Here is a 133076-nt window from a genome sequence, read left to right on the forward strand (position 1 = left end):
GTTCCTCTGACATTAGCCTGGGTCCTCTTCCCTCCTCACCTGTCTCGGGGAGAGTCGATCTGTAGGAAACAGAAATCACCCCTGCAATTTTAAGCAGAAGGGAGATTAAAGCGGGGAGACACGAAGCCCCGCGAGTGGGGGACCGAGGGAGCTGAAGCGTCCCAGCCCCGTCCCACTCCGGTTCCCAGCCCGTGGGAAGGGGGCGCACGCTGGGAGCCAGCGGAGCTCCGCCCTACCACCTTTCCTACTTGGAGCGTGCGCGCCTGGAGACACGTACAGCCAATCCGTGAAAAGGAGCGGCCGTGAGTGGCGTGAGCTTTGCCCAATCATCTGCTGATCTGGCGAGCAGGCCTGCGCTCGAGCCAATGGTGGCGCGGGGCGGGGCTCGGGCGGGGGCGACTGTCACCTGATCTGCGGCGGCAGCGGCGGCCGAGGCGGTGGAGGCCGAGGCTGTGATGGCGGCGACGGCAGCGGTTCGGGCGCAGGCGGGGACACGGCAGGCCCCAGCGCTCTGGCAGATGCGGTGGCTGCCACTGTTGCTGATGGCGGTGGCGGCGGCGGAGCAGCAGGTGCCGCTGGTGCTGTGGTCGAGTGACCGGTGAGCGTGGCGGGCCGGGCCGGGCCGGGGCAGGCTGCGCTGCGCGCCGCGGCGGCTGAGGTGCCCTCTCCCGGCTCCAGGGCTGTCCTCAACGAGCGGCGGCCGAGGGGGGCAGAGGGGAACTGTCCCTTCCTCGGCGGCCCGTAGTGAGCCAGCGGGGTCAGGACTCGGGGCCCCACGCAACACGATGGGAGCCCATGAGCTTCAGATCCCAAGCCATGTGCCCCCACTTGACAGCACCTCTTCTGTCCCCTGCCAGGGATTTGTGGGGTCCTGCGGCCAACACCCACGAGGGCCACATCACCAGCGACTTGCAGCTCTCTACCTACTTAGACCCCGCCCTGGAGCTGGGCCCTCGGAATGTGCTGCTGTTCCTGCAGGACAAGGTGCGACCGCCGCAACCCTCTTTCCCTCAGTCACCGGGAAGAAGTCAGGCCCCTCCTCCCAGGACACTGAGGCCCATTCCCCAAGGGAAGCTTCAGTGACCTTGTCCCAACTGTAGGGGGACGTGTGACTCCTCTCTTGGGAAGGACTGCAGGAGATGGTTCAGTGGGAACCCCGCGGCCCTTGAAATGGCACTGACTTGATTGGGTGGTAGCTGTGGGGTCAGAGGCGAGATGCCTACTGAGTACCGAGCACTTACCTGAGCTCCCCTCTGTGGTGGGTATTATCAACCCTCTTTATAGATGGGAAGACTTATGTCCAAGGATGGTAAATGACTTGCTTAGGGTCACACAGCTGATGGGTGACAGAGGTGTGATTCTAACTTTAATGAACATAATAGAGATAATCGAAAAATGATCATTTATTGCGTGTTTCATAGGCACTGTGCTAAGCTGATGTCATTATCTTGGTTTTACTGCCAAGGAAACCAGGGCTGGTAGAGCTGCGACCATTGGCTGCAGTTCTGTGGTTTATGGACACCACAGTTGGTTCCAGCCTGAGTCTGTGTCACACACACACACACATCCCACTTGTGCTCCGGGTCACAGTTTCCCTGCCGTGCTCATCTCTGCCTCCAGAGCAGGCATATGGGCCACGAGGAGATTCTAGGGCACTCGGGAGGTTATCGAGCCTCTGCTTATTCCTTCCTTGGTGGTGGCCTTTGTGGCTCGTTCCCCTTGTGGTCTTGCTCTGTTGCTCTGTGGGCAGATAGTGATGGTTATGCTGGCTTGTAGTCCTTCCAAAAGGTGGGAAATCATGTCGTTAGACTGGAACTCAGTTTTCATCCTACTCCTTCCCAGCCTTTGGACATGTGAGATAATTTGTGAATGCAGGTTCCTCATCTATAAAACGAAGATACCAGAGACTGGAGCAGTTCTTATAATCCTTGTAAAACATCTATCCGGGGTTTCCTTGTGGCATCCATCCATTCATTCATTTGCCAGATACGCACTGCCCACTGTGTACTAGGTGTCAAGTGTTGGGGACATAGCAGTGAGCAGAATAATCCAGGTCCCTGCCCGGAGGAAGCTGACATTCTTGTGAGGGCAGCAGGTAAATGCTAAGTCAGTGTATGATACAATGTCAGTGCTACAGTTCTCAGAGGAGAAGGAAGCAGGCCAAGGGAACAGAATGATTGGCGATGCTGTTTAAGATATGGTGATCAGGAGCGCATGGGTGGCTCAGTGGGTTAAGCCTCTGCCTTCGGCTCGGGTCGTAGTCCCAGGGTCCTGGGATCGAGCCCCGCATCGGGCTCTCTGCTCAGCGATCAGCCTGCTTCCCCCCCCCCCTCTCTGCCTGCCTCTCTGCCTACTTGTGATCTCTGTCTGTCAAATAAATAAATAAAATCTTAAGAAATAGATAGGGTGATCAGTCAAAGGCTCACCGGGGAGGGATATCTGAGCAGATGCCCAAATGGACAGAGGGACAGAGCCATGTGGGTATGAGTAGAGGAGGGTTCCTGGCAGAGGGAATAGTAGGTGCAAAGGACCCGGACAGGGAGTGCTCTTGGGGAGCCCGCGCAGGAGCTGCCGTGGCTGGAGGGTGGTAAGGGAGAGAAAGGGGTGGGAGGTGGTTAGCCGGGTAGCCAGGGGGTGAGGTGGGGGAAGGGTGCTTGCAGTCCAAATGTGGCAGGAAGCTTTGGGCAGTTTCGAGCAAGGAGTACGGAGAGGACACGGTGGTGATTTGTGGGCTTTCAGAATGAGGGCTCAGGCAGCCACATAGGGTTAGGATTCCTGCCTAGAAGGGAGAGGAGGCTGGGCGAGTGTGTATACTAAACACAAGGAGAGCCGAGAGCCGAGGGAGACTGATTAAGATTGCCTCTGGGCCTAACTGGGACAAGCCGGAGGAGTCAGGGAGTTGGGGTGGGGGCTGGAGCTGGAGGACAGCTCTAGGTTGCGGAGGGAAAGGGATGCAGGCAGCTGCTGTGCTCCCGAGCGCCGACTTCAGTGGCTTCTCCCGCATATCCAACACCTTCGCCTTTCTCCCCTCTTCTACCAAACCCAGCCGAGGAAGGAACCTCTTGCCCTCTTCTAAAAAGGGTCCTGTCCAGCCCGGATGTGGGCGGTGCTAGCCCTTGCAACCGGCTCGCAGGTTCCCCTTCTCTCTGACTGCTGCCCAGGGCATGGGGCGTGGGGGGTGCAGTGAATGTTCCCCACTGCCCCCAGCCCCTCCCCCAGCTTCCCTGTTCCCTGCCCAGTTCCTCATCTGCAGGCAGGTGGCTGACTCTTAATCCTGACGGTACCACAAGTCAGCTGCCCGAGGACTTCCTCCCAGCCCCGTGACCACCGGCCATGTTTTCTCACCCTACCAGGAGGGTGCCGGAAGGAAAAAAGAGAACCTTCCGTTCCTCCACTCCCTCCCCCCAAACATGCCTTTGTTCATTCTTTTAACTTGACCCTTTGTGACTGTAAATGAGATTTTGCTGTCCCCGCGAAAGCGCAGGGAAGGTGTCTGCCCTGCCTGGGCCGCGGCCCCGCCTTCTGAGGCGTCTTCTCTGCTTCCCACTAGCTGAGCATTGAGGACTTCACAGCCTATGGTGGCGTGTTTGGAAACAAGCAGGACAGCGCCTTTTCTAACCTGGAGGTGAGAGTCCTTTCACAGCCAAGGGCCACGGGGGCGGCCTGCACTCCCTCCCCCAACACAGTGAATACTGTCCCCTCAGGAACCGGAGGTGCTGGCTTTGGAGGCAGAAAGGCCTGAGGTGTCCCGGGCCAGGAATGTGGGGTGTTTTCTTTCTGACCTCGAATAAGACCCCGGCGTGTGGGTGTGGGTGTGCCTTGCCAGAGGGGGCCGCCAGAGAGGTTTGGGGGCCGGCCCAGGCCCACTAGTCCCTGGCTAACTCATCCTTCGGCCTCTCCCCGGCCCCCAGAATGCCCTGGACCTGGCCCCTTCCTCTCTGGTGCTCCCTGCTGTCGACTGGTACGCGGCCAGCACGCTGAGCACGTACCTGCAGGAGAAGCTAGGGGCCAGCCCGCTGCACGTGGACCTGGCCACCCTGCGGGAGCTGAAGCTCAACGCCAGCCTCCCGGCCTTGCTGCTGATCCGCCTGCCCTACACGTCCAGGTACGTCCGGGCCTCGGAGCCGGGAGTGTGGCGAGGTGCCGGGCCGTGGTGGCACAGCCCAGCTGGAGGCGGCCGCGCTCCTGTTCAGTACCTTGAAGCGGCAGCAGAAGGTGCTTCGTGTGTCTGGAGGAGGCCGGAAGGGCCTCCGGTCAGCGGTGACTCAGGACTTAGTGCCTGGCCCTCGGTGAGGCCTGTTGGGCTCCAGAGATGAGATGGGCGTGGGCCCCGCTGGTGGGGGCCTCACTCCCCGAGCCGGGACACGCTCACAGAGCAGCTGGCAGGGCCCTGAGTGCGACTGTGAAGCTGGGGCAGAAGGGGCCAGGGCAGGCAGGGCAGTGGGGTCGGCAGAGGTGCAGAGGGAGGAGTGAGCGTGGCTTCCAGAGCCCCCGGCCCGAGCGTGCCGTCCGATGGGGCTGGTGGGGAAGGACGGAGGCCGGGAGCGGAGGGGAGGCGTCCCCGGGTGGCGGGGCTCTAACGCTCTGCCTCTCTCCCGTAGCTCAGGTCTGATGGCGCCGAGGGAAGTTCTCACGGGCAATGGTGAGTGCGGCCGGGGAGGGAACATATTTTCCAACCTCGTTCAGCCCTTGGCCGCAGAGAGCTGCCTCAGAGCTCCTGAGTCACTCTGCGTTTCCGGGGTGGCCCTCCGGCCTCTCAGAACAACTGGCAGCTCGGCAGAAAGATGCAGACCCCCAGGCCTCAGCCCTCTTCAGCTGGGCCGGGTGTTGGCACACCTGGGGGCCTTCCGTGGCAGAGCCCACGGAGTCAGTCTCCACGCTGGCAGCGCAAAGCTTAGCGTTTGGGGTTTAATAGACCAGCCCCGTTTCAAAATCAGAGCTGAGGACTTCTTTTTCTGCTATAAAGGACAGCTTTTCCCCGTGGAAGGGTTATTGAAAACCTATAAGTGAAATTGGAGTTTTCCAGATCTCTGTGTCTTTTCTCATTTAGTGTAGTTAGGGCTTGGCATTAGGGAGCCAACTCCTGAGGCCGCAGGTGTCCCCGGGGAGGCGGGGGGGTGGCTGGGGTAAGAAGTACCTGCCGTTAGGGACCCTTGATGGAAATGAAGACACCGGTGAGGGTTGATGGAGCCAGCGGTGAAGGGCTCAGTGGCCCACCGCAGGGGACACGCAAGTGCCGGGGGCGGGAGACTTCACGCCGCAGACATCCGGTGGTCCCTGTCTCAGCGAGGTGGTCCCGCTGAACACCATCAAGAGAGGCCACTGATGGGGCACATGGCACGGCCCAGCCTCAGGGCTGCTGTCTTCTGCTGGCTGGCGTCGGGGTGTTAATGTGAGGAGCTGCGTGTGACCTGGGTCTCGGCTCTCCCCGTTGCTCCTCAGATGAGGTCATCGGACAGGTGTTGAGCACGCTCAAGTCTGAAGACGTCCCGTACACAGCAGCCCTCACGGCGGTGCGCCCTTCCAGGGTATGTTGTGGCCCCTTCGGCAAGGCCCTGGAGGGAGTGTGGCTCGGAGCGGAGTGCCTTAGGGGGCCGCTTTGTTCCCTGGGCCTGTGTAGGGGGACGAGGATGAACCAGAAAGTCCCGTTTCCTACTTCCAGGCTGCAGCTTTCCATCTGGCCTAGTGGGCCTTACGGGCTGCCGTGTTTGGACACTGTATCCAAGGGTTCTAATTTGGAGACACTAGGAAGAGCTCAGGGGCGTTGGGGTCGGCCAGGAAGAGCTTCCTGGCCGAAGGGCCTCTGAGTTGAGCAGTAGGCCTGCAGGTGCTGGAGAGGGTGCTCAGCGGGGACAGGGAGGGCAGGTCACTCGCTTCTGGGCCATGCCCTCACGGCCACTGAGAGAGGGCTTGTGGGTTGTCTGTGCAGGTGGCCCGTGATGTCGCCATGGTGGCCGGGGGACTAGGTCGCCAGCTGCTACAAAAGCAGTCGGCGGCAGCTGCCATCCATCCTCCTGTGAGTTACAATGACACTGCGCCTCGGATCCTGTTCTGGGCCCAGAACTTCTCGGTGGCATACAAGGACCACTGGGAGGACCTGACGTCCCTCACCTTTGGGGTCCAGGAGCTCAACCTGACTGGCTCCTTCTGGAATGACTCCTATGCCAGGTAAGGCAAGTGCCTGTCACTGCAGGTGTTGGGGGGTCGTTGCTGTGGGAAGCAGGTGGAATCGTGGGGTGGGGCTGGTGGAGGGCTCTGGGGATGGGGCCTGCTCAGATCTCTGCCTCTCCATGCCTTCTAGTCCTTGCCTGGACCTTTGGTTGTTAACACTGCCCAGTCACTGGGGAACCTGACACTCCTCCCCCCCACCCCACCCCTGAACAGCCTCAGGGTGACAGCCAAGGGTGTCTGCCAGGCCTGAGTTAGTTCAAGGGCTTCTGTAGCCTCCCTTTGTGGTGAGAGAGACCACCTTTATCCCCAAAGTCCAATCTGCGCATCTCAGCAACCTCAAGGCGGGGAGCTGAAAGGAGGGGGAGTGGGGTGGGCTCAGGGCAACCAGAGGAAGGTGCTCTTAGCTCAGGGGGGAACCTGGGTGCTGGTTTCCGACCTAGATGGGATAGGGCCTCAGTTTTCCCATTTGTCGGGTGGGGACACTGCCTCTTCAGGTGGCTGTGAGGTCCTGGGGCAGCTTAGGTAGCGTAGACCTGAGGAACTTGCTCTGCTGCTAGATGCTAGGGGCCCTCCCAGAGCCCAACAGCTCACCTCTTACTCTGGTCCTGCAGGCTCTCGCTGACCTACGAACAACTCTTTGGTACCACAGTGACATTCAGGTGAGTCCGAGGGTCGGTTGACACGTGGGCGGGCTGGCACGGCTCCGGCCTTCCCAGCTGCCTGACCCCCCCGATGGCCTCCCTCAGGTTCATTCTGGCCAACCGCTTCTACCCGGTGTCTGCCCGGCACTGGTTTACCATGGAGCGCCTGGAAATCCACAGCAACGGCTCTGTGGCCTACTTCAATGCCTCCCGGGTCACGGGGCCCAGCATCTACTCCTTTCACTGCGAGTATGTCAGCAGCCTCAGCAGGAACGGTGACCTCCTCGTGGCTGGCTTGCAGCCCTCGCCCTGGCAGCTGACTCTTCAGGACTTCCAGGTGGGATGCGGAGGGGGTGGGGGGGGGTGCAGACGGGAGACGACGGCAGGAGGGAGGGAGCAGAGAACCGAGGAGTGTCAGCGTCTCTGGGGCCGGGCCTGGGCTTGGGAATGGGGAATGGGAATGTCGTTGAGAGTCCTGTCCCCACAGCGCCCCTCCCATGTGGGCTGCCTGCCACCCCGGGAACTCACTGGGTCTCCCTGTGCGCGGGCCACGTGCCCCTTTGTGTCCCTCCCAGATCCAAGCGTTCAACGTGACGGGCGAGCAGTTCTCCTACGCCAGCGACTGCGCGGGCTTCTTCTCCCCGGGCATCTGGATGGGGCTGCTCACCTCCCTGTTCATGCTCTTCATCTTCACCTACGGCTTGCATATGATCCTCAGTCTCAAGACCATGGACCGCTTCGATGACCACAAGGGTCCCACCATCTCTTTGACCCAGATTGTGTGATCCTGTTCCTGCGGGGGGTTGCGGGCGTGATGGCGTCCAGGTGGTTGCTTTCCCACCTCGAGGCACACTGGACGGAAGGGCTTCCCCTCCTCCTACCATAGCATGAACCCCCACTTCCCCTCAGCCTCTCTTGTTCCCTATTCAACCCACTGAGGGGCTTCCCACCCCCCATCTCTACCAACAAGGTGTACATATTCTTCGTAGATAGTAGACAGATCCTCCAGGCCCAGTCGTTGTAGGGGGAAGAGGACATGCGTTCTGGGCCCCCCTCCTGCCCCTTCTGTATTCTCATCTCTGTGTCTTCTCTCCTTGTTGTTTATAGTGCTTTTGTGTAGCAAACGCCCCCTCCCCAGGCTTTATGGGGCTCCGTGCAGCGGGTAGAAGCTGGACGTCCCCTGCGTTTGGGGGTTGTGGAAGTACTGTTTAAGTGTCCCGCTTGGCTGGTGTCATTGTCTTTTGGTGATGTTGTGCTAATAATAAGCAGTACACTGGGGTTTATCTCTGTGGCGTGAGAAGGAAGGGACCTGCACAGCAACTGGCCTGGGTGTGATCATTGGTTTTCTGGCCTATTCCGGCCAGGTGCCTGGCAGGAGGCTGGGTTTCTCGGTGGTTTCCTTCCTAATAAAATAAAGACAGGTTGCCATGCTCATAGGACTCTTGTCGCTCATTTTGCACCGGCGCGAGGGGAGGCGCTGGGCTCAGGGCTGCGGGCACAGGCACCCGGATGTAGCTGTAACGCAGCCGGGCCAAAGGGAAGGCCGGAGGGTCTTCAGCAAGACGGGCCCCTAACTGGCGAGGGTACGGAGGGGCTGCGGCGCGCGGGGTGGGGGAAAGAGCGGGGCGCCCAGTGCCCGGGGGCGGGGGTGAGACCGTCGTGACAATAGCCGGCTTCCCACCCCGAGGGGAACGCCCCCGGCTGCCGCAGCGGCGCGCGCCCGCCGCGCCCAGCCTCCTGGGGGGCGGGGCGGGCGGGGCGCGCGCGGCTCCCGCGCACGGATCCCTCGCGGGCCGCAGCACCGGCCGCCGGCCGCCCCGCCCGCCCCGCCCCTCTCCAGTCCACTCAGGGCCCTCGGCGAGCGACGCCGCCCGCGGAACCGCGCTGGTGCTGGGACCCGGGCCCGGGCCGCTCCTCCTGGGAGGCGAGTCGGGGAGGCGGTGGCCCCCGCTAGTGCGGCGAGACGCAGGGAGGGGCCGGGACTCTTTGACGCGGCGGAGGGGTCAAGCGGCGTCGGCCGCCGCCATCTTTGGTCCAGTGCGGCGGCAGCGGCGGCGGCTGCTGCTGTGGTGAAGGAGGAGGAGGAGGAGCGACGCGCGCTGGCAGCTAGGCCTGACCATGGACGAGGAATACGATGTGATCGTGCTGGGGACCGGCCTCACCGTAAGTGCGGCCTCGTTGGCCCGGGACCCCGCATCGCCCCCTCCTCCCTGCGGCGCTGCCGCCCCCGGCCGCCGACCGCATCCTCCCGTCACTGCAGTCCTCGGTGCTGCCTCCCCGGCGCTCGAGTCCCCCCAAAAGACAGCCCCGTGCCCGACGCCGCCCCCACCTACCCCGCCCGCGACATGGTTTTTTTTTCACCGTCGTGGCCCCGTCTCCGAGAAGCGGTCATCTACCTAGCCGCCCCCTCGACTCTCTGGGCCCGACCCTCCCCACTTCCCTCCCCGCCCCCCCCCCCGCCTCTTGGGTCCGAAGACGCACCCCAAGGCGACCCCGAGGTCCCCCCCTCCGCGCCCCTGACCCCGCCCACCCGGCCCCCACCCATCACTCGCACGCAGCATCCTCCCCATCCTGCATCCCCCGCATCCCGCGCTAATTCTGGTGGGGATGAAGTACAAGGACCCTGGGTAAGGGGGTCTTGCCCAGTTGGGCCCTCATCCTGCGTTCCTGGCTTTTTATGGGGCCCGGGGACCCAGGGAATGTTCCAGAAGGAGCAGCAGTGGGGCCAGTGAGCACATTCCCGCTACCCCACCAGGGTTTCCCATGGAGATTACAGGCTGGGTAGTATTTGCAGCCTTTGTCCTTGGCCTGCTGACAGTAACTGGTGAGGGTGTTTATCTTCCTCTTCTCCAGAGCCTGTCGGACCACTCCCCGGGAGAGACTCCTCTTCCTCAGTCGGGATGCAGAAGGCCCTCCCGTGGCTGCACAGGCGCAGGGTCAGAGGCTCCTGTCCTTTGAGGAAAGAGGAGCCCAGGGTGGGGCCTGAGATCGCAGGCCGAGCTCAGCCTTTCTTCACTTCCCGTTCTGGTGCCCTTCACTGTCAGTGGGATCTCCTCTACGGCGCATTGTGTCTTTCCTGCCTTTTAGCGAGGCCCTGTGTAGGTACAGGACTGTCTTGGCATGGTGGTTGCCCGACGACCATTCCTGTGTCTAGCAGACACTCTCTTTTTCTCAGCGCCTTCATTATTTCTCTTCTGTTCTTCAGTCCTTTGCCCAGCAAAGTTATAAAAGACACTGGTCAGACGAAGCTGTCATCCCTGATTTTAAGCGAGGCGGCCGCCAGGCGTGGAAGGAGCTTTCTTTGGAGCAGAGGCTCCAGCTTTGCTCTCTTCTCAAGTTTACAGTGGGAAACAGATCAGGGCCGCTGGTGGGGAGGTGGGCAGGTGGGAGTGCAGCGAATGTTGCCGTCTTCCCCAGGAATGTATCCTGTCGGGCATCATGTCTGTGAACGGCAAGAAAGTGCTGCATATGGACCGGAACCCCTACTATGGGGGTGAGAGCTCCTCCATCACACCGCTGGAGGAGGTGAGGCTGCCGGGCCCGGGCCCATCCCCCGTTAACCTCACCCACGGGGGCCAGAGTGGCTCCCCAGGTTTGCTGGGAAGGGGGAATGGGGGGAATGGGGGCAGGGGCGGCAGGGGGTGGTCCTTGAGGGCTCTCTCTGTTTCTCCTGCTTGCAGCTGTATAAGCGTTTTCAGTTGCTGGAGGGGCCCCCTGAGGCGATGGGCAGGGGCCGAGACTGGAACGTTGACCTGATCCCCAAATTCCTCATGGCCAATGGTGAGAGAGATGAAAGAGGGGTTGTGGGGGGTGATTAGGACGACCAGACGAGGGTCAGGCTCCAGAAAAGAGGCAGCCGTACCAGCTGGGGAGCTTCTAGGGGGGAGCTGTGCTGATGTTTTCCCCCACCGCCCCCCCACAGGGCAGCTGGTGAAGATGCTGCTGTATACAGAGGTGACGCGCTACCTGGACTTCAAGGTGGTGGAGGGCAGCTTTGTCTACAAGGGGGGAAAGATCTATAAAGTGCCATCCACTGAGACCGAAGCCTTGGCTTCCAGTGAGTACATGTTCCCGGAGCCAGAGAACCATGGCGAGGGGCAGAGCAGGGTGCCCCTTGCCCAGGGTCATGTTCCCCGTGCGGTACCCCCAGGCCCCCTTGCTCTGTCCTCCCTCAGTTGCCCTGAGCCTCACAGTGGGTGCCCAGAGGGAAGTCCGCGCGCCGAGGGGGCGCATGGGTGCTTGCTCTTTCTGAAGGGACTTCGGCCTCTGACAGGGGCCGCACTTGACCCGTGTGAAACAGCCCCAAGTGTTGGAGCTGGGAGAGTGCTCCAGGCTTGTCGAGTCCAATCCCCTCTTTGTATAGGTGGGAAACAGGCCGTGAGGAGCAGAATGGTTAATTCAAGTTTACACGGTGCTCGGCGACACACAGCAACAAAACTCAGCTGAGAGTTGGGGCGTCTGTTTTCTGGGTCGGCCTGGTGGGAAGGAGAGGTTCGCGTTCTGTGCTGTGAAGGTTCTTCTCACATCCTCCACAGATCTGATGGGCATGTTTGAGAAGCGGCGCTTCCGCAAGTTCCTGGTGTTTGTGGCAAACTTTGATGAAAATGACCCTAAGACCTTCGAGGGTGTCGACCCGCAGAGCACCAGCATGCGTGACGTCTACCGGAAGTTTGACTTGGGCCAGGATGTCATTGACTTCACTGGCCATGCCTTGGCCCTCTACCGCACTGATGAGTGAGAGGAAGCTGGCATGGCAGACTGCCCCTCGTCTGGCCTGTGCCCTGCCCTCCCCATTCCTGCGTGCCTCCCCCTTGACCCACTCTGCGTATTTCTTATACTCAGCCACGTGCCCATCCTTGGCCTTTTTTGTTTCTTCTGTGCATTTATTTGACCGGTAGTCTTCCCCAGGCCATACAGGGTGGTGGGAAGGCTGGCCTGGTGCTTGGGTGGGGGTGAGCTGGGAGTGCTGCTGCTGGAGCCGCTTCTCTTGACACCGTCCCCCCAGCTACCTGGACCAGCCCTGTCTCGAGACCATCAACCGCATCAAGTTGTACAGTGAGTCTCTGGCTCGATACGGAAAGAGTCCGTATTTATACCCACTCTACGGCCTTGGTGAGCTGCCCCAGGGCTTTGCAAGGTGAGGGCGTGGTTCTTTTCTGTTGACAGTACTAAGTAGGACCAAAGCCAAGAATGGAAATGGCACCCTTGAGCATTTCTGTAGCAAGTAGCAATCGTCCTTTCCCTTCGTGGTCTGATTTCCTTCATACTGCGCCTCGGCGACAGGGCGGGGGGCGCGGTGTGCTGCAGCGGGGGCTGGAAGTGCGGGGCGGAAGGACCAGGCCCGCAGCAGGCTTGGCTTGGCTCCCAGCCCGAGTCAGGCGGCTCCAGGGCTGGGCCTGGGGCCTTTGAACCTCGAGTCAGAGGGCTTCTCCAGAGACCTTTGTTCTGTGCCCGGACCATTCCCGTGAGGAGCTAGCTGTGCCTTCGTGCCACCTGCATAGTAGCCCTTTGCAGAATGTTCTAGGTGGAAGCTCCAGAGAGGAAGGGGCACTCCAGATTCAGTGCCGGGTCTGTGGCAGTATCAGAGTGGGAAAGAACCACCAGTCTCCTGAGCTCTGCCTGCCCAGGGCAGCCTTCTCTGTACCCAAGTGCCGGTGGGGGGAGGGCACAGTGGCACCAGGCCGTGCTTCCCCCGGGGACGGGGAGTACACCATCGTTCTCCACACTGCAGATTGAGTGCCATCTATGGAGGGACATACATGCTGAACAAACCAGTGGATGACATCATCATGGAGAATGGCAAGGTGGTGGGTGTGAAGTCGGAGGGAGAGGTAAGCCTTCCGCACAGTGCAAGCGTGATGGCCTGGGTGGGGCTTGGCCTTCTTAGAGGCCCTCTTCCCAGTGACTGTGGCTCTGCTGTGACTGCTGCTAATCAGGTCTGAGAGCCTTGGGCTGGGGGTCAGAGCTGCAGAAGAAATCCACATAGCCATTTCTGTTGGTGAGAGGCATCTCCAGCTCACTTGTGTCAGGGGCTCGGGGAGCGTTCTCGGGCATGGTGTCTCAGCAGAAGGGTTTTCCCAGCCCTGCGTACGGGGGCCCACCTCCCCGAGGTACACGAGCGAAGCTGTGTGTTACAGGAGGGGCACTGGTGACTGCTCAGAGGAGTGCGGTGCCAGCCCTCAGCGTGGACTCAGCCCCAGGACCACCTAGGGGGGTGTTCGGATAGGCCTGCTGCTGTTCTCACAGGTGGCCCGCTGCAAGCAGCTGATCTGTGACCCCAGCTACATTCCGGACCGGGTGCGGAAGGCCGGCCAGGTTGTCCGCATCATCTGCATCCTCAGCCACCCCATCAAGAACACCAATGACGCCAACTCCTGCCAAATCATCATCCCCCAGAACCAAGTTAACAGGAAGTCAGGTAGGTCGAGTCCCACGTGACTTCTTCCGGTGTGTTCTCTGTGGGGCGGCTCTGCGTCCCCCCATCATTCTGGGGGCTGTCTGCCTGATTCCTGTAAGGAAGAGCAGGGAGCCGCGTAGCCGTCCCCAGGCTTGGCGCCCTAGCGACTGGCTAGCTTGGACTCCGCTCTGCGAGGGTGGGTTTGGGTGCTGCCTGCCCTGCGCGGCTGGGGAGGGCTGGGCAGGGGTGCCCGAATTAAGCTGAGCTTCCAGGAACCCTCTGTGCCCGTGTTAACGGAGCGCCTTCTCGTGGGCAGACATCTACGTGTGCATGATCTCGTATGCACACAACGTGGCCGCGCAGGGCAAGTACGTCGCCATCGCCAGCACCACGGTGGAGACTGCAGAGCCGGAAAAGGAGGTTGAGCCCGCCCTGGAGCTGCTGGAGCCCATTGACCAGAAGTGAGGGGCTGAAGGGCTGGGGCTGAGGCTGGGGGGTGGGGAGCGAGCCAGGGAGCTGCGGGGGGAGCGCAGGGAGAGTGAGGCTTGTTGTGAGGTCTTCCCCTCCGCTTGTCTGCCCCTCAGGTTTGTGGCCATCAGTGACTTGTATGAGCCCATCGACGATGGCTCCGAGAGCCAGGTAAGCGGGCGGTCTTGGCCCCGGCTCCTGGCTGCCCACCCAGGGCCCCTGCCCGACTCACCCTGGCCCGGGGCTCTGGATGTTTCCAGGTGTTCTGTTCCTGCTCCTATGATGCCACCACACACTTTGAGACGACCTGCAATGACATCAAAGACATCTACAAGCGCATGGCAGGCTCTGCTTTTGACTTTGAGAACATGAAGCGCAAACAGAATGACGTCTTTGGAGAAGCTGACCAGTGATTGACGACCCCCCCCACACCCCAGCCCTTGGTACCCTCTCCCCTGACCTAAGTCTGTTCTCCTCGAGGGCTGGGGAGATGGGTGTGGCTGGGCACCCCGGCTTCCAACGTTCTCTGCTTCCCCCACCACATTCTACATTCCTGTCACCCACCTCATTGATTCACTGACCAAATCCTTAACCTTAGCGACCGTTCGGGAGGCGGGGGGTTGGATAGCGTCCTCTTTCTTGGCCCTCCCTTATTCTGGGAAAAGAGGGTTCTTTTCCTTGTGTGTGTTTCTTCCCCCTCCACTCCTAATTCTTCTGCTCTGTTTGGGAAGAACGTGGAGGAAAAGCTTACTTCTGCCCCCACTGCTCTTACCCCTACTGTAGTGGCCTTTGGAGATGCCCCCTGCCTCCCCCCACCAACTCTCTTGTGTGTTGGAGAGAAGGGGCCCTCCCAGCACAAAGTTGCATTCCCCCCCCCCCCCCCCGCCCTTGTTAATTTATTCTAATTTATTAACTTTGGCCCACCCGATCTGAGAAGGGAGCACTGTGCCTCTCGCCTGTGGCCTTCTGGTGCGGCCTGGGAGGGGAGAGGGCTTGGGTGTGGCCCGGTTGGAGGTTGATCTCACTGTTTTTGTTTCTTGTTTTTGTGTTTGTGTTCTCTGGCATTTGCTGAGAAAAAAAAAATGTGAGCAAAGCAGAAGGAGGTGGGAAAATGGATCCAAACCCCAGTATGCCCTGCCCCACCCCACAACCTTTCCCTTAGTGGTGGGAAACCCTTACCTTGCAAAGTGAATGTGTCCCCTTCCCCAATCTCTAGTGTATTTCACAGAAAACCTCCCAATAAAACTGTGTTGAAACCTGGGCCCAGATCTTCAGTTTTATTTCCCCCGAAACTGGGCAGTGGGTGGGGCCTCGGCTCCTTGGGCTCTTCCGTTCTATCAGTTTCAGACTTTGGCTTAGCTCTACTCGGGATGGGTGTGAAAGGTGACTCCCTTCATCAGGGAATTAGCTCCTGAACCAAAAGAGCCACATGCAGGCAAATTAGCGCTGACCTGTAACCCCTTGGGGTCAGTGTGGGAAATAGGGAGAAGGGGGTGTGGCCTAGGGTGGGGGTGGAAGTGGAGGGGCCAGGGTCCTTGTCTCTAAGTCAAGGAGGAGGCAGAGGGCACCTTGGCCCAGGTTCATGGCCTGGGGAAACAGGAGACTGGGGCCCAGTCTTGGGTGGGGGAGTCAAAGGAAGGAGCGGGAACCCGCGTGGCAGCAAGGGCGCTGGAGTGGGGTGTGGATCTGGCCTCGGGCTGGGCTCAGCATGAAGGAAGTGGAGGGTCTCGGTGGCCCCGGCGTGGGGTCAGCAGGATGAAGGCGCACTGGGGAGCCAGTCTCGGGCCAGGGGTTAACGTCGAGGAATTGATGGGGGAGCCGAGGAAGCCAGGGACCCAACCCGCCTCCGGAGCCGGCGGGGCGGGGCGGGGCAGGCGGGAGGGCCCGGGCGGGGCGGAGCGGGGCGGGGGCGGGGAGGCCGGAGGGGGCGGGGCGGGGCGATCACGCGTCCCCGGGTGCCCGACGTCACCGCGCGGGCGTCAGCTGACTGCTCGGCTGCTGCCCTCCGCAGCCGTTGAGCTTCCACCGGGCCGCTGTCGCCGTTGCCGCCGTTGCCGCCGCCGCCGCCGCCGCCATGGCTCAATACAAGGGCGCCGCGAGCGAAGCGGGCCGCGCCATGCACCTGATGAAGAAGAGGGAGAAGCAGCGCGAGCAGATGGAGCAGATGAAGCAGCGGATCGCGGAGGTGCGGGCCAGGGCGACTCGGAGCACGCGCGCCACCCGCCGCCCCGGCCGCCCCGCGAAAGCTGCGGCGCGGGACGGAGAGCCCTGGTGGCGAGCCAGGGCGGGACCCTTGCTCGCCCTCCTCCGGCGACGGGCACAAGCGGTCCGGTGACAGTGTGCTCATCTGTAAAATGTGCCCAGGAGGCTGAACCGAGCTAAGCCTGTGACAAGCCTCCGGGAGGGCGAAGCCATAGTCAGTGGTCGTATTGGTGGAATTTGGGCTCCCCTCCTGTACACAGCATCCTCGCCCTGGCTCCCCGGCCCTGGGAACGAGGCCTGCGCCCTGATCCAGTGGATGCCAGGGAGGTCAGGCCCCATGGGCCCTGGCCAATCCACTGGCCACTGAGCCTCATAACAGAGCCCTTTGCCCCGGGACCAAGGCAGGGTTCACCGTCTGGGCTTTAGTGGGTGGCCGGTGGCGGCGGGCTCTCAGGAGGAAAGGGTTCCTCTGCTTGGGCCTTTTGGGGAGACTCGTCCGAAGAGCAGGCTGCCTTCCTTCCGTTCTGGGGCAAGCCGGCTCACGGAAGCAGCAGCGCGCCAAGGCCTGGCTCGACCTTACTTCCCCCTGGTGGCCCGGCCCTGCTGTCGCAGTGTGGGCTTGCATTCTTTCGCTGGCCCCCTCCTTTGGAGGCCACCAGCCAGAGAGGGACCTGTGTGGTACCAAGTGGGGCGGGGCTGGGCTGCAGTGAGGTCTCATGGGGAACTCTTGGCAACATCTAGGGTCAAGAGGGAGCAACATTGCTCAGCGGGGGACTAGGCCCCTTGGCCACTCTTCACTCGCTCCTGTCACCCCTGGCTTGGGTCTCCACCCTCAGCTTCAAGGCTGGGTAGGAAAAACACCAAAGAGAGGTGGAGCCTGTGACCCCAGGCCACTGAGGGAGCTCTAGTCCCCAGCAGGAGACACGGAGGGGCCGCGACATCACACCCCACTTAGCATCCTCAGTACTGGAAGTGCCCCCTAGAGCCCTGGGTACCCTTCCAGTAACCAAGAAAAGAGGACATGTTTTCCCCAAGGTCGCATCACCGTGAGTCCGGAGGCAGACCTGGGGCGAGAACCCAGGCCCCCGCTTCCCTCACCGCTCCCCTCCCACCCCAACAGGAGAACATCATGAAATCGAACATCGACAAGAAGTTCTCCGCGCACTACGACGCCGTGGAGGCGGAGCTCAAGTCCAGCACCGTTGGTGAGTGACCCTCGTGCGCGCCACCCTCTCCCGGCCCCAGACGCCTGCTGCTGCGCTGACTGGTGACCGACCCTTGCTCATCTCGCCGCCGCTCCCAGGTCTCGTGACCCTGAATGACATGAAGGCCAAGCAGGAGGCCCTGGTGAAGGAGAGGGAGAAGCAGCTGGCGAAGAAAGAGCAGTCGAAGGAGCTGCAGCTGTGGGTTCCGGCCCCGCCGGCCTCGGGCCTCCCCTCCCGGCACAGCTCGCACTCCGGGCAGGCCGGGCCCTTCGCCCCTCGACGGGGTGGGGGGGGGGGTGCTGCCCAGGAGCGGGAGGCGCCCCGGGCTGGTAGGACCGCCCCGGCCGGTGCCACGGAGGCCCCACCCCGAGCGCAGGCCGGCGGCGCTGGGGCAGGGAGGGAGCCCCGGGGTGGGGCCGTGCGGCCTGACGGTGCCTGTGCCCGGGCAGGAAGCTGGAGAAGCTGCGAGAGAAGGAGCGCAAGAAGGAGGCCAAGCGCAAGATCTCCAGCCTGTCCTTCACCCTGGAGGAAGAGGAGGAGGCAGGTGATGAGGAGGAGGAGGTGGCCGCGTACGACGAGGAGCTGGAGAGGGAAGGTAACGGCCGCTTTCAGGGGCTGGGCTGTGGCATGGAGAAGCGCGCCCGCCACCGGCCTCGACGGCCGCTCGGCTTGTGGTCCTGCAGCTCCCGCGTCGAGCCGGCTCCGAGGGCCGAGTCCGCAGGGCTGCGCTGGGGAGGGCCAGAGGCGCGCGCGCGGCTCCGAGCAGGGGCCTGGGGTCCTCAGTGTAAGAGGCCGCGGGGTCGGGGGGAGGCCGCCGCCCGTCCAGGAGCCCTCGGGAGCTGCCCTTCCTAAGCGCTGTGAAGAGTGGACTCGGGGTGGTCGTGAGCCCGCTCGTGCCTGTGCTGCTCGGTGGCCGGCGAGCACGCAGCTCGTGTGAGCGGGACACCGAATTGTCGATGCTGTTCGATCGATTTCAGGGTAAACTGACGCAGCCACGGACATTCGAGGGCTACTGATTGGACGGTAGAGGTCTCCGCCAAGGGACAGAGGGGTGTCGGGCCATTCGGGAAGGCTGGGTAGCAAGGAGGAAACCAGTGTGGGGCCCCCGTGTGCCTCCAGCGAGGCAGACAGCTAGGGGCAGGGCCTTGGAGTCCCATAGGTCCGGAGGCGCCCTGCTGAAGGGCCTGGGGCCACCTCGGGACCGGGGTAAGCCCCCTGTGGTGTGGACGGTTGAGATGGGCCTAGGATGCGGAGAATTTCATGAGCAACCCGAGGGACCGGGGGCGTTGTGGAGAGATGGATAGAGTCAAGCGCTGAGTGTGCCCGGAAGCCGAGCTGGCAGGAGGGGAACACGTGAAGGCCTAGGAGGCTGTGACGGTGGGGCCCGGGCTGCTTCGGAAAGTGTGGAGGCGGGGAGCTGAGGCAGGGCACGGTGGGGTGCGGTGCGGCCGCAGGCCCAGTCTCCTGGCCTGGACGGGAGTGGCTGGCACGGTCAGGAGGAAAAGCCTGCGCCCCCTGGGGTCTCTGTGCTCCCTGTGCGGCCCGGCGGTGAGACAGGCGGAGAGGACCTCAGTGGGACTTAGCAGTAGTAAGTGTGGAGGGACACGCGGTAGCATCACGAGCTGTTTGGGACAGCAGGGACCTGGGGGAAGGCTGTTAACATCCCTGTGGGTTGCGAGGGCTTCCTCCATCCCCCCAGCCCCGTGGTTCGGTTTTGTGGGCCCTGCGATGGGGCACTAGTGTGGGATTTTTCTCTGGGTGATTGTAACGGGCAGGCAGGCTGGAGTGGCAGGCTGGAGTGTATGCTTGTCCCCCAGGGCCCCAGTTTTCCAAAAGGGCTCTCAGGGGTCTGTGAGACCCTTCTAGGGGGTCTGCAAGCTCAGAAACACTTTCCTGGTCGCATTAAAGCATTCTGGGCCTCTCGAGCCTGCGGCGTGATGATGTCATCACCGCAAGGGCTCACAGCGCGGCCTTCGAGCCTTCGGTGTCGCTCAGGCTTTGTCTCAAGTTCGGTGACTGTCGGTGGTTACCGCCCCACAGACTCGAGCTCTCCGGGGTCCTCCGTGACTGGTGACAGTGCTCACGGGCGCCGCACACCCACCGTGCTCGTTCGTTCACATCCTCGCTGCGGAGACCAAGTCAAGTCCCAGCTGCGGGCGACGGCGGGCCTTTCCTTCTCCCCCCTCCCTTGCGGCTCCCGTGTGGGCCCTGTGGGACCCGGGGCTCCGGTTCGCTCGCTTCTTTCGGCGTCGCACAGGCTGGCCCTGATGCCTTAAGTCCCCCGGGGCACTTCAGGCCGCAGCTGACGGGGCAGGCCCCCGGTCCCCGACCTCCTGTCCAGCGGCTGGCGGTGGAGACCGACGGCAGGGCCCGTGGGCAAGGCTCGGGCTCCCTAGTGTTGTCAGGTGGTGCCAGATGTTCCGGGAAGCCGGGGACGCCGCGGACACCCATGTTTCCTTCTGCTGCAGAGGTCACCACAAAGAAGAGGAAACTGGGGAAGAACCCCGATGTGGACACCAGCTTCCTGCCGGACCGAGACCGCGAGGTAAAAGCCGCCTGCCCCTCGCCTCGGCCCCCTGAGCGGCCCGTGTCCTCCCTCCTGCACCTGTGTCCTCCCCAGGAAGAGGAGAACCGGCTCCGGGAAGAGCTGCGGCAGGAGTGGGAGGCCAAGCAGGAGAAGATCAAGAGTGAGGCCCGCCGCGCGGGATGGCGAGGGGGAGCCGGCCCTGCCGCCGCCGCGGGGCTTCGGGGCAGCGCCCCGAGCTCCCGGGAGCTGGCAGAGGCCAAGGGCCAATTCTGCTTCCCAGGTGAGGAGATCGAAATCACCTTCAGTTACTGGGACGGCTCCGGGCACCGGCGGACGGTGAAGGTAGGCAGCGCGGGCCGTGCGGCCTGTTCCCCGGGCCCCTGCGGCCCGGCCTCCCTCGGAGCTCCCCGGGAAGGCGCGTTCAAGCCTGGCCCCAGAATTTCACAGGTCCTTTTCCTGTGAGTGGTCCCCGGGGACCCTGAGGGGGGGCAGGCCAGCGGGCCTGGACCCTCGTCGGGGGGAGCCAGGGCCTCCAGGGTCCCTGGCCGGGGCTTCCAGGCCACTGCCTTCTCGAGGGCCCCTGCCCAGGCTGCCGCGTTCTGTCCCCTGCCGCTTGCTCTCCTGGATGGTGGCGTTCGGGCCGCTCCTGCAGATGAAAAAGGGCAACACGATGCAGCAGTTCCTGCAGAAGGCACTGGAGATCCTGCGCAAAGACTTCAGCGAGCTCAGGTGCGGGCATGCGGGGCTGTGGCCTCCCGGCCCCGGTTCCGGAGACCTAAGGGGTGGCCGGGTCCCCGGGCGGGAGGGCGGCCTGCTGGGCACGGGGCTCCTGAGAGGGTGGGGCCGAGGCGGGGGCGGAGGACGGCGGGCGCCGGTCCCCGGCTCGCCGCCCGGCCCCGACTCCGGCTCCGTGGCCCTCCTCGGGTGGCCGCGGCCGCCGGTCCACAGCCCCTGCTTGCGTCCGTCAGGTCAGCGGGGGTGGAGCAGCTCATGTACATCAAGGAGGACTTGATCATACCCCACGTGAGGCTCTTCTCTTCCTCGGAGCCCCCGGGTGGGGGCGGGCAGCGTGGGGTCGGGGGGATTTGGGGTGTCTGGGGGCTTCTGGAGAGGGGCCCCCGTTCCAGCCCGGGTCATTGGCTCAGGCCAGTAGGGCCTGCGGGTGGGTGGTCGGGAGCCACTGAGATGGGTCACCGGCCATCGCTTTCCCGCCCTCTGCTCCTAGCACCACAGCTTCTACGACTTCATTGTCACCAAGGCACGAGGGAAGAGCGGTAAGTGTGCCGGCGGGAGCCCCCTCCCTTCCGCGTGGGATCCCCGGCCCTCCCAGCCCCCCCATAGCCCCGGGGCAGCCGCAGGACGGCCTTGGACGGCTGCGTTCTCGGCGCAGGGCCGCTCTTTAACTTTGACGTTCACGATGACGTGCGGCTGCTCAGTGACGCCACCGTGGAGAAGGATGAGGTGCGGGGCTGCAGAGGCGCGGGGCAGGGGAGGAAGAGTGGAGGGAAGGAGAGCTCGGGGTGGGGAGTCCCCCCCTCTCCCCCCGGCGGCCCAGAGCCACAGGGCCCTGTCCGTGCGCCCCCCTCAGTCCCACGCAGGCAAGGTGGTGCTGCGGAGCTGGTACGAGAAGAACAAGCACATTTTTCCCGCCAGTCGCTGGGAGCCCTACGACCCCGAGAAGAAGTGGGACAAGTACACGGTGAGCAGCCCCCTCCCCCCAGGGGGCCTTGAGCTGGGGGAGGGGAGCCAGCTGGCCCTCAGCCCGCTCAGCCCCCTTTTCTGTCCTCTTGTTCTCGCCCCAGATCCGGTGAACGTGGCGGTCAACGTGGCGGGTCCTCCAGCTCCAGCTGTCCTCTGCCCCCTCCCGGGGTCTCCAGGACTCCAGGCGCCCCCCCCCCCACTCCCCACTTCCCTCAGCCCTGACCTGACTGACGGAGGGAAGGGAGGAGGGAGCTGGCCATCCCCTGCCCCTGGTAGTGTCACTTCTATGAGAAATAAATGCTCACGGCAGAGTTGTTTCAAACATTGAGATAAAATTAACCATTTTGATCATTTGAAAGTGTACAATTGGGGGATACTTAGTTCACTCACAGTGGCGTGCTACCATCATCTCTGTCTACATCCAGATCATTTCTGTCACACCCCCGCCCAGGAGACCCCGTGCCCATTCACAGTCTCTCCCCCAGCCCCTGGTAACCCCTTGTCTGCTTTCTGTCTGTATGGATTTGCCTACTCTGGAAGTTCCACATAAATGAAATCATGCAATGTTTCTGGTCTTTGTATCTGGCGAGAAAGCACGTGTTTGTCTGCTGGGGGCGGGAGCGTGGAAGAGCCGCGTGAGTCTGCGGAAGGAGGGCGTTTGCAACCCGCCGGGGCCCGGGCAGGCGCTGCCCTTGGAGCCAACCTGCTCTCTCCGGGGCACCTACGTGGCATCGTGGTTGTCTGTGGTGAGTGGGAGGGGTCCTGCCTCCCCCCAGGCCTTTGGGCTCCTCACGTCTCCTTCCTGCCCATTCCATAGGGGACGCGGCTGTCCTGTGGCCCGCGGCCCCCCTATACCCCTACCACAGCCCACCTTTGCCCTCCTGGAGCTGCGCCCTTCCCAGCCTGTCTGCCCGGTGCCTGCGTGGGAAGGCTGCTGGGCTGCCCCGTGCTGTCATGGCTCCGAGGGGGGAGGTCTAGCTTGGGGCTGGCGCTCCTGCTCCCCACCCTTGCTTCAGCAGCCAGATCCCCCAGTTCCCTTCGGGTAAGCTGAGGCAGGCAGGTCCCGTTCTAGAAGACCGAGGAAGACAACCCGATCGCTCCCTGCTTCCGTTCTTCCTCTCGCCTAAACCGGAGCAGAGGGAACGGGCAGCCCCTGGCTGACAGCATCCCAGGTCTGGGTCTGGTCCCCTCTCTTTGGCAAACACACAGATGGGACAGTGGGGGACCCCACAAGGGACGGAAGCTCCTGTGCCCTCCTCCCCCCATGGGCAGAGCCCTGTGTCCCCTTCAGATGCAGCGTGGGGGATCCTGGCCGGCAACCAGGAGCTCTCACTCAGCCTTCCCGGCCCTGTGTCTGGGGCAGAGCCATCTGGGGTCAGTTGGAGGAGGGACCCAGAGAGCCTGGGCGGGAGCACCTCGGGGGCACAGCAGGGAGTGAGTGGCCAAGCCTGACCCCCGGTCCTGGTTGTGGGGGACAAGTCTGAGGACCTCAATGGGGCCTTTTGTTTGGCACTGGGAACCCTGGAGAGGGGATCATCTGGCCTTCTGCGCCAGAAGAGTACGCTTCTCAAGGAAGGGGAGCCCCTCTCAGCCGGCTTGCCCAACTGAGGCGGTTGCCAGGGGAACTGCCTTCGACCCCGTAGCTTCTGGAAAACAAGCTCCTTAAGGCCGGGTCTTGGGTCCTGGCAGGGAAGGACCTGGCTCAGAAGCGCCTTAAATCTACGGGGGTTGGGTCAGGATCCAGGGGCGGGGCTGGGGGCACCGTAAGGGGAGGAGACCCACTTCCTTTGAGCCAGGCCAGTGAAGGGACATAGCCTTGGTGGGCGGAGGGGCTGAGAGAGGCGCCCCCTCGCCTAGGTAGGGGTGGCGGGTGTCTGGCCTCACGTGTGGTGGGCACAGGCCGGAGTTCCTGTGGGGACGGGCCGGGCTAGCGCCCGGAGCCCTCTTCTCGGGACTTTGGCCCCATACGAATGCGGAGCTCAGAGAGCGCGGGCTGCAGACGGAAGCCGGGAAGCCGTTGGACTCGGGGACCCCGTGACGTCACGGAACTTGGCGAACGGCCGCCAACACTTCCGGGGAGCAGCGGGGCCGGCGCTGCGCCAGGCCTCATTCCTGGGCTGTGGGGGTGCAGCGGGGGCCGAGCGAGCACGCGGGTGGGTGTGAACAGCAAACGGAGACGACACACGAACAAGCAAGATGCACAGGCCTCTCTCAGGCCCCGGCGCGGTGGCCAACAAGGGTGACAACCCCAACGGAGGACAGAGCGCTCCAGAGGGTCAGCGAGGGTGAAGACACTGCAGGCAGGTCGGAGGCGAAGGGGCTGAGGGCGGGAGGGAGGGCAGGGCCGAGAGGAAGGGCCAGGGCTGTGAGCTGGAGGCGTGGACGCTGATCTTTTCTCGTTTACCTTGACCGGTTCTGCAGAGGCCGGGATTCCGCCTGGTTCACGCGGCGGCAGCCCCGGTGGTGGCAGCCCCCGGGGCGGTGGAGACGCCCTGTCCCTGGCGGCCCTCCCTGCCCAGTTCCCGCAGCGCCCCCGGCAGAGAAGCGTCTCCCCGTATCTGTGCGGGCAGGGCCTCCTTATTCTTTCCTTTTAAAGCAACAGAATTAATTTTCCAGACATTTTGCGACCCCACCCCCCACCAAGCAGAGGAGAGGGTTCTTAGCACAGGATACCGTCACTCGCCACCAGGACACATGCAACCCGAGAGAGAACATGTGTTCTCCCAATGTAGGGTTTTGCTTTATTTTTAAAGACTTATTTTTTTAAAAGATTTTATTTATTTATTTGACAGAGATCACAAGTAGGCGGAGAGGCAGGCAGAGAGAGAGAGGAGGAAGCAGGCTCCCCGCTGAGCAGAGAACCCCATGCGGGGCTCGATCCCAGGACCCTGGGATCATGACCTGAGCCGAAGGCAGAGGCTTTAACCCACTGAGCCACCCAGGCGCCCCTAAAGACTTATTTTTTATTCTAGAGAGAGAGTGAGCAAAAGGTGGGAAAGGGAAGAGGGAGAGGAGAGCGAGAATCCTCAAGCAGACTCAGGCCTCTGAGATCACGACCGGAGCTGAAATCAAAAGTCAGATCCTTACCCGACGGGGCTACCCAGGCGCTCCTTACTGAATTTTCAAAAAGTTTTTTCAACTGAGGGCAAATTCACATAACAAAAATAACCACTAACCGTTTAAAAAACGTACATTTCAAAGTGGCATTTACTATGTTCACAATGTTGTGCAACTGTCACCCCTATCTGGTTCCAGAACCTTCCCATCACCTCAAAGTGAGACCCCGTGCCCACTCAAAGGTCTGTCTTCAATCCCTCCCCCCAGCTCCTGACAACCACTCATCTAGTTTTCGGTCACGTGCACTTGCCTCTTCTGGGAATTCCACATAAACGGAATTGTACAACTGAAGAGCTATGTAGACAGACTGACCTTTCGTGCTCACGGACTGGCGGGCTCAGTAGAATCGGGGCGTGGGTATTGGGTCTCTGCTGCCGTGTGACGTCAGTGAGGAGGGGGCCGTGCAGGTCTATGTGCCAGGATGTGGGGAGCTTGGGGCACATTAGAATCAAGCACCATGAGGACTCCTTTCCCCAGTCATCTAGAACTCAGTGCAATCCCTGTCCAAAACCCCAGCCTACTTTTTTGTGTAAAAAATGGCCAGCTCACCCTCAAAGTGTGTAGACATGCAAAGGACCTAGAAATCCAAAAACAAGTTTCGAAGAAGAAGAGCAAAGTTGGACGGCTCATGCCACCTGATTTCCAAACTTACTATGAAGCCACAGTAATCCACGCTGCGTGGTATGAGCACGAGGACAGGTGCATAGGGGCTGGCGCAGAATCGGGGTCCGGGAAGAAACGTTTGCATTCGCGGTTAAGAGACAACGCTGGAGCAGTCGGTTAAGTGTACTTAACCCTGCTGTCAGGGATTGACTTGTGTCCCCAGAAAGAAATGTCACGGTGCTCCCTCAGGACCCTCAAATGTGACCTGGTTTGGAGACGGGGTTTTTACAGACGGAATCAAGATGAGTCATGCTGGAGGAGAATGGCCCCTAATCCGAGACGACTGGGGTCCTTGTAAGATGCAGCGGTGGCCCGTGCGGAGGGAGAAGGCGGCGGCGGCAGGAGGAGTGGCGCCCACCTGCCAGGGCTGGCCAAGGACAGCGGCGACCGACCGGCGACCGCATGCAAGGAAGGATCAGCCCCCAGAGCCTTCGGGAGGGGGAGGACCGCCCTGCCCACACCTGGATTCCTGCCTTCTGGCCCGGGAGTGGGGAGGGGAGTAAATGTCTCTTGTTTTAAATCCCTCCGTGTGTGGTATTTCTTTGGGCATCCCCAGGACACTCACCTTGTTTCGACCATACAGAGAAATGAACTTGACGGCTTACAGACCGAAAAGTAAAAGCCCAAATTGAGAAAACAAAAAACATCTATTAAAACACAGGAGAAAATCTTTGTGACCTTGCACGAAGCAAAGTTTGGGCAGGATACAAAAAACATTAATCATAAAAAGAAAAAATTAATAAATTGGACTTCATAAAAATGTAAGCTTTTGCTCTTGGAGAGATGCTACTATGAAAATAAAAAGACAAGCCACTGGCTTGGAGACAAAAACAGAAATACCTTATGACAAAGGGCTTGTCTCCGGAATATGGAGAGCGTATATACACTCCTACAAGTCAAGAAACATGAGAAAGACATCCTCCCTTTTCCAAAATGGGCACAAAATTTGAATAGACATATCACACAAGATGATATAAGAATGGCAAAGGGGGGGCGCCTGGGTGGTTCAGTCAGTTGAGCATCTGCCTCGGCTCAGGTCATGATCTGGGATCGAGCCCCGCATCGGGCTCTCTGCTTGGGGGGAGCCTGCTTCCCGCGCCCCCCCCCCCCCGCTCTCTGCCTGCCTGTGATCTCTCTCTGTCAAATAAATAAATAAAATCTTAAAAAAAGAGAAAAGAATGGTAAAAGCAGGGCACCTGGGTGGTTCAGTCGGTGAACCCTCTGCCTCCAGCTCGGGTCATGATCTCGGGATGTCCCGGGATGGAGCCCCACGGTTGCGGCCGGCGGGCTCCCTGCTCAGCCGGGGAGCCTGCTTCTCCCTCTGCGCTTCCCCTTGCTCAGGCTTGCTCTTTCCCTCTTTCTCTCAAATAAATACTTAAAAAAAAAAGAATGACAAAAGCATATGAGATGTTCGCCATCATCATGGGGACAGAGACCATGACGCTAGCCACGCAGGAATGGGGGGCAGCCCCTGGCTGTAGAGGGAACTTGGAGCGGCCTCTGGGCTGATGGGAAGGGTCTATATCTTGACCCAAGGGTGGTTACACAGAGGTATATATTTGTTAAAACTCATTGAACTGTACAGTTAAAATGCAGATCGTACCCCAGTAAAGCTCATTTTAAAGGGAAAGAAGGAAACTGATGGCACTGGTTACCTACAGGGGGGGGAGGGAAGGAGCCAGGTGGTTGGGGTGCGGGAGCGAGGGACAATCCCCGGGTGTATCTTCTTCCTTTTTTTTTTTTTTAAAGATTGTATTTATTTATTTATTTGACAGAGAGACAGAGAGAGAGGGAACACAAGCAAAGAGAGTGGCAGAGGGAGAAACAGGCTTCCCGCTGAGCAGGAAGCCTGATGCAGGGCTCGATCCCAGGACCCTGGGATCATGGTCTGAGGCAAAGGCAGACGCTTAACGACTGAATCACCCAGGCACCCCTGCCCTGGATGTTTCTTCTTGTGTAGTTTTGACTTCTGGACACATGTTGCTACTTTCTACCCTCAAAGAATAAAAAGAGAGTGGAGGGAAAAGCTAAAATTAAATGCAAAGAGAAATGATCCCAAGAGTATTCCAAATGAATAACATGACCATATTAAAGGGGAATGTACAATTTACATACGGCATTGTACATTACACCCTCAGTCTTAAGCCGGAAGACAGCAGACAGCAGGATCCTGCAAGTGAATCCTGGACTCCACTTAGTAGGTTTTTCCTGGGGCTGTGGCGCAGCTATTGGGAAAGTGATGTCTGTGGAGGATCCAGCAAACGATGATGCCGGGAGCGGGTCTCTCCCACTAATGGAGAAGGGAGACCCCAATATAGACCAGGGAAAGGCCAAGAACTTGTACTGTGGAATTGGAATGAGAAGTATCAGTATGTCCTCCGGATTTACATGCATGTATATATTTGTGTGTATGTGCATCATCATGTATGTATATAAACATAAGTATAATTAGAAATATAGACATACATACAGAGAGAGGGAGACAGAGAGACCTCCTCGCTCTGCCTGCTGAAAATGCCCCAGTGGCCATGAGCACACTTCACCCCCATATCTTGGGTTCTAAATGTTACTCTCCTTAAAGGAACCAGGGCTCCTTGGAAGGATGGCTGATTCCAGGATTAAGGGGAGGAAAGGACAAGAAGCCAAAAGTCCTAAGCTACTTAAAGAATGATGGGGCCGTGTCGGGAGGGCACAGAAGCCAGCCTCAAGAAGGCACCAAAGTGGACACAAAATGGACTGACGATAACACACTATGATCCATTGAGTAAAATCAAGATCCGCCAGTCCGCACTGCTGGTGAATTCACAGAGAAACGGAGGAGCTCTTCTGGAGCGCAGAACGCCGACAGGTAAACGGAGGAGGGATCGTGGAGGAGGAAAATCCCTCTTGCAGGCATCAGAGTAACCAGTGACGCAGGCAAGAATTACCAATGATTGGTGACATGTTGATGAGGAACAGAATATTCACCTAGTTTCAAAAGACCTTCCTACAAATGACTTCTTTTTTTTCTTTTTAAGATATTTTATTTATGGGGGCGCCTGGGTGGCTCAGTGGGTAAAGCTGCTGCCTTCGGCTCAGGTCATGATCCCAGGGTCGCGGGATTGAGCCCCACGTCAGGCTCCTTTCTCAGAGGGGAGCTTGCTACTCCCTCCACTCCTCCACCCTGCTCATGCTTTCTCTCACTCTTTCTCTCTCTCTCTCACACATGAATAAGTAAAACCTTTAAAATTTTTTATTTATTTATTTGACAGAGAGAGATCAGAAGGAGGCAGAGACGCAGGCAGAGAGAGAGGGACAAGCAGACTACCTGTTCGGCAGGGAGCCCAATGCGGGGCTCGATCCCAGGACCCTGAGATCATGACCTGAGCCGAAGTCAGAAGCTTAACCCACTGAGCCACCCAGGTGCCCCTACAAATGACTTCTTTTTTCTAAGTCAGCTGTACACCGACGTGGGGCTTGAACTCATAACTCCAAGACCAAGAGTTGCGCACTCTACCAACTGAGCCGGCCAGTCAGTAACCCCCTCCCCTACAAACGTCTTTATGACAGAGGGAAAAATAGTTAACTGTCCACTTGAGAGACTGGCAGTCCCCCACCTTATCCAAGCGCTCCAAGCGAACGTTACAGGGAAGGGACAAGGCAGAGAGGCCTGGAGAGGGCCCAGCCCCATGGGAGAGAGAGAGTGGTTCTCCTCGCAACAGCACACAGCCTGGATCTCATCATGAGAAAACACCAGACAAACCCAGACTGAAGGACATTCTAGCAAATGCCTGGCCTGCCCTCCTCAACAATGTCCAGGAAAAGCAGAGGAATGTTCCAGATTAAAGGGGAATAAAGAGAAGTGATGACTAAATGCAACGTGGGAACCTAGATGGGGTCCTGGATCAAAGGAAACACTGATGTTTCTGCTGCTTCAGTGTAAGAAGTTACGCGAGTTACATTGTAATTTTACTGTGGCAAAACACAGAATGAAATATCCCGGGGTAAAGGGGAGAGCTGTATGCAACTTACTTTGCTGTAGTTCAGAAACATATTATTTTTTTATATAAAATAAGTGTTGCATACAGTATATACACACGTAGGAGAGAGGTGGAGGAGGGCGGGAGTGAATGAGCGAGAAAAGCAAATGGGGCAAAATATGAACTCTGGGCAAATTTGGGTCAAGGGCACATGACAGCTCTTCAAACTGTTCTTACAACTTTTCTGTAAGTCTGAAATAATTCCAGATTATAAAATGAAAAGGAAAGTCACCGCTCCCAGCGAACATTTGACTGAAGGGTCTAGCCGTGACGATTAGGCAACAAAAGAAAATAAAAGGCATCTAGATTGGAAAGGAAGAAGTAAAACTGTATTTTCAGACGACATCGTCCTGTGCCTGCAAAATCCCAGACATCCCCTAAGAACCCGTGAGCGGTAACAAACGAGTTCAGCAAAGTTGCAGGACAAAAGAGCGTGACAAAAATCAAGTGTATTTCTATAACCTAGCAATAAATAATCCATACTGAAATTAAGAAAATAATTCCATTTACGAATAGCATCAGGAAGAAAACACTTAGGAATAAATTTGACAAAAGAAGTGCAAGGCTGGTACACGGAAAACTACAAAATGTGATTGAAAGAAATTAAAGAAGATCCAAAGACACAGGAAAACATCTGTTTAGTCAGGATTCTTCAGAGAAACATAGCAGGACACACACACAGAGGATCTATTTTGAGGAATTAGCTCATGCAGTTGCGGCTGGAGACTCGGGCAGGATTTCTCTGTTACAATCCTGAGGCAGAATTTCTACTTCTCTAAGAAACCTTGATTTTTGCTTTTAAGGCCGCCCAGTGAGTGAACAAGACCCGCACCAACTCTGGAGGGCGGTCTTTACTTAAGGGCACTCAGCTGCCGATGTTGAGCGCGTGTACGTGACGCCTTCACGACACCTAGACAATTGTCTGATCCCATCACCGGAGACCACAGCCTAGCCAAGCTGAAATCAATAAACATCTAAAATTAATCAACATCCCATGTCCATGGATGGAAACACTTAATCTTATTAAGATGCCAACACTCCCCAAATTGATCTGCAGATTCAATTTTATCCCTATTGAACTCCCCCTGGATTTCTTTTTCTTTTTTCAGAAACTGATAAGCATATCCTTAAATTCTTATGGAAGTGTAAGGGACGCTGAGTAGCCGAAACACTCTTGGAAAAGTACAAATTAAGAGGATTCATGGTTCCCAGTTCCAAAACTTAGTACAGAACTATAGTGATCAAGACAGTGTGATATCAGCATAAAGACAGACATATAGATTAACAGAACAGAATCGAAAGAATCCAGAAATAAGCCCATATATCTATCATCAATTAATTTTTGATGAGGGAGCCACGACCATCCAGTGGGGAAAGAATAGCCTCGTCAAGCAGGGGGAGCCGCAGAGGGAGAAGCAGGCTCCCCGCTGAGCAGGGAGCCCCATGTGGACTCGATCCCAGGACCCTGGGACCCCGGCACCTGAGCTGAAGGCAGACGCTTCACTGACTGAGCCACTCAGGCGCTCCCAGAGACCTGAATTTAAGAGTGAAAACTGTAAAACTCTTAGAACAAAGCATAGGAATAAATCTTTGTGACCTTGGATTAAACAATTTAGATATGACAACAAAACAAAAGCAACAAATGAAGGATAAATTAGATGTCATCAAGTTTTAAAACTTTTGGGCATTTAAGGACACTATCAAGAAAGTGAAGAGAGATGGGGTGCCTGGGTGGCTCAGCCTTTAAGCAGCTGCCTGTGGCTTGGGTCATGATCCCAGGACCCTGGGATCGAGCCCTGCATCAGTCTCCCTGCTCGGTGGGAAGCCTGCTTCTCCCTCTCCCACTCCCCCTGCTTGTGTTCCCTCTCTCGCTGTGTTGCTCTCAGTCAAATAAATAAAATCTTAAAAAAAAAAAAGTGAAGAGAGAACCCAGAGAATGAGAGAAAATATTTGCAGATCATAAGGGATTAATATCCAGAATATATAAGGAACTCCTACAACTTAACAACAACACAACAAAAACCCAACTGAAAAATGGGCAAAGAACAGAATAGACATATCTGATTGCTTTGTATGTCACAGAAGATCTACAAATGGCCAACAAACTCATGAAAAGATGCTCAACATCATTAGTCATCAGGGAAATGCGAATCAAAATGAGATATCATTTCACATCCGCTAGGATGGCTAGAAAGAAAAGACCAGATCAGGGTTGGCCAGGGGGCATCTGGGTGTCTCAGTGGGTTAAAGCCTCTGCCTTCGGCTCAGGTCACGATCCCAGGGTCCTGGGATGGAGCCCCGCATTGGGCTCTCTGCTTAGTGGGGAGCCTGCTTCCCCTCTCTCTCTGCCTGCCTCTCTGCCTCCTTGTGGTCTCTGTCAAATAAATAAATAAATAAATAAATAAATAAAATCTTTTTTTTTAAAAAAAAGGGTTGGCCAGAATGTGGAGAAATTGGAACCCTCATACACTGCTGATGGGAATTTAAAAATGGTGCAGCTACTTTGGAAAGCTCTTTGGCCCTTTTTCTCAAAATGTTAAAAATAGAGTTACCATGTGACCTAGAAATCCCACTCCCATGTGGAAGGGAAATGAAAATGTGTTGCCATAAACACCTGTACACAAATATTCCCGACAGCGTTATTCACAATTGCCAAAAGATGGAAACAACCTAGATGCCCACCAACTGATAAATAAAATGTGATATATCCATGCAATGGAATATTATTTGGCCCTAAAAAGAAAGGAAGTCCTGATCCATGCTGCATCATGGATGAACCTGGAAAACATTACGGTAAAGTTAAAGAACCCAGACCCAAAAGACACACGCATATTGTATGAGTCCTTTCACATGAGGTGTCCCTATTCAGAAAGTAGATTAGTGGTTGCCAGGGGCTGGGGGGGGGGGCCGGAAATGACGCTTTAGGGGTATGGGGGTTTCCTTTGGGGGGTGGCGAAATGTCCTGGAATTTGATAGTGCAGATCGTCGCACGATTTTGTGAATATAGTACAAGTCACTGAGTGCTACACTTTAAATGAGTGACTTATGTGATAGGTGCCTTCTATCTCAATAAAGCTGTCTAAAAAGAAAAAGGAAACAGAAAGCAGGGGAATGGAGCCCCCAGATTCAGGGCCGCGGGGGTCGGCTGGGTGAGGGGCCAGGTGTAAAGGGCTGACAGCCTCCAGTCCTGGCGCTGGCCACTTGCCTGGTATTAGCCGCGCCCTCCGGGGTATGGCCCTCGGGGGCGACGGTGTCCGGAGCAAGGACCGCGCCGTCCTCCGCCGGTGCGCTCCTGACAGGTGGACACGGGGGCGGCCGCGCACCTGCAGCAGGTGGCCCGGGACGCGCCTCGGGACGCCCGGGCGGGGCGGGGTCTGTGCGCGGCGGCGGTGCGCGGGGCCCGAGGGGGTGTGGCGCGGGCGCGCACGGGTCCCAGGGTTGCCGGAGGCGGCGGGCGGGGAGGAGGGGGAGAGGCGCGTCCCGCGGACGCGGCCATTGTGCGGGGCGAGGGGGGTCCGCTCGCTGTGCGGGGACCCCGGCGGTTCCTGGGGTGCCGGGTGGCGCGCAGGGCTCCCCGCGGCCCCGGGGGCAGGAGCGGCGCCCGCCCGCGCGCCCGGCCGCCCGGCTTTCCCTGGGCGCCCCCGGCCGGCGCGGTGGTACGGTCCGGGTTTAAAAGGCCCCGGCGGCCGCGGGCCTGCCCAGTGTGTGGGCGCGGCGGGGGCGCGCACGGGGCGCGGCGGCGGGGGCGCGCGAGTGGGGCCGGTGTGGGGCTCGGGGGGCGCGTCCACGTGGCTGGCAGGCGGCCACCCGGAGCCAGCGGCGGCGGAGGGACAGGTAGGTAGGTGGCCTCCATTCCCCGCCGCCCGCGTGGAGCCTAGCGGCTGAGCGGCCCGGGGCTCGGCCGGCTGGGTGTTGAAGGGGTCGGGCCCTGCCTCTGTCTCGCATCTCGGGCGCCGGCCTGACTGGTCCTTCGGGCCCAGCGCCAGCAAGGACCGCCCGTCTGAGCCCAGCTCCCCTGCCCTATGGGGACCCTTTGTGGCTGAGGAGCGACCCCTCCAAGGACTGCTGCGGCGCCTCCATCCACTAGGTACTAGTGGGTCGGCCGAGGGGTGCCCGTGGTGGGAGCAGGGCGAGCCAGGCCAGCAGCACGGGGAGGGGCATCTCTGGGAGCGGCTGTCCCTTTGCAGAGCCGCTGGGTGTGCCTGTGATGCTTGAGGCTCCCGCTTACAGGTGGAGGTTGGGATGGGGGCTTGGGTTGCACATCCTGCCTTTCCGGGTCTCCATTCCTAGGCCTGTATTCCTGCGGGGTGTGGAGAAGGTTAGGGTGGGATGTGCCCCCCCTTCTCTCCCGCCTCCCTTTCTTCTCTGGCTGTTGCATTAGGGGTCCAGGATGCAGACCTGACAAAAGAGCCCCAGAGAGATGATCAGTCTGAGCTGAAAGCCGGCAGTTTCAGGCAGGGCCTGTTCCTTGTTCTAGCAGATGCATTTTTTTTCTTTTTCTCTCTTATATGCTCTCTTACTTTGGTTCCCTGCACCCCCCAACCTGGGTACCTTGTGTCCCACTTCAGGCTTGGGCGCAGGGAGCGCTGAGCCCTGCCCCGTTGGCTGCCACGACACTGCTCTGCTGGCTCTGCTGCCTGGAGGGGGCAGAGAAGCTGGGTGTGGCCTGGGGTGAGGACCTGGCCAAGCTGGGCACTGTCCCTATGGCCCCCACCCTATCTCCCCAAGGCCTCGCTGTATTGGGGGACATCGTTTCCTTTCCATAGGGCTCCTTCTGCCCCCCCTACACCTCCCCTTCCCCAGCTAACTTCTGGATCTGGAGGGAGAGCTGCACAGGGCTGCCTGGGCCATCTGTCTGGCTGTGCCTGAGCAGAGCCTGACTTATGTCTGTCTGGGCGCATGGCCGTGGGGGCAGGCACAACTCGGCTTTGTGTTGCTGTGGGTAGCCAGACAGCAGGCTCCTGGACAGTCCGCTGAGGGAGGCCCTCGGGGCGAGGAGGCAGTTGGGGCCCAGACCGGGGATGTGATGGCGCTGGGTCCATTCTCAGACCTTGATGCCTCAGACATCTGACCTGGGCCTCCTGGTGGCAATGGCACTCTGGGGAGGTGTCCCCCCCACCCACCTCAACACACACACTTGTGATTGTTCACTCTCTGCCTTTCCCCTCCCCCCAAATTGGGCGTGGGGTGTCTCCGTGGCCTGGGGCCTGCCTACGGAGGCTCTTTGTGGCCGGCTCGGGGATCTGGTGTTTGGCGCCTCATTCTGGGAGGGCCTTCCGCCTTGCCTCTCCCAGCATCTGGCTCTGCTGCCCCCTTGGGTGTGGCCCGGTTGAGGGGAGGCCTCCTGGCTCCTTTCCAGCGGGGGCTGGGGGGGGTGACTGATGGCCGTCAAGCCCGCCTGTGCTCGCTGCTCACTCATGCGCCCTGGTGGAGGCCCTTCGCACCCGGCCACGGTCACCATCTGGGACTCCGGTCTGCGGGTGGATGAGCGCCCTGGGCCAGGTGGGGGCGGGTGGAAGGCCTCTGATTTGCCCTTGCTTTCCCCCCCCCAGGCCTGTCCCCGGGTGCAGCTGCCGGCCATGCCCGCTGTTGGCCTCCTCCTGCTGGTCCTGCCTGCCGTGGCGGGGGCCGTGGGTGGCAGCAGGCCCTTCCCTGTCTTCTTGGTGACGGACACTACGCTCACCCACCTGGCCGTGCACCGGGTGACTGGGGAGGTGTTCGTGGGTGCGGTGAACCGCGTCTTCAAGCTGGCCCCGAACCTGACCGAGCTGCGCGCCCACGTCACGGGGCCCGTGGAGGACAACGCCCGCTGTTACCCGCCCCCCAGCATGCGCGCGTGTGCGCACCGCCTGGCGCCCGCGGACAACGTGAACAAGCTGCTGCTCGTGGACTACGCGGCCCGCCGCCTGGTGGCCTGCGGCAGTGTGTGGCAGGGCGTGTGCCAGTTCCTGCGCCTGGACGACCTCTTCAAGCTGGGCGAGCCGCACCACCGCAAGGAGCACTACCTGTCGGGGGCTCAGGAGCCGGACTCCATGGCCGGCGTCATCGTGGAGCAGGGCCAGGGGCCCAGCAAGCTGTTCGTGGGCACCGCGGTGGATGGCAAGTCCGAGTACTTCCCCACCCTCAGCTCCCGCAAGCTCATCAGCGACGAGGAGAGCGGCGACATGTTCAGTCTGGTGGGTGAGCCCCTCGCCCGCGCCCTCTCAGGCCCGTGCCAGGCGCTCACGGCCCGGTGTCCCTGCTCGGCCCTCCCGAGAGCGGGCTCCCGCTGCCCTCCTCGCCTTCCCCCTGGCCTGCCCCGGGAGGAGACGAGCGGCTGGTGGGGACAGGAGGACAGGCGAGGGCCCAGGATGCGGGCCGTCCCCGCCCTCCGTGGCCTTTGCGGCCTGGGCTCCCAGGACCACAGGGGCTGGGGGGGGGCCCTGGTCCCACGCCGCCCCCTCCACCTGCTCCCCAGGTGTACCAGGACGAGTTCGTGTCCTCGCAGATCAAGATCCCCTCAGACACGCTGTCCTCGTACCCCGCCTTCGACATCTACTACATCTACGGCTTCGTGAGCGCCTCCTTCGTGTACTTCCTGACGCTGCAGCTGGACACGCAGCAGACGCTGCTGGACGCGGCGGGCGAGAAGTTCTTCACGTCCAAGATCGTGCGCATGTGCGCCGGGGACTCGGAGTTCTACTCGTATGTGGAGTTCCCCATCGGCTGCTCCTGGCGAGGCGTGGAGTACCGCCTGGTGCAGAGCGCCCACCTGGCCAAGCCCGGCCCGCTGCTGGCCCAGGCCCTGGGCGTGCCGCCTGACGAGGACGTGCTCTTCACCGTCTTCTCCCAGGGCCAGAAGAACCGGGCCAGCCCGCCGCGGCAGACCGTGCTCTGCCTCTTCACCCTCAGCACCATCAATGCCCACATCCGGCGCCGCATCCAGTCCTGCTACCGCGGGGAGGGCACGCTGGCCCTGCCCTGGCTGCTCAACAAGGAGCTGCCCTGCATCAACACGGTGAGCGCCCCCCCCCGCAGCCCCCTCCCCTCCCGCCGCTGCCGCCCCCTCTAGCTGCCTCGGACTTCCCGCGGGGTCCCAGGGCCCGCAGTTGGTCTCGGCTGGCGGGGAGCCAATTCCAGAATATGGGTTCCCGTGGCCTCCGTCCAGCCGCTGTCCCCCAGCTCTGACTCTCACTGCACCCCTCCTGTTTCACCAGCCCATGCAGATAAATGGAAACTTCTGCGGGCTGGTGCTGAACCAGCCCCTGGGGGGCCTGCACGTGATCGAGGGGCTGCCTCTGCTGGCCGACAGCAGCGACGGCATGGCCAGCGTGGCTGCCTACACCTACCGCCAGCACTCCGTGGTCTTCATCGGCACGCGCACCGGCAGTTTGAAGAAGGTAGGCTGGGGGCCGGGGCCGGAACACGTGCCGTGAGGCCCCGGACAGGGCAGGGCCCAGGGAGGGGAGGCGGACTGCCCAGACCGGGCCCCAGGAACCCAGTCACACTCTACCCTCACCAATGCTAGTGCCTGCCACGGCCTAAAGGGCTGGCTCGTGTAACACAGCCCAGGCCCGTCTTGGGCCTCCTTGTTAGCTCTCATTGCTGAGTCCTCTGCTGAATGAATGAGGAGGAAATGTGGCTGTGACACCACCCCGCCCCGCCAAGCCTGTGCCCTCTTGTCCCCTCATGGGCCCTGGGGCTGCTTCCATTCTGGGACAGGGGGTCGTGGGAAAGGGGGAGGTGGACTCTGGGAGCTCCACTGTGCTCTGAAGGGACAGGAGTCAGGACGGCTGTCCCTGTGCTGCCCCCAGGAGGGCCGGGAACGTGGGGCAGGGTGGGGGAGATTCGTAAAGAGAGCCCGGTCTGTCCCCCTCCTGGGCCCTCATGTGCATCTGAAACCACGCTGGGGAGGCATCATTCCCAAATCACACCCTGCTCCCTGTCTAAGGTGTGCCCCTCAGTAAGTCCCCAGAACAGTGCTCAGTACAAGCATTGTCACTCTCTTGTTCCAGGATGGGTCACCCCGCAAAACGCCCTCCCCCACCCCGAGCTCTTCCCCCCTCTTCCCCAGGCCTAGGCACCATGAATCTCTCCGTCTCTAGTTCTTGGAGGCCTTTTTGACTGGCTGGGACACCCCCAGTGGCCTCCAGGGATGGCCTTTGAGCCCTCCTTCCCCTGCCCATGGGGGCCAGGGGCGGGGGGTGGGGGGCAGGCTGAGTGCTGAGCCCCTCCGGGCCCTGGGTGCAGCTTGATAAGAGGACGCCTTGGGTGCGTGTGGCACAGCTGTGACATCCGGCTGGCTTGTCTTGTGGCCCAGGTCCGGGTGGATGGCTCCCAGTACGCCCACCTCTACGAGACAGTGCCCGTGGTGGGTGGCAGCCCCATACTCCGGGACCTGCTCTTCAGTCCTGATCACCGGCACATCTACCTCCTGAGTGAGAAGCAGGTGGGCCCGTGGCGGGCGGCGGTGGGCGGCAGGGCGGGGGCTGGGCAGGTACTGACGCGGCTGTCCCCAGGTGAGCCAGCTCCCAGTGGAGACCTGCGAGCAGTACGGGAGCTGTGCAGCCTGCCTTGGCTCAGGGGACCCCCACTGTGGCTGGTGTGTGCTGCAGCACAGGTGAGGGTGGCCACAGGGGGCCGGTGGGGAGCGCGGCTTTGGGGAGGCCCCGCTCCAGGGAGGAGTCAGCTAGACCCCCTGTGGGCTGCCCACGTGCCCGTCTTTCCCAGTCATGCCCTTGTGGCCTCATCCTCCTTCCCCTTCTATTTCATCCAACTAACGAGCAGAACCTCCATCCTTCGGGACACTCCTCGGACCCCAGGGGACGAGGCCAGAGCACACTGTTGCCTGGCACTGTGGGCTGGGCCGGCTGGCCCCTCTTCCCTCCAGACCTCCACGACTCCCCTGGCCAGGGCCCTCCAGGGCGGCTGCATCACAGGCTCTGGCCTGATCCCACGCAGATGCTGCCGCGAAGGGGCTTGTCCGGGTGCCTCAGCCCCACACGGCTTTGCTGAGGAGCTGAGCAGGTGCGTCCAGGTGCGGGTCCGGCCCAACAACGTTTCGGTGACCTCGCCTGGGGTGCAGGTGAGTGGCCTGGCGGACGCGCGTGGGGCGAGGCGGTGGGGGGGGGCATGCCGCACTCTGACTCCTCTGCCTCCCCCAGTTGACTGTGGCCATGCGCAACGTGCCAGACCTCAGCGCGGGCGTGAGCTGTGCCTTTGAGGAGGTGACAGAGAGCGAGGCTGTCCTGCTGCCCTCCGGGGAGCTGCAGTGCCCCTCGCCCTCCCTCCAGGAGCTCCGGGCTCTCACCCGGGGGCATGGTCAGTGGGCTGGGGCTCTCCGGGCTGGGGACACTCTGCGTCCCGGGCTTGCTCACGGCCACCCCTGGGCTCGCTGCAGGGGCCACCCGCACCGTGCGGCTGCAGCTGCTCTCCAGGGAGACAGGGGTCAAGTTCGCCGGGGTCGACTTTGTCTTCTACAACTGCAGCGCACTCCAGTCGTGAGTCCTGGCCTTTCTGACCTCTGTCCCCCACATCTCTTCGTCCCCTGCTGGGTTGTGTGGGCCTCAGGTGGGCCCTCGTGCCCTCTTCCCTGTTTCCCCGCCGGGCCTGAGGGAGAGTGGTAGGAGGGCAGGCCTGGTCCTCTGACTTCCCAAGCCTCTCCCCCACCAGGTGTGTGTCCTGCGTGGGCAGCCCCTACCCCTGCCACTGGTGTAAGTACCGCCACGTGTGTACCAGCCACCCCCACCAGTGCTCCTTCCAAGAGGGCAGGGTCCACAGCCCTGAGGTGAGGCGGGGGCGGGGGGGGGGGTGGGGGGGTGGGGGGGAGGTGTTGCGCGCCAGGGGGCTGGGCTCCCTGTAGGCTGGCCTCTGACCTTTCTGCCTTTGATCTCCCGGGTTTCTCGGAGCCTCCCCTGGGGGCCTCCCCCTGGGGCCCCATGTGTGTGTGTGTGTGTGTGGCTGACGGGTGTTCTCCCCTCAGGGCTGCCCTGAGATCCTGCCCAGCGGGGACCTCTTGATCCCAGTGGGCGTCATGCAGCCTCTTACCCTGCGGGCCAAGAACCTGCCACAGCCACAGTCGGGCCAGAAGAACTACGAGTGCGTGGTGCGGGTGCAGGGGCGCCAGCAGCGGGTGCCGGCCGTGCGCTTCAACAGCAGCAGCGTGCAGTGCCAGAATGCCTCGGTGCGGGCGGGGCCGGGCGGAGTGCGGGGGCGGGGCCGGGCGTGTGGGCGGGGCGTGTGGGCGGGGCTAAGGCCAGCAGCCGCCCCCCCCCCCCCCCCCCCCCGGGCTCATGCGGCTTCCTCTCTCTCAGTACTCCTATGAAGGTGACGAGTACGGTGACACGGAGCTGGACTTCTCTGTGGTCTGGGATGGAGATTTTCCTATCGACAAGCCTGCCACCTTCCGAGGTGAGGGGTGGGGTGGGGCTGGTGAGCTCGCTCGCTGGGGCCCGGTTGCTATGAGCTGGGGGCGCATATGGTGTGTGTGTGGGGGGGACCCTTCATCGGGGTTCTCCGAGCCCCCGGCCCCCTGCACAGCTGCCCCCCAGCAGTGCCCTCTGCCCGCAGCTCTCCTGTATAAGTGCTGGGCGCAGCGGCCCAGCTGCGGCCTCTGCCTCAAGGCTGACCCTCGCTTCAACTGTGGCTGGTGCATCTCGGAGCACAGGTGCCAGCTGCGGGCCCACTGCCCCGCCCCCAAGACCAACTGGATGCACCCGAGCCAGAAGGGCACCCGCTGCAGCCACCCCCGCATTGCCCAGGTCAGTTCCCCTGACCTCTTCTGTCGGCTGGGCACCTGCGAATCTGGGCTCACCCTGTCCCCGCTCCTCCTGTTCTGCAGATCCACCCACTCATGGGGCCCAAGGAGGGAGGCACCCGGGTCACCATCGTGGGCGAGAACCTGGGCCTCAGCTACCGAGAGGTGGGCCTGCGGGTCGCGGGTGTGCGCTGCAACTCCATCCCCTCGGAGTACATCAGCGCTGAGAGGTGAGTGCGGCTGCGTGCGTGCCGGGGCCCTGAGCCTGTGGCCCTCCGCGGCCGGCCCTGACCTTCTCGGACCTCCAGGATCGTGTGTGAGATGGAGGAGTCGCTGGTGCCCAGCCCGCCGCCTGGGCCCGCTGAGCTCTGCGTGGGCGACTGCTCGGCTGACTTCCGCACGCAGTCTGAGCAGCTCTACAGTTTCGTGGTGCGTGAGCTGCCTGTCCCGCACCCTCCACCCCTCCTGAGCGCCCCCCCCCAGCTGCCCCTCAAGGGTGCTTCTCCCACAGACGCCAGCGTTTGACCGCGTGAGTCCCAGTCGGGGTCCCGCTTCCGGGGGCACGCGGCTCACCATCTCCGGGAGCTCTCTGGATGCCGGCAGCAGGGTCACTGTGACTGTGAGAGATGGCGAGTGCCAGTTTGTGAGGTGGGCAGGGCCCTGTCAGCTTCAGCCTGGGCATTTCGTAGGGGACACAAGGCAGGGTGGGTCCTGGCCCTGAGCTGCCTGCTCTAAGCGCCCTGCTTGCCAATGTAGGAGGGATGCCGAGGCAATTGTGTGTATCTCCCCCGTGTCCACTCTGGGCCCCAGCCAGGCCCCCATCACCCTGGCCATCGACCGTGCTAACATCTCCAGCCCTGGAGTCCTCTACACCTACACCCAGGACCCCACTGTCACTCGCCTTGAGCCCACCTGGAGCATAATCAAGTAAGACCCTAGGAAAAATGGGGAGCCTGGCCAGCATTGATGGCAGTCAGGGATTGTGTCCCTGAGCTGTTCTGGGGCCTTGCCTGGTGGCTGGAGTCTCGGGCATCAGGTTACACCTCCTGGGAGCCCGAGCCCTCATCAGCAGAGGGGGCCCGGTCCTTCCGCTGACACGGCCCGTGGCATCCACCTAGCGCCCTGGGTAGAGGAGGCCCTGGGCTCCCCCACAGCCTTGGTAGCTGTCCTGGGCCAGGCTGGGGGCAGTGGGGGGAGGGAGGACCCTAACCCTAACCCTGAGGCCCCTCCCCCCCCACCGCTCCCAGTGGAAGCACTGCCATCACTGTGAGTGGGACCCACCTACTGACAGTCCAGGAGCCCCGGGTCCGGGCTAAGTACCGAGGCATCGAGACCACCAACGTGAGTGCCGGCCGCTGAGGCCCCGCCCCACCCCCACCCCGCCCGCCCCTGCCCCCTGTGGCGTCAGCCACTGGGCTGCCCTCCCTTGTCCCCACAGACTTGCCAGGTGATCAACGACACTGCCATGCTGTGTAAGGCCCCCGGCATCTTCTTGGGACGGCCACAACCCCAGGCCCAGGGAGAACACCCCGATGAGTTTGGCTTCCTGCTGGATCACGTGCAGACGGCCCGCTCCCTCAATCGGTCCTCCTTCACCTACTACCCGGACCCCAGCTTTGAGCCACTCGGGCCCTCTGGCGTCCTGGATGTCAAACCCGGCTCCCACGTAGTGCTGAAGGTATGAGTGGGGCACAGGAGCGAGGAGAGGCGGGGCGGTGGGGAACCACGGCCGCGACCCTGTCGTGTCACCCCCCTACGCCGACAGGGCAAGAATCTGATCCCCGCGGCAGCCGGCACCTCCCGCCTCAACTACACGGTGCTGATCGGGGGCCAGCCATGCGCGCTCACCGTCTCCGACACGCAGCTCCTATGTGACTCGCCGCGCCAGACCGGCCGGCAGCCTGTCATGGTGGGTGGGGACGGGGGAGGCCGCCAGGGGCGCGTGGGGTGGGCATGGGGGCGCGCTCACGGCGCGCTGGTCCCCGCAGGTTCTGGTGGGCGGCCTGGAGTTCTGGCTGGGTACCCTGCACATCACGGCCGAGCGGGCGCTCACCCTGCCGGCCATGGTGGGCCTGGCGGCGGGCGGCGGCCTCTTGCTGCTGGCCATCACCGCCGTGCTGGTGGCCTACAAGCGCAAGACCCAGGATGCGGACCGCACGCTCAAGCGGCTTCAGCTGCAGATGGACAACCTGGAGTCCCGCGTGGCTCTGGAGTGCAAGGAAGGTGCCTGGGCGGGGGGGGCGCGGCGCGGGGCCCTGGGAGGGGTGCGGGGAGGAGGGGGGCCTCGCCCCTGCTTTGCTCACTCCGCTTCCCTGCCCTTCCCAGCCTTCGCGGAGCTGCAGACGGATATCAACGAGCTGACCAGCCACATGGATGGCGTGCAGATCCCGTTCCTGGACTACCGGACATACGCCGTGCGCGTGCTCTTCCCGGGCATCGAGGCCCATCCGGTGCTCAAGGAGCTGGACGTGAGTCCCCGCCCTGCCTGCCCACTCCTTGTCCCCCCGGTGGACCCCCCACGCTCTCTGAGACTCGCCGTCCCTCCCAGACACCCCCGCACGTCGAGAAGGCCCTGCGCCTCTTCGGGCAGCTGCTGCACAGCCGCGCCTTCGTGCTCACCTTCATCCACACGCTGGAGGCCCAGAGTAGCTTCTCCATGCGCGACCGCGGCACCGTGGCCTCGCTCACCATGGTGGTCCTGCAGAGCCGTCTGGACTATGCCACGGGGCTGCTCAAGCAGCTGCTGGCCGACCTCATCGAGAAGAACCTGGAGAGCAGGAACCACCCGAAGCTGCTGCTGCGCAGGTACTGGGAGGGGAGGCGGCCCCGCCCCCGGCCCGCCCCCCACCCCTGCTAGAGCAGGCCCCGTCCGGGCTGCCCTCTGCCCGCTGGCCCAGCGCCCCTTATGCCCTAGGACCGAGTCGGTGGCCGAGAAGATGCTTACCAACTGGTTCACGTTCCTGCTGCACAAGTTTCTGAAGGTGCACTGGTGGGGATGGGGCCGCGGGCGGGCACAGGCGACGGGGCGCAGGGACGGGGGAGGCGGCTAGCTGGCAGGCAGGGGGCGACCCGGGTGCCCGACCCTGGCTGCAGGAGTGTGCCGGGGAGCCGCTTTTCCTGCTCTACTGCGCCATCAAGCAGCAGATGGAGAAGGGCCCCATCGACGCCATCACGGGCGAGGCCCGCTACTCCCTGAGCGAGGACAAGCTCATCCGGCAGCAGATCGACTACAAGACGCTGGTGAGCTGGGGGCCGGGTGGGCTGGGCTCCAGGCACAGGGGCAGGAGCCTCACCCAGGACCCACCCTGTGGTGCCCCCCACTCTCAGACCCTTCATTGCGTGTTCCCGGAGAGCGAGGGCAGCACTCAGGTCCCGGTGAAGGTTCTCAACTGTGACAGCATCACCCAAGCCAAAGATAAGCTGCTAGATGCCGTGTACAAGGGCGCCCCGTACTCCCAGCGCCCCAGGGCTGAGGACATGGACCTAGGTGCGCGGCCCCTGCCTTTCCTCCCGGCCCCCACCCCGTGGCCACGCCACACTGGCTGGCATCCGCACCCCCGTTTGGGCTCTGTCTGTGGAGGGGAGCGGGTCCAGGGACGGGGGGGCCCCGGGCAGGACCTCAAGGGCTGTCTGTGACCTGCAGAATGGCGTCAGGGCCGCATGGCCCGCATCATCCTCCAGGACGAAGACGTCACCACCAAGATCGAGTGTGACTGGAAGAGGGTCAACTCGTTGGCTCACTACCAGGTGAGGGGCAGGGGGCCTGCTCATCCGCGGGGCCACCTGGGAGCCGTGGCCCCGTCCTGATGACACCGGAGCTAAGGCACCGGCTCCTCCCTTCTCCTGCCCCTGTGGTCACGGTCCCTGCTCAGGGAGGCTCGGGTGCCTCTGCCCGTGCTCCCTGCGGGGTCAGGGTGGGTGCTGGGCCCTTGGCCCCTCAGCCTCCTGCAACACCGGCCTCTGTCTCCGGGCTTTCCAGGTGACAGACGGTTCCTTGGTGGCACTGGTGCCCAAACAAGTATCTGCCTACAACATGGCCAACTCCTTCACCTTTACTCGCTCCCTCAGCCGCTACGGTAGGTGCCTTCTGCGCGGCGGTCTTTGCTGGCTCTGTGCCCTTCGAGGCTGTGTCAGTCATCATGGGGGGCCCCCTCGTTGCATGGCCGGCTTGCTTCTGGTGGCCTCCCCAGGCCTTGCCCTTGGGAGGCCTTGAGTTTCGTGGAGCCTAGAGGTGGGGCTGGGCCAGTGAGAGCGGGCAGGCCGCCCCTTCACTTGCTGGGTGTCCGGGACAGAGTGGGGCAGGAACCGTGTTGGGGGCCGGCCTGGCCCCGCTGGCCTAAGCGGCATGCCCGTCCTCGGCCCCAGAGAGCTTGCTGCGCACGGCCAGCAGCCCCGACAGCCTCCGTTCTCGGGCACCCATGATCACGCCCGACCAGGAGACTGGCACCAAGCTGTGGCACCTGGTGAAGAACCATGACCACGCCGACCACCGGGAGGGGGACCGTGGCAGCAAGATGGTCTCGGAGATCTACCTGACGCGACTACTGGCCACCAAGGTGCGGGCCTGCTGGGAGCCACTGTGGCCTGAGCCCAGACAACCTGTAGCCTGGCCTGCCCTGGGGCGGGGTGGGGGGAGGCCACGGGATCGGTCGCATCCGGCGGGCTTTTCTCAAGGCTTTTGCTTCAGGAGCTCCCAGCCGGCGGTTGAGGCTGGGCCCGTCTTGGGCGAGGCCCCGTCCCCCGCGCCGGTTCTGCTGCAGGGCTGTCCCGGCCTGGCCCCGAGACGGCCCGTGCTCTTGCCGAGCCCCTGCAGGGCACGCTGCAGAAGTTCGTGGACGACCTCTTTGAGACGGTGTTCAGCACGGCCCACCGGGGATCGGCCCTGCCCCTGGCCATCAAGTACATGTTCGACTTCCTGGACGAGCAGGCCGACCGGCGCCAGATCAGCGACCCCGACGTGCGCCATACCTGGAAGAGCAACTGGTACCGCCGGATGGGGGGCCGGATGGGGGGCCACGCGCAGAGGTGCCGGACGGGGGGCCGCAGGATGGGGTCCGAGCGGGGAGGACACCGGATGGGGCCGCAGGACGAGGGTCCGAGCAGGGAGGGCGCCAGATGGGGGGCTGCCAGACGGGGTTCCGCATGGGGAGGGCGCCAGACAGGGCGCCAGACAGGGGGGCCGCCGGACGGGAGGCCGCAGGACAGGGGGCAGTGCGGGGAGGACACCGGACGGGGGGGCGCAGGATTGGGGGGCAGCGTGGGGAGGGCGCTGGATGGGGGGCCGTAGGACAGGGGACCGCCGCTGGATGGGGCACCGCACAGGGAGGGCGTTATAGGACGGGGGGTGGCAAGACGGGGTGCTACAGGATGGGGGGGCCACAGTGCCGCCAGCGAGCAGCAGGGGGGGCGGGGATGCTGGCCATGGGTTAGGACGGAAGGCCGTGGACTCGTGTTTCTCTCTGCAAGAAGGCTGGCGGGGAGTTAAGGGACGGCTAACCTCACTGTGTCACCGTGGCCATGCCCAGGCTGGCCGGGGAGCATTGGCACGAGGGGGCCTCAGGCGCTCACTCCTCTCCCCAGCCTGCCCCTGCGCTTCTGGGTGAACGTGATCAAGAACCCCCAGTTTGTGTTCGACATTCACAAGAGCAGCATCACGGACGCCTGCCTGTCCGTGGTGGCCCAGACCTTCATGGACTCGTGCTCCACGTCCGAGCACCGGCTGGGCAAGGACTCCCCCTCCAACAAGCTGCTCTACGCCAAGGACATCCCCAACTACAAAAGCTGGGTGGAGAGGTGGGCCCGGCGGCCCCCTGCTGGGTGGGCCCGTGGGGGGGGTGGGGGGATGGAGGGCGTGCTGTGGGGGAGGGGAGCTTGGCTGGGCAGCCCAGAGAGCCTGCTTGCCACCCCGCCCTCTCCCCAGCCCTGTCCGCTTTAGGAAGAAGGCTCGGAGAATGGCCTGAGAGCCAGGTCAGGGGTTTTGGCGGCACCTGCCTCTGTGACCTACTCAGGCTTCCGACAGGTACTACCGGGACATCGCGAAGATGGCGTCCATTAGCGACCAGGACATGGACGCCTACTTGGTGGAGCAGTCGCGTCTCCATGCCAGTGACTTCAACATCTTGAGCGCACTCAGCGAGCTCTACTTCTACGTCACCAAGTACCGCCAGGAGGTGCGTGCCGGTTCCACAGGCCCCCAGTTGTTAGGCCCCGACCATGCACCTGGTGGCAAAGGTGGGGGGCTCAGTAAGGGTAAGGGAGCTCCAGGGCGCGGGAGGGGACCGAGAGGGCCTGGAGGCCATCTCTGAGATTGTTCCCGATGTCCCGCCTCGCCAGCCCCCAGGCCGGCACATGGGATGCTTTCTGCAGATGCTAGGGTTGGAGGGACCTAGGAGAGAAGCCACGGGCCAGAGGGTACAGTTCTAGTTGGGCAAAAGTAAAGGTCCAGGGAAGGGATGGGTGGATGCGGGGGTGCCCAGAGGGGTGAGGCCAGAAGGTGAGCAGGGCTAGCGCCTTATAGGGCCCATGGCTTTCGTGACTGCGGCCTCAGGAGGGTTAGGATGTATTATTACTGGAAATGAGAACCTGCCAGCCAGGACCCGGCCCTGAAAGCCCGGAGCCTGCACGAGCTCACCGGGGGCGGCCCAGAGCCCGGGCAGAGGGAGAAGCGGCCCGCGCAGCGAGCCCTGGGGCCCCGGGACGCTCGGAGGTGGCGGAGGCGGCCACGGAGACTGAGGCGGGGCGGCCAGAGGGCTGGGAGGGACCCCGAGAGGGCAGGTGCCGGGTCACCTCCCGGTTCGGTTCGGCAAGGGCCGCGCACACGCGCGCACCGGGGCGGGGGGGTGGTCGGGGAGGAGGAGCGAGGGGCTCCGCGGGGGCTGCTGCCGGTCAAGGGACGGGACGCCTTCTGGAGACCCGCCCGAGGGAGGTTCGGGCGGGCGTGGGAGCTGCGTGTGCCGAGGGGCCGGGGAACTCGGGGTCAGCCGTCCGGGCCGCTCTCGGGAGGGGCTGCCCTCTGGCCTCCGAGAGCAGGGAGCCCGGTTCTGCAGCGGGAGGGGCTCTGGGGCGCAGGAGAAGCTGCCCCCCGAGTTGCCGGGGGAGGGATTGCGCCTCCTGCCCCGTGCCCGGGGCCCCCAGAGAGGACGGGGTGCGCGGAGGCGCCGGGCAGGGGAGAGCTCGAGCTGGGCGGGAGGGCTTTGGCCGGAGGGCACCGGCCCCTCCTCGCCAGCCCCGCTCCCCGGGGGACACCCTCCTCCCCCAGGTTCTCACCGCTCTGGACCGAGATGCCTCTTGTCGGAAGCATAAGCTGCGACAAAAGCTGGAACAGATCATCAGCCTCGTGTCCAGCAACAGCTAAGGGTGGTGGAACCGGTTGGGGGGGGGGCGCGACTCGGTCCTGAGCTGTCCTCCGGGCTGAGCCCTGGATCCGGGGGGCGCGGGGGCGGGGCTGGGGGTTTCCTGGGCCAGTATGCCCCCGGCACACCTGGGTGCCCCCTTCATTAGTGCCTTCCTCTGGGCCCTGTGTGGGGGCAGGGGTGACAGGACCAAGCCCCTGACCCCGGCAGCAGCAATACCCCTGCCCCCTGCCCCCCTGCCCTCCTGTCCCCCTGCTCTCTCCAGCCTTCCTGCCCCCCTTCCCCCTGCCCCTCCCAGCCCTCCTGCCCCTGTGCTGTGGCAGCCCCTGCCCTCCTCTCTATTTATACCCCCAACAGCCTATTTATTTAATTTATCTGCCTCTCGCCACCCCCATCTGTAACCGTGTGTTCCTTCTCCGGGATGCTGTCGCCCACACGCACCTTCTGTCCTTGAGTTGTCCTGGCTCCTCTGTGACAGTAGCAGCCCTGGCCTGTCCTCGGGCACCTTCCCCCCTGCATCGTGGCCAGCCCCGCCCATTCCGAGCAGGGGGGGATCTCGGCACCAGCAGCACTTGGCGGCCGGGCGGGGGATGGAGGGAGGGGACGGCCCCCCCAATGCCGCCCATGGACGGTGACGGGGCCCAGGTTTCTCCTCGCAGCTGAGCCACAGATCCACCTCCCACGCAGCTCCAGAGTCAGATGGGACCTTCTCCTGGCCCCGCTGGCAGCGCCAGGACAACTAGAAGCGGGCCTGGGCCTGGGCCGGAGGCGGGCCTGGGGACTCGGGAACTCCCCTTCTCCCGGCCCTACTGCCACACGTCCTCCGTGCTGTCCGCACTTGCCCCAGACCCGCTGCCCTCAGCCGCCCTGTCCTGCGCCTGCCCGGCGTGGCCTGGTCACGGCGGCCGTGCCTTACTCCTTGGTTCTTCTTCTTTCTCTGAGGGCTCTGGCCCCGTCTCCTGGGCCCCCACACCCACTTCTCTCCTCTTTGGGCATGAGCTTTCTGTCGTCGTTGTTCATGGAATTCTTTTCCTAATTAAGTGTTGGGAAAATAGAGTCTCGTGTGGCTTTGTCCTGGGGGCAAGTGGGTGGTCGGTGCGCAAAGAAGAAGGTGGGGAGGCTGTCGGCCTGTGGATGGGTGGGAGGACGGCCAACTCTCGCCGGGGTCCCGAGGCTCTGAGGAGGGCTGGGGCTGTGTCCGTCTTCAGCCGGCCCTGGTGGCTCTCCCTTCAAGATCCAGTCCGAATCTGTTCCCTTCTCCCCACCTCCACGCCCCCAGCCAGGTCCCAGCTACCCCGGGCTCCTGCCTGGATGCCCAGGCTCTCCGCTTCTGTCCCACCTGCCCTGCGAACCCGAGAAGCCAGCAGGTGGATCCTGTCCCCCTCTGTGCAGAGCTCCCCAGTGTCATTGGTAGCACCCAGACTCCTCCGTATTGGCCAGTGCTTTACTGCCCCAGCCGCCTCCAGCCTGAAGCACCTGCCTACTTCTTCTCCGCCCACCCCCCCACCTGTTAAAGTCACGCAGGAGGGGAGGAAGTGGGATGCAATTCCAAATAGACTGGCCAGGAATGAGATTTGAGCGAGCCAGCCGGAACACCGGGGGAAGAGATTTCCAGACCTGAAAGAGCCCATGCAAGGGCCCTGAGGCAGGGGTGGGCCTGGCCTGTTTGAGAGAGGAGAGGAGGCTGATGTGGCTGGACCAGAGGGAGCAAGGTGGAGAGCAGAGGGGAGGAGGCCAGAGAAGATGGGGGGGGGGGCTGGGTCCCATTCCCCTCTGTCGGCCACTGTAAAGGGCTCTTTGTCTCTGAGTCCGAGGGGAGCCCAGGGAGGGTTGGCGACAGAGTTGTGTGATCTGCCTTGGATGTCAGCGCCACCCAGCAGCTTCAGCAGTCCGTCTGTGGGGCCAAGGCGGTGGACTGTGGTGGTTACAAAACTATGCATTTGTTAAAACTCCTAGACCTGTACGCCTGAAAAGGAGGAGGTTACAGGATGCAAATTAGACCTCACTAAACCTGACTTCAAACACAGTAAACAAAAAGGGGAGGTAAAGGGTAAAGGGAAAGCTGCTTGATCTAGGATAAGGCTTCAAGCCCAGACGAAGGGAAGTGCTGGGACGTCTGCTGGGCAGGCAGGTGGAAGGGAGAGGCCAAGGAAGATGGTTTTCGAACATCACCGCTGTGAGGTTACAGGAACTAAGCCAATGAAAGACTAAACGCGTCAATTTTTAACCTTGTGGGAAAGAAACCGCGAGTGACTAGAATAGAACCATTCTGGGAGAATGAATAGGGGAAGCAAAGTGGATAGTGGTGTAAGAGCGAATTTCTCATGTATTAATCAAGAAAGTCTTAAAACTGATTTTGAAGGGGCGCCTGGGTGGCTCAGTCTGGGGAGCGTCTGACGCTTGGTTTCGGCTCAGGTTGTGATCTCAGGGTCCCGAGATGAAACCCCACGTCAGGCTCTGCGCTCAGTGCTGAGTCTGCTTGAGACTCTGCCTCTGTACCCTCCACCCTGCTTGTGTGCACATTCCCTTTCTCTAAAATAAACGTAATCTTTTTTTAAAGATATTTATTTGTCAGAGAGAGAGAGCACACAAGCAGGCAGAGCGGCAGGCAGAGGCGGAGAGAGAAGCAGGCTTCCTGCCGAGCAAGGAGCCCGATGCAGGACTTGATCCCAGGACCCTGGGATCATGACCTGAGCCAAAGGCAGCAGCCCAACTGACTGAGCCTCCCAGGCATCCCATAAATATAATCTTTTTAAAAATGATTTTTAAAAAGAAGACAGAGACAGACCCCTGCTGTCGCCTGCTGTCAGGTGAGTCTTCGTTGTCATCATCACAACTGCAGTGTCCCCCCCCACCCCCCGCAGCATCGCTCTTTCCCCCGGCGCACAGCACAGGCCGTCTCCATGTGCCACAATGGCAGATTTTCTGTTCTTGCATCCGGCCTAATGGAGCACGGAGTTACAACCCACTTTGGGGGGCTTCAATTGAAGGAGCCCCACAAACCAGACAGACTAGATGAAACACACACCGTCAAGAACGCAGGTATGGCGCAGGAAGGACAGCGGCCTCTGGGCGGGGAGAAATCAGAGATGCGCCCTGCGATTGTCTGCAGAGGAAGTTTCCTGGTGAAGCCCAATGGACACTCCTAGTTTAGGAGGCGGGACCGAAAGCCCGGGGACCCCAAGGTGGCAGGGCCGAGGGCGTGGGGCGCGGGGGAGGGAGGGAGGCCTGCACATCCCCAGAGGGTCCCGCTGGAGTAAGCCGCAGAGCACTGACCGGCGCCAGTGCGTGAGGGACCTGCCCGAGGCTGGGGCAAGGACCATCTGACGAGCGGAAGGTAGTTTGTCTGGCGCTCGAGCACGACAGGACCTAGCAGCTGTCCCCACCGGCCAGGAGGGCAAACCTCACAATTCAGGAGGCGTCAGACCGGCCACCCAGAAGGGTCTTGCCTCAGTAGTGTTGGGGGGAAATGACCGCTACATTGAGCTATTCTGGTGCATGGAACAAATCTTCAAAGTAAGCTGAAAAGGGTCAAACTGTTCCTGGTCACCTAACAGCATCTCAGACTAAAGCTCACAGATCTGTCCAGGAATACAAAGATGTACAGCACCCAAGGAAGATCATGTCTGGCATCCAGTCTAAAATTACCAGGCATGCAGAGAAGCAGGGAAAGTCCAACCTACAACCAGGAGAGAAATTCTTCACAAAAAGGTACCCAGATTGGAAAGGAAGAAGTAAAACTACCTTTATCCTGAGGAAACCTGATCGCCTGTGGAGAAAGTCCCACGACAACCACCAAAGGAACCCCTGGGCTGGGCAAGTGTGCAGGACGCGGTATTTTCTAGGAAGCGTACTCCTTCCGTCGAAAAGCTCAACTGTCGGGGCGCCTGGGTGGCTCAGTGGGTTAAAGCCTCTGCCTTCGGCCCAGGTCATGGTCCCAGGGTCCTGGGATCGAGCCCCGTATCAGGCTCTCTGCTCAGCGGGGGGCCTGCTTCCTCCTCTCTCTCTGCCTGCCTCTCTGCCTACTTGTGCTCTCTGTCAAATAAATAAAATCTTTAAAAAAAAAAAAAAAAAGAAAAGCTCAATTGTCACTGAGCTAAGTCCCGTCAGCCACAAAGCTCTGATTTTCATGTTTCTGGGTTCCTTGCTCTTCTCATGCAAACTATTTTTTTCTTACAAATTTTATTTATTTGAGAAAGAGTGTGAGAGAGAGCATGAGCAGGGGTTAGGGTGGAGGGGCAGAGGCAAAGGGAGAAGGAGACTCCCGCTGAGCAGGAAGCCCGATGCAGGACTCGATCCCACAACCCCAGGATCATGACCTGAGCGGAAGGCAGATGCTTAACCGACTGAGCCCCCCAGGCATCCCCAGAGTAATTTTTTAAAAACTTGGCCAGAGAGCCAGCGGTGATAAGGTGCAAAATCAGTATTCTGGCAGGAGGGTGCATTTTCTGGAGAGTAATTTTACACTTTTTTTAAAAAAAGATTTCATTTATTTGTCAGAGAGTGTGCACAAACCAGAGGGAGCAGTGGGCAGAGGGAGAGGCAGGCTCCCCGCTGAGCAGGGAGCCTTATGCGCGGCTCGATCCCAGGACTTGGGGATCATGACTTGAGCCAAACGCAGATACTCAACCAACTGAGCCACCCAGGCACCCCTATTTTGGCCTCCTGAGTCAGAGTTTTTTTTTTTTAAAAGATATTTTCTATTTATTTGACAGAGAGAGAGAGAGAGGTCACAAGTAGGCAGAGAGGCAAGTAGAGAGGAAGGGAAGCAGACTCCCTGCTGAGCAGAGAGCCCGATGCAGGGCTCGATCCCAGGACCCCGGGATCACGACCCGAGCCCAAGGCAGAGGCTTTAACCCACTGAGCCACCCAGGTGCCCCTTGAGTCAGAGTTTTAAAAGAATAGCAGGACGCCTGAGTGGCTCGGTCAGGTGAGCGTCTGACTCTTGCTTCTGGCTCAGGTCACAGTCTCAAGGTTGTGGGGCTGAGCCCCGCATTTGGGCTCCACACTCAGCAGTGAGTCTGCTTGAGATGCTGTCTCTCTCTCTCCTCCTCCAACCCCTCTCTCTCGCTAATACAAATAGTAATTTTTTTTCTATTTTAATTTAAAAAAATAATCTTCAGAAAAATAGTAATATTTGGGCACTTTCCCTCTCCCCTGGTCTGTCTCCCTCACTTGTACTCTGAAATATATAAAATCTTAAAACAGTAAACAGGCATGCCTGGGTGGCTCAGTTGGTTAAGCATCTGCCTTCTGCTCAGGTTATGATCCCAGGATTCTGGGCTGGAGCCCCGCATTGGGCTTCCTTGCTCAGCGGGAAGCCTGCTTCTCCCTCTGCTTGTGCTCTCTGACAAATGAATAAAACCTTAAAAAACATAGAAAAGAATAATAAACATTTAACCAAGTAATTCTGCCTCTATTAACGTACCTTAAGGAAGCATCATTCATACAAAGATTTTACGCCAGAGTTCCACTGACTCACCATCTCTCATCGGCAAAGCTGAAGAGAATTTAAAAGTTCAGTAATTACATTAGAACGTATCTTTCATGCATCCATTCGAGAATGTATTCAGAGTTTTTACAGAGGAAAAGTTCACATTCGATGGGGAAAACATCAGGAGACATGTGAAACGCGCAAAATATTACCCCTTCTTCATTATTCTCCGTTTAGCATATAAACACAAGGAAAACACTAAGGACACATTCCACCGAGCGGAGACAGCCGCTGACAGCGAAGGACAGTGAAGGACAGAGAAGGACAGAAGCCGTGTTCTCCCATTTCCTCCACCGTCTTCAGTCAGCTCTTGGGCCTCCCTATCTACATCCCAGAACCTCCCCTCCGCTTCCCGCTTCCCGCTTCCCCGAGGACAAAGGGTAGAGCCTCTGGAGGCGGTGCCCCCGTGGAAAAGAAACCCAGACCGGGAATCGCACAGCTCCGTTTAATAGTCTGCAGTGACCAACACTCAAGCGGCAGCAAAACAAACGGGCCCTGAGTGCCCTGGGGCCGGTAGCGGCAGAGGATTAGGCCCTCCTAACAGGGTGGCAGCTGGTACGACGGGAGTCACTGTCCCGGGAAGGACGCAGTCCCCGGGGAGGGACACGTTAGACTTCAGCCCCTCTCCCCAGCCCAGGCTTAGCGGGAAACGGGGGGCCCAAAGCGCCGCATGGTCCGCATCGCCAGGGAAAGGTGGTCCAGGAAGTTGAGGACGGAAATTCGCAGGAGGCGAGGATCCTCAGCTCTCCAGCGGCTGAAAGGGAGCAGAAAAGACAACCGAGTTGGAGGCCGAAGCTTCTCCCCTTCCTTGCTCTGCCGCCCCCCGCCCCAAATCCAGCCCGCCAACCCCGACATCCCCGTGAAGGCACCTCCCTGTACCCCAGGGCAGGCTGCAGGGGCAGGCCGAGACAGCCTCCCCCACCCCTGTCCCTGGAAGTAACCGTTCATGGAGGGTCTCTGTGTGTCCAGCTGAGCGCCCCTTCCGTGGAGACCGGGCCTGCTACCTGCTGCCGCTCCCACCGGGCCCCCTTCCAGAACTTACACGGCCAGGACGCTGCCGCTCACTGTGAGCTGCTTCTCGACAGCCTTTCTGTGGGGCTCGGCATCTGGGGCCAGGGACCCACAGGCGATCTCCGCCTCCAAGCGGGATGGAAAAGGCACGCAGAGGGCACTGGAGGAGACCGGCTTAAGGTACCATCCAAACCATTTTGCGCCCGCTCCCCGCCCTTCTCAGGCCGCCCTGACGAGCCCGGTCCCCTTCAAGACAGCTCCCACCCCCTTCCCGGACCTAATCACGCCCAGCCACCCCGGCCCCAGACGCCAAGCCGGGCCCATAGCCCCCCACCCCCGCCCCTGGCAACCGGGTCATCCCCCTGCTTTCCCTCCTTCCTCCCCCGACCCATCCCTCTGAAGCCAGGCCATCGGCACCCTGCTGGCATCTCTCTGCCGCCCCCCACTCCCCCAGCACCCCTGCCTCCACTCTGTACCCCTCCAATCCAGCCGCGGGCCAGACCCCCCAGCTTCCCCCACCCCCTTGGTGACCACTGCCCCACCAACCCCGGGCTGGACCCCTCCGGCCTCCCCAACAACCCCTGTGACCACTGTCCCCCCAGCCCCGGGCCGGACCCCCCAGCCGCTCCCCCCAGTGACCACTGCCCCACCAGCCCCGGGCGGGACCCCCCAGCCTGCCCCCGCGGCCACTGTCCCACCAGCCCCGGGCCGGTCCCCTGCAGCCGCTCCCCTGGTGACCACCGCCCCACCAGCCCCGGGCCAGAACCCCCAGCCGTTCCCCCGCTGACCACTGCCCCATCAGCCCCGGGCTGGACCCCCCCAGCCACTCCCCGGTGACCACTGTCCCACCAGCCCTGGGCCGCCCCCCCCCCAGCCGGTCCCCAGGAGACTACTGTGCCACCAGCCCCGGGGGGGACCCCCCAGCCTGCCCCCGTGGCCACTGTCCCACCAGCCCTGGGCCGGTCCCCCACAGCCACTCCCCTGGTGACCACCACCCCACCAGCCCCGGGCCAGGACCCCCAGCCACCCCTCCACTGACTACTGTCCCATCAGCCCCAGGCTGGAACCCCCAGCCTCCCCCAGTGACTACTGTCCCACCAGCCCTGGGCCGGTCCCCTGCAGCCGCGCCCCCTGGTGACCACCGTCCCACCAGCAATCGGGCTGGACCCCCACAGCCTCCCCACCGCCTGTGACGACTGTCCCACCAGTCCCGGGCCAGACCCCCCATCCGCTCCCCCGGTGACCACTGTCCCACCAGCCGCGGGCTGGACCCCCACAGCCTCCCCATGCCCCCGTGACCACTGTCCCACCAACCCTGGCCGGACCGCCCTAGCCGTCCCCAGCCCCCGGCCCAGACCACGCCATCCGCTCGGGCAGGATACAATACGTGTCTTCGGGTCTCCCGCCTTCCAGTCGTGGCAGCGGCGTCCCCGCCCGGCTCCGGGACGTGCCGTGCGCGCGGGACGGGCCGAGCCCTGCCGGCGGCGGCAGCAGCTGCCTCGCCCGCGCCGCCGGGAAAGCCGGGGCCGCCGGGGCCACCGCGGCCACCGCGACCACCGCGACGGTCCTGGCCGTCCAGGCCGTCTTGGCCGTCGTCCGCAGCGCCCGCAGCGCCCGCCCCGCCGCCCGCGCCTGCGTCTGCGCCTGCCGCCTGCATGGCCGCCGCGCCCCGCCTCCGACCCCGCCCTCCGGGCGCCGCTCCCGCCGCCCCGCCCCTCCGAGAGGCCGCTGAGGAACTACGCCTTCTTCCCAAAGCTCCGCCTCTCGCGCGGACCCCGCCCCCACGCCGCGCACGCGCAAACTGGCTCAGGGAGGGGCGGGGCGGTGTGGGGAAAAGGGTGCCGGGCGCGTGGCCGCTTCCCGCCAAACCGGCCGGCGGGGGCCCGCCAGGAAAGCCCGACTCTCTCCACGAGCCCTGCGTCTCAGAGCCCGACGCGTCCCCAGGGCGCCTGCGCCAACGGGCTCCTAGGGAGGCCGCCGGGCCTGTGGCCGCTGCCCGCCCACTGGGCCCTTGCACCCTTAGGCCCTGGGAGGCCCCATGGCTGCCGAGCCAGTGAGCGCTTCCTCACAAAGCTCAGCGCCTTTGTACGCGACCCGACTCGGGCTGCCCGGAGCGCCTGCGCCAACAGCCCCCATCGCCCCCCACCCCCACCCCACCGACCCGACCCGCACCCCCCCGCACCCCCCCGACCCGCCCCGCCCCGGCCCCGCGAGCCTGCTGGGCCCTTGACTGACTGGCCCCCCACAGCCCCTGTCAGGGGCCCCGTGAGCTCCCGGAGACCCCGCCCCACGGCTGCCTCGCCAATGAGCGCTCTCTCGTGAAGCCCCGCCCCTCAGGGCTCCGTGGGATCCCGGCGCGCCTGCGCATACACGACCCTTCCCGCGGGCGGCCGCCGGCGGCGTGCTGGGTTCCCGCCAAGTCGACCCCGCGGCCCGCGGCTTCCGGGACCGCCTTCCCCGCTGCGTGGCCCCCGAGCACTCCCTCACGAAACGCTGCCCCTAGGGTGACACGTGACCCCGTCGCACCTCCGCAGTCCCGTCGTGCCTCAGCTCGACCCCCACCGCACCCCCCACCCCTGCCGAGACCTCGTGTGAAGCCACCGGACTCGTGGCCTGTTGCCCGCCCTGCCTCTTCCCGGGGTTCGGGGTCCCGCCCCGCCTCTTCCTGGGGCTCGGGTCCCCGGGACGTGGGGCTCGACGTCCTTGCAGCCATTCGCGGAAGGGAGGTGGGGCAGAGCCCACGACGGATCCTGGGCCGCCCCCCGCCCCCATCGCCGGTACAGGTGGACAACCCAAAGTGGCCTTCGAGGGGGCGGCCCCTGGGATGAGCGCATCAGATGCGATTTTCAGAAAGACGGCCCGGTGGCCCCCGTGCGAGGGCAAGCCTGCCCGCGGGACGAGGAGCGATGGGGTGGCCCTTGGAACTCAAGCAGTGGCCGCGGAAAACCGGGCTCGTGTCCTAGATGAACCACCAGAAGGCAGAACGGCAATCACGAAAGTCCCCACCCCGTACGGCCCTGTCTAGACGCTAGAAAGCCTGCGCAACACCCCCAAGCGTAGACACCCATGATCTCTGGGTGGTGGCTTTGGGGGGGCTGGCTTCCTTGGGGGGGCTTCTTCCCGCAAAAGGCCCACGGGGACCTTACGTCACGTTTCTTTCATTTTTTTCTTGTAAGTCGTCTCTACACCCAACCTGGGGCAAAAACTCACGTGCCCCAGACCAAGAGTCGCATGCTGTACCCACCGAACCAGCCTGCGGGCACCCCCATTATCAAAAAGCAGTTTTTTTATTCAGACAAGAGATATCCACCCTGGAATGTTGTATTAGTTTTCTGTGTCCCTCCTTGGTAATCATAAGGAAGGACATAAAACTGAACTAGAGCATCAAATCCTGCTGGGTCTCCCCTCAAAACAGACCCTACATCAGACCACTTCACTCCCTCTGCATTGCTAATGCCAAGTGGGAACCACCATCCATCCAATTCCTTCAACAGGTTCCTGACTGGTTTGCTACTATATTTGTGTCTTTACAGCCTGTTCATGCAACAGAATCACCTCTTAATTCTTAATGTAAGTTACATCACGTCGCAGCCCTGTTTAGAATCATAAAATGATTTTCCATTGCCCTTGGACTTATATCTAAACTCCTTGATGTAGCTTATAAAAGCTCCTACGTGTGGGGCGCCTGGGGGGCTCAGTCGGTTGAGCAGCCATCTCTTGGTTTCAGCTCAGGTCATGATCTCAGGGTTGTGAGATCCAGCCCAGTGCTGGGCTCCACGATCCGCAAGAAGTTTGCTTGAGATTCTCTGATTCTCTCCCTCTCCCCCTCCCTCCTCTCAAAAATGAATAAATAAATCTTCAAAAATACCCCAACTCTGTCTGACCTGAGATCCCAGCTCGTCCCTCTGTGCCCTCATCTGTCTGCTCCTGCATTCTCTGCAGCCTGGGGCCTTCTCTTTGCTCCTGACCAAGGGTGGCCTGCCCCTAGCCCTTTGCATGTATTCTTCTGTTTGGAAGACCCTGTACAAATCTTCCCATGGTTGGCTGCTCCTTATCATGAGGATCTTGGTTCCCATGTCGCCTTGTAAAGGCCTTTTGTGTCACCAAACTAACATACTGCCCCCAGGCAACATTCTTCACAGATGCCCATTTCAGTCAATTGCATTGCATCGATCATAATCTGAAATGATAATCTTGTTTTCTTTACTTTTATATCATTCATATAGCTCTCTGGTAACTTTTTGTTGTTGTTGTTCTGTGCAGTTTCTTTTTAAAGATTTATTTATTTATTTTAGAGAGAACACGAGCAGCGGGAGGCGCAGAGGGAGAGAGAGAGAAGCAGACTCCCTGCTGAATCTAATGAGGAAGCAATTGGGAAAATCTAGACTCTGGAACGTTCTACAAGGCAAGCGCTCTGGATTCTTTCAAAAATACTGTTGCTTGGGACGCCTGGGTGGCTCAGTGGGTTAAGCCTCTGCCTTCGGCTCAGGTCATGATCCCAGGGTCCTGGGATCTAGCCCCGCATCGGGCTCCTTGCTCGGCAGGGAGCCTGCTTCTCTGCCTGCTGCTCCCCCTGCTTGTGCTTCCTCTCTCTCTCTCTCTCTGACAAGTAACTAAATTAAAATATATATTGTTGGCTGATTGCCTATGGAGAAGGGGAAGTATTTATTTATTTATTTATTTATTTATCTGACAGATAAAGAGACACGCAAGAGGTAACACAAGCAGGGGGAGTGGGAGAGGGAGAAGCAGGCTTCCCGCTGAGCAGGGAGCCCGATGCGGGGCTGGATCCCAGGACTCTGGGATCATGACCTGAGCCCAAGGCAGAGGCTTAACAACTGAGCCACCCAGGCGCTCCACAAAGGGAGCGTTTTGAGACACAGGTGGCCTCCTGCTTCCCGTTGTTAACAGTGCGGCTGTGGAGAAACGTGCTGGCTCAGGGGCCGATGTAAATGCCACGAGGGAGCCGGCTGTGTCTTTCGGTGCCAGCGTTGCCAGCCTTTGGGACATGGCGGGCACTTTGGGAGCGTGTCTGGAAGGAACGAGGGCCGGGAGCTGTCCCAGTCACTCTAGAGGTGTGGCCTGGAGCTCAGGAAAGAGGGCCAAGAGGGAAGCACAGAGACGGGAATGAAGGTGGACAGGCTCCCTTGGGAAGTGATGGTGGGGAGTGGGGTCTGGGGACAGGGCCCTGGAGCCCCTCACATTAAGAGGTAAGGTGTGTGTGGGGGGAAGAACCAGCAATGGAGCGAGAGAAGGAGTGAACACCCCGAGGGGCATGCAGACACGGTGGTTCCCCAGGAGCCCTGGAGGTGGGCAAGGGTGGCTGTCTCTCCTTCGGGCTTTCCTGGGCCCCAAGGTCTGGGGCCGCCTACAGCTGTCGTGTCTACTCCCGGAAGCACCAGGCCCAGCTCAGCTGCACCCCTGCTGAACCCATCAGAGCTGGCAGGGCCCAGTTTCAGCCAGGCCTGTGCAGGAGGCCTGCCCGTGCCAGCAAACTGTGGGGGCAGCCTAGCTGCTTGTGTACCTCCAGTCGGTGAGTTCCATCGCGAAGAAAATGCCGCTCTCCCGAGTCTGCCCCTTCCTGCTCGGTGCCTTTGGGAAATGGCACCACAAGCACAGCACGCCAGGTGCCAGACCCCTTCCATCTGTGAGGCCCCAACTCGTCCTGTCTCCCAGTAGCATCGTAACAAACAGCGGGGCCCACCAGGTGCATCATGTCCCTGGGGGCAGGGACTGTCCCGAGGACCCTCCCCAAGGGGCAGGCAGTGGGGCTCGGGGATCCACAGTGGCCAGGGCCCAAAGGGCAGCAGGGGGGTCAGTACCCACGTCCTTGGTGGGCACTTGGCTCAGAGGGGTACAGAGCCTGCCTTAAACATCGTGACCGCTGTTGAAGAACCACAGCGTTCAGAGCCCGCGGGCATACCCGGGGCCACCCCCAGACTCGAGGGGCAGAGGGAGCGCGCAGCCCTATGGCCGCTCCACGTTCACTTGGAGTCCCTGGTCTCCTCTCCCGACAGCACAGGCCCCTTCCCCCTGTGCCTCCCACTCCCAGCCCTGCAGCATCCTTTCTCCTCCTGTCTTCCCTCCTTTGCCTGCCCATCCCTGCCCAGCCACAGCTACACACTTCTGCACAGAGAAGCTTCCAGAATGTGCCCCCCCCCCCGCCGTCACCGTCCCCACCATCTCCTCTCCCCACCTTGCAGCCACTTCTAGCTCTCCAATGTCACCAACGACCTTCTTGCTACCAATGCCTCTTGGCAGCTCCAGACAACACCCGCCCCCCTTTCTGGAAGGGTGTCCTTGGCTTCTCGTACCAACCTTTCCCCATGGCCTTGTGTTGGGTAGCTTCTGGGCCTTTACCATGTCTCCAGTTGGTAAAATGCCTCAAGGCCCAGTCCTCTCTTCTCTTTTCATGCTACACTCTCTGGGAAGCCCCCTCACCTGTCCTCAGAGGTCCTGGGACACCCTCTCTACACCTCACTCCTGACCGTCATCGCAGAAGGCTGCACGGGGCTCTGGCACCAGACTGGGCCAGGCTCCTACCATACACCCTGACGATCTCATTCCTGCCTCCACGTCCACCCTGATGTCTTGGCTGAGTTCCTGACCTCCACGTCCGGTGTCCAGTGGATGGCTCCTAGCCACCCGAGGGTTCTTGTCACTCCCGAGCCAGGAGGCGCTGGCACAAGGGACTCGATGGCCATCTCTAGGGTCTGAAATGCACAATGGCGTCACCCCCCTGCAGTGGACAGCTGCTGCTTGGGGCCACCATTTAGCCCTGGCTTTTGTAGGCAATCCTCCTGTCCCTCCCACCCATGGGAATCCAGGGGGCTGGCCTCCCACCACCCAACCCCCGCTGGCCAAAATGACTGGAGCGTGATCTGACTGAGCAATACGAGAACAGCGTTTATTTGCTGGGGGCATCCGAGAAAGAAGCTGCACCTGCAACCCGGGGTGAGAAGGCGCGCCTTGCCGGCTGTGAACAGGAGAGTCCGCGGACACGGCGAACAGCCATCTTTTGATCCTGAGGCAATGGCCCGGGCCGGAGAGGGGAGGCAGGAGGAGACTGTGCGTCTGGCGGAACCGTCCATCTGCTGCCAGTACCCCTGGACTTCTCAGCTTGGTCAACCGGTGTTTCCTTTATGGCTTAAACCAGTTTCTTTCATGGTTAAACCCATTACTGGACGCCAAATGCAGTTCCTTCTGGTTCAGAGTCCGTCTCACTCACCTTTAGTGGGATTTGAAATTTCAACAAAAATTTCCTGACTCAAAATAAAATGAGAGCGTTGCAAAGTGCCAGAGGAGCTCCCCTGCTGTTCGACATTCCCAGCGCGGGGGGAGGGGCGGGCAGGGACTTCTTTCTGCTCTTCAAAGCCTTCACCCTTTGGGCCTCTGTCTTCCCTGCTTGGCCACCCAGAATTCACCCCATGAGGCCCAGCAGGAGGGCGGCTTCCTTCTAGCCTTGACCGTCCTAGGTGTCCTCTGCCAAGGAGCAGGTGCCTAGTGACCTCTAGTGCTCACACAGAGGGCAAGGTGGGACCAGGGCCACCAGCCCATGCTTCTAGCCCCTGCCCAGCACTCTGAGCGCTCCCCTCAGGCAGTGAGGCGTGTGCAGAAGGCAAGGCCCTGTGTCCATGTGGCAGGGGAAGGGTCGACTTCCACACCGTGGGTAAGCGCAAGGTGTGGGGGCCTGGCCAAGGCTGAGTGACCTCAAGTCAGTCACCTGTCATCCCTCGGTGAGAAATGCCCACGTCCGGGAGGAAACAAGCAGAGGGAGTACCCAAAGAGCCGTGACATGAAGCGCCAGGACATCGCATCTCTGGGCCATGCTGGGCCAACTGCTCAGTTTTTGGCCTGTGCGGGTGTACGGAGCACGGACCCCTCACCCCGAGGCTGGGTAAGGATGAAGGAAAGGGAGGTTTCAAGAGTTAACAAGTAGGAACTGGCATGGCACTGGGACTTGCCTGAGGTCATGCCGCAGAGGTCCCCGACTCCCTGACCCGCTTTTCCTTGTCGAGGGCACACTGGCTGCAGCAGCTGCGGGGGCCCCAGGGCTGGCTGTCACTTGACCCCCTGCCAATGTCCTGAACCCGTCTGAGGTCAGGTGACAGGACTGGGCAGCCTGGGCCAGCTGCTTTTCCTTTCAGGCCTGAGGAGTTTCTGGAGGGTTCATTCTCAGTGGCCTAAACATGACAGGCCGAAGCCCATCCCTTGGAACCTGTCCAACAGCCCCTTTTCCCCTCTGCACCCTGAGGCACTTCTAGAAGCCGGCTGCGCTCAGATGCTGGCTTCCCTGCTTCGCTGCTTGGTGCCTCGCCTTCTTACCTTTCACAGGAGGCCGGGGGGCAGGCCGTGTCCAGTGCGTGTGCTGTGCCTGCCCCCAGCACGAACCAGGTACGGGAACCCGGGTGCCTGCCGGCTGTTATTCTTATTCGTATTATTATTATGAGTCAAATCGCAACAGGAGAACACATTTAATGCTACATGCAGCTTGTAGCCTGGCCGGGCTCCTCCCCACACCGGAGAATCCTATTTGGAGAACCCCTTCTCCACAGCTTCAGTCACTTCGGGGTGCAGAAAGCGACCAGCCAGGCGCTCTATGTCGTCCAGCGTCAGGCGGTTCAGGGACCTCTCATAATCCTGAGGAGAGAAGGCAGGATTCAGGGGGTGCCGGTTGGGGATACCCTGCGGCAGAGGCGGGGGATGGGCGCAGGCGGGCTGGGGGTGGATGTCCTGGGCCGCCCTGCTCACCCTCTGGAGCTGATCCAGGACCCTGGCCGCGTCCGCAGCGCTGAAGTGACGGGCCAAGACTTTGGAGACGAGCTGCCAGGCGGGGGCCGGCGGGGGTGGGGCCTCGGCCAGTCTCCGGGCGGCGCTTTCTTCCAGCAACACCTTCTCCAGAGGTTTGACCACTAGGTTGAGCTTGGAATTGGGCCCAACGCTGTAATCGGAGAGTCTCTTCCCATCTGCCAAAGAAAGATTGATGGAAGTCGTTACCCACAGGCGAAGCTCTGCGGCACCTGTCTGAGGAGGGTTCGGTCACCCCCCCGAGGGCAGAGTGCCCAGCACCCCATGCGTCACACTCCTTCCCGGGCTCGGCCTAGACACCCCGTCCCCCGAATTCCTGCGCGGCTCCCTGGGCGGCTCCTCTGCCCGGGTACCTGCTAGGGCCTTGCCCTTGAACAGCAGCCGCTGCTGGCGCACGGGGACGTTGAGCTTCTCGGAGACCAGATGTTTCAGCGTGGACACCGGCTCGTCCTCCGACACCTGTGGCCGGGCCAAGGGTGCGAGGCAGGGGTTGAGTTCGCGGGGCCCCCGCCGCGGGCGGCCCCCCGGCCTCCCCTCTCCCCCGCTCCGCCCGGCCCGTCCCCGCGCCCAGCGGGTGGGGAGTGCGCGAGCTGCCAGGCTGGCCCGGCCCCCGCGACGCTACCTGCAGGCTGCACTCGCGGCCCTGGAGCGCTTTCACTGTCAGCTGCATGGCGGCCGCGGCGGCGTCCACTGCGGCGGGCGCGCACCCCAACCACCCCCCGCTGCGCGCCGCCGCCCCGGGCGCGCGCCGGAACCGCCCGCCGCCGCCGGAAGCAGCGCGAGGGACGCGCCCGGGCCCGCCCCTTCCCGCCCCGCCCCGCGCGGCCCGGCCCCGCCTCCGTCGGCCCCAGAGGAGCGGACCCAGCGTCCCGCCTCGGGAACGTCGGTGGGGGGGCGCCCCGCGCGCTGCCGGATTTCCCTGCGGCCGCGGTGCCTGGCAGCCCGCCACGACAGGGAGGAGGAGCGAGTTGGGCCAAGTTGGCTTCCGGTGGAAGCTGGGGCTTGGTGGAGGGGGGACGGAGGGCCGGGAGTGCCGTCGCCCCCGGCGGGCTGCTGGGGCTCGTGCAAACCCGGATTCTCTGGCTCCGGAGTCCACGTAAAGGCCCGGGGCGGCCAGGCTTTTGCCCCACTGCCCGAGGGCCCTCTGCCTCTCTTAGCCTGGCTGCAGAAAGTCAGCTGAGCTTGAGAGCTGGCTGGGGAGCCCGGCCTCTGCACTCATCCTGTCTTCATCCTCCCACGCTCACTCGAGAACAGTAGGGCCCACCTCTCACTGACAGGCGAATGCATGTGGAAGGAAGGTTAGAGAGAAAGTCTGCAGAGGTCACATGGTCACGCAAGCCAGTCCTCCATCCTGTGCGCATCTCTACCCAGCCACACCCTTCCTGCCCCCACCCCAATGGCAAAGACTGGAAGGCACCCAAGCTTGCTTCTCTCTTTTATTGAAATATATTTTCTGAGCAGTGCCCACCTACCTAACTCAGCATGGCCTCTTTGGCACTGAAAGCTGGAGGATAAAAAACCAGTAAAAAAAATAAGCCTGGATTTTTTTTTTTTTTTCTGAGTACATAGTGCATGAGAGCTGAAGGCCTTTGGTACACAGGAGCCGTGGAGACAGCGGGTGGAGGGTAGGGGCGAAGGGTGGTGAAAGCTTGACCCAGGGGCCTCAGGGGACTGGGCACAGGCTGCTGTAGATGAAGTGGCCGATGACCAAGGCCAGCATTTCTGAGGTGCCACTCAGTGCTACGATGAAGGGGGCCTGGGAGGCGTAGTCTGCTTGAAGGCGACGGAGGGACAGCTGCAGCATGGCCAAGGCCAGCAGGCTGTTCTGTACCCCGACCTCAATGCTGACCGTCCGCCGCTGGGCCATTGGCAGCTTCAGGCATGTGGCCAGGCAGTAGCCCACCAGGAGGCCAACCAGGGGCACTGTGAGGCCCACCAGCACGATGGGCAGCCTGACGCCTGCCAGGATGAAGACCCCCATGCGGTAGGCCAGGAAGAGGCCACCCAGGAGGAGCACAAAGCTGAAAGGCTTGATGACCTGCAGCAGCAACTGGGAGAACTTGGGGAGCTTGGACCTGATCACGACACCTGCCGCTATGGGGACGGCGATGAAGAGCAGGGTCCCCAGGATCTTGGAGATGGGCACGTGCAGTGTTTCATGGATGCTGAGCAGGCGGCTGTAGATAGCTGAGGACAATGGCAGGAAACCAGTGGCAGCCACCGTTGAGATGAAGGTCATGGAGATGGCCAGAGTGACGTCCCCTCCGAGGAGGAGGCTGAAGAGGTAGCTCCCCCCGCCGCCGGGCGACGAGCAGGTGATGATGAGGCCGAGAGCCAGGGCCTTGGGCAGCATGAAGACCTTGGCCATCAGGAAAGCATATAAGGGCATGACCAAGAACTGGCCCAGGAGGCCCAGCAGCATGGGCTGGGGGCTCTGCAGGAGCCCCTTCAGAACCTCGAGTTCTACTTTGCACCCAAATGAACACTTGTTGACAAAGAGAAGAGGCAGGAGCAAGTAGAGTATGGGGCTCTCCGAGAAGTGGACCAGCTCGGTGCTGAGACTGGTGGGCGTGTCTTCAGCAGGCGAGACCTTGATGCAGAAATCTCTCCGTTCCTCAATGAGCATGGGTGGGGCCTCGTGGGGATCCATGAGCTGGATGTGGAGTGGGGCCAGGCCGGGCAGGCCCGAGTGGATGCTGACCACAAAGCCACCCCCGCCGCCCCAGGTTATGGCACTCACGTTTTTGATGGTCAGCACCTCTGTGTCCAAGGAGGTGACCCTCAGCGTGGGGCCAGGTCCTGTCCTGTTGCCCTGGCCCGGGTACCGGCTTGAGATCACAATGATGCCTTCGCTCTCCTCTGGGAACTCAAACTCCATCACAGAGCCGTCCCCGATGCTCAAGTATTGGCTCCCCGTCAGTGGCACAGCGTGGCCCAGAGCTGTGCCGAGGCTGGCGCTGGCTATTCCGTGGGCCCCCAACGGCAGGCTGACCAGTAGCAAGGAAACTCTGAGCATGCCTAGGCAGCCTGGGCAAGCCCCGCCCCCACCCCGTCCAGGCCGCCGGGAGCTGCCCCTGCCCCTCCTAAGCCCCATGGCTCCTCCCAGAGGACCGTATGCCCAGGCCCTCTGTGGCTTAGGAGAGCAGCCCCACCCCTGCCATCGGGTTGTCCGGAGAAGGGTCCACGGGCCGGGCCTGGCCCTGTGCTGTGTTCCGTGACAGTGGAGCTCTTCCTGAGGAGAGAAGGGACACAGAAAGGTGTCTGGTAAGGGTGAGCAGCTGTGAGTCGAGGGGCAAGGGGGTCTGGAAGCCCACTGCTGGGAGACCCAGCAGAGCCCGTAGCCGCAGTCCCAGGAACAGAAAGGCAATGCCCAGTTGCGGCCCTTGAGTGCCCTTTGGCTGTCCCCTTCCCCCGCCTACCTGCCTCACGTTTCCCACCCCTCACCCAGTGCGGCCGCCTACAGAAAGGAGTTCCCTTTCTGACTGCGGCTACCTGCTGCTTTCCCTGGCCTTTTCCAGCACAGTGAACGTGCAGCAATGGCCTGATACCCGTGGATCTGGGAGAGCCACCCCCGACCCTGTCACCGCCAGCCTCTTCCCCACGGGCTTCGAGACAGGGAGGGACCACAGTGACACTGCACCCAGGATGAAACCTCCAAGAGGCTGCATGGGGATGGCAAGGAGACAAGCCTGCTGAGAGCCGGGTGCTGAAACCCGGCTTGGGCCGGATCTGAGCGGCCATCAGGCTGTTTGAGTATCATCGGCCAGGCAGAGAGCAGCTGGCAAAGTGGCGTGTGTAGCGAGTGGGTAACCAACTGGCAGAAGGCCTCAGGGCTGACGTCCACCATCGCCACGCCATCGTGACCAGCGCTGCTGTGGCTTCGTGGCCTACCGTACCCGCCGACAGCGGTGAGGCGGGGGTCCTGGGGCAGGAAGCAGGTCCTCTCTCCCCAGGGAAACTGCCAGAAGCGGGAGCAGGAGGCGGTCAGATAAGACCGTGTGTTTGCAGTCCCCAGAATTTGAGCCCCTCAGGAGCACTGTGTCACCTCTGAGAGGCTCTGTTCTGAGTCCAGGGTCTCGTCCCCATGCCCACACGAGGCCCTACCGAAGCTGAGAACTTCCAGTGGGAATATGGGTGGTTCTGGGTGGGGGGAAGGTGCCTGAGGATGAAGGGTTTGTCCACTTCCACTTCTCAATCTGGGCAGCCACTGTCACCTGCTGGAACTGGGGCAACCAGGGTGGGAACACAGTGGTCTACCCTCACTCCTGTTGGTTGCCTCCCTGCAGGGTCCCAGTCCTGGAAGAGGCCCCTGCCTCTCCAGATCCTATCAGTCTTTGGACCTGTTTCCCCTCATCTGAGACGGGGGGGGGGGGCAGGGGAAGTAGGGGGTGAAGGGCAGGTTAAGCAAAGCTCATGCCTGGCAAAGTTCCCCCACCCCTGCATGCCGTGGCCTCTGCTGGTTTGGAGTTTGGGTTACTTACCCTGGAGGCCTTGGTCCAGCTTTGCATCCCACCGCTGAACAGGGAGGCAGGAAAACCAGAGGGAGCTTAAGAAGCAAAGCGGAGGGGAGTCACAGGGAAAAGACGACAGCACTCGGGACTGAAGCCACTGGGGTGGTGTGAACCGGTTCAGAAGGGAGAGGAGGCTAAGGGCCATCCACCCTGTCCTTCCAGAACGGCTGGCGGCTTTGAGTCACTGCAAGAGGGTTCTGGCCCAGATCCCACACCATTTCTGCTTGAGGGACTGGACGAGTTTGAGCAGCTGCACCCTAAGGCAGGGGAGGGAACCCTGGGCCGACCGCCGTTTCCACACCGGCCGTTTGTTCGGCGTGAGCGCAGTCGGCATTGCTGACCCGGGGCTCCTCCCAAGCTGGGAGTCCGGAAGTTGCCTGCCTGGGCACAGAGCTCGAGCGCCAACCGAGGAGGGGGCGGCGCGCCTCGCCGCCGGGCTCGCGCTGCGGTCCTGCAGTCGGCAGGCGGGCAGGCCGCCCAGGCGGTCCCGGGATCGCGCCAGGGGCCCTCACGCCACTCCCAGGCCCTGCGGCCGCGCCCGTCCCTGGCCGGGCCCGGCCGCCCGAGCGAGAGAGCGCGGAGCCGGGCCGGGGCCAGAGGCCGCCTTCTGCCCGCCCTTTCCGGCCCAAAGTTCTCACCTGCCGCCGAGGCCCGGGAGTTCGGCGCCGGGGCCAGCGCCTGCCCGGCCCGCGGACGCCTGCGAGCTGGGCCCGCCGGGCCCCGCCTCGCTTGCCGGGGCCCCGGCCCCGCCCCGCCGAAGATCCGCCCCCGGGCGACCGGCACGCCTCTCGCTATCCCGGCCGGTTTCGAGCGGATATGACGTATCTGGGAGCGACGAGTCGGCGCGGGCGCACGGAGCGGGATGTCTTCCGGGTCACGCTTGGCCCACGCTGGGTCCCCCTCGGGCCGCGGTTGCGAGTGTTCCGTAGCTGCCGACGGGGCTCGGGGCTCCGCATAGGGGCCTTGCTCGTGCACAAACGCCCTGCGGCTGGCCCCGGGTTCCCGCCACCACCACGCAGCCCCCGGGCGACCGAGCCCTGATAGCCTCCGCCTAGTTCCACCTCCCTTCGTTCAAGCAGTGACCGAGTGTCTACTTCCAACCTGGGGGGCATCGGTGAGCTTGTCCGCCTTTCAGAACTATTTGGCGCCACTAGCAGAGTGTGAAGGCGTCGCTGGAAAGGAATGCAAACTGATGGCATAAGTTGGGCACAGAGATGGTGAGAGTGTAGAAAGGACATGGCGGGGACAATAAGTGAGTGCTGAGTCTAAGGGGATTTACATGTTGTGAAAGGCTGCTGGGCAACTGCAGTCAGTCGGTCAGCGGGACAGTGGCCACCCGCTGCTCTGGAAAAATTTGTCACGGCTCTGATGGACGCTAGTGGTCCTGAATCACCGGTACGTGCCCACCGGAGGTGCTGAATCGTTGAGAATGTAAACAAAACAAATCAGCGTCTGTATTTTAGTTTAATTTTTCAGGCACCATACTAACTTTAATAATAAAAATCTTAGTTTAAATTTAAATACATTTTACTTAAAAATTGTATGTTTCATAAAGTTCACATGGGCAGCGTATGTGATATGTAAACAGATAAACATATGGTGGGCTTTATGCGCCAGAGGGTTTGATCAGAAACATTCAGAGGCCCTAGCTCTCCGCTCTTCTTTGGCCTCAGAGGACCTCACAAATGAGGCTAAGGGGGTCCTGATGGAAGTGGCCTGGCGCAGGGGAGAGGCCTGCGTTTGACACAATGCTGCAATGGAAAGTGCAGTTTACAAAAGGGCAGTGCGGGTCAGGGTGTCTGAGGACGGGTATTACCGGCCAAATGGAGAAGGTGAATGGGTCCCCCCGGAAGACCTGGGAAAGGAGAACCTAAAAGACTTGTCCTCCCTGGAGGAAACCTGTGTTTTAATAATCCAACTAAATGGGAGTTGCTGCCAGGGCTCAAGGGGAGTAAATGTAGTTAGAAGGCTGCTCCCTGTTACTGTCAGTCACCTCAGCCCTCCCTGAAAAGCCAGAGTGGGCTGGGGGGATGTCCGGCATGAGGGAATTTGGAGGCCTGTACGGGGGAAAAGGACGGCTACATTAAAGGTAAGAGAATGTTCATAGTTGATTTGGGGGATTAATAATCCACCTCAGGAGAGGAGGAAGGGCTCTACAAATCAGTCAAAGACATCTACTTCCAAAAGAGAAGTCATCTGGACTGAGAGAACATGTAGAACAAACAGTAGTGACAGTCAAAACCTAAATGCAGTTCAGAGGGGAGCCCTGCCACTGTACTATGTAATAGGGCCACGGTGGCGACCCTGAGAGGTATGCTTACCTCCCGGTCTCTGGGCAGCCGTCTCTAGGAATCTGTGTGGTAGATCAGTGTGCAGGGAAGACACGTTCTACACAAGCACAAGTATGGCATGCATTTGCTATTTATAGGGACGGGTGACAACTGTCATTTTTGCCTGCCCAGCATCAGGTAACAGGACCTCGGTTTTCTTTGTGGGAGGCGTCCCTGCTCCACACTTGGTACACAAGGTCTGGATGTGGGTCACTCCAGCACTTGCCTCTGGGGTGGGCACACGCTTCGGTGTAGCCCAATCGGAGCCAGCCATATCCTAAGAGGATACGCCCATAATCTGACCTGGACCAATGAGAGCTAGTTCCCAGGGACTTGTGCTAGAACTGCGGGGAAGGCGGGAGCTCTTTTTTGGCTGGGATTACTAAACTGGGACCTCTACTACTGCTCCCCCTGAGTGGGGGAGACAGCATGTTTGAAAATGAAGCAAATTACAGAGAAAAGTAGAGCCAAGAGATGGAGGGAGCTCATGTCCCGATAACATAATTGGGGCTAGAGTCACCTGTGGGCATTGGGGTCCGATATGGGAATACTAAGTGCCCCTCCCATGTCATTACTTAATTTTGGTTATGTCACTTTGAGTTGGGGATCCTGACACTTACAACCAAAGGTGAGCTAACTCCTCAAGGGTAGGTGGGGGAGGGGCACCAGCCCTGTACCCCGGTGGAGGAGGACCGAAGGATACAGCTTTGCCTCCGCTTTGGGCAGGCTGTGCTCCACACCATCATCCGCTTCCTAGCCTGGGTTGGCCCAAGGTGCGGATTTAAGCTGGCTTGCTGTTTCCATCGTGTGACTCTGGTGACTCCACGTGAGGGCAAAGGTCCCTGAGGAGTTCGGGACCATCGCTGGGGCTCACACCAATGGTCCCAGCATGTAACCCAGCCCGGGGCAGGCCCTTGGCAGGCATTTGGGAACAGTCAAGTGACCGCAGTAGTTGAATGAGGCACAGTGGGGCTGCGTGCCTCCCAGCCTCGCAGTGTGGACTTTCTGCGAGGTTCTGTTTCTTTTGGGACATGCTACCAACCTTGGGGAGCCCCACTTACTTGGCTTCTGGCCTCCCAGCTCCAGCGAAATTCTTCTAAACTCGCCAGGGACTTGTCTCTATCCTGCGGGTGGGGATAGTGATAGTCCCTTCTCGCTAGGGTTGCCGAGAGGCCCACGCAGGTAGTGCGTGGAACTGGAGAGCCGGTGGGAGGCGCAGGTGGAACACTGGCCACACAGTGATCACGGGGGCAGCTCAGTGGGTACACAGGGCTTCGTGATGCTGTTCTCTCTCCTTCAGGGGATGTTCAGAATTTTCTATGATAGGTTTAAAAGTGCATACTTGTATGATACTACGCGTTATCCGTCTGTGAAAGCCATAGCCTGTATAACAGCAGGAGGGAACCCTGCTGTGAACTTGGGGTTCAGTGATGACATGTCAGCGTAGACTGGGGATGTGGGAACTCTGCAGTTTCTACTCAACATTGCTGCAAATCTGAAACTGTTCTAAGAATGTCTATAAATAATGCAGGCACCTCAAGCGCTTGGCTCAGGGCCGGGCTGGGAGTGGACTCTGCCCTTCTGGTGTCTCCACCTCCCTGACCTTTGAGGTCCCGGCGTCACCACCACAGCCTCTCCTTTTGGGTGGCCCTGGGGGCCTCTCACTCTTTGACCTGCTCCTTACTTTTCTTTCTTGACACTCTGTTCACATTCTGGCTGCACTGAACTCCTAGAAGGTCAAGGCTGGGGAAACCCGTCTCCAGAGCGGCACTACTGAAGTCCTTCGCCCCTGCCGCAGCCCCGTTGAGGTCGCTTGGCTGGCTCCTGGATTCCCTCGATCTCGGAAGTTCGATCTGCCTTTTCTTTTTCTGACTTCAGACCGCTTCTTTGCTCCCGGATGTGCCGGTCCAGCAATACTCCTTACAGTTTCTTGCTGATTGTCACCCAACGAAGGGAAACAGAACCGTAATGTTTAAGAAATGCCGAATAGGTCACAACTTGGGCTTTGAAGCCCTGATCTCAAAGGCATTCAAAGTCAAGTGCCGCAGGTAACACGAGCTCCTGAGGGAGGGTGTGGGCAGTGGGGAGGCACCCGGCTGTTTTTAATTCTCATCCCCGTCTCTAGCGGCCTTGAGGTGTGAGAAGGAGTCGGTGGCAGAATGCTCTCGCCTGGGCAGGGCTGCGGGCATGCCAGCGGCGAGCTGCGTGTCAGGGGCAGGAGCCCTGGAAACTAGGGTTGTCTACGAAGGCTGTGGGAGCGGGGCCGCCCAGCTCCCGGCACATGAACGCACTTGATTCCACTGGGGGCCACTCGTTTATTAAGAGCCCATCTGGGAGGCCGGCCCCCTGATGGCCGTCGCACGGCCCTGCAGCGCCCCCGCCAGCCCGTCTCCGCAGGGGCCCCTTCCCGCGCAGGGCGAGGCGGGCGGCCGTCGGCTCCCGAACTGCCAGCAGGCGCGGCCCCTCCGAAGGCGTCACACCGGAATCCGGACTGGCCGGAGAGGCGGCGATTGGCTCTGGGACCGCAGGGCCCCCCCCCCGCCCCCACCCCGGGAGCCGCCGTCGCGCGGGGGTCGGGCTGGGGCTCCCGGGGGGAGGCAGCTTTAGGAAATACGGAGAGGGGCCGGCCCCCGCCGCCCCCGCTCCCCGGTCGCGCCCGGCCCCTCGGGTCACCGCCTCGGAGCCCCGACGACGTGCGGGGCCAGAGCGCGCTCGTCCGGCCTCGGGCCCGCAGCGGTGCCTCCTCCCGGCCCGGCGCACGCGGCCTCCCTGGGCTGGTCCTGCGCGCGGCCGGGCTAGCGGGCCGTGGTCCTCCTCGGGATGCAGCCCTCCATCTCCAGCGCCTCGGGCCAGCCTTCGTACTTGTTGGTGTGCTTGCTGTTCTTCACGTGCTGCGGGGTTGGGGGGCGGAAGCCGGCCTCAGCCCTCGGGCGGAAGGGACGCCGGAGCTTCGGTCGCTCCGCGCTGGCGTCAGCCAACCGTGCGCGCTCAGGGCACCCCCCCCCCCTGCTGCTGTCTGTCCCTGAGGCCCGATCCTGTCATCTGCGGCAGGGCAAGCGCTGCACAGGGGGAGTGTGGGCGCCGCACGCCGGGGACGGCGAGGAGGGAACGCGATGTCCGTTCCGCCCTCACCTGACCCGCAGCAGCGAGCTGCTGGAAGCTTCAGGAAGAACAAAGCCAGAGGGAACATTTCATGTCTTTGGTGGCAGCCAGAGCCTTCCAGAAACCATGGGAACAGCCTGTTTGTCTCAGGCTGTGTGGGCGCTGGGGCTTTCACCCGGCCGAGAGCCTCCCAAAGAGGAGGACGGGGCCCGGGCCTTCCCAGCCCCTCCGACGGGGCTTGGCATGGTGGGTCTGGAGGGCCAGTGGGCCAGAGGTCAGCAGGGCCGGGAGGGGGGGGGAGGAGGCGTGCGGGGTGCATCGGGGCACTGAGCATCTGGAAGGCGTCTGGGAGAAAGATTTCCTAATTGTGAAAGCTTTCCCTGTGCAGACGGCAGATCCGGGGGAGCCTGAGGCGCGCTGGTGGGCTGGAGGCAGAGGGGCAGGAAGTGGAGGGCCGGGCTCTCGTACCTGCTCGAAGGGGCTCTTGTTCTGCACGCCCTTGGCCCCCACGAACACCCAGCTGTCCCGAAAAGCCAGATCCTTCACGTTCTTGCTGCCCAGATCGCTGAAAAGCTTCCTGGTCTCTTCATTCATCCTGCCACACACAAGGAAGAGCCGTAAGTGGTCACCGTGGCAGCGCGAAGCTGAGGCCGGCCTGGGCAGTCACTTACTTGGTGGCTGGGTCGTCGTAGGATGCCACAAATACCAGGGTGCCTTCATGCAGTGGCCGAATGAACTTCAGCAGGTCGTTGACATCTGGGGTGACAGGTCCCATGAAACACGGAGCATCGAGCCGCACAGGGTACCCACCCCCACCAGCCCCCGCTCTCCAAATAAGGAGACTAAAAGGAGGGATCAGGCCAGGGACACACCCACCAAGGGTCACCACGGGAGTGCAGGGACAAACTGGTATAGCAACCCTGATGAGTGTACACCTGTCCCTGTCCCTGCCTTTTCCGAACCCGAGGAGCCACAGCGATGGGCAGAGGGCGGCACGTCAGCGATCTGGCGGCACACGGCGACTCACCTCCTGCCCACATGTCAAAGGCCCGGGCCTCGATGAGCTCGCCGCTGACCCCTGCGGTGACAGGGAGGGAGGGGGTCCTGCTACTTGAGCCGCCGGGCAGCTCACCTGACCACCGCAGCCCCTCTTGAACGAGGCTAAGGACATGGCCCTGGCCGCTGGGTGCAGACCTTCTGGAAGCTTCATGCCCCCTGCCCCCCCTCCAGCTTCCCGGAGACTTCTGCTTCTTCACCGGTACTGTGCTTTGCTTATGGGGTCACTTCTTCTGTGGAACCTTCAGCTCGCATGAACCCCTGCCGAGGCCTCCCTGGGAATTCCCAGAGGGGAGGGCAGGGGAGGAGAGGGCCGAGACGAATGTTCAGATGCCTCCTCATGGGGAGGGCACGAGGAAGGAGGGGGGCAAGCCACAGCATGGCCCTGCTTCTCTGATCTCAACTCTGACCCCGCATCACAAGGACTCACCATTCACCAGGGCGATGTTCAGTCCACGGCCCACGTTGTCCTTGACACTGCTCATGAGCCTAGCGGGGTGGGGGCGGGGGCAGAGCCCTCAGATGGGGCGCGTGACCCTTCACAGATCCAGCTTCCAGTCTCCCGTTACCCCCGCCGTCCACCCCGAGGAGCTCACATCTTATCTTCGAGGCAGATCTTCGGTCCAATGACATTGGCAGCCCCACTGACCATGCGGAAGGCCAGGTGCTCCTCGGGACACGGCTGGGGCAGGCCACACTTGTACTTCCTGGCTCGCGGCTCTGAGCATGAACAGCAGGAGTGACCCACGGGCCTGGCCCTGGGGTCACCTGAGATCTGAGACGGGAAGGTCAGGACCAGCCCACAGGGAGGAATGAGTGGTCACAGAGCAGGGGACCAACAGGGGATAGAGAGGACGTGGTTCAGGCCGAGGCCAGGGACACTTCCACAGACACTCTGTGTCCTGCTGGGGCTGGCCTCAGGGCAAGGTGACAGGGACCTTAGGGAGGCTTTTCTGCCACCGGTGGGAGAAAAGAGGTAGGAGGGCTGGCCTTGGCTGTGGCCTTGCAGGGAAGGAGCACAGGTAGGGGAGGAGGGAGCAGCTGGGACAGTGACTCAGGGAAGTGGCGGTGAGGAAAGCACCTGACTCCCTCCCTTGGGCAGACGTGGGAGGACAGGAGGGGGGGCTCTGTTACAGGTTAAATTGTGACCCACAAAAGATGTGTTGATGTCCTAACTCCCGCCATCTTCGAATATAACCCTATTTGGAAACCGGCTCACTGAACGCCTGGTCAGTTAAAATGAGCTCATTGTGGGGTAGGGTTCGTTAGTTAAGCCTAAATCCAAGGACAAGTGTCCAGTTCGTGGCATTTGAGTCCAGAGGCCCGGGGACACTGGAGGCGGGGGGTTGGGTGCCAGCCGTGGAACTGGGTAGCGAAGGGAGGCTGTAGAAACCTGTGGAGCTGGGGCGCCTGGGCGGCTCCGTGGGTTGAAGCCTCTGCCTTCGGCTCAGGTCATGATCCCAGGGTCCTGGGATCGAGCCCCGCGTCGGGCTCTCTGCTCAGCAGGGAGCCTGCTTCCCCCTTCTCTCTCTCTGCCTGCCTCCCTGCCTACTTGTGATCTCTCTCTGTGAAATAAATAGAATCTTTCAAAAAAAAAATCCAGGGAGCAGCTAGACCAGGCATGGATGGTCTCGTGGGAGTGTTGACAGAAAGATGGATGTTCAAGGCGCTTCTTGTGCAAGCCTAGGGTGAAGGGCGCGGGGAGCTTGTCGTGACCGTGGCTGGAGTGGGGTGGCCATGGGCCTTAGAGACGCTGCCGCTGTGGTCTCGGGTGGAAATGGGAACGTGTTACTGGGCACTGGAGGAAAGGCGGGCCTCGTCATAAAGCGGCAAAGAACTTGGCCCAGTCTGGTTCTGATGTCTGAGGAGAGGAGAACTTGTAGACACTGAACTGGGAATACCGAGCTGAGGAGGTTTCCAGACACAGCCCGGTTTCTGCTTGCTGCTCACAGTAAGACGTGAGGAGAGAAAGATAACTCGGAACCGGAATTGTTACGCACAAAGAAAGCAGGATGTGAGAACCGGGAAAAGACTCCGTCTCAGCGCGCCGCTGCGGCCGCAGGACCCATTGCTACTGAGCAGGCGCGTGACTTGCGGTTCCACTCGGTCCTGTCCCCAAAGCCAGGAATCGAGGTGGGATTACCCAGAAGAGGTCTGCAGGGCCCTCCTGTCTCACACCCGAGTCTCATGAATCGGACAAGACACCAAGAAGGTCTTTGAAAATTTTATGCCAGGGGAAACCCTGCCATCCTGGGCTGAAAAGGACAGAGAAAGGACAGAAGGCAGCAAGGGTGGATCTGAGGGCAGAGTCGGCCCAGGCCCAGAGGGTAGGACTGCCCCCCCAGGAGCGCACCCCACTCCCCCACCAGCTCCGGTGGGACCAGAGGACAGAGCACTGGGCCTCAGAGGAGGCCTCTCAGGCCTTGAGTCCTGACAGCATTTGCCCTGCTGGGCTTCGGACTTGCTGGAACTGGTGACCCCCTCATTCCTTCCAGCTTCTCCCTTTTGAAATGGAAAGGTCTATCCTAGGCTTGTCTCACCAGTGTATTCTGGAAGCAGGTAACTGGCTTTCTAGGTTTGCAGCCAGCAAACAGCCCCAGGGGGCTGTGAAAGCTAGTTTGGGGGGGGATGCAGGGAGAACAGAGACCCCGGAGGACTTGAGGCAGGCGGAGCTGAGAGCTGGGAGGAGTGGGGAGGTGACAGTAGCCTTACCTGCGGTCACTGAGTTCTCTGGGCCTGTGGGGATAGAGAGTTGTTTGTGTTAGGGTGGAGGCCTCCAGGGGCTGGCAGCAGGGCATCCTGGTCCTGGCCGTGTAGCACGAACTTGAGGTGGAGGGCTGGTCGGGCTCAGGGGCTAAGCCCGATACAACCACCCTCCCCTCCACCGCTCCAGGAAAAGGGTCAATGGCCCTGTAAACAAGACCCAGTGCCCCCTCCCCATCCCAGAGGCCGGCGGAGAGTCCACAGGGAGCAGCCAGGCTGTTGTCCCAATGTCTGGAGGGACACCCTGCCTCTCGCTCAGACTCTGCTGACTCCAACAGGGCCCAGGGTTCTAACTGGCAGAGACGGGAGCAACTGGGTGATAGGGGGAGACGGCCGGAGGGCAGCTAGACGGGGCCTGGCAGAAAGAGACACCTCCACCCCACCCCGAGCCTCTGCCCCCAGGCCCAGAGGCGCCCCCCTCCCCGCCTCCGAGTGGCAGCCACTGCAGAGCGAGGAGGCTTCCCACACTTACTGGCGAAGAGCTGCTGGATGCGAGGAAAGCCACTACCAGGCCCGCCCAGGAGGATGCTGACCACGATCCACGTAAGGCCCACGGTGACAACCAGGGCCACAATGCGGAGGGGGCCTGGAGGCAGGACAGACAGGGGTAAGGCCACCTCGGTTGTCAGTGAGCTCCCGAATGGCCCTGGGGCTTCTCAGGACTGCATCTCCCCACCACTTGGGAAGAATTGAGCAGAGGACCAGAAGGTGGGGGTCTGCTGCCATCCACGAGGCCTGGGAAGGGGACTCGAGCTCCTGTAGGTGGAAGGAGGACCCTGCGTCCGGGCCTTTCGGCTTGGTCCTCTGTGGCAGGTATGGAGCAGACCTGACCGCTCCAGAGACTGCCAGCCTCCCTCAGGAGCCCCCAAACTTTCTGTCTTGGCGGCCACCAACATATTTACATCCCACCTGTCCTGTTCTCTTTTTCTCTTGTCATGATGGAGGAGAGGGTCCCTGCTCCTTCCAAAGACCTGTTCCCGCAGCTGCTGTGGAGCTGGACCCTGAGCTCTCCTCCTGAGAATTGTTATCCACTCTTTCTCCTTGACCTGCAACGCCTCCCATCGTAAGACAGCACAGGAGAGACCCTCAAATCACGTCCCCATCCAGCCACTGACCTCTCTCCCCTCCCTTCGTCTTCCCCAGTCTCACCATCCACTCTCTTCCAACCTACTCCGGTGTGGCCTTGTCTCCATCAGCCCACCGAAACAGCTTGTGGCCAAGGTCATATATGACCTTCTTGGGGTCAACTCCCTGGGTCACCTGTCAGCCCCAATTTTCCTGACCTGTCAGTTGGCCGCCCGGGTCCTCCTGCTGGAAACACTTCTCCAGTGTCTTTCGTGGCAGCACATCCTAACCCCCACCTGGGTGCTCCTCATCCTTCCTACTTAGATTGTCCTCTACTCTCCCCTGAAATGCTGGCCACGCCCAGCTTCTGTCCCAGGCTGTGTTCTCTGCCTACAGTCTATTCTCCGGATAGGTGCCCTCAACTCCTGGCCCCCAATTAACCTACACAGCAGTATTTTTTGCTCCAGCGCTCGCGGATCTTGAGGCCACATCGTCCCAGCCAGTTCCTCACCAGCGGCTCTACTGGGATACATTTACAAGGCTGCAACCTTTAGCAGCCCTGAATTCCAGTTCTTGAGTTCTGCTCGGTATCACCCACTCTCATCTGCTCCTCCCCCAGCCAAACTATCTGTCTTGCTGTCAGGTGGGCCTAGGGCAGGTTTTCACCGGTTCTTATCCAGCCCCATCGCCGCTCCGGTCAATTTCCACGCTAAGACCACGCCCCTCCGCGACTGCACCCCGCCCCCCTATCCTAGCCGCCATGCTCCCTGCAGCCTCTCCCACAACTAACTAGTTTTTTCAGACAGCGGCCAGTTACCCGAGTTGGGAGAAACTGACTGCCCTGATCCTCATTTCACAGCTCTTGAGTTCCTGGGAGGTGAAAGGATTTACTCAAGATCACAGAATGGGTGTTTGTGTAGGGCCCTCCATTTACAAAACCACACTCATCGGTCCACCCGGGCCCCTCTAGACACAGACCTCCGGACACCTGGGCCTCCAGTCTGGTCCCTTTTCCAACTCCCTCCCCTTCACTGTGGAAGCCACCCACCTGCCAACCTCATGTCCACTTCTCCCGCTGGGTTGGGGCTGCCGGCAGGTGCACTGTTTGGGGACCGTGCGCTCTGGGAGCAATACAGCAGAAGAGCAGGTTTGGGTGGAACTCAAAGATGACCCTGGGCTTGGCCCCTGCTGCTGGGAAGACGTGATCGGTGCACCGGCTTGCTCGTCCAACGAGCTGGTGAGGCTCCTCGGGCACGCGGGGAGAAGCGCTGCCAGGACAGGAGAGTCCTCCGGAACCCGTCGGCTCACGATCGTGCCCAAGGGAGCCTCTGGGGCCGCGAAGGAAAGGTAGTTCTCCCGGACGTGGGCCTCCTCCGTGGGAGGCCCTGAGCTCGGGCCGTCTCCCAACCCCCAAGGCTGGGGGACACGGACGACCCGGGCTAGGCTGGTGGAGACTTGCCTGGCCGTGGGGGAGATGCAAGCTGGGTTTGGCGGCAGCCGGGTCAGGCCGGTTGCCCGGCTGTGCTCCGCGACGGGCGGCGAGAGAGGTGCGCAGCTCCGCGGACTGGCCCGGCAATGGCGGTCCTGGGCGGGGCCACGGCTCGCAGGCACCACCCCCGCCATCCGCTCCCGCCCTGCCGCCGCGCGGTTCCAGGGGAGAAGACCATGGAGTCCCCGCCCCCAGGCCCGCTGACCCCGCCCATAGGCCCGCCTCCAGCAGGCGTTCCGGCCGGGGTGGGAGGGGCCCCCGCTCCGGCCCCGCCCCTGAGTGTTGTCTGGTCCCGCCACCAGGCCGAAGCTCGGGAGGAGCAGGGTGGTCTCCGCGGGATCCCATGTCGGCTCCGCGGCAGAAGTCTCCCCTCGGGCTCCTCCAAAGTGGGAGATGCCGGCTTCGAGGACTGGGGTTGAGCTCGTCGTGGCCTGCGGTCGGATTTCTGAAGCTTGGACGAAGTGGCCGGATCGGGGGGTGTAATTAGAAATTATTGGGGGGAGCCGGGGTGGCTCAGTGGGTTAAGCCTCTGCCTTCGGCTCAGGTCATGATCTCAGGGTCCTGGGATCGAGCCTCGCATCGGGCTCTCTGCTCAGTGGGGAGCCTGCTTCCCTCTCTCTCTCTGCCTGCTTCTCTGCCTACTTGTAATCTCTCTCTGTCAAATAAATAAATAAAATCTTAAGAATAAATAAATAAAATAAATAAATAAATATAATAAATATATATAATATATATAATATAATATAATATAAATATATATAATAAATATAATCTTAAAAAAAACCCAGAAACCTTTTGGAAAATTGACATGCGTGTCTTTAGAAAGCTGGAGACACAGAGGAGTCCACGGGAAAACGGAGAAGGTGAGCAGCCCGAGGCCAGAGCGACGCCTTTCCTCCCACCCTGTTTTCCAGACGGAAGCACGTCCACGCGCTGTCGCGGGTCGCGGACCACGGAGGACTCGCTCCCGCCCCCCTCCCCTCCCCTCCCGCGGGAAGGCCGCCGCGCTCGGCCCAGCACGCCCCCGTCGCGCATCGCCCGGAGAGCAGCGCCCGCCGTCGGGCGGGCCCGCCTTGCTCTCTGGAGGGCAGCGTCCCGGCGGCAGCAGGGCCCGGGAACACGGCGTGCCCCGACCCGCTCGTCCCGCCTGCGGGAACCTTCTTCCTAAGGAAAGAATCCAAAACAGAGAAAGCTTGCAGCGCCGGGCAGTACTTTCTCTGTGGGTAACATGTAAGATCAAGGAAATCAGTTCCAGGCCCCTGCCGCTGCAGTCCGCGCTTAGCTTTTTTTCTTTCCTTTTTCATGGAATTTGGGATCTGAGCTAATGCTGACCACCCGTCAAACTCTCACAAGTCTTCCCGAAGCCCGGGTGCACGGTCTCTCCGGCAAGGCTTGCAGGCGCCGGCGCCGGCAGAGGGAGCTCCTGATGCCCGCGCTCTCGCGGTGCCCGCCACGCTCGGGGCACCCGCCCGCTCGGTAGTTCAGAGACAACCGTGTTTACATCTTGCCCAGGGCAGGAGTCTCGGAGAGGCTGCTTTAATGAGTCCCCCTGAGGGGCCAGAGGCACAACCGCACAACCGCCGTCCCCACAGTTACCACGCAAGAGATGGGATCCGCTCCAGGTCGTCGGGCCTGACCGGCAGCCGCGCCCGACTCCCAGCTCCGCTCTCCGACTGGTTTTCAGCCAGGACGGGCAGCGCGTGGCCACCTTCACGGCCCAGGCCCTCCCATCTCCGCCCGTCCGGGTGCAGGCAAGGGCCGTAAGGGGACACAGAACCTCTCCTCCAGGCGTCCCAACCTGTGCCCATGTAGTCCCCGTAGCTGAGGTGCCAGTGGATGTCCTCAACGGATCTGTCATCTGCTTCTCTCAGACTCCGGCCCCTCACCTGGGACCTCTTGCCTCCCCTCTAGACGAGGCGGGCAGACCTCAGGCGACAACTGATTTCTCCCACACAGTCCTTCCTGCCTCTGCCGGTCTTTAATAACCAACAGCTTAAGGGGTGGCGGAATGTCCTCAGCAGCCCCCCAGTCCAGTCTCCAGAACAGGCAGCAAGATTTGTCCTCGACTGTCCTCATCTGGGCTCTCATGTCTCTCCTCAGTGCCGCATTCTCCCTTCGAGCCAAGGGCTCAGGTCTGGCCGTGCGCGGGAATGCGGTGACCCGGGCTCGAGTGCCCCGTGGCGCTCCTCGCGCATTGCGAGTCGGGGGCTCGCGCTCCGTCTCCGGGTGGGAACCCAGATCTGAGCTAACAGCTGAACGACCTCACGGGTCCCTCGCTCCTCCACCCGAGGCTCGGCACCATGCCCTGAGGGGGAAGGGGACTCGGCACAGGCACCCGGAGCTGAGGGAACTGCTGGCTGTCCTCACCTGGGGCTGCTGCCATCCATCCCATGTAAGCACAGGGAGGTGAGGTGACAGATGGGTCTCCTCACCGTGTCTGTCATCTCTCTTCTCCGTTACAGACCCCCCAGGACAGAGGGGACATTTGTCTCAGTTCAGCGAGGCCCAAGTTCTGTGTCAGATGGCATTCAGAGCCGAGGTGACAGCTTAATGCCCTTGGTTGGGACTTCTCTGTCTTCCCCATTGCAGGTTCTTAGAGATGAGATGACAGGTGACTGTCATCAGGTTCCTCCCTCTTCCTCAGTCACCCAGGGGTCAGATGACAGTTGAGTATCATCACCAGGGCCCTTTACGTGTATGCCCTGGTGTGGCGCTCGGATCTGGGGTGCCCTCACCTGGACTCTTGTGCCTGTCACAGTGAAGACAGAGCTGGAGGAAATCGGGAGGTCCCAACACGCCACTCTCCCCACTCATACCTGGTCATCATGTGTTGGGGGCCCCAGAGGAGTTAGGTCCCTCTTCTACTTTGGGCTCCCGCTGCTCCCCTTATGTGGATCCTCCCATGTTCCCAAGGGAATCCTCCCTGGTGATGCCATGCCAGCAGGTCCCCCAGGGGGCCTGGGGACCCAAGAGGACAATCCCCAGAACACAGCTCTCCTGGGTCCCCCAGAGTCTAGGAATGTCTGTGGGGCTCTGCAGAGGGCTCTGAGCTTGAGGACCCTCTCACGGTCGGGACGGACTCCCGCATCTTCACTTATTTGACTGCTCCCGACCCCCAAGGGCTTGGTTATGCTCAGGTCTGTGTTTTGGGGATTTGAGGTTCCAAGATGGCTGGGAACTTAGAGTGGGCAGAACAGCGCCCTCTGGTGGTAAGTGGGGGAAGGCGCGGTCACATCTTCAGAGACTCACGCCGCCCCATTCCTTTTGTCACCCCAGCTCATCAGGCATGAGGCTGCTCTGCAGTCAAGGGCAAGACCCTTTGCAGCTACGTGGGAGCCAGAGGGCTACAGCGGAGCCTGCAGGTTCCTAGGCTGGCCCCCTCTAGCTCCCGGGGAGGCCTTTGCCACCGCCCCCTCTCCAGGAGGTCCCAGGCCCCAGGAAGGACCAAGGCCACCGCCCGCAGGGTCAGCCTGGCCTCCAAGCCTGTCCACATGGAGTCTTCTCGGCTCCTCTGCATGGACCTGGGCTGGGGGGGATCTTGGGGTCCAGAGCCCACGGAGGAAAGTCACCACTTAGGGGTATGTGATCTGTCCTAATCCCACGAAGCTCCCACCCTCTGTGTTTGGTGACCTCAGTGACCTCGCTCCTTCCCTCACCTGAGTGTACCACCTCCCCTGGTCACAGGAGGGGATGGGGAGAGCGCAGACGGCATCCAGGAGGGCCGCTCCTGTGTACGGGGGCGACACATTCCCCTGGCTTACAGAGCGGAACAGGCCAGCCCGCCAGTAGTTTTTTCTTTATCTACGTATGGCTCCCACGTGGGAGCCTTGGCTCCCCCCGAGCAGCCAGCACTCCGCCAGGCTGTGCCCCTGTCTCCCTTGCCCTCACCAGGCTCTCCAGCTGGTTCTCACCGGCAGGACCAGGTAAGGTTTGGATGGCTGAAGCGAAAAGCTCCGGGCAATTGCCTCCCGAACAGGGATGGGGAGAGACGGGCCGAGCCCTGACAACCACGGAGCCCTGGGCTAAGTCTCCCCCCGCAGGGAGTGGAAGCTCCCCGCTCTCCCCTGCCACCCTGAGTGATTTTCTGGGCCACTTGTTCCCTCCATAAAATGCACCTCCATCTGATCATTCTGTCCTTTTGTTCCGGGCAGGCTGGCTGCACCTCCCAGAGCCCGGGGCGCTGGCGCTGCACTATTGTTGAGTAGGGCTGGGGGAGAGGGGAGCACAGGGGAGTGTACTGGGATGAGCAGCATCCCCCACCGTGGCCGCCTGGATCCTTGGAACATGGCCTTATTTGGAAAGGGGCCTGTTTACAGAGGTAATCAAGGTTAAGCCAGACGGAGGTCACGGAACAGAACGACCCCTAATCCGACGGGACTGGTGTTCTAAGAGGAACCAGGAGGCACACAAGCACACAGGGCAGAACGCAGAGTCGGGGGCAGACACTGAGTGACATGTCTGCCAGCCACGGAAGGCCCAGGATGCCGCCACAGCACACCAGCGAGCCTTCGGAGGGAGCTCCGCCCAGCCACACCCGGATGTCCCACTTCTGGCCTCGGGAGCCGTGGGAGGACGGATGTCGGGATGTCCGCAGGCTTAGGCTCCCCCTCCCCGGCCCGTGTGCCTTGTCACAGCTATGCCCCCCCCCCCGCCCTGGCATCCGGGGTCAGTCACAGGAGCCCACTGCTTCTTTCCTAAACACCTCTTGCCTCCGAGGACTGGCAGTGCGTGTAAACGGCCCACAGCGATTCTGTGGAGTCCTCGCTGCGGTGGGGACAAGGTCACGGTGGAGGAGGCCCACGTGGGCAGCGAGTACGGTGGAAGCATTTGTTGGAAAGTGAAAATGAATGTGACCCAGCCTCGTACCCCCCTGTGGTCCGGTGACGAAATGCTGCGGAGGGCGACCGAGTGAGGAGCACAGGTGTGTGTGAGTGTCGGGGGGACTCAGGGAGCAGGGCTGTCATGACTAGACGTGGGGACAGGGGGGAACAAGGCCTGGACTGCCAGACCCGCGCTGGGGAGAGACGTGGCTGATGAGATCCAGGTGATGGGAGTCAGGCGGCCGCCAGCCCTTGGTGGGCCGGGCTGGCCCAGGCGCCATCCTGCAGGGGTAACGGGGTCAGAAGGAAACAAGCAGGGAGCAGGCGGGTGTGTTTGTGGATTTAATGGCAGGGGCTGGCTGTTTCTGCTTTTCCAGTGGTGAGTGGGCGGGCCATGGAGTGCAGAGTTGGGGAGAGCTAGGTGGGGGGGGGAGGGGCATCCAGGGGGCCCGAGACACCGGGGGCTGCAGGGCAGCACGGAGGTCCCTTCCAGCGGGTGACCAGGAATGTCGAGTGGCACTGAGACTGGTGTGAAAACGCTTGAGCCCGTCCCCTCAGTTCCGAGGACCTCGCTCACAGCCAGCAGGAGTGTGGGGTTGGCCCCTGGCCCACAGATGCCTGCCCACTGCCCACCCCCCCCCCCGTCATCCCTCCCCCCTGCCCTGGGCGGAGGAGCCCGGAACAGATGGAAAAGCCACTCTACTTCCTTCTGTGGGGGCTCAGGCCAGTGGACAGAAGCTGGCTCAGGAAGGGCCAGTGGCAGCTAGAGATGGTCACAGCGCGAGTCTCGAGTGCTTTGCTAGTGGCGGAATGTACTGGGCCCGGGGTGGCCGGGGGCCGGGAATGTGAGGCTGAGGCCTGTGGTCCTGGAGCGCTCCCGATGTGGGGCTGGGATGACGGGCAAGTGGGAGGAACGAAGATGGGGCCCAGGTGGGTGGGGTGGGGACCTGGGGCTCAGGGCTCAGAGCTTGTGGGGGTTCACCCACTTGTAGGTGCCCTCGTACTGGAAGCCCACTCTCTTCATCAGATCATCTGCCTCTGCGGGGCCTCGGCTGGGAGAGCGACAGGCAGAGGGGAGCTGTGAGGGCGCCCCAGGGCCCCCGCGAGCCCTCCCCCCACGTGCAGCCCCCCGCCCGGCCCCTCACCTGCCGTAAACGTAAGGGATGGGCTGGAGCCTCTCGCGCTCGATCTTGTGCAGCAGCGGCGTGAAGATCCGCCAGGCTTCCCGGAGCTCGTCACTGCGGGGACACCGCGCGGCTCTGGGGGTGCTGGTGGGGGCACGGGGCCGCGGCCCTGTCGCCTAGAGCCCAGCCCCGCCCCGGTGCACACCTGGGGCCCAGGGGCGCCCCTCACCTGCGCACGAAGTGCATCTGGTTCCCGCAGAAGACGTCCAGGATGAGGCGCTCGTAGGCATCAGGGAGCTTCACGTTCTGTCGGGGGAGGCTTCGCGCTGTGGCCACCGGAGCCCGCCGCGCCCCCCGCCGCTGTCCCCCTCCCCGCCACCGCCCGGGGCCAGGCGCCCACCTTGTATCTATTGCCGTAGGTCAGGTCGAGCTCGGACTCCTCGGGGTTGAAGAACATGCCGGGCTTCTTGGTCATCATCTTGGTGTACACGGCCTCGTTGGGCTGCACGCGGATCACCAGCTCGTTGCGCTTGCACTGCTGCCGGAAGATGTCGCCGGCCACGTCGCGGAACTGCAGCCGCACCTCGGCCTTGCGCTCGTTCAGTGCCTTGCCACAGCGCAGGACGAAGGGCACCCCTGCACGGGGCGCAGCGGCGTCAGGCAGGAGGGGGCGCAATGGGGCGCAGGGGCCGGACCCCGGGGGGGGGGCACCTACCGTCCCACCTCTCGTTCTCCACATAGAGCACAACGGCCGCGAAGGTGGCAGTGGTGGACCCGCGGGGCACCGTGGGGTCGTCCAGGTAGCCTTTCGTGGACTCCCCCTCTCCGCTGGGGTTCCCCACGTACTGGCCCAGGACCACGTTGTCTGCCTGTACCTCGGAGATACACTTCAACACCTTGACCTGGGAGCGAGCCGGGAGAGAGGGGCTCCTTGGGCGAGGGCAGCAGACGTGGGGAAGCCGGGGCACCACGCACGGCGGGCTTCCCGGCGGAGTGACCAGCCAGCACACACAGGAGGACACACGCCATCTGCGTGGCTCGCCATGCAGAGCCCGTGGCCGCGGCCCTCCCATCCGAGGCCTCCCCAGGACCAGTCGGACCCGCCCTCCTTTTCTCCAGAAAGAGAGGGAGCGGGTGAGCCCGGGAGATGGCAGAGTCCCCTGTAGTCCTGGCGGCGGGGGCCAGGACGGGATGCGTCAGGGCACCTTCTCGTCCCGGACGTCGTCCGAGTCGGTGGAGGCCGGCTTCTCCATGGCCACAAGACACAGCATCTGCAGCAGGTGGTTCTGCATCACGTCCCTGTGGAGGGAGGCGCAGGCGGGCTCGGCTCGGGACCTTCGAGCGGGGCCGGAGGCGCAGGGGGGCTCAGCAGCTCAGACAGGGCTCTCCAGCAGCAAGCCAGGACACTGGCTCCTGAGCCCACGTCTACCCCTGGAGGTCCCCTCAGGCAAGGAAAGAGACAGGGACACCCCTCTTTGCAGCCGACGCTGAGTGTTCAGTCACCCACTCGTGAATCTCAATCTTGGGGGAGGAGGAGCCCCCCAGAACAGGGAGCGGTGACGCTGCAGAACAGCAAGATCGCACCCCTCTCCTGTGCTGACGCCCCGGGAAGGGGAGACAGACGCTCACCGGATGATCCCGAATTCGTCGAAGTAGCCCCCGCGGCCCTCGGTGCCAAAGGGCTCCTTGAAAGTGAGAATGACGCAGGCAATGTTGTCCCGGTTCCAAATGGGGCCAAAGATCCTGTTGGCAAACCTGCAGCGGGGGCACCGTGGAGTGCGCTGCTGTACTCTGGGGTGCAACAGCAGGATGGGTGGGGCCCCACGAGTGCCCACGCCATACCCAGTGTCCGCCCCCACCCCGTGGCCCAGGCCCGGCCCCACCTCAGCACCATGAGGTTCTGGACCATCTCCTTGCCCAGATAGTGGTCAATGCGGTAGATCTGGTCCTCACGGAACAAGGAGGAGATGTGGTCGGACAGCCTGTCGGAGCTCTGCAAGTCCCTCCCGAAGGGCTTCTCCACAATGACCCGGTTCCAGCCTCTGCGGGAGCCCAGAGCTGCGTCACCGTCACCCCGCGCCCTCCCCCGGCGGCAAGGGCCAGCGCCTCATCTCCCCCCAGGTGTCCGTCGTCGAGCAGAGGCAGAAGCTTCCCACCCCGTCTTCATTCTTAGCTGACCGGCAAAGCTCTGCTGGCACAGAGTCCCCAGACCCGAGGACACCTCCTGTCCCCCATGCCCTCCATGCCACACTGAAAACTTCCTCAGAAGCCCCCCCACCCAGCGGGCTGCTCGCTGGGATGAGGGTTCCAGGGCTCCGTCTGGGTGGTCCCGCTCCCTTCCAGCCCTCCGGGGGTCTGACCTGGGAGCTGGTGGGGGAGCAGGGGGAGGGGATGTCAAGGGCACCGCTGCCTCCGCGGATTTTAAAATGGAAGAACGCCCCTTTCTTGGCTACTCCCCTCGGACAGTTAATGTAGCACTCTGCGTTCAAAACCAGAACGAAGTGAAAGAGACGACTGTGGGTTTGAGAGACAGACGGACGGGCAGAGCCCAGGGGCGCCACAGAGCAAAATTCTTGCGGAACAACACAGCCACCTCGTGGTCACCAAGGGGACCGCGGGAAGCGCAGAAAAACCAGAAAGCAGACCAGCGGCGGTTTCGTGGAGCAACACCGCCACCTTGTGGTCCTCGCAGGAACAGCGGCGAGGGAAAGCTGGATTTCTGGCAAATGCTATCACAAAGCCCCTGTGTTCATGCCCTATCCTCCTCTTTCAAGAGCTAACTCCTGCAGAGAAGAAACAGGGGTCACCATCCTTTTCCAACTCGGTGGACTAGCTTGCCCCAGGGACTCTCGGACAACCGCCAGGCCCGGCCACACCAGGACAGGGCACACCTAAGAGGCAGGGAAAAGACAAGCCTTACTTACGTCTGGCTCATGCAGGTCTCGTGGATGTGCTTGGTGACCGCCTCGTAGACTGTGGGGGGCAAGGCCAGGTAAAAGAGGCGGTTGGCCTGTGGCCCCTGGTGGAGGGCGTTCACATGGCTGTTGAGGCGCTCGTAGGAGGCTGCGTCGTCGTACTGGCCAGCCACATAGGAGTTGCGGGCAAAGAACTCCTCCAGCTTGGGCTTCTCCTCTGCTGTGGCCTGAGAAAGATTGACACAGGGACACTGACCCCTGCCCGGCCCTCCCCCACTCACCCTGGCGCGCTCCCTCAGGACTCAGTCATTCGGGCACCGGCTTCACCCCCACGTTGTCAGCTTTGCACGCCTACAGGGGAGGCCGAGGCGGCACAACACCGCCTGCGATGGGGCCCAGCAGCCATCTCTGGGGACCCCAGGCCCTGACACGAAGTCAGATTTCGGGAGGCTGAGACCTGGCTCCCTCCAAAGTCAGGGCACCGAACCACGGTGTGTTGGAGAAAGGCAGACGTGTAAGACTTGCGGGGTGAAGACGCTTTTTTGGCTCCTGGCCCCCGGGGGGGCGCGCATGGGAGGCGCAGCAGGGTCGAGGTCAGAGGGGAGTTGGAAACGGGGCCCCCAGGCCGGCGGGCTCCCCGCACCTTGCCCTGTGCAGTGGTGTGGCTGGGCGGCACGGCTGCTGTGGGGAAGGCGAAGGGGAGAAGCGCTCGGGGCAGGAGGGGGCGCCTCTCCGTCCTGGAGACCCCTGGAAGCCACTCACTTTGAAGAAGGGCTCGCTCTGCTTCCGGATGTCGGCCACGGTGAGGCGAGAGCGGGCGTAGCCCACGATGAAGGTGTCTTCAGGCAGAAGGCCGTCCCGGAACAGCCACCTGAGGGCACGGCATGGCTGGGGCCAGGGCGGGGAGGGCAGGGAGGGCTGGGGATGGTGGGACAGTGGGGGGGACATGCTTACCAGATGGTGGGGTAGATCTTCTTCTTGGCCAGGTCGCCCTGGGGCGGAGGGAACAGGCGTGGTTAGGAGAAGCTGGGGGCTGGGGGCATGACCTAGATGGTCTCCTCCCCTTCAGTCCGGACGCTGGCTCAGGGTCACCACTCAGCCGCAGGAGGCACCGCGACCAGGCCACCTGCCCTGTGACCACACGTACCACTCAGATCACAATCTCTGGTCACAGGGTGAGCAGGCGGAGCCACACTCAGGCCAAACGCCGGCTTCTGAACCGTGCACAGGCTAACGAAGACGCCTGAGAGCTCTCGAACCAAAGGGCATGACCTATGGCCTGAGATGCCGCCTTTAGCTCAGGCCTAAGGAGCTCAGGGCCTGATTTATGAAGTCAGACAAAAGAGTAGAACTTTAAAGCCAAACAAATTACAAGGCAGGGAATAATGAAAAATAAAAGTTACTAAAACAGAAAATAGGGGTGCCTGGGTGGCTCGGTTGGTGAAGCGTGGGCCTTCAGCTCAGGTCATGATCCCAGGGTCCTCGGATCAAGCCCCATGTCAGGCTCCCTGCTCGGTGGGGAGTCTGCTTCTCCCTCTGCTGCTCCCCACGCTCATGCTCTCTCTCTCAAATAAATAAAGTCTTGAAAAACAAAACAAAAACAAAACCAGAAAAGAATCCCAAAGAAAATATTAAGAAAGCCAAAACCTGGTGTTTGCCAAAGACGAATAAAAACACACCTTTTTTAAAACTCCAAGAATGCCACCAAAATGGCAGAAACAGGGGACTTCATTCTGGGGCAGACCCTGCCTCTATAACCAGAATATATAACCTGCTCCTGCACCAAAGTAAGAAGACAGCCCCATGGAAAACTGACCAGATTCTAACAAATGCACGAGAAAGTACCCAAGATCATCAGTTGAAGGGAAAAGGCAAGTGAAGCCCCTCGAGGCTGTTTCCCGGCCATTGGGACAGCTGTAACCCGGAAGGCCAGCGACACCGAGCATCAGAGATGGAGACACAGCCCAGACGCTCCAGTGAGAGACAGAGAGAAAGGCCCTATGCGTTCTTTTTAAAAAAAATTTATTTATTTATTTGACAGAGACACAGCGAGAGAGGGAACACAAGCAGGGGGAGTGGGAGAGGGAGAAGCAGGCTTCCCGCTGAGCAGGGAGCCTGATGCGGGGCTCGATCCCAGGACTCCGGGATCATGACCTGAGCCGAAGGCAGAGGCTTAACGACTGAGCCACCCAGGCGCCCAGCCCTATACATTCTTAAAAAAGTATTGATTTATTCGAGAGAGAGAGAGAGAGAGAGAGACAAACACACACACAGATACACACATAGCACAAGTGGGAGGGGCAAGGGGGGAGGGAGAAAGAGAATCTCAAACAGACTCCGTGCTGAGTATGGAGCCCAATGTGGGGCTCGATTCCAGGACCCTGAGATCGTGACCTGAGCCGAAACCTCAGCTGAAGCCTCGCTGTCTGTGGCACCCACGTGCCCAAAGGAGTCCTATATTGTGATAAAGTTGTGCAACTTACTGCACCATTGAGATTGGTGCATTTCAGTGCATTTCAACTTTGTCCAAAAAAACCCAAACCCTGAAAAACAATAGTTGAGCAGAGAGTGGGGAGTGGGTGAAGGAAGACACAGAATTCCAGGGCGCCTGGGTGGCTCAGTCAGTTAAGCATCTGCCTTTGGCTCAGGTCATGATCCCAGGGTCCTGGGATCGAACCCCACATCGGGCTCCTTGCTTGGTGGGGAGCCTGCTTCTCCCTCTGCCTGCCACTCTCCCTGCTTGTGCTCTGTCAAATAAATAAATAAAATCTTTCAAAAAAAAAAAAGAGGCAAATTATCATGGGAACTGGGCAATGGACCATGGCCGTTTGTTGCACCTTTTTTTTGAGAAAGAGAGTGAGACAGTGAGCACGTAGGCAGGGGGAGGGAGAGAACCCCACCAGGCTCCACACTCAGCACGGAGTCTGACACAGGGCTGCATCTCTCAACCGTGAGATCACGACCTGAGCTGAAACCAGAAGCTGGACGCTCGCCCGACTTGAGGCATTCAGGCGCCCCTCACGGCCCTACGGCATCACCTTTGCCGATATGCAAAGTTTTCCACGATAAAAGGTGTGAGCACACGGCAACTTCAAGCAACAAGATGGCAGATCCCAGAAATTCCACAGAGGACGCCCTAGAAAGCATCCCAGTTCGGTCCCTGAGCCATCCCAATATGCTTTAGTTCTGTGAGCAAAGGAACTCTCCAGTCCAGGTGGGAGAGGCAGGGGCGGGAACCGCCACAGGCTCCCGCGGACCAGCGGGGCAGGCACCCTTCCATCTGCGCACCCTGTAATCAGGGCGTGGGACGGGCCTGGGCTGCGAACCCACGCTGCTCCGGGCACTGCCCATCAGTGCCAAGAGAGTAAGGCGGGCTGGGGCAGGCTGGACTGGCCGCAGGCAGAAAAACGGACTCGGGGGATAAGGACCTGAATATTCAATGCAAAACCACCTTTGAGAAGCCACGTAACCACTGAATAAGTTCATTTCTACGAACTCTTGGACCTGCAAGCGGGAAGCCCCATGGCCAGAACCAAAGCAGGGCTGCCGTGGTTCAACCCCCCGCCCCCACTCCTGGGAGAGCGATTAGGAGGGCCCACAGGGGGCCCCGAGTGGGAAGTCCCTTCTCGGGGGGTGGGGTGGGGTGGGTGCAGGGCTCAGGGGCGCCCTGTGCCTCAAATGCTCGAGTTCCCTCCTGGCCTTTGCTCCACCTCAAGGCTCCTGGGGTGACCCGCCGACCCCCCGGGGTTTTAGGTGAGGATGTGCACATGGACCGAGCCTTTAGTGAGCACCAAGCCCACGCCGTCAAGTGTTTCCCTCTCCGGGCTCCACCAGGATCCCCAACTCCTAAAGCAGGTGGTTCCCAAACCAGGTTCCCAAACCAGGGTTGGCTGTGTGGGCACCGCTGCTCGCATCCGCTCACTGTCCACAACCAATCTCCCCAGCAGTCTGCAGCGGGTCCCTGTTGTCACGGCCACCTTCCCGCAGCTGCTCTCACTGGTGCTTCCTGGTCCAACTCCAGTCCCCAGCCTGGGGACCCCACTACAACAGTCAGCGGCCGCCTTTGGCTTCTCCCGTCAGCAGGGCTGGAGGGAGACTCTGCTCAGGTCATGTTTGCTTATGATCAAACTCCAGTGGGCTGGGAGGACTCGGGATAGGCTGCGGGCAGCAGACTGGTGGCAGGGGACAAGCCTGCTGTCTGCTGAGTCACGGCGCCCAGCACCCCAAGCTGTTTGTTCCTGCGGCTTCCCTTGGGATTAGCTACCAACAGAACCTGCTTGCCTCGTTCAGCTCAGCCCCGGCACCCAGAGGCCTGCTGGGCTCCAAGTCGTCCAAGGGCCAAGTGAGGTATGACCCAGGACGGTGGTAGGGGGTCCCGCTGGCGGCTCCCCCGCGTGGGAGGTGAGCTGGCCGGCCCTCCCCGCCAGCCTAGACCAGACTCCTTTGCAAGAGTGAGCATGGGAGGACATGGACCAAACCTCAGCACACCGTGGGGGGGGGGGTGATCTCAGGGTCTCTTGGAGAAATGCGAATCGGAGGCCTCCTGTCTTTCCCAACCCCCTCATTTTCGTCTGAGGGCACAGCAGTGGGGAAAGAGCTGCCTGGGGACATGTGGGGACATGTGGGGACTTCAGCAGGACAAGGAGGACCTCTTAAGCTCTCCAGCTACCAGCATCTGTCCCAGCTGGGGCACAGGGACTTGGGTCACCGCCTGCCTGTTGCCACCTAGTCTGACCACAGCTTCTAGTTTTATAAGCCCCAAAACACTGTCGACATCTCTGTGAGGATCCAAGGGCGGAGTAGGCAGCCCAGTCCCTCAGAGGCCAGCCGCCAGCTGGAGGCCTGGAGGGGTGGGCCATCCTGGCCCCCGAGGGTCACCTGGGTCAAGGATGTGCCTGGGCTCTTGGGGTGGAGCCCAGGCCCTGGCTGGGGCCCAGCTGGCTCCTGGGAACTGGGGAGAGAGAACCTAGGGGCTGTTGAGGTAAGTTCCCTCCTCCACCCTGGGGTTCATGAATCATCAGGCCTTTGGGGGAAGTGCCAAGGTCATCATGACGCAGCAAGAATCTTATCGATCCAAGGGGCAAAAGCAGCCCAGAAACGTCCCCAAAAGACAGAGGGGCCGGGACTCTCAGGTAACCCATCACCTAGGCGGACACTGGGACGAAGCCTGAACAGCCATCAAGTCCGTGGTCCTTATGGTCCAGGTCGGGAGACTGAGGTCCAGAGAGGTGAGGGCCTTGCTGCGAAGCCTGCAGTGAGCCGATCGTGCCCACGCAGACTCCCTGTCCCGTTCTCTCCCCACTCCTTTCTCCATCCCCTGTTGGGGGGGAGAGGCCTCCAGCCTGTCCAAGGTTCTATCAGATGGGGGAGGACATGATGTGCCTGGCCCAAGGCTCCCCTTTCCCCAGCTCTGGTCTATAAGGAGAAACTGGTTTCTTTCATTCCAGAGCTTTCCAGCCAGGGACATGAAGGATCTCCACTCCCTTCCTGGCTGGGGGTGGGAGTCCTGAAAGGGGGGGCAAGTGGCCACATGGGAGGAACAGAGAGCAGCTCAAAGCCTATTGGGTAACCGCGAGCCAGCATCAGGACGCTCTCAGGAAGGAAGCTGGGCGGGAGAGTGAGGCTTGGGTAAGCAGGAGAGGAATGAGGAAGGGCAGGGGACGGCCATGTGGGCCCAGCCTGCTCTGGGGCCTCTGCCATTGGGGGCTCTGCGTCTGCTCTGTTCTTTGTGTGGAATGTTCCCTGACCCTGGCTCTGCCTAGCACCTGTGTGCTAGAGGTGGTGGGGGACACAAGGGCCCACTGGTGTTTTCGGTCACATGTGCCACCGGAACTCCCCTTGGGTCCCCTCCCCCCAGCACACAGATCGCACGGGGAAGGTGGGGCCGGCACTCACTGTACTGGAGAGAAGCACTTGGTTGCTATTTGTTGGACGAATGAGCAGTGAACTTGTGGGTTTCCCAGAAGAGCAGGTCTGGGAGAGTGCGCCCTCAGCGCCCCTATGCCTACCTCTTCTAAGTAGGGAGTGGACACCGGGGGCTGGATGGCGGGAGCTGTTCTAGATGCTGCCCGAGCACGGCAGGCCCACCCACCTGGCTCCAGTCCTCTTGAGCAGACGACTCAGGACAGGGGGTCCCCCCCACTCCCCACTTCTGCTCTGGAAGGGTCCGGCTGTCACTCTCAGAGCAGAGGAGAGCAAAGGGGAACCCTACCAGTTGCAAGGAAAAGTTGCTCAACCTCGAGCTGGCCACAGGCAGAGGCACTGAGCACTCAGAGAATGAGCTCAGCCCGAGGTTCCTTGACATTGGTTTCAAAAGCCCTCATTTGCTCTGCAAAAACACTGAGGTGCAGAGGAGGAGGGCCGCCGGCCAGTCATGCGGCGAGCTTGGGTGCTCTCCACAAAGCATCCGAGGAGCTGACAGCCCAGAGTCCTAGACCATTTTTGTGGCCTAGGACCCTCTGGTGGAGCTTCCCAGGGCAGCCTGGTACGGGGGTGGGGGAAGGAGGAGGAATAATCCTGAGTAACTTTCTCCTCCAACCTGTTCTTGGACCTAATGGTCAGAGCCCCAGCCGTGAGAGCTCATGGCCAACACAGGTTAGGGTTAGAGGAGCACACGCCGGGGCCAGGGTAGAGACGAAGGCTGCTCTCCTCCAGCCCACGTCCCTGTGTCCCCCTACTTGAGGAGTTACAGAGTCAGGAGATGGTGCTGGCGGTGGCCTACCTTCCTTCCCTCCCTCCGGCTCTCTGGCAGAGTCCCCTCTCACCCCCAGCACCGCCTGCTGCCTCCTGCTCTCCTTTGCGGAGTTTTCGTTGGAATCACCAAAGTTGGCGGGCGCAGGCTGTCTACAGAGCACACCTTATGACATACGAACTAGGAACCAAGTTCTGCCAGAGCTAAGGGGACCATGACGTGGACGGCGCAGAGATAATGCCCACCCCGCCAAGAGCTCGATAGTTCTGGTGGAATTCTTGCTTAAGCTTATACGACAGGTTACTGGCAGAAAGGGCCACAGGATGGTCAGCAGGGTCCTGCTCTTGCTGAAGGTGAAGACGAAGAGCTCCACTAGGACTGCCCTCCCTCTCCTGTCCCCCCATCACGTGTGGTCTGTGTGCTATACCTGTTCCTTCGCTTCTATCCTTTGATCTTCTAGAACAAAGTGTCAGTTCCACAGGCTGAACAATGGGATGGGTGGGACAGGTCACAGCTTCTCAGCGGGCCTTGGGAGCTGGGGTCATGACATGGTACTCAAAGGAAGGGCGAGTGTTTGTTCCCAGGGAACTTGTGGTACAGACAGAGAAGGTGGAGCTCGGGCCTCAGAACCTGCCTTTGCAACTCACTGTGTGACAACTACCAAGTCAGAAACAGATACGAAAAAGATACAGAGTGAACAGCCTGCCCCGTGCGCAGTTTGCCCTGCGGAGGAAGAAGTCCAAGGAGAGTCTCTAAAGTCCTCTGCGCACAGATTTCAGAACAGCCTGGCAAGGATGCATACTGGGTGGTGCTGGGATGGTAGTGGCAACTGAGCAGAGCCCCTGGGGCCTCCAGACGGTGAGCTGGGAAAGCCCAGGCACCCAGCAGGAAGCGACCCGAGGCAATGTCACCCTCCAAGCCTGGGGGAGACTCACCGATGCACCCATGATGATGAAGATATGTGTATCAGATTGATGGAAGGCATTGCCTTGGTACAGCTCTTCACGCAGGATCCCGCACACCTGGGTCCGGCTCAGGGCCACCTGCTCTGCCATGACGCTCTCTGGTTAAAGAAAGGCTCGTTGACAAAGCAGGAGAACAACAGAGCGTGGGGAAGTTGGCCACTTTCTGCAGGGGTCCTTTGGGGTCTCACCCAAAGTTGCCTGCTTATTGAAATCTCTCCCTGAATGGCGGGGAAACAGGACGGTTGGGGGCTTAGAAAAGTGCAGGTTCTGGGCTCCCAGCAGAGTCTCCAAGCGGCTTTATTTCACAGGATTACTAGGGGATCCCAGCTAGAGCCTCAGCTCTGCGAGACCAAGTCAAGCTGCTGGAGCACCGCGCAACCTGCTCAAGCCACCTCTCCCCAGACGCCAGCGCAAACTCCTCAAGGAGCTGGACGGAGCCCGTTAGAGCGGGTGCCGAGTACGGAGCGCAGGCCGGGAGACGCCGGCGAGTCGCCGCCCCTCTCAGGGTCCCCGTCTCCTGGGGGGGGGGGTCCAACGGAGGGATGCAGGGGACACTGGGACCGGTTAAACCCTCTCGATTTTGCCCCGCTCCCGAGCGTGGCAAATCAAACGGCCTCGCGGCACAGCACGCTGCTCGGCTGGCGCGGCGCCTAGCCACTACGTTACCTGCGCCTCGCTGCCGTCGGACGCCGCGCTCCCAGCCTCCGAGTGCCCGGCCGTTTCCGGGGGCTGCGCCCCGCCGCCTCATTTAAGCAGCGGGGGCGGGCGCCTGGGCTGAGCTGACCGGCCTCAGGCGAGGTGCGTGGGCGGGGCCTCATCGGCTCCTGGCCCCCGCGGGCGGGGCGGAGCCACGGCGCGGGAGGTGCGCGCGCATCCCTCGCAGGGGCGCGCGCGCGTCCGCGCCCTCCCGCCCTCCAGCGGCGTCAGGCTCCCGCCCTCCAGCGGCGTCAGGCTCCCACCCTCGGCCCGCCCCGCCCCTTGGGCACCTGCGCGGTCCGCCCGGCTGCCGGGCGCCTTTTCTCCTCGCCGCTGCTGCGCCGCGTCCTCGGTACCTCGCGCGTCCCCGTGCAGCTTTGCACTGTTCGCCCGCGTACCCATCGCTGGCTCGGCCCAATCCTACACTCCAGTTTTCTCGCCCGGCCCGGGCGGCCCAGCGCCCTCGCGGAGGGCTCCACTTCCGCCGGCAGTGTGGCCACGCCTCCTCGACCCTGTTCCTGGGCGGGGCCTTCTCCAGCTCCGTGGGGCTCTCATTAGCTCCTCCCCTGGTGGGGGCGGGGCGGCCCGACATCCGAGAGATGAGGAGGAGAGTGAGTCGCGACGCCCCCAAAAGTGGCAAGTGCTGCGTATCATGAGGAGCGTCCTGTGGGCAGGCCAAGGCTGGCGGACTCGGGTTGCCCTCTGGAACAGCCTCTTGCACAATTCTGCCGGCTCCCGGGCGGGGGCGGGGCTTGCGCGTTTTACTTCCGGATCCCACAGCTACGACACCGGAAGCCGGAAGTGTGAGTTTCGGCAGCGCGAGAAGGGAAGGGTGGCCGTAGAACCCGGACTTTCTCGGAGCGCCGGGGCCCGAAGAGTGCTCGCGGCTCACCGTTCCTGCCCTTCTCACGTCGGACCGACTCTGCTGACAGGTGTGGTCCTCTTTCCGAACCCAGGGTACTGTTGGTGGGCATTCTGCCACCTCCGAAACTCCCCCGGACTTTCGAGTTTACCCCTCCAGTTGGGCCGTGGCCCATTTCTGCCGCCTGCTTTTACAGTACTGGCCAAAGCGGCCCGATGCAGGAGGCGGGTTACCTTGGCGGCAAGCGGGACTGTTTCCGCTTCTCTCTCTCCGCCACCGTTGCGGAGTCTGACCACACCCCTGCTTCGTGGATGAATCTTTAGTTCGGAGACATTTTCTGCTCATCAAACTTGACTGCATTCGGGGTTGTTAAATTCTTTAAAAAGGGCCCAGATACGGTTGGTCCCAAATATAGCACCTGTGTATCTTACTTCATGTGCCTCAGTTTGCTCACTTTGCAACAACGATTAACGGTACCCGACCTCAAACCGTTTCTGTGATTCGACGGCGCATGAGCCATCCTGGCATATTTGAGGAGCTGCAGGGAGGCCACTATATAGCTGGGGCAGAGTGAACGAGGGGAGAATACTTGCAGAGGAAGAGACGAGGGACCAGATAACTCAGGGCTTTGCAGGCCGTCTTGGGGCCTTTGGCTTTTACACGCAGGGCAATGAGGAACTGTGGTAGGGAACAGTGTAGAGGACGGACAGGATCGGAATTACTTTTTAGGGTGATCTGGCCCCTGTGGAAAGAACAAACTATAGGGGCAAAGGTACGAGAAGGGTGACCTGTCAGGAGGTTATCCCAGTAATCCAGATAAGTGTGCTTTGAGCATTTTATTAAGAAAAATTTCAAAGGAAAATTTCAAAGACGTACAAAAGTAGAAAGAATAGTATAGTAAATCCTATGTCCTCACTTCCCAGCTTTGACAGTTGTCAGCTCATGGCTGATTTTGTTTAATTTATACCCCTCACAATCCTCTTCCTTTATTATTTTCCACAACAGCTTTATCGAGATAAAATTCTCATACCATAAAATTCACCCATTTAAAGTGTACAGTTCATGACTCCAAAAAACCGCTTGCCTCCTTAGCTGTCGCCGCATTGCTGCAGCTCTCCCAGCTCTTAAACTCTTAAGCTCCATCAATTGTTCTGTTTCTATGGATTTGCTTTTCCTGGACAGTTTATATAAATAGAATCATACAATATGTGTGGTCTTTTGTGAGTTGCTTTTTTCTTTCAGTGTCATGTTTGCAAGACTCGTCCACCTTGTAGTGTGTGAACGTACTAGATTTTGTTTAACAATCAGCTGATGGACGTTTGGGTCATTTCCACGCTTTGACTGCTGTGAGTAATACTGCTCGGAGCATTTGTGTGTGCACATGGGTTTTTGTTTCTCTCAGATACCTAGGAGTGCCCATGTTATTTTGAAGCAAACTTCTGACACCGTATCATTTCACCTGTAAATATTTCAGCATGCATCTCTAAGAAAGGATTAAGAAACAACCGCAACACCACTATGCCACTTAAAACACTTAACATTAATTGCTTCCTGTCATCGAATAGATTCTGGGGTACATTCCGACAGGATTTCCTGATGCGTTAGATGTGAGCTGTGAGACAAGGCGAGGTGGGGGGTCAAGAGGGACTCTGAGGTTTTTGTCCAGTACCTGGACATCAGCTGACAAGAAGGAGGGTTGTGGGTGGAATTGGCTATTGGGCGCCATCGGGAGTGCAACTTTAAGGTTACTTTTGAGAACATTACCAGGTAGCCAAGTGGACATGTTGAGTTTTCTGTGTCTGGAATTCAGGAAGGAGGTCTGATTTGGGGTGTTGTCAGCATGAAGATGGGGGTTAAAGCTGTGAGGCTGAACAAGCTCTGTACTGGAGTGACTGCAGGTAGGGAAGAGACCCCAGAAGAGAGCCCGGGAGCACCACAACGTGATCAGGCGGTGTGGTGAGGAGGAAGGGGCCTGAGCAGGAGCAGCCAGTGAGCCAGGAGAGTGGGCTTTTCTGGAAGCCCAGGGAAGGATCAGTGGCTCATCACAGACTGCTCACGGGTTCATGGGCGGGCATTCAGTGGAGCAGGAACAGTTTATTCAGCATTAGAGCTGTCCTCTCTCAGCTCCTGCAAACTTGTATTGGGATCAGCCTCCTCCTCCGGGTAGTCTGCCTTCTTGGGCAGAATTTAAAAGGGCTCCAGGCTAGTGCCGGCCCACAAGGCCAACTTCTGTAGTTCATAAGAGAATGCAGACAACTCTGCCTGGGTCTCTGCTGTGTTGTCTTGGGCTAAGAGCCCACGTCCCGTTTTCAGATTCCTCAGCATGCGTCAGATACTAGTTATCCCCTTCAGGCCCTCAGTTCCAGTGAACACTCATCAGGTTCTCAGTGGTGTCCTTGAAGCCCATCTTACTAGGTAGATTAATTTCTTAGAGCTGCTGTGACAGATAACCACAAGCCGACTGGTTAAGACAGTAGACCTTTATCCTCTCCCAGTTCTGGAGGCCAGAAGTCTGAAATCAAGGTGTCTTCAGGGCCACTGTCCCTCTGCAGGCTCTAGAGGAGGAGCCTTCCTGCCTCTTCAGCTGCTGGTGGCTCCAGTCCTTCCTTGGTTTGTGGCCATATCATTCTAGTCTCTGTCATCACGTGGCCTTCTCCGTGTCTGTGTTTCTTCCGTCTCTTATAAGGACACTTGTCGTTGGATTTAAGGCCACTCTAATCCAGGATGATCTCATCTCAAAATCCTTCCCTTACTTACACCTGTAAAAAAACCTTTTTTCCATACAAGGACACTTGTCATTGGATTTAAGGCCACTCTAATCCAGGATGATCTCATCTCAAGATCTTTCCCTTATTTACACCTGTAAAAAAACCCCTTTTGTCCATACAAGGTCACATTCACGGGCTGTGGGGGTCAGGATGTGGACATACCTTGCTGGGATTCTGATTCAATGCACTACGCGAGGTAATGAGCCAACATCTTCACTCCTGCTTGGAGGTGTATGTGGCACACAGGACTCACAGCATGCTGATCCCTCCCCACAAAAACAATCCTCTCCGTAAGTCCCCCTCTCGTGAGATGCTTACCTTGACTTTACAGCCTGGAGGTAGGTCCTAGGCAGAGTTTATAACAAGTGCTGAACCACGGCGTTTCTGACCCCACGTATGGGCCTGCACCTGCCTTTGGAACGAGAGGATATGCCACCTCGTAGATGGGAAAGCCTGTCTTGGGTTCCTGTTACACCTGATAAAGTGCTCGGCGTCCTGCTTAAAGCGTGGCCCCAGAACTCCCGCAGACTGCACTCCTTGCCCTGCAAGGTAAGAGAATTCTGCGAGGGTCTCATGGGACACGTCTGCTCCCTTTCTCCTCCAGACCCTGACTTGTTGGATGAGCAGGCCCCCCTGGAAGAGTCAGCCGTGTGAGATGGTGCAGCCCAGCGGCGGCCCGACAGGGGACCAGGACGTGCTGGGTGAAGAGTCTTCTCTGGGGAAGCCGGCCATGCTCCACGTAGCTTCTGAGCAGGGCGCTCCCGAGACCTTCCAGCGCTGCCTGGAGGAGAATCAAGAGCTCCGAGGTGAGGAGGGCGGGCGGCAGGTGTGCCGAGTCAGACGTCAGAGGTCCCAGCCTTGCTGGAGGGGGAGGCTTCGTCCACTCCTCTGTGCCTGTGTTTTTGCCGGGTCTGGGGTTGGGGTGCCCCTGAGAGCCAACTAGTGATTCGAACTCAGCCACTCTCCCTTTGGGTGTCAGGTGGGCTCCCTGGAAGTGGACCGTGAGGGTTAGATGGCCGTGCGGGAAGTTTATGGAGAGCGCTCAGAGGACCCGCACCCGGGAAGGGGAGGACAGGGAAGAAGCGGGGGTGGGCCCAGCGAGAAGCTGGGCTGCGGGGCAGGCTGACCCCGCGGGGAGCTCTGGAGCTGGAGTGACCTGAGTCGTCCCAAGTCGGGCCGGCTGTGGTGGGCCTTGTCCGTCTCCATCCTGATCTGTCCAGAAGCGCGCGGCTGTTCTGGGAGCGGCCCTGCGGCTCCCGGGGAGGGGGCGTGGCCTGCCCTGGGACGGACCTGCTGGGGGGTGGGGGGGATGGGGGGGTGGGAGGTGGTTTCTGGTGCGGGAGCACCGACCAGGTGGTGGCTCCCAGAACCATCCGGTTTCTGTCTTCACCTCGATCTGCACCCACTCACTTGCCGCTGTCTCACTTGTTTGGGGCTTCTTCAGCTCCCAGGGGCCTGCACCGTGCCTCTCAGGTGGCTGGCTGCCCTTGAGTGGGGCATATCTGTGGCCGCCCTGCAAGTGACAGCATCCCGCCCACCGTGGTCCTGCTGGGACATTTGGGGGGGCGGTCCTGGCCGCTCGCTTGGTGGCTAGCAGCATCCCTGGCCTCCCCCACTAGATGGCAGTAGCACTCTTCCAGTTACCACAACCGGCAAGTCCCTGATGTTGTCCAGTGTCTTGCTGTGTTGGGATCACATAGAGCTGGCAGCCGGGTTGGGGGTGGGGGTGGGGAGACAGCTCAGCTTGCACAGGGATGCGTGTGGGCTCTGCTGGGTGCCAGGAGGGTGGTCCAGCAAGAGGGGCTTGGGGGCAGGAGTGGCGGGCCTGCTGCAGAGGGCTCATGGCCCCGCAGGCTCCCCGGCCGGGGAGCTCTTGAAGTGGCAGCCTCCAGCCGCGCGGCTTGAGCCGAGGATGTGCGGTGTGTTGGCTCTGCACCTCGCCGTCAGTGGGTGCTGTGTGTCATGCCCTGGGTCACTCCTGGGGCACTGAAGGTGTCTGCCCCGAGCGACGCTCAGGATTGTGCCCAAGAAGGGCACAGGGGAGAGGACATAGACTTTGCTTGGAATGTCGGGGGGCGGGGAACCTCATGGAGGAGGCAGCGCGTAGCTGGGGTAGGAGTCCACTTCCGTGCCGTGTCCAGGAGAGGCGGGTCCAGAGACGGAAACAGAAGCGTGGATTCCAGAGGCTGGGGGTGACGGCGAAGTGCCTGTGAGTGGGTTCCGGTTTTTTGGGGAGCGGTAATGGGAATGTTGAACTAGCTAGAGGGGATGGGTGCATAGTTTTGTGAATACGTAGAAGCCACCGAAATACCGTGTACTTTAAAATGATGAATTTGATGTGATGTGGATCTTGTCTCAATAGAAAAGGAAGTTGCATGTGAGTTGAGGCTTAGGTGGGGGCTGGGCAGAATTGCAGCAGGTGGAGGGTGGAGGTGGGTGGGGGAAGCGCGCCTGAGGTGGGAGGCCCCCGTGTAAGGGCCACAGTCTGCTTTGTTCCCCTGCGGGGAAGGAGTCACGTGGGGACAGGACATGCAGAACGTGTCTGTGGCGCTGGCCTCATACGCCACTGGGGTTCATCAGGGTTTTGACCAGAGAGTGACGAAGCTACTGTCCGTTGCCATCTTGAAGAGTTCCGTGGTTGTGAGAGCCTTCGTGTGTCACCGAGCAGTTTGGTCACCGTCCATGTTCTTCCACGGCCCGGGGGGTACCTGGGTGCGGGGCTCCCCTTCCCTCAGCCTCTGCCGACTGCCTGGCCTTGGCACACGCTCATCCCTCAGCCTGGTGGGAGGGGGCCTGGCTGTTTCGGGACCGTTCGCTGCGCCCTGCTCCTGGGAGCGGCCGCGTGAGCCCCGTCGAACGTGCCGAGGAGGACGGTGAGGCTCCGGGAGGCCGGTCACTGGGCCGCTCGAAGCCTCCTGGGCCTTCCAGGCTGCAGCCGGCCATGTCACAGGGCGCTCTGCGTCCGGGGCCGGCCCGGGGTCCGCGGGTGCCCCCGCTTCCTGGTTCCGAGGGTGGTGACCGAGCGCCGCGGGGCGGGCCGGCGCGCCCGCGCCTGGGGCCGGAGTACAGGCGAGCTCCAGGCGCTTAGAGAGGAGGCGGCCCTTGGCACGTACTCGAGCCAAGCCGAGGTGTCTGGTCTCCGGAGGAGTGGAGGGGCTTCGTCAGTGAATCGTTCCGAACGCACGCGGCAGAATGAGAGGAGGCGCCGCAGCGCCGGCTCGGCGCCCGGGTCGCCCGGGCCCGGGGAGGGGCCGCCGGGCCGCCCGCAGCTCTCACCCGGGTCCTCTTCTCGGCCGCCAGACGCCATCCGCCAGAGCAACCAGGTGCTGCGCGAGCGCTGTGAGGAGCTGCAGCGCTTCCAGGGCAGCCAGAGGAAGGAGAAGGAGTTCCTCGTGCAGAAGTTCCAGGAGGCCCGGAAGCTGGTGGAGAGACTGAGCCTGGAGAAGCGCGAGCTGCGGAGGCAGACGGAGCAGGCCCTGCAGGAGGTGGAGCACCTGAAGCGCTGCCAGCAGGTACCAGGGGCGGTGGGCCGGGTGCTGCCCGGGGGCGGGCGAGCGGCGGGGCCCGGCGCCCTGCGTTCCGGGAGCACAGGGACGCCGGGCCCCCCCCGAGAGCACCTGCCGGCTCGGGGCTCCGCGACGTGGGTGCGCCGAGCGCAGAGGGGCGAGCGCGCGGGTCGGAATCGGCAAGGACGTGGGGGGTGCAGGGCCGTGGCCGGGACAGAGCGGGCGGGAGCTTCCGGGGCCCCTGGCTGGCGGGGTCGTGGGCCGGGCCTTTTCTCCGCGGCCGGGGGTGACAGTCCGCCCCGGGCTCCGCCACCAGGTAGGCCTCCCTGAGTGGTGCTGTCAGGGGACTTGAGCGCAGGGTCGGTCCCATCAGCTTGGAGCTCCTGCGGGGCTGACCTCGGTCTTCTCACACCCCCCCCCCCGTCCCCCCCCCCGGGGTGCGAAGCTGAGAGTGTGGCCCAGCTCGGCCCTGCCAGGAGTCATGTGGTCAACAGAGATGGCCTGTCATGGCGCTCGGGAAGGAGTGTACCGGGTGCCTGGGGCGACCCTGACAGGAGACCCCAAACTGGGCAGCTAAAGAAAGAGATCTGTATTGTCTCCCACTTCTGGAGGCCGGAAGCCCAAGAGCGAGACGTGGGCAGGGTTGGTGCGTTCTCGGGCCCCAAGGGGAGAACCTGTTCCAGGCGGCTTTCCCAGCCTCAGGTTGTGCCTGTGGTCCTTGGCCTTCTTTGACTTGTAGATATATGCCTCCGTGTCCCTCTGTGTTGTCACATCACCTCACTGTGTGTCTGTATGTCTCTCCTCCTTTTCTTCTTTTTTTTTTAAGATTTTATTTATTTATTTGACAGAGATCACAAGTAGGCAGAGAGGCAGGCAGAGAGAGAGAGCGGCAGAAGCAGGCTTCCCACCGAGCAGGGAGCCCAATGCAGGGCTCGATCCCAGGACCCTGGGATCATGACCTGAGAGCCCAAGGCAGACGCCTAACAACTGAGCCATCCAGGCGCCCTGACTCAAAGTCGTTTTGTGCCGATTTCGTGTATATTACAATCATTGGATCCTCCCCTCCAGCATGACTCGATCATAACTTGATTGTGTCTGCAAAACCCTGTTTCCTTGTCAGGTCCCATCCGTAGGTACTGGGGGTTAGGATGTGGACGTATCTTTCGGGTGCCACCATTCAACCCATGCTAGGCTTGAACACGTGGCCTCAGGGCTCTTTGCTAAATGCCTTCAGAGCCTCCCCTCTTGCCCCACCCGTGTCAAGGGATGCTGGCTTCACAGCTGACAAGTCCGCCAGTGGTGGCTGTCGGAGCAGACGTGGCTTCATGTCACTGGTGGCAGTGTCAGCTGGTGCCACTACTTGGAAAAACAAGTCAGCATTTTCTCTTCAAGTTGCAAATGTGGTTGCCCTTGACTCAGCAGCCTCCCAGCAGGTGCGCCTGTCCAAGGAGCCTGGCACCGAAACCTGGGCATGGCGCAGGCGCCCATCACTGGAGAAGCTGGTAGAACCGTAGGGTGGAAGTTTTTATAACAGCTTTACTGAGATAAAAGTCACATACCGTAAAATTCATCCTTTTAAAGTACAGATTTGGGGCACCTGGGGGGCTCAGTGGGTTGAGCCTCTGCCTTCAGCTCAGGTCATGGTCTTGGGGTCCTGGGATCGAGCCCCGCATTGGGCTCTCTGCTCAGTGGGGAGCCTGCTTCCTCCTCTCTCTCTGCCTGCCTCTCTGCTTACTTGTATCTCTCTTTGTCAAATAAATAAAATAAAATCTTTTTTAAAAGAAAGTACAGAATCCCTGGGTTTTTGGTATATTCATAGACTTGTATAACCATCACCACTCTCTGGTTCTAGAACATTTTCATCCTTCCCCCCACTGCCCTGCAGAGAAACCCCGGCCCCATTAGCCAGTACTCTGCACCCTCTCCCTCAGCCCCCGGCACTGTCCAGTCTGCTTTCTGTCTCCGGGTTTGCATCTTCTGGGAATTTCACACAAATGGGATCCCATGGGATGTGCCCCTCAGATCTGGCTTCTCTCACTCAGCATCAAGATTTTGGGGGTAATGCTACTATGTATTTTTTTAAAGTTTTATTTATTTATGTAATCTCTGTACCTAGTGTGGGGCTTGAACTCATGACCCCAATATCAAGATTCACATACCTCTCCAACTGAGCCAGCCAGTTGCTCCCAGTAGTGCTGCTGTGAATTTTTGGGTGTGGACGCGTGTTTTCGTTACCGAGGACACACCTGGAGTTCCCCTGTTAATTTGAAGCAAATTCTAGACGCCGTATGATTTCATCTGTAAATATTTCAGTGTCTGTATCTAAGAAAGGGCTTAAAAGAAATATAACTGCAATACCACTGTCACATCTGAAATAATTAACGTTCATTGTTTGGTGTCTTCAACTAGACACAGTATACGTATTTTTTAACTTTATTTATTTGACAGAGACAGAGATCACAAGTAGGCAGAGAGGCAGGCAGAGAGAGAGGGAAGCAAGGCTCCCTGCTCAGCAGGGAGCCCTGATGTGGGGCTCAATCCCAGGACCCCGAGACCATGACCTGAGCCGAAGGCAGAGGCTTTAACCCACTGAACCGCCCAGGCGCCCCAGACACAGTATATTTTGACAGCATTTCCTGATGTGTTAGATGTGAGTGAGAAACAGAGAAGAGTCAAGAGGAACGCCGAGGTTTTTGTCTTGGTAGCTGGAAGATGGATTTGCCATCAGCTGACAGGAAGGGGGGCTGTGGGTGGAACTAGCTTCTTGTAGCTGTCGGGCATGCTGTTTCTAAGGGCGCTGTTAAATATCCAGGGGACACGTTGATGTGACAGGCCAAGTGGTGGGGGCTGTTTGCACTGTTCAGTGGGGAGACCTTTGCTGAGGTGCGTTCTAGTAAGGACCAGAACACAGTGAGGGGCTGAGCCGCATGGGGTATCTAAAGAAAGCCTGTTTTAGAGGCGGGAGGAGAGCATGTGCAAAGGTCCTGAGGTAGTGACATGCCTGTCATTTTCAGGGCACACCAAAGAGGCAAATGTGGCTGAAGCTGTGTGAAGGTGGCTGAGGGGTGGGCGGGGAGAGTCATGGTAGGGGCTGTTAGGGGCAGGTTATGTGGACTTAGTAGGGCCAGTGGGAAGATTGGGGCTTTGACCCAAGTGTCACAGAGACAGTAGGGGCTGCTGTGCTAGTGTGAGACATTATCTGGTTTCCTGTTGACTGTAGAGTATGGGGGGGTATTATGGGGTGGAGTTGTGTGCCCCCCAAAGGAATGTCCACATCCTAAAGCCTGTACCTCACAACATGATCTTATTTGGAAATAGGGTCTTTGCAGAAGTAATAAAGTTCAGATGTGGTCATACTAAATCCCATGATCGCTGTCCTTAACGGGAGAGAAACAGACAAGGAGACATCCAGGGAAGACAGCCTTGTGATGATGGAGGCAGAGAGTGGGGCCCCTCAGAAGGCGCCAGCCCTGCCCATGCTTGCTCCTGGACTTCGGAGCGACAGTATGGTACTGTTGTCTTACGGTCCCCACCTTGCGATCCTTTATGAAAGGCCCAGGAAGCTCCTCCAGGTGCAGGAGTGGAGGAGGGCCCGGGTGGAAGTCCCCCCAGCCCCCAGTGAGGCTGGCCGGAGCGGGCACTGGCCCACAGGGGCTGTTGGCAGGCCCAGGCGACGCGGAGTACGGGGCAGGTCGCTGGATAGCTGAGCTGGGGCCCCCGAGAAGAGTCTGTCTTGGAGGTGTGACTTGGCCAGCGGCCGGCCTGCAGGGGTCTGGCGGGCCTGGAGACCAGACCCGTGCCTGGAGACGCAGAGCAGAAGGGCAGAAGTGGCAGGCGTTGCGTGTGCCTGTGCGCAGGAAGCCAGGGCAGGGGCGCGGAGGGCAGGAGTGGTGGTTTCCTGTCGCGGGGGGGGCCTGGCCGTGGGGGACTGAGGCACCGACTCTGGGCTTGAGCCACCTAAGGTAATGGGGGACCTGGCCTGGACAGTGGGATAAGGGAGACCGGCCATCGGGGGTTTGGGCAACTCTCGAGTTTCGGCCCTGGTAGAGAGCCTTCTGGAAAGCGGCCAGCCGTCTTGGCTCTGGTAGCCTTGGCTTGTGGACGGGAGCGTGCGTGTTGACGCTGTCTTCAGGTCCAGCCTCCCTTGGCACCGCGTCCTGCCGGGCTCTGTCCTTACAGCCTGCTTGTCAGCCTCGTGAGCCGCGAGGCGACTCTGTGCCTGTGTCTGCAGGGATGGGGGGGCGTCTGGGAGTGTGGGGTCACGGGACTCGGGAGGCTTCTGGAGGTGAGCGGTGAGGTGAGTGGTGGTGACGGGTCTTCATCCCTGCCCGCTGCCCCGGGGCTCAGGGGTGCCAGGGGTGGGCAGCTGGTGAGAAGGCATCGCTGACAGGAAGTGGCTTTTTTTCACGCAGCAGATGGCCGAGGACAAGGCCTCCGTGAAAGCCCAGGTGACGTCCTTGCTGGGGGAGCTCCAGGAGAGCCAGAGTCGTTTGGAGGCCGCCAACAAGGAGCGGCAGGCTTTGGAGGGCAGGTGAGTGGGGAGGGAAAGCCCCCCAGGGTTGCCGCTCAGGTACCCGAGAGGAGGGAGGCGTCCTCAGGGCCTCCAGTGGGTTCCTCTGTCCAGGCCCAGGGACCACCGTCGGAAGGGAACTGTCAGGCCGGTGTGGGGGCCTCGAAGCCACCCGCTGCCCACGTGCCACCCGACGGCCGGGTGTGTGAGTGGCCCACCCAGGTCGCGGCTGGCCGGCTGCTCCTTGCTGCCATGTGGGCTTCCCGCAGGCGGGACGAGCGGGTCGGGGCACGCCGTGTTCCCGGGCCCTGCTGCCGCCGGGACGCTGCCCTCCAGAGAGCAAGGCGGGCCCGCCCGACGGCGGGCGCTGCTCTCCGGGCGATGCGCGACGGGGGCGTGCTGGGCCGAGCGCGGCGGCCTTCCCGCGGGAGGGGAGGGGAGGGGGGCGGGAGCGAGTCCTCCGTGGTCCGCGACCCGCGACAGCGCGTGGACGTGCTTCCGTCTGGAAAACAGGGTGGGAGGAAAGGCGTCGCTCTGGCCTCGGGCTGCTCACCTTCTCCGTTTTCCCGTGGACTCCTCTGTGTCTCCAGCTTTCTGAAATCACATGCATCACTTTTAGGATAATTGGGCGTCTTTGCTGCCTGTGTTTTTCTGTGTACATGAAAGAACCCGCTAGAGGCAACTTGGGGCCGTTCGTGATACCACGTGGACATTTATGGCGGCACCTGTGGGCTCCTGGGCAGTGTCCGTTTATGTTCCTTCCCTCATGTTGGGCCCTGGATGTGCTGAGCTGGCCAGCTTGGACACAGGCCTTGCTGGGGTCTCAGGGCACTTGGTGTGGCCATTTGGAGAGCTTTCTGCTTCACACACACACACAGAGGCCCCCGAGCCCCGGGCCTGTCCTGTTGTCCCCCTCATTCCAGGGCCCCGGGCGGGCAGCGGCTCCATCTGGCGATGGCAGGGTTGGAAACGTGCTCAGTGTATTTGGACAGGTGCAGAGGAGCAGCAAAACCAGTGTTTGTTCCCGGCAGCGCCCGCTGCCTCTGCAGTGGGGACTGTGCAGGGCTTTGGGCCAGCAGGGCGACATGGCCGGAGCCTCGGACTGGAGATCTGGGGAACTGTGGGGACATAGGAGAGCGGAGCTCGGAGACTGGGGGCTGTGGGTGATACGGCTCCGAGGATGGAGGGCTGTGGCGGCCGTGGCCGTGGCCAGGCGGGCGGGAGGCTCCTCTTCCAGGCGTGTGCCTTTGGGACTGCAGCTGAGCCGTTGAGCTTCTAGAACAGGGACTGGGAGGGAAGGAGTCAGCCCCAAGCCGGGCTCTCTGCGGTTGTCCCGTGTTCGGTACCCAGCCTCCGTATTCCCCTGCCGAGGGCTCGGCCGGGTGCGGGGCCCTGCTGTGACCGTCCCCTTCCACGCCAGGGCGCGGGCGGCCAGCGAGCAGGCGCGGCAGCTGGAGAGCGAGCGGGCGGCGCTGCAGCAGCAGCACAGCGTGCAGGTGGACCAGCTGCGGATGCAGAGCCAGAGCGTGGAGGCGGCCCTGCGCATGGAGCGCCAGGCGGCCTCGGAGGAGAAGTGAGTGGCCCGGGCCGCGCGAGGACCCCGGGGCCCCGCCGGCCTCCCCCCCCCCCGCCCCGCCCCCGCGCGACCTGGCTCTCAGACGGGGATCTGTGCTCTCCGGCCCACGCTCCGGTCCGCCCGTGTGGCTGCCGCGTGCGTGGCCTGCATCGGGCCGCCCTCGAGTCTCCTCTCGCCCGCAGCCGCTCTCCCGTCCCCCTCTGCTTCTCACAGGGCCGGTCCACCTGATTCTAAACGTTCTTTGTTTCCACGAACGGTGGCCTTAACACAAAGCGCGCTCACCGCGTGCGGAAGCCGGCTCAAGGGCGGAGGGCCTGTAGGCACAGAGGCCCCTGGAGGCCCCCGTGCGGCCTGTGCTGGGGACAGGCGCGGAGGGGGTGGGCTTGCGAGTGGCCGCGCGGTGGCGGAGCACGGGGCGCTTGTTTGTCCAGCAGAGGCTCCTCTTCCGCAGGCGCAAGCTGGCCCAGCTGCAGGTGGCCTATCACCAGCTCTTCCAGGAGTACGACAGCCACGTCAAGAGCAGCACGGTGAGCAGCGAGCGAAACCGAGTGCACGTAGTGGGCACGTCCCCGGGACTGGCCACCACGGACGTGCCTGGGTTCCTCTCCTCACGGCCGAGAAACCCGAGGGCCCGGGGAGCTGCTGCCCCGAATTTAGGACTGTCGGACCTCGAGTTCTTATCTGAAGACTTAAGAGCGTTGTGTCAGAGCCTTGTCAGGGTCGCAGCGCAGCGGCTCAGGGCGGGATGCGGGGCAGACCGGGTGGGCTTCTGGGTGCTCTCTCTGTGGGTGGGGACGTGCCGGTCTCCGTGGCCAGTCCCTCCTGCCACCTCAGCTCCTGGCGCCGATTTCTCAGAGCCACAGTGAGGCCTGGAGCGCTTCCGTCACCCTGGTGAAGGTGGCTGGGGCCTTTTTCTGGTGTGTTCTCATCAGACTTGTACTGCGTGTGGTTTCTAGGGGTCCCATTTTAAGAAGGATGCTGTCAAACATGAATGTACCCAGAGGAGACGTGTAAGGGAACAGCGTTAGTGTGGGACACCAGCTCCCACGGAGGAGGATGGCCTTGTCCCTTGAGGGGCTGGAGGCAGGCTGTGTGGCTGGAGAGTCCGGGAAGGGAGTGTCGAGCTGGGCGGGAAGTTGTGCCCCCTGACCTCAGAGGTCCCCCACACCCTCTGCCTTTCCCGTGCCCTGCCTGCGCTGACGTCTGGTGGCCGGTGTTACTCCGGCATTGGCCGGTCAGGGCTCGTCTCTTGGTGCTTTTGGTTCTTGTCACCCGGAGCAGCCACTGGTCTGGCGGCAGCCCGGCTGCTGCCCTGGGCCGGCTGGGGCCCCCTCACTTCCCCCTTGCCCGCCTCTAGGGAGTGCAGCTGGAGGACCTCAAGCAGCAGCTCCAGCAGGCGGAGGAGGCCCTGGCGGCCAAGCAGGAGGTGATCGACAAGCTGAAGGAGGAGGCCGAGCAGCACAAGGCCGTGATGGAGACCGTCCCGGTGCTAAAGGCTCAGGTGAGGGCGCCCCCCTGTGGCCGGCGGGGCCTGTGGGCACTGGGACCTCGCGTGTCACTGGCGTCCGAGGGCCGGGGCTTCTCCGAGGCCCCTGGAGCCCTCTGTCGGCCTTGCCCTGCGCCGCGGAGCCCGTGAGGCCGGGAGCCGGACCTCCTCCGTGTCCGCCAGCGCGGAGAGTCGGCCGGCCGGCGGACGGCCGACGGACTGCGGGTGCGGCCCCTCTTGGCTTTGTCTGCCAGGCGGACATCTACAAGGCTGACTTCCAGGCCGAGAGGCAGGCGCGGGAGAAGCTGGCCGAGAGGAAGGAGCTCCTGCAGGAGCAGCTGGAACAGCTGCAGAGGGAGTACGGCAGGCTGAAGGCCAGCTGCCAGGAGTCGGCCAGGTGGGCCTCGCCGCCAGCCGCGCGAGGAGCGGGGCCGGGGGCCGGGGGCTGTGGGGGTGGCCGCCTGGGTGGGGCGGCTTCGGAGCCGGCGCTCGTCGCCCCTCGTCGCCCCTCGTCCCGCCCCAGCCTGCTGGCTGTGTTGACCAGACGGTTTCTCTTCTCAAAGGATCGAAGACCTTCGGAAGCGACACGTGGAGGTCTCCCCCGCCCCCTTGCCCCCCGCCCCAGGTGAGGGAGCTGCGGGAGGAGGGCTGGAGACGGCAGGGTGCTCTCCGGAGGGTAGTGCCTGCTCTGGGGGAGCGGGGGGAGGCGGGGAGGAGCTAGTGGTGGTGACTCCAGAGCTCGGACCCGACAGTCCTGTCAAGTCGCAGTAGTCTGTGCCGCCTCCCCTCTTTCCCCAGCTCACCCCTCCTTCCACCTGGCCTTGCCCAGCCAGAGGAGAAGCCCCCCCGAGGAGCCGCCTGACTTCTGTTGCCCCAAGTGCCAGTACCGGGCTCCGGATATGGACACGCTGCAGATCCACGTCATGGAGTGCATCGAGTAGGGGCTGCCTGGGGGGCGGGCGGCCCGGGACAGCGCCCCGCGAGCTAGCTCTAGGACCTTCCGCTTCGGCTACCCCGGCTGCTGGGCCGCGCCTGCCCTGGCGCTCGGAACGCACCGGGCCCGAGGCTCCGCTCTTCTGGTTTGTTCTTTCTGCTTGGACCGCTTGCCTCTGGGGCTTCCTCTCCTTCCACGGCCAAGTCCAGAATCACGGCCAGGACTCTCCGGGAACTCCTCGAGCTGCCGCGGGCAGAAGGCTCTCCTCGCCCGCGAGCTCCCGCACGCCGTGGCATCAGGGCACTCGTGGGCCGCGTGCTGTTCCGTGTGGGGGCTGCCCCGCCATTGGATGGCAGACATCCACTCGTGAGGCCCGTGTGGGTCGTTGCCACTCCTTCAGTGTCGCGAGCGACACTGAACATCCTCGCTCGTCACTTACGTGTGTCTTTGGGTCAGATTCTTCGAAGCCGCCCTGTGGAGCAGCTGCCGACGGGTGCATGGGGCCCGTGTGTCGCCCCTGCTTCCTCAGAGCCTTGCACATGGTGGGGGTGTCCAACCTGTGGGCTTTGGCCATCTGTCCGGCATGCGGCTCTCTGTTCACAGTGAGCCTGAGCATCTCTTCAGAGCTTGAAGGAGCCTTTCCGATTCTGCCGTTAATGGCTTCTTTGTGTGTTTTGCCCATTTTTCTGTTGAGTTGTTAGTCTTCTGCTCCTCGGTGTCTTTGAGCTCTTTGGTCATTAGTGGGCCGGCTCTCGAGTGTGATAGAAACTGCGTGTATCTCCTCTTGCTCTGCGTCGGTGCAGGTGGGTTTTGGACTTGAAGTTTGTCATCTTAATGTGGCCACGGTTCTCCACCTTTCCTTCACAGCCTGGGGTTTACTGTGGTTGTGACGCTTCCCACGTGCACGCTTTCCCTAACACCGCAGCATGCTCTTGTCCTCCCTGAGCGTATCGCCGCCTGGCGTGAGCGATGGTGGCTGTGTTTCGTCATGCTGCAGAGGCTTGCGATGCTGTTCCCTGCACCAGCCCCAAATGCCCCAGCCTTGGGAAGGGAAGCCCCTGGGTGACCATGGGCAGGTTACAAACACTAGAGGGCTCCTTACTGTTTTGCAAGATTCTAGATGTTTCCTCGATGTCAAAGCCAAGGGCATCAAGCCTGCCATTGTCAGGGAAGGACGATAGAAGAATGCCACAGTCTCCCCGGGTTGGGAACGGGATGTCACCGAAGGCAACCCGGCCGGCAGCCGGTTCTGAAGATGAGCCTGGGCCGGGGGCTTGCTGGGTGTGTGCAGGCAACTGTCCCATGGGAAGATGTTCAAGGCTTCCGGTTGCTGTGTCCCAGTCCTGCCCCTGTAGTTTTTCTGCAAGAGCACTATTAGTTTTTTTGGGGGGGAATGTATGCATTTCCCGTGGCCGCTGTAGCAAATGACCAACTTGGCTTAGAACAAGTCATTCTTTCATGGTTCTGTAGTCAGGGTGGCTCAGAGGGCAGGTCAGTTCCAGGCTTCTCTCCCGGCCTCTCGGGGTGGCCCCTGCTGTTCTTGGCTGGTGGATGTGTTGCCCCAGTCTCCTTCTTGGGGAGAAGGAGACACGGCCTCTCCTTTTTCCCGTGTCATCTCTCCTCGTCTCTTAGAAGCACACCAGTCGCTGGATTGGGGCCCGCCCTCGTCATCCAGGATGAGCTCATTTGGAAATCTTTTATCTTCATTAGATCCACAAGGACTCTTCTCAGCTCCGGTCATAATCCCAAATTCTGGCATTAGCTCATGCCTTTGGGCCACCGTTCAGCCTAGCGCAGGGCAATCTTTTGGAGCACACAGTCTAGGACACAGGAGGGGGAAGACCGGGGTCTCCAGCGCCGGCCGCTCCGTCGAGGGGCTCATTCCCTGGGGTGGTGGTGGCTGCTGGGTGCTCCGTGGTCAGGAGAGCTGGGTGGGTTGGGACAGGCCCTTGCAGGCGTGGGGACTGCTGCTCCTTAGGACACCTTGGCTCCAGCTGGCCGCCGCTGGGTGGCCATGGGCAGGAGCAAGAAGGCTGCGAGCCACGGTGGGACAGGGCCGAAGGCCGTCGGGCGCCCTGGGTAACAGCTGCCGGCTGTGGAGGGAGGGGCTTCGTGCTTTCTTAGGGGCGCGGACGAAGGCCTGGGGGAGTCCTCCTCTGACCGGCTTCCTCTTCCGAGAGGGAGTTGAAGGAAGAGGATGGGACCCAGGAGTAGCGAGAGAGGCCGACGTTCTCTTCCTGGGGCACTTTCCTCAGGTCCTGGCGGTGGCGCCCCGCCGTGGTGGCCAGGAGCTCGGACGGTGTCGGTGCCCGGACCCCAGGCTGAGTCAGGGTCTGCTCTTCTGAAGCGTCCCCTCCCGGGCTGCCCGTGCCCCCTGCCTCCTCGTGGCCCGTGTGGGCGCAGCTGTACACGGGACGGCCGCGACTTCGCAGCGGGCCACTCACCCAGAAGCCCGGGATTCTGTTTTCTCCCCTGCTCGCTTTCCTTTGGGCTTCCAGAAGAAGTGGTTGGATCCTTTCTGTGAGGGGGAGCAGCCTGCCTACCTAATGATCTGTGGCCCCTTGACCTTGGGAGGCAGAGACAGAGATCTTGAGGCACGGCCCGCCAACGCCCAAGTCATTCTTGCTGCTGGGACGACAGCACGGGCCAGAAATCCGGATGATCCCAAACGGCACCGTAAGAAAGCGGTTCTCTGTCGCTGGTAACTAAAACACAGACTCCAGCTGCACCGAAAGTGATGGGGGGCAATGAACAGATGAAGCCTGGTGGCCGGGTGCGGGGGGCCGGGCCCGCGCTGCCCTCGGGGGTGGGGGCTGCTGTGGCTGGGAGAGGCAGCCTTGCACCATTTGGGTGGTTGTGGCTGGTGGGGTTGCCTGTAATTACGGCTTCCTTTTGTATTTGCGTAGTTGCTAAGTGGCTCTAATTTGCATGTATTACTCTGATAGGTAGAACAACCTGTTTGTTCAGAGTCCGCCTGGCCGGCTAGCGCGGCCCAGAGGTGGTGTCTGCTGGGGCCAAGAGAAGCAGGACTGGCTGTCGACGGGGATGCCTCAGGTGCCTGGCAATTGCTGACGTGCTAGGAAGGGGACAGGGCTGAGCCGGAGCTGCCGAGGTCCCACACGCCCAGGCGGGATGAGCGGCAGGCAGGGCTGCGGGGCAGCGGAGGGTGTGCAGCGTCCCTGGGCCTCCCGGGGCCTCTATCTCCATGTGCAGGAGGTGACAGCAGAGCTGTGGCTGCCCTGGAGGGGCTCCTGGGAGCTGGCTGAATTCCCATCCGGTTCCCCAAGCGCGGGTGGGGACAGGAACTCGGGCAGGTGTCAGTAGTAGTGCTCTTCAGGAAGGGGCCTGTGTGCGAGTGTGCCCGCACGTGTGTGCGTGTGGGTCCTCGAGGTTGTTTTTGCACCTCCTTCTCTGAAGCCGCTGTCAGTCTATTCTGGATGGCAGATCACATGAGTGTGTATTTTTATGTAGTGGCTTAATTATTCTTTCGTGTAACAGCTGAGTAGTGAGCAGCTGAACATCGGGTTTCTTTCTTTTTTTGAGTATTTTTTTTAAGTTACTCTGCATTTCAGCCACTCTGGAAAACGGTATGGAGGTTCCTCAAAAAGTTGAAGATAGAGCTATCCTACAACCCAGCAATGGCACAACTCGGTACTTACCCCAAAGATACAAATGTAGTGATCCAAAGGGACATGTGCACCCGAATGTTTATAGCAGCAATGTCCACAATAGCCAAACTATGGAAAGACCCTAGATGTCCATCAACAGACGAATGGATAAAAAAAGTGAGGTTCATATATACAATGGAATACTATGCAGCCATCAAAAGAAATGAACTCTTGTCATTTTGAATGACGTGGATGGAACTAGAGGGTATTGTGCTGAGCGAAATAAATCAATCAGAGAAAGACAATTATCATACGATCTCACTCATGTGGAATTTAAGAAACAAAACAGAGGATCATTGGGGCAGGGAGAGAAAAGCAAAACAAGACAAAACCAGAGAGGGAGACAGACCATAAGAGACTCTTAATCTCAGGAAACAAACTGAGGGTTGCTGGAGTGTGGAGGGGGGTGGGGGGTGGGTGGCTGGATGGTGGACACTGGGGAGGGTATGTGCTATGGTGAGTGTTGTGAAGTGTGTAAGCCTGACGATTCACAGACCTGCACCCCTGGAGCTAATAATACATTATGTGTTAATAAAAAAAAAGTCACTCTGCATTTCTAGAGCTCTGTTTTATGTAACAGGTACTTTAAGTAGTAAATATTATGTCTATTAATACACATCCTCAGGGTTCCATCTCTTTACTTCTCATTTTCTTCTTTTCCTCTTTGTCTTGTTATTTGTTGGAAGTCCTTGTGGAAGAAGGAAACAAACTGCCCTGTAGTTTTCATGAGTAATAAGCAGCCCTGGGTATCAAAGCAAGTAGCCCGAGCCCCACATCCGGCTCCACACCTAGCCTGGAGCCCACTTAGGATTCTTTCTCTCCCTCTGCCCCACCCCTGCCCCTTTCTCAAAAATAAATAAATAAAATAAAATAAAAATGGCCTCTGATTCTTCAGTATCTGCCATGGTGGCATTTCCATGATCTGATTGAAAGGTCAATTTCAGCCGTGAGCTCGCATCTTACAGCAGTAAGATTTTGCTTGCGAGTTTAAAGGCGCAGTCTGCAAACATCTGTTCAGGAAGGTGCTGCCCGGGGCATAAAAACTAGGACAGATGTGCGTCTGGATGACCAATCGCTGTTTAACATGTAATTGGAATATATATAAAAGATGAACCGAAAAGCTAGGAAAATACTTGAAATCTTTCCCTATCAAACGTTCCCTCCTAAGCTTCGATGTTCTCTCAACAAAGGAAATATCTTAGGAGAATATTGATGCCTGGACCAGAAGTTAGAGGAGCCTGGGATTTTTTTTTTCTGAAATTGAGTGAAGTGTATTCTTTCTATTTTAAGGTTTGTTTTTATTTGAGACAGCACGAGTGGGGGCAAGAGGCAGAGGGAGAGGGACAAGCAGACTCTCCGCTGAGCAGGGAGCCCGATGTGGGGCTCGATCCCAGGACCCTGAGATCATGACCTGAGCTGAAGGCAGAGGCTTTAACCCACTGAGCCACCCAGGCGCCCTGAGAATGTTTTTTTGTTTATATCTGTATGGCATTAAGTTGTCATCCTTAAAAATATGTTTATTGGTAAGCTATGAACAATGTGGTTATTAATAACATTAGCCTGAACTCCCCCATTAAAGGATCTTAAGAGAATACTATGAATAATTGTATGCCAACAAGTTAGGTAACTTAGATGAAATGGACAAATTCCTAGAAACAGACTACCAAAACGGATTCAAAAAGGAATAGAAAATCTCCACAGACCTATCATGAGTAAAGAGATTGAAGAGTTGCTGTGATCTGAATGTGTTCCCCTAAAATTCATATGTTGAAATCCTGACCTCCCAAAGGATGGTATTAGGAGGTAGGGCATTTGGGAGGTGATTGGGATGGGATCCATGAATGGGATTAGTGCCTTTAAGAGGCCCCAGGGAGCTTGCTTGCCCCTTCCCTCATGTGAGGATGCCAGGAGAAGTTTGCAGTCAGGATCAGAGCTCTCACCTGACCACGCTGGCCCCGTGATCTCAAATTTCTAGATCTAGAACAAAAGAGAAACAAATTTCTGTTGTTTATAAGCCACCTGTCTGTGGCGTTTTGTTAAAGCAGCTCAAATGGGCCAAGTAAATCAGGAATCAAAACCCTCCCAAAAGAGAAGTCCTAGACGGGATGGCTTCATTTAAAGAAAAATTGACACCAATCCTTCCTAAACTCATTCAAATGAAAGAAGAAGAGGAAATACTTCCTAATCCATTCTACGAGACCTTTCCTGAGCATTACCTTGATGTCAGAGCAGGACAAAGACATCACAAGAAAGCTAGAGCAATATCCCTTATGAATGTGGATCCAAACATTCCTGACAGAAAACACATCTGACAAAATTCGACACCTGTTTCATGATAGAACACTCAGAAATCTGGGATTAGAAGGGAACTTTCTCAACATGATAAAGGGCATTTGAAACCCATGACTAACATTGTACTCAATGACCTTCTCCCTAAGATCAGGAATAAGATAAGAATGCCCACTTTTACCACTTCGCCTCAACATTGTGCTGGAGGTGCTAGCCACAGAAATGAGACAAGAAAAAGACAAAAGACATCCAATTAGGCAACAGAAAGACACCTAAGACCTTTATACTGGAAAGAAAGAAGTGGAACTATCTCTGTTTGCAGATGGCGTGATCATACATACAGAAAATCCTAAGGAATCCACAAAAAAATGTTAAAGGTAATAAGAATTCAGCAAAGTTCAGGATGTAAGATCAACATGCAAAATTAGTTGTGTTTGTATCTACTAGCAAGGAACAATTTGAGATGAAATTAAGAAAACAGTTCTATTTAAAATAGCAACAAACAGCAAAATACTTGGGAATATGTTTAGCTGAGGAGGTACAAACTTGTCTGCTGAAAATGACAAAACATTGTTGAAAGAAATTAAAGGTGATCTAATTAAATAAATCACAGATTTGTTTATAATAACCAAGGGCTGGAAACTATCCAAATGCCCATCAGCAGTAGAACAGATAAACCATAATGCAATAGATAGCTGACAAGAAATTCAGTCACATGACATGTGAAATTGTCATTGTGGGATTAATGAAATGAATGGGGCAAGTCTATCGGACCATCCAAATCTGTTCTGATCCTGGCTGGGGTTTGGTGCCATCTAGTGGCACGTGTTGCCGTGGTATAGAGCACTGATGAAGGTTCTGGGTCCCATGGCTGGGACATCCAGGGTGGGGCCAGTTACTACGGGAATCCCCCAGTTAGCTAGGACTTGTTTTATTTACTTGATCTGGGATATTGGGTTGGGAGAATACGGGGCAGACCCTCCCTCCATCTTGCTTCCTGAGACAAGGTTACGTGCCTACCCTTCCTGACCCGCTGAAAGTAAAAACCTTAGCCTGCCTCTGTTTGACAGTGGAGGCTGGGCAGGGGAGGGGAGGCAATAACCAATGGGGTTATGTCTGATTTCCAGCTATTTCAGGGCTAACTGTGTTATCAGGTTGTGTTTCCTGTTATAGTCTTGTGCTGCTATCATTTATTGGGGTACTATACTGCAGAGGCAATAATGAACTGGGTGTGTATAGCTACACGCCAGCTTGGCTGAATCCTTCTAACCCTAACACACACACAGCCGAGTGCACAAAATCAAACATCGCCATAACTGCAGAAAGCCCCTTGTGCCTTGTCCAAGCTATGACTCTACTGCATTCCTAGAGATAACCACCACCCTTTTATGGTACTCTTTTTTTCTTTGTAGTCTTGCTACTATTTGAGTTGTCTCTTATTTTGTAATCATTCTTCAGGGTTGTCTTTTTCTCCTCTTCCTCTTTTGCCTTTTAAAAAACCACCTATTGGGGTGTGATTGACATCTGAAAAGCTGTCCATAAGTAATGTATACAACTCGATGAGTTTGGGGCTAAGTGTACTTGTGAAATCATCACCACATATTTACCCTAAAGACACAAATGTAGTGATCCGAAAGGGCACGTGCACCCGAATGTTTATAGCATCAATGTCCACAATAGCTAAACTATGGGAAGAGCCTAGATGTCCATCAACAGATGATTGAATAAAGAAGATGCAGTGTCTGTATACCATGGAATACTACTCAGCCATCAAAAAGGACAAAATCTTGCCATTTGCAATGACGTGGATGGAACTAGAGGGTATTACGCTGAGCGAAATGAGTCAGTCAGAGAAAGACAATCATCATATGATCTCCCTGATATGAGAAATTTGAGAAGAAGGGTGGGGGGCCATGGTGGGCAGGGAGGGAAAAAATGAAACCAGATGGGACCAGGGAGGGAGACAAACCATAAGAGACTCTTAGTCTCAGGAAACAAACTGAGGGTTGCTGGAGTGGAAGGGTGTGGGAGGGATGGGGTGGCTGGGGGATGGACATTGGGGAGGGCATGTGCCATGGTGAGTGCTGTGAACTGTGTAAGCCTGACCATTCACACACCTACACCCCTGGGGCTAATAATACAATATGTGTTAAAAAAAAAAAGAAACCATCACCACAATCTATGCCACAAAATTTTCTCCTGCCGTGATGATGATGATGTGTGTTGAGAACACTTAACATGATATCTACCCTCTGAGCAAATTAAAAAAAATTATTCATTTATTTGACAGTGAGAGAGAGCAGAAGCAGAGGAAGAAGCAGGCTCTCTATCGAGCAAGGGAGCCCAATGCGGGGCCCCATCCCAGGACCCTGGGACCATGACCTGAGCCGAAGGCAGATGTGCAACAACTGAGCCACCCAAGTGCATCCTAAGCAAATAAAAAAAAAAGATTTTGTTATTTATTTGACAGAGAGATAGAGAGAGGCACAAGTAGGCAGAGTGACAGGGAGAAACAGCCTTCCTGCTGAGCAAGGAGCCCGACTCGGGACTCCATCCCAGGACCCCCGGATCATGACCTGAGCCGAAGGCAGACGCTTAGCCGACTGAGCCACCCAGGTATCCCCCTCTGAGCAAATTTTAGGCATACAATACAGTGTTGTTAGCTATAGGCGCTAGGCTGTATAGATCTTGAGAATTTATCTTACATAACTAAACTTTTGTTTGTTGTGTTTTCAGGGCCTCTCTCCTTTAGCAGGTTTTTGTTTCCCCAGCACAGTGGGGCTACAGAAAATGGCTGCCACTGCTCAGCTTAGGTCTATGGCCTCTGACCCTGTGCAGCTGCACATGTCTTGGCGGAGAGCACCTGTTGGTTTGAGGACCCTAAAGTCTTCAGTTTTGTCACTACAGCCCCACATAACTGTTAAAACCTCTCATGTTTTTTCTGAACCTTAGAAGTAGCTTTCTGTATGGGTTAAGTTCCGAATCAGCATCTATCCTTCAACTAGAGCCAACATGTTCCTTTAAACAAAAAGCAGCTGCAGTTCCTCAGCTCACGTCTAAAAGTTTCTCCCTGTCTTAGTCTGTTCATGCAACTATAACAAAAACACCACAGACTGGGTGCCTTGTAAACAGCACATGTATTTCTCACAGTTCTGGAGGCTGGAAGTCCAAGATCAAGTGCTGGCAGATTTCAGTGTCTGGTGAGGGCTCAGTTCCTTGTTCACAGATCACCACCCTCTCCTTGTGTCCTCACCTGGCAGCCGGGGCAAGGGTGCTCTCTGGGGTCCCTTTCATAAGGGCGCTAATCCCGTGCACGTGGGCTCCACCCTCATGACCTAATCACCTCTCAGAGGCTTCACCTCCTAATGTTGTCACACTGAGAGTTAGGGTTCAATATGCGGGTTCTTGGAGGACACGAACATTCGGACCATAACATTCTACCCTGACTCATCAAAATTCATGTCCTTCTTGCACACCAAATGCATTCATTGTATTGCAGGAGCCCCCAAAGTCTTAGCCAGTTACAGCATGAACTGTGAAGTCTAAGGCCAAGTCTCATGTAGACTCACCCAACTCAGATGTGGACAAGACTCAAAGGATGAGCTGAGGCAAATTCCTCTCCATCTGTGAGCTTGTGAAACACACATGTTGTGTGCTTCCAAAACACAATGGTGGGATAGGCATAGGATAGACATTCCCATTCCAAACGGGTTAAATAGGAAAGAAGAAAAGACGGACAGGTCCTAAGCAAGTCCAAAATCGAATGGGGCAAATTCCAGTAGACCTTAAGCCTCAAGAATAATCTTCTTTGGCTCCATGCTCTGTCTTCCGGGCCCACTGGGGTGGCAATGCTACCACATGGCTTGGTGGGGTGGCCTGCAGCTGCTCTCTGCTGGGGCTCTGAAGCTCTCCTGGCCTGGGATTGCATGCCTGAGGCTGTGCTGTGTAACCCTGTCTTTTAAAACCTAGGCGGAGGCAGCCATGCCCCTCAAACCCCATGTACTCTGCGCTTGGGATGAGAGTGTCAGCCCTGATGATTTCTGAATCACCTTTGAGGTCATCCTTCCATTGTCTCAAAGAGTAGTACCTGGCTTCTGTCGAGATAGCGAATCCATACTACTCTCCCAATCAAGTGGTCAGGTCACTTGGCCACATTCTTAGTGTTGTCATTTTTTTGCAATATGGATAGGCCGAGGATTTTCCAAAACTTTAAGTTATGCTTTCTTTTTTGCTTAACAATTCTGTCTTCAAATCACTTCTTTTCAAGTTTTACTATAAGCAATCAGGAGGGGCCAAGCTGCACCCTCAACAATTTGCTTAGAAATTTCTTCAGCTAGGGGCGCCTGGTTGGCTCAGTGGGTTAATCCTCTGGCTTCGGCTCAGGTCATGATCCCAGAGTCCTGGAATCGAGCCCCGCATCGGGCTCTCTGCTCAGCGGGGAGCCTGCTTCCCCCTCTCTCTCTGCCTGCCTCTCTGCCTACTTGTGACCTCTCTCTCTCTGTGTCAAAGAAATAAATAAAATCTTAAAAAAAAAGAAATTTCTTCAGCTAAACATCCAATTTCATGGCTTGTCAATTCTGTCTTCCACAAAACACTAGGACACAAACATGATTCAGCCAAGTTCTTTGCCATTTTTTACCAAGGATGGCCTTTCCTCCAGTGTCCAATAATGTGTTGCTCATTTCTGTCAGAGACCATATCAGAATGACCTTTATTATCTACATTCTACCAATGTCCTGTTTGTGATTACATAGGCCATCTCTAAGAAGATTGTGGCTTTCTCTACAGCGCTCCAGAATTGTCGGTGGTGGTCTGTTCACATCAATATAGGCTTTTTCTGGGGCGCCTGGGTGGCTCAGTGGGTTAAAGCCTCTGCCTTCGGCTCAGGTCATGATCCCAGGGCCCTGGGATCGAGCCCCGCATCGGGCTCTCTGCTCCGTGGAGAGCCTGCTTTCTCCTCTCTCTCTGCCTGCCTCTCTGCCTACTTGTGATCTCTGTCCATCAAATAAATAAATAAAATCTTTTTAAAAAAAAAAAAAAAAATATAGGCTTTTTCTAGTACGTGCTTTGAAACTCCTCCAGCCTCTACCCATTACCCAGTTCCACAGCTGTTTCCACATTTTGAGAGATTTGTTACAGGAGCACTTCTCAGTACTAATTTCTGTCTTAGCCCATTCGGGCCACTCTAACAAATGCCATAGTCCAGGTGATTTCTAATAGCAGGTATTTATTTCTCAGAGTTTGGAGGCTGGGAATCCAAGATCGAAGTGCCGGCAGCTTTGGCATCTGGTGAGAGCCTGCTTCCTGGTTCACAGATGGCCATCTTCTTGCTGTGTCCTCACACAGTGGAGGGAATGCGGGAGCTCTGTATGGTTGCATTTATAAGGGCACTAACCCCATTCATGAGAGTTACCCCTCTGACTTGATGACCTCCCAAAGGCCCCACCTCCAAATATCATCACACTGGGAATTAGGTTTCAACATATAAATTTTGGGGTGGATACAAATGTTCATTACATAGTACTCCCCTCTCTGGAATTTCAGCCCCTTCAGTTTTTATTGCTTCCGGAGTTCCATACCCTTAAAAATAGGATTTTTATAACTTATCAACTTTTCTTTTTCTTTTAAAAAAAGATTTTATTTGTTTATTTCAGATAGAGAGTGAGTGAGAGAGAAACCGTGGGGGGTGAGGGGCAGAGGGAGAAGCAGACTCCCCGCTGAGCAGGGAGCCCCATGTGGGACCCGATCCCAGGACCCTGGGATCACGACCCAAGCCCATGCTTGGTTGGGCAGATGCTTAACCAACTGAGCCACCCAGGCGCCCCGAGAGTGTTGTTTTAATGATCTGATCTGTGTAATAAAGTACCTGAAATCATTCTGCCTTGAAATAATAGTCACTGAGGGACCCCTGCGTGGCTCAGTCGGCTCTATATAGGAACCGTTCTCTCACTGAGTTCCAGATGCGTTGATTTATCCATGCGCTTATTCCACAAATAGTAACTGAATATCTGCTATTGCTGGTCACTAGGCCTGCAGTGAACAATCCAGGCAGACACTGCTGCTCACGGAGCTTACATTCCTGCGGGGGGGCCGACAATAAATAAGGTTAATAAATAGTGTGTTATATGGCAATGATTATGAAGGGAAAAAGAGCATGGAAGAGAGATAGGAGATGTGGGTGGGGATTCGTTTTAGATATAATGGCCAGGGAAAACCTTGTTGAGAAGTAAGCATTTGAGGAAAAACTTGAAAGAAATGAAGGAGCAAGCTACATGGATATTTGGTTAATAAAATATAAACATATCTATAATAAGTAAGGAGATTAAATCAACAATAAAAAAAAATTCCCCATCGAAGGAAAATACATGACCAGATGGCCTCACTGGAGAATTCTACCGAACATTTAAAGGAGAATTAACATTGATCCTTCTCAAACTCAAAAAACAGAAGAGGAGGGAACAGGTAACTCATTTTGTGAGGCTAACAGTACCCTGATACCAAAGCCAAAAAAATATCACAAGAAAACTACAGATCAATATCCCTTATGAACATAGAGGCAAAAATCCTCAACACAATACTAGCAAACTGAATCCAGGAACAAATTAAAAAATTACACACAGGGGCACCTGGGTGGCTCAGTCAGTTAAGTGGCTGACTCTTGCTTTCAGCCCAGGTCATGATCTCAGGGTCTCGAGATAGAGCCCCCCATGGTGGGCACCCTGCTCTGTGGCGAGCCTGCTCAAGGATTTTCCCTCTCCCTTGACTCGTGCTTGCTCTCTCTCTCTCTCTCTCTCTCCTTCTCTAAAATAAACAAATAGGGTGCCTGGGTGGCTCAGTCAGTTAAGCATCTGCCTTTGGCTCAGGTCATGATCCTAGAGTCCTGGGACAGAATCCCACATTGGGCTCCCTGATCGGTGGAGAGTCTGCTTCTCCCTCTATGCCTCTCTCCTGCTGCACTTTCCCTGTCTCATGCTCTCTCTCAAGCTCTCTCTCTCAAATAAATAAATAAAATCTTTTAAAAAATAATAAATCTCTTTAAAAAAAATTACACACAGAGTCACCAAATGAGATTTGTTCTAGGAATGCAAGGGTGGTTCCATATGTGAAACCTACCAGTGTCTCAATAAAACAAAGGAAAAAAAACCCAATCATCTCAACTGGTACAGATAAAATTTTTTACAAAATCCAGCACCCTTTCATGATAAAAATATTTAAAAACCCTAAGAATATAAGGGAACTTTCTAGACATGATAAAGGGAATTTATGAAAAATCCAGAGCCAACATCATACTCAATGGTGAAAGACTGAAGAGTTTCCCTCCAAGATCAGGAGAAAGGATGTCCACTTTCAAGAGTGATTTTCAACATTGTACTAGAAGTTCCATCTAGAGCAATCAGGCAAGAAAAAGAGATAAAAGACATCCACTATGGAAAGGAAAAAGTAAAACTACCTGTATTTGCAGAGGATATGATCCTATATATAGAAACCCACAAAGAATCCACAAAACAATGCTAGAGCTAAAAAATGAATTATGCAAAGTTTCAGGTTACAAGATCAACATGCAAAAATCAGTTGTTTTTCTGTACATCAGTAATGAGAACTCTGAATACGAAATCAAGACAATTCCACTTACAATAGTATCAAAAGAATAAAATACTTAGAAATGAATTTAAACAAAAAGGTGTAAGAATTAAACATGAGGGACACCTGGGTGAGTCAGTGGGTTAAGCCTCTGCCTTCGGCTCGGGTCATGATCCCAGGGTCCTGAGATCGAGCCCCGCATCGGTCTCTCTGCTCAGCGGGGAGCCTGCTTCCCCCCTCTCTCTGGCTGCCTCTCTGCCTACTTGTGATCTCTGTCTGTCAAATAAATAAATAAAATCTTAAAAAAAAGAATTAAACATGAAAACTACAAAACATTGCTGAAAGAAATTAAAGAAGACCTAAATAAATGGAAAGACATTCCATTTAGGTTGTTGATCCGTTTTGAGTCAATTTTTGTATATGGAATTTGGTAAGGGTCCAACTTTATTCTTTTGCATGTGGATATCAGTTGTCCTAACACCATTTGTTGAAGAGACTATTCTTTCTCCACTGCAGATGGTCTTGGCATTTTTGTTAAAAATCAAATGGCCGTGGATGTGTGGGTTTATTTCTGGACTCTCTGGATTGAAAGATTTAATTTTGTGAAGGTGGCAATACCACCCAAAGTGATCTAAAGATTCAAGGCAATACCCATAAAAATTCCAACCTTCTTTTTTTTTTTCAGAAATAGAAACGTCAATCTTTATATTCATGTGGAATTGCAAGGGGGGCATGATTAACCAAAAAAATTTTGAAAAAAAAAGGAACAAAGTTAGAGGACCCACACTTCCTGATTCCAAAACTTATTACAAAATTGCAGTAATCAAAACATCATGGTGCTGGCCTAAGGATAGACATATAGACCAAAGGGATAGAATTGAGAGTGCAGATGGTGCCAGGATGAGCATCAGAAGCCTCACCTATATGCTTCAGTCTCATACAGCAAATGCTCTGCAAAGGGCAAGACATGGCAGACGCAGGCACAGCTCATTCTCCCCTAAATAGGAAAGGAAACAACCTAACGATCCAAATACATTCACGAACCCTTTGTCCATTTCCTTATTTTGTCCTGAGCATCACATTCTAGTCATGGGGAGCATCCCACCCTTTCCATGGGAGATGCCACAAAGAAACTGGAAGAAACGAGCAGATAATAAAGTTGTTCAGATGGAGAAAAATACAGAATGGGTATTATCAATTATGTGGCTAACAGAGACCTGAGGTAAGGACAGAAAATGGAGCTGTAAAGGCTGGAAAAGCAAGAAAAAGAGGAACAGAAAGAAGACAAAGATGATAAGAAAATAACAAGAAGTGTGAAGGTAAGGATGGCAATGACGATTATTTTGTTGGAAAACATTTTTTTTTAAAGATTTTATTTATTTATTTGACAGACAGAGATCACAAGCAGGCAGAGAGGCAGGCAGAGAGAGAGAGGGATGGGAAGCAGGCTCCCCGCTGAGCAGGGAGCCCGATGCGGGGCTTGATCCCAGGACCCTGGGGTCATGACCTGAGCCAAAGGCAGAGGCTTAACCTACTGAGCCACCCAGGTGCCCCGAAAAAGGTGGTTTTAATAGAGATTCTTTTTCTCTAAAGAAGTTAACTCCCCCATTACCAATTCCGTATCTTTTAAAGTTAAAAAAGGAAATTCAAAGGAATAAAACTTTCCAAAGAAGCAAAGGACCTGTACTCAGAAAATTACCGAACACTCATGAAAGAAATTGAGGAAGACACGAAGAAATGGAAAAACATTCTATACTCATGGATTGGAAGAACAAATATTGTTCAAGTGTCTATGCTACCTAGAGCAATCTACACATTCAATACAATCCCTATCAAAATACCCTCAACTTTTTTTCACAGAACTGGAACATTCCTAAAATTTGTATGGAATCAGAAAAGACCCCACATACCAAAGGAATGTTGACAAAGAAAACTGTAGCTGGTGACATCACAATGCCAGACTTCAAGCTCTATTACAAGCTGTCATCATCAAGACAGTATGGTACTGGGGCGCCTGGGTGGCCCAGTGGGTTAAAGCCTCTGCCTTCGGCTCCGGTCATGTTCCCAGGGTCCTGGGATCGAGCCCCATATGGGCCTCTCTGCTCGGCGGGGAGCCTGCTTCCTCCTCTCTCTCTTTGCCTGCCTCTCCATCTACTTGTGATCTCTGTCAAATAAATAAATAAAATTAAAAAAAAAAAAAAAAGACAGTATGGTACTGGCACAAAAGCAGACACATAGATCAACGGAACAGAATAGAGAGCCCAGAGATGGACCCTCAACTCTATGGCCAACCAATCTTTGACAAAGCAGGAAAGAATAGGGAATAGAAAAAAGACAGTCTCTTCGACAAATGGTGTTGGGAAAACTGGACAGACACACACAGAAGAATGAAACTGGACCACCTTCTTACACCACACACAAAATTAGACTCAGAGTGGATGAAATACCTCAATGTGAGATAGGAATCCATCAATATTCTAGAGAACAACACAGACAGCAACCTCTTTGATCCTGGCCACAGCAGCTTCTGGCTAGACACATCTCCAAAGGCAAGGGAAACAAAGGGAAAAAGGAACTACTGGGATTTCATCAAGATCAAAAGCTTTTGCACAGCAAAGAACATAGTTGACAAAACCAAAGGACAACTGACAGAATGGGAGAAGATATTTGCAAATGACATATCAGATAAAGGGCTCATATCCAAAATCTGTAAAGAACTTACCAAAGTCAACACCCAAGAACAAATAATCCAATCAAGAAGTGGGCAGAAGACATGAACAGACATTTCTCCAAATGGCCAACAGACACATGAAAAAATGCTCAACATATCTCGGCATCAGGGAAATACAGATCAAAACTACCGTGAGATACCACCTCACACCGGTCAGAATGGCTAAAACTAACCAGTCCGGGAATGACAGATGCTGGCGAGGATGCGGAGAAAGGGGAACCCCCTACACTGTTGGCGGGAATGCAAGGTGGTGCAGATACTCTGGAAAACAGCATGGAGGCTCCTCAAAAAGTTGAAAATAGAGCTACCCTACAACCCATCCAACACACTACTGGGTATGTACCGTAAAGATACAAATGTAGTGATGCGAAGGGGCACACGCACCCCAGTGTTTATAGCAGCAATGTCCACAGTAGCCAAACTATGGAAAGAGCCCAGATCCAGATGTCCATCAACAGATGAATGGATAAAGAAGAAGTGGCATAAACACACACACACACACACACACACACACACACACACAATGGAATACTATGCAGCCATCAGAAAATTGAAATCCTGCCATTTGCAACAGTGTGGCTGGAACTAGAGGGTATTATGCTAAGAAAAATAAGTCAATCAGAGAAAGACAATTGTCATATGATCTCACTGATATGTGGAATTGGAGAAAAAAAGACAGAGGTTCCTAGGGGAAGAGAGGAAAAAAATGAAACAAGATGAAACCAGAGAGGGAGACAGACCATAAGAGATTCTTAATCTTTGGAAATGAGAGAAGCAGCCAACACAATCTGTTAAGACATAGAACCGGAATTGGCGAACTCCAGCTTCATGGCCAAATCCAGCTCAGGGCTTGTTTTTTATTTTTATTTTATTATTTTTAAATTAACACATAATGTATTATTAGCCCCAGGGCTGCAGGTCTGTGAATCATCAGTCTTACACAATTCGCAGCACTCACCATAGCACATGCCCTCCCCAGCGTCCATCCCCCAGCCACTCTATCCCTACCCCCAGCCCCCAGCAACCCTCAGTTTGCTTCTTGAGATTAAGAGTTTCTCATGGTTTGTCTCCCTCCCGGGTCCCACCTGGTTTCATTTTTCCCCTCCTATCCCGTCCCTACCCGCAACGACCCCCACCCTGCATCTCAAATTCCTCATGTCAGGGAGATCATATGATAATGGTCTTTCTCTGCCTGGCTCATTTCAGTCAGCATAATACCCTCCAGTTCTATCCATATCATTGCCAATGACAAGATTTCATTTCTTTTTTGATGGCTGCGTAATATTTCAGGGCCTCTTTTTAAAGAAGCCATGAGCGAAGGACTTGATGTGGGGACACGCGGTCAGCCAGCCGGTCCTGCGCACTTGGCCAGGCTGACAGAAGCGCAGGTTTTGAAGGGCGCCGGGCATTACAGGAGGAGCAGGGTGGGCAGGAAGTCGGGAGTGAGCGGGCAGTGCGAGCAGCAGAGGACCCGACCACGCGGGCGCCTGCCCGGGCAGCGGCGCTAAGGATGCGCAGCAGGCGGGCAGCGGACCGTCATACGCCCGCCGGGCACTGACTGGGTGCAGAGGGCACGTACGGGGTCGCTAGGGCTGCTTGGTGGGAGCCAATCGCGAGCCAGGGGGCAGTACCGGGGGCGCGTTTGCGCAGGCGCTCCGGGCGTCCCGCCTTGCCGTGGGCACTAGGGGGTGAAGGTTGGTGAGCGAGGCCCTTGTCCTTCCGGGCCTCGTGAGGAGTGAGGCAGGAGTCAAGATGGCGTCTGAGGCGGGCGGTGGAGGGGCCAGGAGGGCAGCGCACGAAGGGACGGACACCGCGGGCGTTGTGGTGGGTGCGCTAGGTGGTCCTGGTGAGCTCCGTGACCCTAGAGCCCCTGGTGGTGCAGGTGGTCCCCGTGACCCCGGTGACCCCGGTGACCCCGGTGACCCCGGTGACCCCGGTGGCCCCAGCCACCGCGGAAGCCGGAAGCCGGAGCAATCCCGGAAGTCCCGGCATCGAGGGAGAGGCAGGCGCCGCGTGTGCCGGCGCTCCGCAGATGGAGAGAGCACCCCGCGCACCAGGGCCCGATGGAGACGCAGCGCCCGCGGCTGGAGGTCCCGGGAACCAGCCGCTTCAGTTGTATCCTCTCCATGGAGCCCCTGTGGGCTGGCCGGCACGGGGAGGGGCTGAAGGTGGTTTCATGGGGGATACAGGCGAGCGGGCTTGAAAGGGGAGCAGGAGCTCTGGACACGTGGAGGGTATCGGCTGGGGTTTGGCCTCTGCTGGCAGAGGATGGAGGTGGAGGCGGGGAAGACCCGCCTGGGGGGAATGCGGGGGTAGCGGCAGCGCCGTCCGGGATGGCCGGTGTGTGTAGGGGGGCAGGGGATGGACAGCCCGAGGGTCTGCCTGGCCGAAAAAGAGGCCTCGTGGAGGAGGAGGCCTGTGGCAGAGGCGAAATGGATGCTCTGGATGGTGCCTTAACCATAGCTCCCCAGCGCCCTCACTGTGCCTTTCCCATCGCCCATGGAGGCAGAGATTGCCCACCGGTTCCTGACTCCGAACGCTGAACTTCAAGGGCCAGTTCGGAAGGAACTCAGTGTAAACGGAAACATCCTGACTGTGTTAGTTTTACAGTGGTCCGGGGGAGGTTGGTGGCGAGTGGCTGGGGACAGTGCGAGTTCGGGAGGAGCTGTAATGGGAACAGGGAAGGAGTAAGTCTAGGAAGGAGTGTGATGCTCCAGGATTGTTGCTGGGCGAAGGGACAGATGGGCGATGTACCCCTCCGCCCCTCTCACCTGAATTTTATTTCGTCTTCCCTGGTAGCCGACTGACTGCTGAAGACCCTGGCCAACTCCAGATTTCCATCATCTCCTGTCTTGACCGCGTTTCCCTGGTCATCCGGACCATGCAGCGCATTGTGCCCCCCTTTTTCTCTAAGCCGCAGCAGGATAAAGGGGGCTGAACCGAACTGCGTGTCCCGTCCTCGGCAGCCCTGGCTGGGCCACTGATTTCTGCAGTACTTGCTCCTTTATTATTGGGGCCTAATCTTTTGCCTATTTTGGTCCTTGGGCGCTTGGGATCCAGGTGTTTTCTTTGGTAATTATATGTTCAATAAATTCACAAAATAAAATACCTGCTATTCTGTGTCTGAGTTTAATTTTAGCTTCTCCACCTCCTAAGATTGCCTTTGTTCTCACGTTGGAGGAGAGGTTCTGGAATGCAGAGATTCAAGTAATATAAGGCAATTGAAGACATTTAGGAAATGGGAGAAATTATTCTGTCCCGTTATTCGATATGAACTACTGTCAGCATGGGGGACTATTGCCTTAGTTTTACAGTTGTATTTATGTGTTACTCTAGAACACCAGAGTACCAAGTAAGAGTTTGGGGCTTATTGGCCTTGATTCAGATCTGTGAAGAAAAGGGCTGGGCCAGCAGGTTAAGTGGGTCCCACGCCACCCTCTGTACTCACCTGTCGTCTGAGGCCTCGTCCCCCGAGGCTCTCTGGGATTCGCAGAGCTCCTTCCTTTGTGCAGCTCTCTTGCATCATCTCTCCCCAGAGTGTTCCCCAGTTCATCATGCTGCTGCTTTCTTCCCGAAAGTCTTGCCAAGGGTCCTTGAAGAAAACAAAAGGGGAAGTGGTCCCTCTCAGGGCCGGGGTGGGGGGGGGGGGAGTAGATTATTCTCCGCCTTCCCCTGAAAGACGCCCTCATGTAACACCACAGTGGGGCTGCTTACAAAGCACCAGAGTGGCCTCGGAGGGGAATGGCGGAGGCCCCAGTGCGAGAGGTGAGTGTCTGGGATGGAGAGAGGAGGAACAAAGCATTGTCTGGGGGACAGTCCACACTGCAGAGAGAGACTGAGCTGTGTAGAACGCTGGGACTACATGAACTTGTACCTGCCTGGGTGTCTATAACTAGGTCTTCCGGAAGAAACCGGGAAAACAAAGGCAAACCTGTCTTGTCTGTGAGGAAGGTGTCAAAGCAAGAGGGTGACCAGTGTCTACAACGGCTTCTGGCTTGTGGGCGCATTTCCTTGAGCAATGTCACCAAACAGAGCCCCAGCCTGGAACTCAACTCTCTCTGTCAGTCCTGTTCTTTCTTACTTTCTACTGGGCGGACAGCTTTTTTTTTTTTTTAAATTTAATTTTATTTATTTATTTGACAGAGAAGGAGAGAGAGAGAGAGAGAGAGCGCACAAGCAGGAGGACGGGCAGGCAGAGGGAGAGGGAGAAGCAGGCTTCCAGCTGAGCAGGGAGCCCGACATGGGGCTCAATCCCAGGACCCCGGGATCATGACCTGAACTGAAGGCAGACGCTTCACTGACGGAGGCCCCCAGGTGCCCCCGGGCAGGCAGCTTTAATCTCTGAGGCACGTGGTGGGTCGACCTGAAGCTAGAGAACAAGGATGTGTCTACAAACGTGAAATACCACATTGCTACGATGAGAGGTAAAAGTCACAGGATCTTGTCCACAGATGCAGAAAAAGCGCTTGGCAAAATACAACGTATTTTCATCATAAAAACCTTCAATAAATTAGGCATAGAATTAATAAACCCCAATATAATAAAGGCCCCATATGACAAACCCTGCAGCTAACATCATACTTAACGGTGGAAAGTTGAAAGCTTTTACTCTAAAATCAAGAACAAGGCATGGCTGTGCAGAGGCATACCCAGTTAAATTTCAATCTTTAAAATTCAAATTCATTGAGAATTGGGTTTGGGCCTAGCAAATGCGTACAAGACATATTTGTACTAGAAAACAATGTGCAGTAGACACACATCTGAAATTGAGATTTCGAACTGAGAGTTCTAACAACGTCAATCAAGGTAGCTGGCACTGTTCACCAGATGGTCTAGGTCGGGAGCCAATAAGCTCTTCACGTAAGAGACGCAGAGCTGCATTGGCCAGGAGGTCGTAGCTTCCCAATCCCTGTTCTATGTCTTGACCATCTGCATTGGCTCATTCTCTCACCTGCTGAGAACGCATGTGAAAATCTCTAAATGTAACTTTGGACTGGTCCCTTTTACCTATGAATCCTATCAATTCTTGCATCATGGATTTTGAACGTATGTTATTGGCACAAACATATTTATGATCATTTTCTCTTCCGGATGGAGTATTTGCTACTTTTACTATTATGAAATGTA

General features: G+C 59.1%; 10 protein-coding genes across 18 annotated transcripts; 5 read left to right on the top strand and 5 right to left on the bottom strand.

Annotated features, from left to right (window-relative positions):
* The first annotated feature begins 387 nt into the window (after positions 1–387).
* Positions 388–8248, top strand: ATP6AP1 (ATPase H+ transporting accessory protein 1). Its single transcript, XM_080795155.1, has 10 exons — positions 388–598; positions 858–984; positions 3551–3625; positions 3912–4105; positions 4602–4642; positions 5443–5528; positions 5930–6168; positions 6783–6830; positions 6918–7149; positions 7388–8248. Exons 1-10 carry the CDS (start codon positions 456–458, stop codon positions 7595–7597), a joined length of 1395 nt encoding a protein of 464 aa, XP_080651281.1. The 5' UTR covers positions 388–455; the 3' UTR covers positions 7598–8248.
* A 343-nt stretch (positions 8249–8591) lies between these two features.
* GDI1 (GDP dissociation inhibitor 1) lies at positions 8592–14938 on the top strand. The gene is made up of 11 exons (XM_080795851.1): positions 8592–8975; positions 10230–10337; positions 10493–10592; positions 10735–10869; positions 11348–11546; positions 11818–11949; positions 12544–12643; positions 13059–13230; positions 13526–13670; positions 13794–13848; positions 13938–14938. Exons 1-11 carry the CDS (start codon positions 8931–8933, stop codon positions 14088–14090), a joined length of 1344 nt encoding a protein of 447 aa, XP_080651977.1. The 5' UTR covers positions 8592–8930; the 3' UTR covers positions 14091–14938.
* A 706-nt stretch (positions 14939–15644) lies between these two features.
* Positions 15645–21892, top strand: FAM50A (family with sequence similarity 50 member A). Its single transcript, XM_080795938.1, has 13 exons — positions 15645–15862; positions 17000–17084; positions 17183–17282; positions 17534–17679; positions 19553–19629; positions 19705–19771; positions 19892–19953; positions 20264–20340; positions 20580–20634; positions 20837–20885; positions 21002–21072; positions 21200–21310; positions 21414–21892. The coding sequence occupies exons 1-13, from the start codon at positions 15752–15754 to the stop codon at positions 21420–21422; spliced, it is 1020 nt and encodes a 339-aa protein (XP_080652064.1). The 5' UTR covers positions 15645–15751; the 3' UTR covers positions 21423–21892.
* Positions 21893–34690: 12798 nt separating this feature from the next.
* On the top strand, positions 34691–48246 carry PLXNA3 (plexin A3; the record flags this gene model as incomplete). The annotated part of the gene is made up of 32 exons (XM_080795379.1): positions 34691–35287; positions 35569–36108; positions 36308–36490; positions 37411–37539; positions 37610–37710; positions 38052–38175; positions 38255–38411; positions 38491–38590; positions 38763–38877; positions 39073–39273; positions 39404–39500; positions 39660–39850; positions 39931–40076; positions 40155–40275; positions 40358–40494; positions 40603–40773; positions 41094–41187; positions 41285–41524; positions 41612–41755; positions 41835–42069; positions 42172–42314; positions 42395–42651; positions 42761–42827; positions 42940–43086; positions 43174–43333; positions 43490–43593; positions 43826–43922; positions 44212–44402; positions 44660–44829; positions 45427–45639; positions 45866–46016; positions 47105–48246. 32 exons carry the CDS (start codon positions 34691–34693, stop codon positions 47198–47200), a joined length of 5619 nt encoding a protein of 1872 aa, XP_080651505.1. The 3' UTR covers positions 47201–48246.
* Positions 48247–52741: 4495 nt separating this feature from the next.
* Positions 52742–55471, bottom strand: LAGE3 (L antigen family member 3). Its single transcript, XM_080794765.1, has 3 exons — positions 55086–55471; positions 53735–53863; positions 52742–53446 (listed from the first exon to the last, which is right to left on the bottom strand). The coding sequence occupies exons 1-3, from the start codon at positions 55358–55360 to the stop codon at positions 53332–53334; spliced, it is 519 nt and encodes a 172-aa protein (XP_080650891.1). The 5' UTR covers positions 55361–55471; the 3' UTR covers positions 52742–53331.
* A 5118-nt stretch (positions 55472–60589) lies between these two features.
* On the bottom strand, positions 60590–63276 carry UBL4A (ubiquitin like 4A). 2 transcript variants are annotated; one of them, XR_013966276.1, is made up of 5 exons: positions 63134–63276; positions 62865–62970; positions 62455–62669; positions 62029–62343; positions 60590–60931 (listed from the first exon to the last, which is right to left on the bottom strand). XR_013966276.1 is itself a non-coding variant. In XM_080794766.1 (4 exons), exons 1-4 carry the CDS (start codon positions 63179–63181, stop codon positions 62233–62235), a joined length of 480 nt encoding a protein of 159 aa, XP_080650892.1. In that variant the 5' UTR covers positions 63182–63265; the 3' UTR covers positions 60590–62232. The 2 variants fall into 2 exon arrangements, 1 of the variants encoding a protein (XP_080650892.1); XM_080794766.1 differs by having other exon boundaries at positions 60590–62343; positions 63134–63265.
* A 657-nt stretch (positions 63277–63933) lies between these two features.
* SLC10A3 (solute carrier family 10 member 3) lies at positions 63934–67761 on the bottom strand. Of its 2 annotated transcripts, XM_080794767.1 has the most exons (3): positions 67661–67757; positions 66993–67057; positions 63934–65743 (listed from the first exon to the last, which is right to left on the bottom strand). In XM_080794767.1, exons 2-3 carry the CDS (start codon positions 67017–67019, stop codon positions 64175–64177), a joined length of 1596 nt encoding a protein of 531 aa, XP_080650893.1. In that variant the 5' UTR covers positions 67020–67057; positions 67661–67757; the 3' UTR covers positions 63934–64174. The 2 variants fall into 2 exon arrangements, with proteins under 2 accessions (XP_080650893.1, XP_080650894.1); XM_080794768.1 differs by lacking the exon at positions 66993–67057 and having other exon boundaries at positions 67661–67761.
* A 3247-nt stretch (positions 67762–71008) lies between these two features.
* FAM3A (FAM3 metabolism regulating signaling molecule A) lies at positions 71009–79029 on the bottom strand. Its single transcript, XM_080795800.1, has 9 exons — positions 78387–79029; positions 76746–76859; positions 76223–76246; positions 74107–74230; positions 73941–73999; positions 73482–73532; positions 73126–73210; positions 72923–73049; positions 71009–72243 (listed from the first exon to the last, which is right to left on the bottom strand). The coding sequence occupies exons 1-9, from the start codon at positions 78397–78399 to the stop codon at positions 72148–72150; spliced, it is 693 nt and encodes a 230-aa protein (XP_080651926.1). The 5' UTR covers positions 78400–79029; the 3' UTR covers positions 71009–72147.
* Positions 79030–83967: 4938 nt separating this feature from the next.
* G6PD (glucose-6-phosphate dehydrogenase) lies at positions 83968–96558 on the bottom strand. 2 transcript variants are annotated; one of them, XM_080795264.1, is made up of 13 exons: positions 96329–96558; positions 95313–95440; positions 88641–88678; positions 88449–88557; positions 87696–87913; positions 86655–86813; positions 86401–86526; positions 85977–86070; positions 85487–85673; positions 85172–85407; positions 85001–85077; positions 84793–84885; positions 83968–84699 (listed from the first exon to the last, which is right to left on the bottom strand). In XM_080795264.1, exons 1-13 carry the CDS (start codon positions 96438–96440, stop codon positions 84609–84611), a joined length of 1668 nt encoding a protein of 555 aa, XP_080651390.1. In that variant the 5' UTR covers positions 96441–96558; the 3' UTR covers positions 83968–84608. The 2 variants fall into 2 exon arrangements, with proteins under 2 accessions (XP_080651390.1, XP_080651391.1); XM_080795265.1 differs by lacking the exon at positions 96329–96558 and adding an exon at positions 96009–96144 and having other exon boundaries at positions 83980–84699.
* Positions 91884–115593, top strand: IKBKG (inhibitor of nuclear factor kappa B kinase regulatory subunit gamma). Of its 6 annotated transcripts, none has more exons than XR_013966298.1 (11): positions 92807–92914; positions 100273–100474; positions 102969–103180; positions 107587–107705; positions 109105–109257; positions 109712–109787; positions 110618–110761; positions 111001–111143; positions 111310–111371; positions 111545–114381; positions 114626–115593. XR_013966298.1 is itself a non-coding variant. In XM_080795268.1 (10 exons), exons 2-10 carry the CDS (start codon positions 100288–100290, stop codon positions 111685–111687), a joined length of 1239 nt encoding a protein of 412 aa, XP_080651394.1. In that variant the 5' UTR covers positions 91884–92033; positions 100273–100287; the 3' UTR covers positions 111688–115593. The 6 variants fall into 6 exon arrangements, 4 of the variants coding, with proteins under 4 accessions (XP_080651394.1, XP_080651392.1, XP_080651393.1 ...); XR_013966299.1 differs by having other exon boundaries at positions 111545–114356; XM_080795268.1 differs by lacking the exon at positions 92807–92914 and adding an exon at positions 91884–92033 and having other exon boundaries at positions 111545–115593.
* Positions 115594–133076: the final 17483 nt, after the last annotated feature.

This window comes from Martes martes, assembly GCF_963455335.1.
Source record: "Martes martes genome assembly, chromosome: X".
Taxonomy (NCBI): domain Eukaryota; kingdom Metazoa; phylum Chordata; class Mammalia; order Carnivora; family Mustelidae; genus Martes; species Martes martes.

Bases quoted from the DNA above. Each gene is read 5' to 3' on its own strand.
- ATP6AP1 (XM_080795155.1), top strand. From the start codon at position 456: ATGGCGGCGACGGCAGCGGTTCGGGCGCAGGCGGGGACACGGCAGGCC. The intron at 3,626-3,911 runs GTGAGAGTCCTT...CCCGGCCCCCAG, and splicing joins GCGCCTTTTCTAACCTGGAG to AATGCCCTGGACCTGGCCCC. The intron at 5,529-5,929 runs GTATGTTGTGGC...TTGTCTGTGCAG, and splicing joins CGGCGGTGCGCCCTTCCAGG to GTGGCCCGTGATGTCGCCAT.
- GDI1 (XM_080795851.1), top strand. From the start codon at position 8,931: ATGGACGAGGAATACGATGTGATCGTGCTGGGGACCGGCCTCACC. The intron at 10,593-10,734 runs GTGAGAGAGATG...GCCCCCCCACAG, and splicing joins CAAATTCCTCATGGCCAATG to GGCAGCTGGTGAAGATGCTG. The intron at 12,644-13,058 runs GTAAGCCTTCCG...CTGTTCTCACAG, and splicing joins GTGTGAAGTCGGAGGGAGAG to GTGGCCCGCTGCAAGCAGCT.
- FAM50A (XM_080795938.1), top strand. From the start codon at position 15,752: ATGGCTCAATACAAGGGCGCCGCGAGCGAAGCGGGCCGCGCCATGCAC. The intron at 17,680-19,552 runs GTAACGGCCGCT...CTTCTGCTGCAG, and splicing joins CGAGGAGCTGGAGAGGGAAG to AGGTCACCACAAAGAAGAGG. The intron at 19,772-19,891 runs GTGAGGCCCGCC...TCTGCTTCCCAG, and splicing joins CAAGCAGGAGAAGATCAAGA to GTGAGGAGATCGAAATCACC.
- LAGE3 (XM_080794765.1), bottom strand. From the start codon at position 55,360: ATGCAGGCGGCAGGCGCAGACGCAGGCGCGGGCGGCGGGGCGGGCGCT. The intron at 53,864-55,085 runs GTATCCTGCCCG...GGTCTCCTCCAG, and splicing joins GAGACCCGAAGACACGTATT to TGCCCTCTGCGTGCCTTTTC. The intron at 53,447-53,734 runs GTAAGTTCTGGA...GCTCCCTTTCAG, and splicing joins AGCGGCAGCGTCCTGGCCGT to CCGCTGGAGAGCTGAGGATC.
- UBL4A (XM_080794766.1), bottom strand. From the start codon at position 63,181: ATGCAGCTGACAGTGAAAGCGCTCCAGGGCCGCGAGTGCAGCCTGCAG. The intron at 62,971-63,133 runs GTAGCGTCGCGG...GCCCGGCCACAG, and splicing joins GCCGCGAGTGCAGCCTGCAG to GTGTCGGAGGACGAGCCGGT. The intron at 62,670-62,864 runs GTACCCGGGCAG...TTTCTTTGGCAG, and splicing joins CAAGGGCAAGGCCCTAGCAG to ATGGGAAGAGACTCTCCGAT.
- SLC10A3 (XM_080794767.1), bottom strand. From the start codon at position 67,019: ATGCAAAGCTGGACCAAGGCCTCCAGG. The intron at 65,744-66,992 runs GTAAGTAACCCA...TTCTCTCCTCAG, and splicing joins GCTGGACCAAGGCCTCCAGG to GAAGAGCTCCACTGTCACGG.
- FAM3A (XM_080795800.1), bottom strand. The intron at 74,231-76,222 runs GTAAGGCTACTG...GTTCATGCTCAG, and splicing joins AGAGAACTCAGTGACCGCAG to AGCCGCGAGCCAGGAAGTAC. The intron at 72,244-72,922 runs GTACGAGAGCCC...CCAACCCCGCAG, and splicing joins ACAAGAGCCCCTTCGAGCAG to CACGTGAAGAACAGCAAGCA.
- IKBKG (XM_080795266.1), top strand. From the start codon at position 92,882: ATGGTCCAGGTCGGGAGACTGAGGTCCAGAGAG. The intron at 109,258-109,711 runs GTGAGTGGCCCG...CCTCTTCCGCAG, and splicing joins CAGGCGGCCTCGGAGGAGAA to GCGCAAGCTGGCCCAGCTGC. The intron at 111,372-111,544 runs GTGAGGGAGCTG...CTCTTTCCCCAG, and splicing joins CCCCTTGCCCCCCGCCCCAG to CTCACCCCTCCTTCCACCTG.
- G6PD (XM_080795264.1), bottom strand. From the start codon at position 96,440: ATGGGTACGCGGGCGAACAGTGCAAAGCTGCACGGGGACGCGCGAGGT. The intron at 87,914-88,448 runs GTGAGTGGCTTC...AATCTTTCTCAG, and splicing joins AGAGCGAGCCCTTCTTCAAA to GCCACAGCAGAGGAGAAGCC. The intron at 85,408-85,486 runs GTAGGTGCCCCC...CGCCCCGTGCAG, and splicing joins GGAGAACGAGAGGTGGGACG to GGGTGCCCTTCGTCCTGCGC.